A 144,179-nucleotide genomic window follows, 5' to 3' on the forward strand; every position below is an offset into this window, starting at 1 on the left:
TGGCTCTATCCGATGATGTTATTGGTTTGCGTGGACGTACTTTGGTTCGCGTGTAAAGGGCCTTAGAAAGTTTGTTTACAAATGCTTTTGTGTCGTTATCAAATGTTATGCCTGAAATAAGCATACATATTAAATAAATGCTGTATAACAGTCAACAATGCTGAATAAAACAGGATGCTTTGTAAATGCTTTATAAAAGACGTATTAGATTCATTATTCCACAACAATAAGACGAAGGCAATAGAGTAGTGGTTACCGTTTCCACTCCCTCTGAGTATTTCTAGTGCTGGTTCATAATGTTGATTAACCAGAACTGATCTAAACCGGTCAAGTTTGTGCCAGAAATTGATGCGCCAATGTAATCAGCTGCGAAAAACTGTTTACATCATGCTGATAACCATTTTTCGTGAATAACATGCTCACCAACATTAGTGATTCATATGGCTATGGACTATAAATAAATGATTAAATAAAATCAAATGTTAACAAACGTTTCTATATTGCACAACCATCAATCATAATACCCCAATCGGTGGGCTTCGTCCACGATCGCCACGAACGCAGCCATCGTTTCCTCACCGACTGGCGTAATCTGCTCCGCTGGCAGTATAAACATATCCGTCGAATCCGGTGGACCCCTCAGTTCAAACGTCAACGAAACCGGAATCTTGCCCTCCTGATAGGCCCAATCGATGCTTCCCCCACTGGACGGGTAAATCGTCTCGTGTTTACTTCCACCCTGGAAGCTTGTTCCATGAACCGCCGTTAGCGCTGCAATCGCCTTATCCGTGATCGACTGGAGATGTTCGTAGTTCCGGACCTTCTCGGTCGTGTGTCCGAAGGGAAACATCAGCAGCTGCGAGTACGAGTGCAGTGCGATGTACGTCCGGATGCGTTCCCTTTCAGCATTATTTCGGATGAAATCGGCCAGGGCAACTGCTTCCGGTTCCGAGAAGACGCTTCCCCCGGAAAAGTCGTAACTGCAAGGGTCCGCGCTGGAACCGATACCACCCCAGTTGCTGTCAAAGTTTCGGTTCAGATCCACCCCGCGGCACAGTCCGTACGGTTTGCGGTTCTTGCGCCATAGGCGATCCCCTTCAAAGGTGAACTTGTATCCATCCGGGTTGACCGTCGGGAAGAAGATCCAATCGTAGTCGTTGGAGAGCTGCACGATCTTCGGATCAGTTGAGGTGAGCAGTTGGTTCAGTATGAAGGTCACCGTTACCGGTGAGATCCACTCACGAGCGTGAATGCCACCTTCCACGAAGATGGCTTTGTTGTCCGGTTTGCGGGACAACTTGACGCCTTTGATGGGGCGACCTTCGTAAGAGTTTCCCAGGGAGAGTACGCTGACGGAGGGGTGCTTTTGGGTGAGATCGTCCATCCAGGCGTAAATCGTTTCCAGATGGAAATAGTGATTCCAATCGAACTCCGCCGGACCCGCCGTCACCGGTTTAACGTTTTTGGCCTCACTGTCGATTCGACTTTGCACGTTGTATTCCTACAAGAATTCACGGTGTAGGAGGGCAATCAATTATGAATTTCAGTCAGCAACTCACCAAAACACGTCCCTTGACCAGGAAGCGGTCCAACAGATCTTCAAAGTCGGCCACCTTGTTGGCAGCGACCATTATGGTCAACTGCTGACCCGCTTGCCGTGCATGGCCGTAGAAGGTACAGCTATCGCTTTTGGCTTCCAGATCCTGGAACACCTGGACGTGTCGATCCGTTTCCAGCTGCACCCGGTACAGTCGGTAGTGATCGTATCGGGCTTGGTTTCCAGAAGTGGAAGCTGTCAAACCAAATACGAGTAAAGTCAATCCAATTTGAATTGCTACACGGGAAAGAATTTGCCTACCGGCCATCATCGCTGGTGGTGATGGTATTTACTGGTCGAATCCCTCGTTGCGTTTTCCGGTGAGAAGATAGACAGTTATCTATCGACAGGGCTATCAGTAGATGCGTATTTAATGGGGTCCCAGTGGGATTTTCTTATCTACCTATTGTATAGAGTTTGAGGTTGTAAAAAGATGACTGAACGAGATTTGAATAATTTGAACGATGTCAGAAGATTCGAATTGGATACAGGCAGTCGGCAGCTGAGAGATACGAAAGGACGTAAATAGAGAGAAGATACCTGGCTGCTCTATTTATGACCGTCCGTGTTCATGCGGAATGTAAACAAAGCTGGTCAGAGCTGGTGCATGACTTCTTCTTTGTTCAGATTGTACAGTGTTTTACAAACATTAGGCTTCTAGACTAGTTTTATTGTTTTCTATACACAAACGTTGTTCTAGATTTTAAAATTTAGAAGTGCAGACCAGACAAAATTGCAAAAATTTCGTCCCATACTGTAACTATCTGCAAATTCATCGCGTCTCGTTTCGATACCTGCTTATGATGCCATCGCTCATATGACAGCGGATCTGTTCATCACACCAACACACCCCCAAACTTGTACTAAAATAATCCCATCGGTAAACATTGTCCTCGTCGCCACTTGTATGAGCATTCAGTATCACTTTTGTTTTCAGTGGGTTCGGGTGCAACTGCACCGCAGTTCATTTACCGGTAGCAGCTATCTACTAGCAAAAATGCGATTACTTAACCGTCTACTACTACTCGTACCAGCAGCCATTGCTGCATTGCTCCTTCTGATCCCATCGGGTTGCCGTGGCTGCTCGGTTACAGCTTCCTCCTCGCCTCAAGCGAACAAGGCACGCTATGACTACTTCCGGATCTACCGCGTCCTGCTGGAAACCGATGAGCACGTCCAGTTGATGCAGGAACTGGAGAACCGCAGCGATAGCTACACCTTCATGGGCCATGCTCGCCAAACCAACCAAAACTTGACCATCATGGTCGCTCCGCAGAAGATTGCCGAGATGACCGATCTGCTGGAACGGTTCCAAATCCCTGGATCCGTTCTCGTAAGTACCGCACATTCTCAATTTTGAACCCCGTCCCAATCTTGATTCTCTTTTTAGTTGAACAACATCCAAGACTTGATCGACCGTGAGGACTTCACCGTCATGCCCAAGGGAACCGTTCCGGAGCTGTTCGATTGGCAGCACTATTTCCAACTGGACACTATCCACAAGTGGCTCGATCTACAAGCTTCCAAATTCCCCACAATTCTCACAGTCATCCCCCTCCAAGCCAGCTACGAACGCAACCTGATCAAAGGGCTCAAACTATCCAAAAAGTCCGGGAACACTGCCGTATTCGTCGAGTGTGGCATTCACGCTCGGGAGTGGATCTCCCCTGCCGTCTGCACCTACATCCTTAACCAGCTGCTCACCTCCCAATCCGAAGAAATTATTGACCTGGCCGAAAACTTCGATTGGTTCTTCTTCCCGGTGGTCAACCCGGACGGATACAAGTACACCTTCCAATCGGACCGACTGTGGCGCAAAAATCGCCAACCGTACGGCTTGTGCCGCGGAGTGGATCTGAATCGAAACTTCGAAAGCAACTGGAATGGAATCGGATCCAGTTCCGATCCGTGCGCGTACGATTTCGCCGGTGGATCCGCGGCAAGCGAACCGGAAACGAAAGTTTTGCAGCAGTTCCTCAAGGAGAACGCGGCATCCAGTCGAATAAGGACGTACTTTTCGATGCACTCGTTTTCGCAGCTGATCATGTTCCCCTATGGCTACACGGTGGATCGGGTGGAGAATTATGACGACCTGAAGACGATCGGCGAGCGGGGATCGGAAGCGATTCGCAGGACGCACGGAAGGGAGTACCTGTCGGGGGCGATGATTGAGACCATCTATCCGTCGTCGGGGGACAGCGTGGACTGGGTTTTCAGCGAATGTGAGGTGCCGGTGGCGTTTACTTTTGAGCTGAGGGGCCCACCGGACAGTACCAATATGTTTATTCTGCCGGCGGAGGAGATTGTACCGACCGCGGAGGAAACGCTGGCTGCGTACGTGGCCATGCTGAAGGCGGCCCGGGAACTGGGGTACTATGCGAGTGAGGAGCAGAAGGCGGAGTTGTGATTTGTTTGAATTATTAAGAGATTCTTAAGTAGCTCATGTTTTCCCAATTTATCAAATTCAAATGATCAATTATTTCATATTTCGTTAGAAATTGCTCGAAACTACCAACTGTCATGTTCGACAACCCTCAGGATTTTGATACAGGTGAAATTATCATAAACGGTACATTTTAGAGCAGAACCGCCACATTGCAATCAAATAAATAGGATACGACTTCAGCGAGATTTTCACTCGTATTCACTTACTTTCTGACTAACTGATCACCCACATCCTTGATATCACAAACTCTGTTCTTGAGAAATCCTTTCAACAGCTTCCAACGACTCCGTCAATCCCACGTTAAGCCAGAATGAACATTGCACTGATTCAGCACAATGAGCAGCTCCTCGAAGTGGAAAAAATCGAAACCGGTGGCAAGGAAGACAGTTCTGGTCAGCAGTTTAAAGTTTAAAATTTGTGACAGTACAAAGGCCCAAGTGCAATGATAGCGGAAGCGGAACGGCAGCGGCAGCGGAAAAGCCCGATCTGAGTAAGCCTACTTGTCGGATTGAAAACAAGTTAGAACCAAATCGACTTCGGTTAGGCAGCTTGATGTCATTTGTGACAACTGTCAAACTTTCCGTTTCCGTTCCGCTTCCGCCCACATTGCGTTTGGGCCTTTAGGAGGGAAGTTGTTTAATCTGCAGAATGATAAAGCATCAGATATTAGTGTGATAGCAACAAAATCTAGCAAATTTCTCTCTTAGGAAAAGTTGTTAAGACAATCAAGGCAATTCGAATGGTGGACATATTAGTGACCATCTGGTAAATGACTGTATTCGGCAACATTGTTCAGATATCCAAACCCTAGCAAAGTAAGACCAAAAAAAGAATAACAAGAATCGAAACAAAAAAGACGATTCAGAATGGGCCTGATTTGTTGCACTATGTTGCTACCAGAGAGGGAGACACAGATAGCAGACACGGCATTCATTTTATAGCTTTTCTTTATGTCATGAAAATTTGAGCTATCCAGCTTACCATGCTCGGTAATGGCGTCCTGTTTGTTTAAATAAATGTATCCTTCACTGTGCTTTTTTACACTAACTGGAGGGCATACGTTGTTCCGTTTTCTTCTGTTCCTTGGAGAGGGAAAGGTAGGGGTTAAAGTCCTATCCTCCAGATAGTGTCAAAAATCACAGTGAAGGATACATTTATTCAAACAAACAGGCCGCCATTACCGAGCATGGAAAGCAGGATACATATGACATATTCAATGAATGAATCTAAAAATGGTGTCCCATTGAATAAGATAGCTAGAAACTGTAGACCTTTATGCACCAACAGGGACGCACGGAATCACCGGGAAAGTGAACAAAGGAAGCACCAGAGAGCAGACAAAAGAACCGCGGATACTTTCGGGGAGAAAAACTAGAAACACGTGTGCAAGTTGAGGATTTATTGTGCGATTAATTAGAAACGTCAAAAGGCATAAAATACAGTGTAGCCATCATCAAGTTATTTTTGTTTAGCTATACATCAAGGTGCTCATCCATTCTCAACACTCCTCCTGGATGAGTACCGCCTTAATTACTTCTTTAGCCCTACCTTCTTCAAGAACTTATCCAGTTTAGCTGGACCGACTGGTTTAGTAAGAGCGTCGGCGGCCATCTCCTCACTTGTACAATACACCAAATCTACAGTCTTATGTTCACGCAAATCACGGATGAAATGTCTCTTCGTATCTATGTGCTTCACTCTACCGCTACATCTTTCAGCTTTGGCGAAACGCAGACATCCCATGTTATCCTCGTACATAATTGTCGGATTCTTTTCCGACTCCTCCAGCTCCTCCAATAGTCGTCTCAACCACATCGCTTCCTGGCAGGCCAAGGATAACGCGTTATATTCGGTTTCCTAGGACGAAAGAGCAACTGTGTCCTGACCCTTGCTGGCCCAACTGACGGGACCACTTCCGTAAAAGAATATGAAACCGGTGGTAGAACGCCGAGTACGTCTGTTGCCGGCCCAATCCGAGTCTGAAAATCCTACCAGCTTCCATCCGTTCTGTGGTCCATAGCATAGCTTGAAATCCTTGGTCCCATTCAGGTATTGTAACACACGCTTTGCCGCATTCCAATCGCTGTTGTTCGGCTGACTGACTTTGCGTCCCAACAAACCCACGCTCAGCAACAAATCGGGTCTTGCATTGACGGCCAGGTACAGAAGCGCGCCAATCAAGCTCCTGTACAACGTCGTGTCTTCGAACGGATTGCTTCCTTCATTCTCTGCAATATACCCAAGATCTATCGGTGTCTTCACCGCATGAGAGTTCTCCATCTTAAACTTCCGGAGTACGCAGTCTATATACGGTGTCAGTCGCATGGAGTAGCAACCAGCTTCCCTCTCGATCTCATACCCGAGAAAATGCCGCAGCTGACCAAGGCATGTCACTTCGAACTTGTCACGAAGATTCCTGAATACTTCGTCAATCTCTTTCTCTTCAACACTGCCAATAATCAGATCGTCAACGTATACAACGAGATACACGACACTCCGTCCATGGCGTACGTAGAGACAAGGGTCAGATTCGCAAGCCTTGAACTTCAAATCCAGTAGCACCGCATGTAACGTTTTATTCCAGCATGTAGCCGACTGTCGCAGGCCATAGATGCTTTTACGCAACCTGCAAACCATGTTCTCCTTCCCCTTGATGGAATATCCGGGTGGCTGGGCCATAGACAGTTCCTCGTCAACTGTTCCGTTAAGGTACGCTGTCTTGAAGTCATATTGTTTCAGCAGTAAACCTTTCTTGCTAGCCACCCCCGGAGGTAACCGGAGCGTATACCTCTGTGCAATCAATTCCAAACAACTGAGTGTAGCCTTTAGCGACAATACGCGCCTTGTATTTGACTACCTTCCCCGCTTCATTTCACTTTAGCTTAAAACCCCACTTCACTCCAATCTCTTTCCAGGCGGTAACAGCATCAATTCCCATGTCTGGTTCACGGCGTGTGCTGCTATTTCCGCGTTCATGGCATTTTTCCAATTCGGCACTAGAATTGCTTCTCTATAATCTTCGGGCTCTTCATCTACAGTCACTTGCCCCACTACAAAGTCTTCGTAACGTCCAGGCAATTCTCCTCGAGTACGCCGATTAGCTCTGTTCAACACTGGTTGTTCTTCTGAAAACTCCGGTTCGAAGCCCTGAAAATCACTTTCGTTCATTTCACTAGCATCATCATACTCAGACTGTTCTTGTTCATCAAGCACTTGTGAGCGTCTTTCACTTTCACGACCCTCAAGAAACACACTTCTTCTTCTCGCTCCACAGGAATCTCCGAAGCAATTGGCTTATCCTCCGGCTGTTCTGAGCCATTTCCCAGCTCCAAGGTCACTCTACACACTTATTTTGGGCCAACATTTTGCTCAGTGTGCCTTAAGTGTTCCGTGCTGTGCCGAGAGTGCCAGTCATCGGACTGACTTTGTTTGTGAATAATTGTATGTTTGGTAACCCGGTATTTTGACAGCTCAAACGTTTTGTTTTGCTTGCCGAAAGCGAGCGATAGGAATATCGTACGTGTTGATGTTCTTCGAGAATCCATTTGTGGACGTTGAAGGAAGTCCTGCAATCCGAACTGGTCATTCCGCAAGAAATTTCGCTTTTTGACAAGAATCCCAAGACGTTTGACGGTGTTTGCCAACAAATTCGTGAAGAAGGCCATGATTTGGCAAGCGATTTGCAGTTGTGGCCTGAAAACGGAACCTTTCGTCACATCCTCGACGATGACAATCCAAGTTTACATCGAAGAATACCTGAAAAAGCGTGCATTGCCGCCGTTCATCCGCAAGCATAGGGACGAAGTCATCTTTTGGCCCGATTTGGTCAGCTGCCACTACTCCAAGGTGGTTCTGGAGTGGTATGCTGCCAACAAGATCGATTTTGTCCCCAAGCTAATGAATCCTCCGAATTGCCCGGAATTTCGACCGATCGAAAAATACTGGCCAATTTCAAAGCAGCGACTTCGACGAGATTTCACATGAACTGGAAAAATGTAGCCATATAATGCTGCAACTTTGAAGTTTTAATAAAAGTACTGTAAAGCAACCATTAATGGACTTTTTAAACTTATTGAATCACGAATTACAGGTCTTTTTGTGCGTACCAATTTACTTTTAGTCAGCCTTTAATATCACCGACACACAATCTGACATGCTTGACCATAGAAATTAAAATTAAATTTCTGCTCAAAACACACAAGAAATTTATGACATGGTGCGTGTCTGAGCTATTGTGGACAAATTGTTTTTATCTAGAGTAAAAAATCCTATGGTTTTGACAGATTTTTGAGTGAAACTAGTTCAATGTCATGCCTTGGCCCTTCATCATTTTCAAGAGCTATGACATTTACGACATTCACTTGAAAAAGAACAGGCATCACTGATTAGTTTGAAGTGTGTTGCCTTGCTGAACGTTTCAGTGGCGCAACAATGGCAAATGCGAGCACATTGCTTTCTAAGTCCTTATTTGACTTTAAGGGGTGTTTAGGTGCTCGAAATTTGTATTCCCGATTTTCCCTGTAAAATCATGATTTGGGATTTCCAAATCTTTAAACCTGTTTATCTCCGTAACGAAACCATAATTGATTGTCAATGCTTTTCACCGTGCATTCTTGGCACCATAATCGCTGTGTTTAATGAGACAGCTCAGTTGCCGAAGCTTACTCGTGATTATCTGTCAAAAATAACGGGCAAACCTACCCTGAGCAACTACGAGCTTGTTCGACCTGCTTGTCTCAATGAACACCCGTTTGATCAAATTTACAAATTTCTTTATTTTTGCAGCAAAACACTAATAACAAATCCCAATTGTAAGTAGATTCCTTTCTTCTTGTTCTTCACTGAAATACAAGTGGTCATGCGTCAAAGTCTCGAGTAACAACCGCATTGCATTCGGTTGAACTTTGGCGGAATGGACACCAGCACAAGCAACTCGTAGTAAGTTGAACGCCTGAAAAGAGATAGCAAGTTGTGGCGATCTGTTTCGACCTCTCATTAAACAAAGCTAATCTTTATTCTACTTCGCCCGAGAGGTAACCGGTTTGACAGTTTGGTAGGTAGATTTGGCTTCACTCTTTGCGTGGCTCTTATAGACCGAACCTAGTCGCCCATTCTCACCGGACAGCATCCGCTGGATTTCCGCCAGGGAAATGCCCTTGGTTTCCGGCACCACGAAGAACACGAAAACGGTTCCGAGAAGCGAGAGGCAGGAAAATAGCCAGAAGACTCCGGCATTGCCGAGGCCATCGCGTAGATTGGGGAAGATTTTCGTTACCAAGAAGGCGAGCAGCCAGGCGGACGCACCGGCCAGGGGGCTGACGTAGGCCTTGACGTTGTTGGCGAACAGCTCACCGATCATGAGCCACAGAATGGGGCCGTAGCCGATGGAGAACATGGCGATGAAAAGGCAAACGGCCAAAAGCGGGAGCCAACCGAGGTTCTCGATCTGCCGGGTATCGTCTTCCTTGAGTTGGAAGTACACGGCGAGGAGGATAGTGGAGACGGCCATGAAGAAGCCCGAGATAATCAGCAGGATTCTTCGGCCGGATTTGTCGACGATGAAGGTGGCCAGAAGGGTGGCTACGACTTGGATGACCCCAACGATGATGGTGGCATCGGTGGCTTCCAGTCCGGTATTGGCATCGGTGAAAATGGTGGTGGTGTAAAAGATGATGGCGTTGATTCCGGAAAACTGATGGAAAAACACCAGTCCTAAGCAGATGATCAGCGCCCGGATGGTTGCTCGCTGTTTCAAAACTTGCACAAAGGTGATCTTGTCAGCGCGCATCTTGGCATCTTCCTCTTTGAGATCTTCAATCTCGGCACGTTCGTCATAGTGACTGCCACGGAGCCATTTCAGGGACTTGGAGGCGTCATTGTAGCGGTTCTTTTCAATCTACGGAAATTGCAGGATCATTAGCTATCTGAGTCAGAGGCGTTCAAATGGGTCATACTTACAAAGTAGTGCGGGCTTTCCGGCATAAAGGGGAAGATCAGTCCAAACGCAAGTGGAACCACACTGCAAATGGTACTAAGCACCTGTACGTTTAGAACGGCACCGATACTGTAAGTGAACAGAATACCAACCGTCACCAACAGTTGGAAGAAGGTTCCCAGCGTTCCGCGGATGGATGATTGAGCAATTTCAGCCGTGTAGGTCGGAGCGGCAATACTGAAGGCTCCACCGCCAACGCCGAGGAAGAATCGGCCAACCATCAACATGGCCACGTTGTTTGCAAAGATGATCAACAGCCAACCGATTAATAGCGGAAGCACCATGGACAACATGGCCCATTTCCGGCCAATCATTTTCATCATGATTCCAATGGGGAAGCACATTGATGCCGCACCCAGGGTGGCCATCGAGCCAATCCAGGAGAACTGCTCGGTCGTGATGGGAAAGCCATATTCTGCTTTCTGCACCAGTGGGATCTCCGCCGGCGCGGTCCATCCGAGAAAGGTACCGGCAGCCAAAGCTCCACCGGACGCCGCCAGTCCGGCTATGTACTGCGGGAGCCTCCGGGCAGAACCCCCGGCAACATTGTTTTCCACGAAGCTGCTGCTCATCGCTTTCGCGAGTCTGGAATGCTTGGGAAAAGTTATCAAGAATTAGTACTGGAATTGATTCAAAATGTGATTGATTGAAAGCTATACTACATCATTGTCGGCTGAATAGTACTGATACGTGAATCGTTGAAATGCGTGGAGTGGGTCAGTTTTCGTAATTTTCTTTTTTCCAGCAACTTTTGGCGATAAGATAAATGAATGCGAACAATTGCATATTGAATGTTGAGATGACGATTATCAGTAGCACTTAACGCGTGCAACTGTTTTGATTGACAAGTTGATAAACAGTTCTGTTGAGATACATATTTATTTGAATTAAGTGCGGATGGGGTTTGCTTCAAGTTCAAAGTTCACACAAAAGCAGCTATCCCAATGGGAAATCTAGTATAATTTAATTTCCATTCAATTGATGTAATTTCATCAAATTTAATTAAGAGGCAATTAACATTACTTGATTTGTTTATGCTTCTTCTTCTTCTTTTATTCCTAAATCATCAATTCTATAAGTATTGATATAATTCATTGGTAGCGTGCGTCAATTCATCATAAATATCAACTGGTATGTTGAGCAAAATCTTGCCATCTCTTTTACTCCTTCACTTTTCAGTACTTGGATGATCCCCGAACACGTCGTTAAGCTCTCTTTTATGGTTGTTTTTATTAGGGTAGTCCATAAGAAAGTAGTGGGCAACAATGAAATATTGTATGAAATATTTTTTACGCCCCTGAACGGGAAAGCGAATGACGGTTACGTGCACTGCTGCCATTTCTCCTGTTTGTGTTTTATTCAATCTTGTTTTATCTTTTTGACTGGGTAAGTCACTCTGCCACATTGTGCTAACACGCACAAAAACACACTTCGACACACTTCAAACACCTTTCCACCGCATGATAACCAAGTTTTTTATTCAATTCTGGGACCACTGCTAACAATGTTTAGATTCAATTGTTTTGAAAAAAAAATCTAGTTAATAACGTCGTACCGTCCTGTAATACCCGGGATTGGTAAACATTCTGGATCCGGATTGAAAATCTCCAATCCGAAGAAAAGCAAGTCCTGAACCGGTTGCGATTAACGAATGCAGCAGCATCAAGAGGAACAGACGCTAAAAAGGTGAGGATGTCTTGTCAGAAAACCAAGACAAACGCAACGAAACTGTACCTAATTTCTGATTTTCAGAACGCGGTAGATAAACGATATCACCTTTTTCGCATAGCTCCTGGATGAACTTTTCCTTCGTACTGATATTTTTGGAGCGCCGGCTCGATCACTCCGTTTTCACGAATGCCAATCACTCTTGGTTGTCCTCTTTCAACATTGTCGGATCTCCCAGCGATTCACCGAAATCAGTTAGCAGCTGTCTTAGCCACACAGTTTATTGACAGGCTTCTGACAGGGCGACATATTCTGCCTCCATGGATGAAAGGGTAACACACTGTTGACGGCGGCTAGCCCACGAGATTAAGCCACCATGGTAGTAGAATACTGATCCTGACGTTGATCTTCTGCTTGCGTGATTACCCGCCCAATCTGCATCGGAATACCCTACTAAGCCTTGATCGACAGCTCCACCTAAACGCAGATAGCAATCCGACGTAGCCTTCAAATATCTCAGAACGCGTTTAGCAGCGGTCCAATCTGCTTCGCTGGGAGCCGAAAAACTTCTACCAAGAATCGCCGTGGACGCAGCAATATCCGGTCGAGCAACAACCGACTAGTACAGCAGTCCACCAACTAGACACCTAGCATCTTCGAACACTGCACTGTTGTTTCCATCTTTCAAAAAACCCTGATCCATCGGCGATCTAGTAGTCTTCGCTTCATGCATACCGTTCTTCGAAATGAGCTTCTCGATGTTTTATTTCTTCAGCCGTATCCTGTAGCAATCTTCTCCACGTAGCACTTCTATTCCCAAGAAATGGCGAACTTCACCGAAATCCGTTAATTCGAACTCGTTACACAGACTGTGAACGATCTTCTTCACGATAGCATCCTATATTCCAGATAGCAACATATCATCCACATATATGAGCAGAAACACTTTTGTCTCACCTTCCATCTTCACAAACAAACACTGATCTGCACTAGATGCCTTGAATCCGAGCTTGGTGAGAAAACTCTTCAACCTTGTGTTCCAGCATCTGGCCGATTGACGAAGGCCATAAATGCTTCATTTTAAGCGGCACACTAACTCCTCCTGTCCATTGAGGTAGGCTGCCTTAACGTCCTCAAGGAGGTGGGGATTCACTCCTTTGTGTCCTCTCTGCGACCGACGAACCAGGTCCGAACTTTCAGCTTCGTCATCTATTCTCAGCTTCCTCATTACTGGGTTCCTCCTTAAACGGCCGCAATTCTATGTCGTCTTCAACTTCTATTTGCTCATAGAAACTGGAAACTCCACCGAGGTTGTTCCGTTCCCGAGTTCCAAGAATCGGGCATCTCTGCTAACGGTGATTTTGGCAGTTTCTCGGTCAAAGAAACTGGAGTTTACGAGCCTTTCCGTCAAGTTTGCTCCTCTTCATACCTGGCTACCGAAAATCCTAAGGTGTCCCAGATCCGGCTTTGGTCCCCACCAGAGCTCGTAGGTAGTCTTCGGCACAGACCTAGACGGCAATCGGTTCTGGAGATACGTTGCGGTAAGAACAGCTTTGCCCCAGTATCGCTTCTCAAGACCGGAATCAAAGAACATGCATGTTGCCATTTCCGTGATCAATCTATTTTTCCTTTCGGCAACACCGTTGGACTGGGGGGAATACGCGGTAGTATACTGCGGAGTGATACCTTCTTCCAAGTAAAATTTCCGCAGTCGCTTGTTATCAAATTCTCCCCCGCCATCGGAGCGCACAACCCGTGGTTTACGTCCAAAATTGTTCTCTGCCCAACGCACATAGTCGACAATGTTCTGCGTTGCTTCCGACTTGTGCTGCAGCAGGTAAGTGACCGTGAACCTGCTATAGTCGTCGATGATGTGCATCACGTATCTGTTTCCGCTAGGAGCGACGGTTTTCATCGGGCCGCAAAGGTCCGTGTAGACAATATCGAGGACTTGTAACGACTTCCTTTCGGTTTCTTCTGGGAATGGGGTACGGGATGCCTTCCCCTCTAGACAACATTCACACACAAGTTTTAAACTACAGTCACTCACCTGCATTCCGGTCGCAAGCTGTTCCTTACCGATGCGCTCTGCAGCCGCCCAGTCACGGTGCCCTAGACGCCGATCCCGCTGATGTTGACTGTTCTCCATGTGCTATCCCGATGTTGCCTGCAACGATGATTCAGCAACTCTAAGGTGATACAGACCACCATGGCGGAAACCCGTCGCCACGACAGTCCCAGCTTTCACGATTCTGCAGCCTTCATTGTTGAAATGCACTTCGAAGTTCTTCAAAGTCAGCCTCTCCACAGAGATTAGGCTGGTCGACAATCCCGGCACATATTTCACATTTTCCATGTCAATCTTGATCACTTCATTGTTACCGTCAATACCGTGTATAACGCCACTACCTTCCCCAAGGATCTGAGTCTTGTTCCCATCGGCCATGGTGATCCAGCCACCAGGAAACTCATTCAGGGAGGTAAAAAACGACTTATTGTTCGTCATATGTGCACTAGCACCACTGTCTATGATCCAAGATTGACACTTTCCACTCGAAACGATAAACGCAATTCCTCTGTTGTCACTTTGGGCAGTTTTAGCCTTCACTTTATCACTTCTCTCCTTCTTGGAGGAACTTCCTTCTTCTTTCTTCAGCAACCGGCAATTTCTTCGGAGATACCGCGATAATTCGTTGCTCCTAAATTCTATCGGAAAAGGACTACACTGATCCTAATAAGCAACGGCCTCAGCCACCGAATCGAAGCTTGGAGCGATAACGTTTTCCGAGGGAGCCACTTCCAATTTCCGACAGGACAATAACTTCTACTGGATTGGAGTATGATGAGGACTCGAATGAAACACAGGTGACGCTGGAAAGTAGACGAAGCGAGCGTGCATCATCAGAGGAAACTGCTCCAGATGCTCTTCAGATTCTGATGAACGATTCCGGGAGGAGTTTCTCCCGAAAGCCATCAACTCAATCAAAGATGCGTCGCCAGCGTTCTAGTGGGAGTTTCAACCGGAATCAGACTTCCCTGGTGGAGGTGGGGTATAATATTTCCACACGGTAAGATAGTCCAACGATTGGACAAATGAAGAGAAGAATGATGTCTCTGGAGAAAAGCAGTGCCGGCCAGAGAGCACCTGTAAAAGCTGGGGCGCTGTCGATGGTAGAAAAGTAAACACCGGTGAATATTCTACCTCCGAACATGGTCCGAGTGATCATCGATGAGGAACGAATCATAGAACTGAATGTTGGTTGGCTGATCCTCGGGCTGATCAACGAAGTGGTGAAGCGTTACGGAATCAAACATACTAAACGACCACTGATCAAACTACGACTCCTACGATTGCAAACATCGCGATGTTGAAATGCTCCAATCGCTAGGGCACCATTAAAAACACCGGTCTCTGTACACTCCACGGGGAATTCTTCTTCGCCAAGTCTATAAATATTCTATGTTAAGCGCAGGGTCGTGTCTAAGAGCTAAACCTATACTTTAACCAAATCTAGATAGAGCTGGAATAAGGGGGTAACAGCTTTGGTAAACAATGACTTCTATCGACGATTTCTAGGAACTCAAGGCACACCCAAGCAAACCAACATAACCATCGGGTAGGGGAAGTCTTACCCTACCTGATGGTGTTGTTGATTTGCGTTGGTGAGCCTAAACTTTCTAGAAATTATCGAATGAAGTCATTGTTTACAAAAGCTGTTACGCCCTTATTCCAGCTCTATCTAGAAATAACCGATAACAACTTTCAGGAGCTCACCTTCAAGCCAAACAACTGACCAATCAACATTTTACAATTCCACTTAACCTCCTCGACTGTAATTTCAGCTCCGTCACGAATCTCCCCACCACAAATCGATCTACCAACATCTTCAACGTTCCTTCCACTTCCTCCTTCAGGATTTCACTTTCCGAATCGGCATTATGTCCAGTAGCAGTCCCTTCGTGGTCATCTTTTCAATCAGCTTCCGGAACGAAGCCACCCCCTTCCCAACTTCGATCAAACTGTTCTGAAATACCAAAGCCTTCCGCATCAGATCCTCGAACAGTTCGATCATCTTGAGTGGAGGTACTCCGATCTCGAAGTCTTCCGGTAGCCATCCGGAAGAATTCCAGTATGACCCCCAGATTACAGTTTTACTTGGCAACGGTCATCGCTTTGATGACCTCGCTCATCCTAATGTTTTGACAATATGTGCGCTGTGAGGAAATTCACGGTTGAAGTTATGAAATCAAAAATCGGATTGTGTCAACAACAATGATTATCATTTTGACACATGCACAGAGCAGGCGCAGATATAGTACAGTGTTGCCAGTAACTATAAATATCATGAAAATTTCTAACCATGGGTGCCAATGAAAGTGCCCAGGTGTGCCCGTCTGTATTTTTTTTTTCAGTCCGCTTTAAGAAGCGTCCGAGAACGATTGTGTGTTTTTGCTCAGCCGCGTGCTTTTTTTTTTAGAGCTCGGGCTATCTTTGTGCTGCCGTGTAGTTTTTCGGTGCTCGCATTTGAATAGTATTGTGTCCCGGACACGATAATTCGATTTAGAATGATTTGTGCTGATTTTTTTCCCCCCTCCCCTATTGCTTAGGTGCTTGGTGTGCTCTAGCTCCCTTTGTTGACGGTATGACTCGACGGCGCTGATCTATTATTAGGTTTTTGCGGTGTGCATTGCTTTCGTGCACAGAGTGACATGAAGATGAAAAGTGATATTTAGTTATTGTGTGGTTGGATTCGCTGGATTGTTTAAAAATGACTAGAGAAAATTAAGCATCGAGAATGCGCTCCCGGATATATTGATTTGGTGATTACGTTCCAGTTGAAGATTGTTCTCTCTAAACAACCCTTTTTTGAATACATTTCATTAATCAAACATTATTATATGCTGGGTTTGCGGGGGCAGCCTAAGGGTTTCAAAGGATTTGTAGACTGGACAAGGGCTCGTGGATTTGCCAGTCCCTTGTCACGTGTTGATAGACGTACATCTTGTCGTTTGTCTTCCAAAGGTCTTCAATGAACTTGATTCACCCTGCTGCAACAAACCATCAGGCGGAACTTTACAATCAGTGAAGTATCTGCAGTTATAGGTAATCCTTGCACTGATGGTGGGTTCTATTCACATCACATCACATCACAGGTGTGCCCGTCTATATTTTTGGCACACTATGCGGGGTGACCAACCCCTTGGGTGACCGTTTAAAATTCATTTGCAATATTTTATTAGAACGAAACTACTTTTGTAAACTATGACGATAACCGCCGAATTCTCGCAAATAAAATTTCCCTCCAGCAAATTAATAATGCCAGCTGGTAGAGGAAACATTCCTGATAATGTCGTTACTTTGCATGTGTGAGCTTTTGTTCGCGAGAAATCGATGGCTGAAGCCATTATTTACAAAAGCAGAAGATTAAATTCTTACAAGGGTAAACATCAAATTTTAGAATGAAGGATGACTTTTGATCCACGACGTCGTCAAAATCGAAATTCCAATTCTTTCATAATTTATTTACGATCCATTTATCATTTCGAACTTTACACAATAGACAATGACAAAACATCATTACAACGATAACTATCTGCATTGGAACTAGCTGATACACCTCATTAACGTTGATCGTTTGATATACTGATGATGTCCAAAAATTTCAGACATCGGAAACCTTGAGCATTCATCCGTGTCTTGTCCACTAGATAATTAACTATCCTAATAATTATTTATAATTAACATACAAAATTGCAACCCACTTCTCTCATCCCATCAAGTGTGGTAGATCTCTTAATCAAATCAGTACATTTTGACCTGCGTATTTACCCCTTCGCTCAACACGGCAAATAATAACAACAAGCAAAGATTAACCACATAACGTATTCTACTGCGTATAGGTTTTCTCGTCACCTTCCATGGCCAAGTTGCTGTGGCCGTTGGGTCGTCGCACCTTCTCACCGGACAGCATCCGCTGGATTTCCGCCAGGGAAATACCCTTGGTTTCCGGGACCACGAAGAACACGAAACCGGTTCCGATGAGCGAGATGCCGGAGAACAGCCAGAAGACTCCGGCGTTACCGAGGCCATCGCGTAGACTAGGGAAGATTTTCGTTACCAAGAAGGCGAGCAGCCAGGAAAATGCTCCAGCCAGGGGGCTGACGTAGGCCTTGACGTTGTTGGCGAACAGCTCACCGATCATGAGCCAAGGAAGGGGGCCGTAGCCGATGGAGAACATGCCGATGAAGAGACAGACGGCCAGTACCGAGAGCCAACCGAGGTTCTCCACCTGAGCGGGATCGTTTTCCTTGAGTTGGAAGTACACGGCGAGAAGGATAGTGGCGATGGCCATGAAGAAGTCCGAAAGCATCAGCAGAATTCGACGACCGGTTTTGTCGACGATGAAGGTGGCCAGGAGGGTTGCTACGACTTGGATGACCCCAACGATGATGGTGGCATCGGTGGCTTCCAGTCCGGTGTTGGCATCGACGAAAATGGTGGTGGTGTAAAAGATGATGGCATTGATTCCGGACAACTGGTGGAAGAATACAAGACCAAGGCAGATGATCAGCGCCCGGATGGTTGCTCGCTGTTTCAAGCTTTGCAAAAAGGTGATCTTGTCGGCGCGCATCTTGGCGTCTTCCTTTTTGAGGTCTTCGATTTCCGCACGTTCGTCATAGTGGCTGCCTCGGAGCCATTTCAGGGACTTGGAGGCGTCGTCGTAGCGGTTCTTTTCAATCTGTACGAAAAATGAGTGATCATCAGCTTTCTGATTCATAAGTGATAAAACGGATCAATCTTACAAAGTAGTGTGGACTTTCCGGCATGAAGAAGAAAATCAATCCAAACACAAGTGGAATCACACCGCAAATAATACTCAGCGTTTGTACGCTGACAGCGGCACCGACCCCGTAGGCGAACAGAATACCAACCGTCACCAACAGTTGGAAGAAGGTTCCCAGCGTTCCTCGGATCGATGATTGAGCAATTTCAGCCGTATAGGTTGGAGCAGAAACACAGAAGGCTCCACCGCCAACGCCGAGGAAGAATCGGCCAACCATCAACATGGCCACGTTGCTGGCGAAGATGACCAACAGCCAACCGAGCACCAGCGGGATAACCAAGCTCAACATGGCCCACTTCCGGCCAATCAGCTTCATCATAATTCCGATGGGGAAGCACATTAACGCCGCACCCAGATTTGCCATCGAGCCAATCCAGGAGAATTGCTCTGAAGTAATGGTAAAGCCATATTCTGCATTCTGCACCAGAGGTATCTCCGCCGGCGAGGTCCATCCGAGGAAGGTACCAGCAGCCAGAGCACCACCGGACGCTGCCAGTCCAGCGATGTATTGCGGAAGCTTCCGACCCGACTCACCGGCCATGTTGTTCACCTCGAAGCTGCTCGTCATGTGAAATGATCAGACCAGCATCCACTATGGACAAACCGTACTAAGCGTAAATCGCTGGAACGAGCGGAAAGTGTTCGTTTTTGGAATTTGCCAATACTGAGCAACGTTTGATGATAAGATAAATGTATGCGAACAATTGCACTTTAATTGATGCCAACGACAAGCCCGGGTTGATAATGCGATAGTGCTAATCACAGTGGAAAATGTTACGCGCTGCTGGCCGAGCTTGATTCAGACGTACAACTGTTTCGATTGTCTACCTGCCAATAATGCCAATAATAAAAAACTGTTCTTTGGAGATACGCATTTGAATCAAGTCACACAACAGTCCCTTGAGTTACAGGTAAACAATCACACAGATGCAACCGTTTCGAAGGGAAAACCTAAACAGTTTAAAAGTTACTCTTTTGCTAATAAAGACTTCTCTGACGTATGTGAATGGCCAAGCTTCAGTGCAAAACTTTGGGTAAATTATTGGGATAAGTGCAAGAAAATCATATGCATATAAACTTCTCTGAAGGCCCAAGTATTTGTGCACCGTGTATATTCACAAACGTCAACATTAGAAGCAGAAAAGGAGACAAACTAGTCAAAATTTGAACTGGTCGTTAGGTACTTAACAGCGTATATCACGTGATATACACTGTCTTGCAATGAGCACTCATACATCTAGTTTTCACTGGCAATTTAATGTATGAGTGCTCATTAGACTGATGCAAAATTTGAAATTTTCGCTCCACTGTGCTCAAACGGGTTCAAATCAGGTTCTCATTAGCCTCCAAAATTTAAACTCATTTAGAAAGAAACTTAATTGGCACAAACTATTCGAAGTTTATATGGAAATTACTATGGGAAAACCAAACTTTTTGTTCATTGTCTTCTACCCATTTTCCTTACTGCTTTTTCGAAAAATTCAATAACTATTCCTACGGGAAATTTTCTAAGCTACAACTTTGCCCAATTTCGTTTTTCTGCCAAATGTCAAACTAAATTGTTATTAATTGTTTAAGAGATTGATAATCTTATGGCATGATCAAGCAGCTGTTCTGTGGGCAACACTGTATTCTGCAGTGCGACATACACGCTAACTTAAAAGTACCCATTAATGGTTGAAAAAGACCCATTTTGAAGAAAAGTGGCTTAACTCATTAAATGAGTAAATTTTTTACCCATTAATGAGTATCTGTTACCCATTAATGAGTAATTGTTAATCATTAATGGGTAACAGATACTCATTAATGGGTAAAATTGTTTAATCATCAATGAGTTAAGCCACTTTTCTTCAAAATGGGTATTTTTCTACTCATTAATGAGTACTTTCAAGTTAGCGTGTAGTAGCCATGATATTTGTGCTCTATTCTTCGCACCAGAAACACCAATGTTGCCTGCTGAACAGTTGAATGAGCATAATCGTAAGACATCAGTGTCTTGAATCATTAATAACTTTTGTTCCTTACTTTTCATTGAAAAGTGGTTTTCACCAAAGTTGTAGCTGTTGTAGATTATTTCCAATAATCACTGCTATCATTTTTAAAAGCATAGTGATGTGGTGGGCTACAAAATGGTGAGTGACAATCTGGAAGGAGCGATATACCTAGCTCCGGTCCTCACAAGTTCCTACCTCACGCCTCCACGAGTCATATGATCACAAAAGACTGCCAGCTGAAACATGGACACAGCTGGTTTGCGTAGCCTGGGCAATGTTGCCAATGTTGCAGAGTGAGGAAGTGCGACGCGAACACTGGCGCGGTAACCATAGCACGGTGATAGAGGAAATGCTTCGCCAACCCGAGCGTCTATTCACCATGGAGGTGCGGCTCATACAGCGTCTGACTGGCATCCAGCGGCTGAATAAGAAATGCTCTTCCCCGGAAGCTACATCTAAGATGGCAGCCCCATCACGGCGGATAGGAGACCTTAGGCCAACCACCTATTGTCTCTGAAACCTTTACAATTGTTACAGAAACCAACAGAGAAAGACATCGAACTGATATAACGGCAACGACTTTTAGCGCAAAACAACGGACACGAATTGGATCATGGAATGTATTGACGTTAGCCCAGCAGGGTAAACTATCACAACTCGCCAACGAGGCGCGACGCATGAAGCTAGAAATCCTGGGACTGAGTGAAGTTCGTTGGCCAAACTTTGGAGAACACAAACTGCCGTCGGGGCAGGTACTACTATACTCTGGTATTCGAGGTGAAAACGCTCCCCGCCATCGTGGAGTTGGTCTCCTACTTAGCGTCCAGGCAAGTGCTGCGCTCATCAAGTGGGAGCCTGTTAATGAGAGGATAATCGTTGCCAGATTTAGAACACGGGTTCGTAACCTTACCATAATCCAATGTTATGCGCCAACCGATGCTGCCGAGCTACAGGACAAGGAGAATTTTTACAGTCAACTGAATGCCGTCGTGGATAAGGTTCCAAAGGGTGACATCAAGATCTACACTGGCGACTTCAATGCGAAGATCGGCTCCGACAACACGGACTATGAGCGTGTCATGGGACGCCATGGTCTCGGCGAAATGAGCGAGAACGGTGAGCTGTTTGCAGAATTTTGTGGCAATAACGACATGGTGATCGGGGGCTCGCTCTTCCTCCATCGGCCAGTGCACAAAGTCACGTGGGTTTCCCGTGATGGACATACCGAAAATCAGATCGACCTCATCTGCATCAGCCAAAAATGGAGACGGAGCCTTCTTGATGTCCGGAATAAACGCAGCGCCGACATCGCGTCTGACCATCACCTTCTAATCGGTGAAATCCGCCTACGCATGGCGCGGATCCAGCGACGGGAGGAGAGACTCGGGCGGCGGTTCAACACACGCCGACTTGAAGATCCAGCGGTAAAAAGGTCTTTTGTTGAAGAACTTGAGACTCGAGCTGCGGACGTTCCAGAAGGTGGCAGCGTAGAAGAACAATGGACGGCCATCAAGAATGCCAACAAGCGAGAACAACTTGGGTGAGCTGCGCACCCATAGGAAAGAGTGGATCACAGATGAAACCTGGCGGAAGATTGAGGAGCGTAGAGAAGCAAAAGCCGCGATAGAGCGGGCGAGAACCAGAGGAGCCAAGAACGAAGCCCGTCAACGGTACTCGGCTCTAGAGAAGGAAGTCAAGCGCTCTTGCAGACGGGACAAGCGAGCGTGGGTGAACTCCCTGGCCGACGAAGGGGAGAAAGCCGCAAACACTGGCGATATACGCCTCCTCTACGATATCTCACGACGCCTGAGTGGAGCAAGGATGAACCCGAGGATGCCAGTGAAGGACACGACTGGACAATTGCTTACCGACCCCATTGACCAGCTGAAACGCTGGTTTGAGCACTTCGAACAACTTCTTCAAGTTTCGACGGCCAACCAGCCATCAACATCTCGGCATGATCCGCCTAGGGTGCGGCGCATCACTCGCGTCAATTCCGAGGCCCCATCACTGCAGGAGATTGAAGCAGCTATCCGAAGCATGAAATCCGCACAAATGTTGCATCAACTATTCTGTAATATCTGGGACACCGCGACTTTTCCGGCCGACTGGATGCAGGGCATCTTAGTGAAGGTCCCAAAGAAGGGGGATCTGACTGTGTGCGACAATTGGCGAGGCATCATGTTACTGTGTATTGTTCTCAAAGTTCTGTGCAAAGTTATCCTGAATCGGATACAGGAGAAGATCGACGCGACTCTCCGACGGCAGCAGGCAGGATTCCGTGCCGGAAGATCTTGTGTGGACCATATTGTCACGCTCCGCATCATCCTGGAGCAGGTCAATGAATTCCAAGAGTCCCTTTATTTGATATTCATTGACTACGAAAAAGCTTTCGACCGTCTCAATCACGAGAACCTGTGGGGCGCCCTGAGACGCAAGGGAGTCCCGGATAAAATCGTCAACCTCATCGAAGCGCAGTATGAGGCTTTCACGTGCAGAGTTCTGCATAACGGAGCCTTGTCCGACCCTATCCGTGTAGTCGCTGGTGTGAGACAAGGATGTATACAATCACCGCTACTGTTTCTCATCGTAATCTACGAGATCATGGTAGGTGCAATTGACCGTGTACCGAACCGTGGGCTGCTTTGGCAGCCTATCACCATGGAGCATCTCAACGACTTCGATTTGGCTGATGATGTTGCTCTACTAGCACAACGGCGCTCTGATATGCAGAGTAAGCTCAATGACCTAGCCGAACGCACCTCTGCGGCGGGTCTCACCATCAACGTCAACAAGACCAAATCGTTGGATATCAACACGGGCAACCCTTCCAACTTTACGGTAGGCAAGCAGTGGAGAAGGTCGAAAGTTTCCAATATCTTGGCAGCCAAATAGCGTCGGACGGCGGGACCAGGAGCGACATAGGTGGCTCAGTTTCGTCATCCAACTGCACTCCACCGTAGATGGTACTCAACACCTTCCGTTAGAAAACACCAGCATAGTCCAGGGCTCGTGGCCGTAGAGGACCACCGGTCTAATCAGCGTCTTGTAGACAGTCAACTTCGTACGGCGGCGAATTTTATTCGACCGGAGCGTCCTCCGGAGTCCAAAGTAAGCACAATTCCCTGCCATAATGCGTCTTTGAATTTCTCTGCTGGTATCATTTTCGGCGGTCTCCAGTGAGCCCAAATACACGAACTCATCGACCACCTCGATTTCGTCACCGTCAATCTGAACGCGGGGTGGGAGACTAACATTGCCTTCCCTAGAACCTCTTCCTTTCATGTAAACATGCAAACAGTTTCTTTGTCGCCATCATTCAGCGAAGTATTTGACCTATTTGACTTTGATATCAATGCCTCCAGATTTCGTCATCGTTTGTGACTACATTTAGATTTAAGTGTTTCACTGAGACAACCAAGTCAGATGGACTATAATAATAATAAATAAATAAATAAATAAATGCCATTTTAAATTTGGTTGGTTGACGAACCAAAAGATGCGTGGTGATCTTGTCGAGCGACAAGAAATTGTTGTTTAATTTTCTAGGATGACCACTTTTTTATGAATTTTGTCATGCGTCAATGACAAACGCGGCAATAGAATTATTAACATCGTCGTTTTCGATTATTTCCGTTAGGTGGCTTTCAATTTTGGATGACAATTTATTCTACAGAGAGCATTACGTATTTCAACTGAGATCCGTTCGCTGCTCGTATCAATGTTCATCCTGTATTCGAGATGAGCATCATCTGATTACAAAACAACCGTCATCCGGTTGCACCTATCATTTGAAAAAGCGATTTCAATGTTTCGATATGAATGGTCTGAGGTTTCATTCGAACAGAGAATGATGTTTTAATACAGTGTAGGATGGATCGAACCAAAAAGGTAGAGCTGACTCTCTGACTCGTTTATTTAAACAAGTGTTGGCGCGCTTACCCTAAGTTGTGTTTAATTTTTTCTTCATCCGTCGCACCAAGGGCTCAGCGATGGGCAGCAACGATATTACGGTCTATCAGGGGAATTACTTCACGGCAACAAAACAAACAAAAACTGCACTACCTATTTTTACAACTTCCCCTTTTGCAGGTTGATTTACTTGTGATCGAACAACAACAAAACTTTCTAATGCAGGTTGATATGCAGTGGCTAGTGGAGCGTTGAAAATCACGTTTCTGTCAGTTGCGCTGAGCGGACGCGGTTGCCAGAAGGTCTAAACTGGTCTAAAAGTGTGCCCACTAGCACCAGCTGTGGAGCGTGTTGCGAGAACCAACAACAAGATTAGTTGCATTGGTGTTTCAACTTGATCTGACCGATCGTCTATTTCTCTCATCGCTGGTAAGCAGTGTTTACAGAAATCATCGTAAGGTAAACCTCCTCCATTTGCCAATGGTTGTAACGCCATCTTGCCGAAAACCGTCGGCCTTTCAGCGTCCGCCATTGCCAGAGTCGTTCCGGCATTTCATCGCGAGCGCTCACGGGCCTGCAGATTGTCATCATCTCCATCAAGCTACTTTGTCGGGTTGAACATTAGTTTCAATCATCATTGGGGTCACATTGAGCCTGTTGATGTTAACAAAATAAACAAATGGCATGCCTTGATGTCCTTCAGGGTACCTTGGCGTATGGTTTACCTCAAAGACTGATATATGCTGTCCACGTAGGTCATGATGTGGGTGCTGAAGCTTCTTCAATGCGAGTTAGATGTACATTGTGCAGCAAGTGAAGTCCCATTGAAGGAGGGGTGTGGTGAACAGTATTTGCCTTTGAGAGCTCCTTCCATTACTTGAGACTTCCGAAAATCTCTCGAACAGTTCCAACAGCGTTTCAAAAATGAGTCAACATTTCCTTTCAGATATCCTGAGATGCCTTCGTTGCTTGGGTCGAATAAATTTGTATATTTGCCTTGTTGAATTAAGGAACACACGTTCTTTCAAGGTCGTCATCAAGATCGAAATACGTTAAGTCTTAATGTTATCAAAATTTATTTAGGATCGCTTATCATTTCAAACTTTACACAATAGACAATGACAATACTTCAGTACAATAATAACGCCCTGAATTTGAAACTAGCTCGTTAAACTCATTCACGTTTACGGTTTGATATGTCGATGATGACCATACATTTCCGATATCGGAAAAAGTGAGCACCCATCCGTATCGCTTTCACTAGATAAATAACTATCGTTAATAATAATAATTATTATATAAAAATTGCAAACCAGCAAACGGCTTAGCTAGTAGAGTTGGGCTCAACACGGAAAATATTTACAACAAATATAGCTCGACCGCGGGACTGCGTGTTCTACTGCGTATCGGTTTTCTCGTCATGCTCCATGGCTGGATTGCTGTGGCCACTGGTTCGTCGCACCTTTTCACCGGACAGCATCCGCTGGATTTCCGGCAGGGAGATACCCTTGGTTTCCGGCACCATGAAGAACACGAAAACGGTTCCAAGGAGCGAGAGGCCAGAGAACAACCAGAAGACTCCAGCATTGCCGAGGCCTTCGCGCAGGTTGCTGAAGATTTTCGTTACCAAGAAGGCGAGCAGCCAGTTGAACACACCGGCCAGGGGGCTGACGTAGGCCTTGACGTTGTTGGCGAACAGTTCACCGACCATGAGCCACGGAATGGGACCGAAGCCGATGGAGAACATCGCTATGAAGAGGCAGACGGCCAGAACCGGGAGCCAACCGAGACTCTCCACTTGAGCGGGATCGTCTTCCTTGAGTTGGAAGTACACGGCGAGGAGGATAGTGGAGATGGCCATGAAGAAGTCCGAAATCATCAGCAGAATTCGACGACCGGTTTTGTCGACGATGAAGGTGGCCAGGAGGGTTGCTACGACTTGGATGACACCAACGATTATGGTGGCATCGGTGGCTTCCAGTCCGGTGTTGGCTTCCCGGAAGATTGTGTTGGTGTAGAAGATGACGGCGTTGATTCCGGACAACTGTTGGAAGAACATCAGACCGAGAGAGATGATCAGCGCCCGGATGGTCGCTCGCTGTTGGAAGCTTTGTGCAAAGGTAATCTTTTCGGCACGCATCTTGGCATCCTCCTCTTTGAGATCTTCAATTTCAGCACGTTCGTCGTAGCGACTGCCTCGGAGCCATTTCAGAGACTTGGAGGCGTCATCGTAGCGGTTCTTTTCAATCTACGAACATTTGATGATCGTTAGCATTCTGAGTTAGAAGCGATGAAATGGGTAATACTTACAAAGTAATGCGGGCTTTCCGGCATGAAGAAAAAGATCAGTCCAAACGCAAGTGGAATGACGCCGCAAATGATGCTCAGCACCTGTACGTTGACAGCGGCACCGACACCGTAAACGAACAGAATACCAATCGTCACCAACAGTTGGAAGAAGGTTCCCAGCGTTCCACGGATCGACGATTGAGCAATCTCAGCCGTGTAGGTCGGAGCAGCGATACAGAAGGCTCCACCGCCAATGCCGAGGAAGAATCGGCCAACCATCAACATGGCCACGTTGTTTGCAAAGATGATCAACAGCCAACCGAGTAGTAGCGGAAGCACCATGGACAACATGGCCCACTTGCGGCCAATCATCTTCATCATGATTCCGATGGGGAAGCACATCAACGCCGCACCCAGATTTGCCATCGATCCGATCCAGGAGAATTGCTCTGTAGTAATGGGAAAGCCATATTCTGCATTCTGCACCAGAGGGCCTTCAGCCGGCGAGGTCCATCCGAGGAAGGTACCGGCAGCCAGGGCACCACCGGACGCTGCCAGTCCGGCAATGTACTGCGGCAGCTTCCGGCCGGACTCTCCGGCCACGTTATTCACCACAAAGCTGCTCATCGTTTCGCGGGTCTGGAATGTTTGGGAAAAGTGATGGAAAATTAGAATCGATTTGAAATATGATTGATTGAGTGCTATATATATATACATCATCGGCAGTGATCTGATCAGCATCGACAATGGTGGAACCGTATTGACGCGTGCCCGGTGCCGGAGTGGCAGCAGGAATCGCTGGAATGAGCGGGGTGCGCTCGCTTTCGGGATTTGCCATTTTTCAGCCTTATCTTTTGGTGATGAGATAAATTGCCTCGTGTACAGGTGAACAATCGCACTTTGAATAATGACGACTACCAGAAGGAATGATAATGCGATAGTGCTAATCACATTGGCAAACGTTTCGGTTCGTTGGCGCAGCTTGATTTGGGCGGAAAATAGTTTTGATTGGCAGGAAGATTAACTTTTGTTGAAATCAGTGCTTGATTTAAGTACTAGCGGCTATTGCTTTAAGCAACACGTTATCTTTGCCACAAATGCATCCTTTCCAACTTGCAATTCTGTTCCAATTTCGGGTGTTTCTTCAAATTTGAATTCACTTATTCCGATCGAATTCTTTTCAATATGGACCAAAAACTATCGCGACGCAGTCGTCGTGAAAAAGTCTGCTTCAATGATTTCCATGAGCTGCAATTTTTCTTTATCCAGTTATGGTGAATCAACGCCAAAAGTAGGGAAGTTTTGTTTATGTTTTTTTTGGTACTGGTCATCGCAGTGCTGATAAAAATTCGCACACCAATAGGCTGTGCTATTTCGATAAGAATATGTATAGTTGTGTAGTAGCAGGCTAACTACGACACTGGCAAAAGATAAAAATGAATGAACGGCCTTTCGTTCATTCATCTGGCTGTCAATTGAATGAAGGTTTAGTACAAAATGTTCCACTTGCTCGATGCGATGTGATGGCAACACTTGAAAGTGGATGTGGCGCGCGATTTCTTTATCGAAGCACGTGTTGCTTGGTGTGAGATAGGTTGAGATAAATTTATGTTCAATCAAAGCAGGTTATTGTTATTTGGATTTTTTAGGATAATAATTATTCTGGTGCTGTCTAGAATCATAAGGGCCTAACTGCGATGATCGATACTCTTTATCAATTTTCTCGTTGATATTGCTTTAACCAGCTAATACATCCTTAATGGAACAATTTAGGAAAATTGCTTCACTTAACTACTTTAATGCGAAGATTAAATCGATCATCGCGGTTGGGCCGTAGAGATATTATTGGTATTTTTGCAAAAACGAAAAGGACTTACTCTTTTGTAACATGCTTGCCCAATAAATCAATATCACAGTGTTGTGGCTGGACGAGTAAATTGCACCACATCAGCTTTGCGTTAATCACTTGACTATTATTAAGGGGGGAGTACACTTTGATTTAAAAAAAAAAAATGCATTTTTTTTGGCTTAAAATGTTCCTTGGGATGTATACTTTAATTTAGAAAAGACTTCAAGTCCGCCAGAATATTCCTTACCGCTTTACGAAGCGATTTCCTAAAACATGTACCGGCGCGCTGATAGAGCACTTTTATCTTTAAACGCGTTTATCTCGAAACGGGAAATAACTCTAACCAGTTATCATCAAATTTGGATATCGCCTAGATTTTCTTGTTCAGAATTAAATTTTGCTTAGAAATACGTATCCACATTTTCGATTTTGTCAAAAATGGATTTTTAATCCACGATTTTGTAAGCATTTTTAGGGTGAAAATGGACTTTTTTTCCTAAGGCCACAACTTTAGAAAAAAATAATTAAAAAAAAAATCGGAATGCGTATTTCTAACCCAAAATATCATTACTAATCAGGATTTTTGTTCGATTTATGTTCCAGGATCACATGGAAAGGAGTATTTTCCCACGCCGTTTTCCGACTTCCGCGCGAGGACGCCCGCGCGACCTGGTGCACTGGCCACGGGGAGACGCCAATCGAGTTCAAAAAAATACAAATTGTAGTTCGAAGGATGACTAATAAATGGGTTATAACATATTTGCCCTCCCTGAGTGTTTTATTGCTTAAAAAAATTAACGAAAATGCCTTACTTTTTGGACGTTCAAAGTGTACTACCCCCTTAATACCAAACAAGGGAAACCCCAACTTCTCCGTCCGAGATGTCGCAAGCAAGCTGGGAGTGTGCTTACGACGTCGGCCATCCTACCGCAAGCAGAAACCGTCAGAGTGTATCATTTTCCTGCTGCTCGCGACTGAATCGTTCGTCCACTTTAGATATCATTGAATTTTAGTTTTTGATAGTCTACACTAGCGTTTGTACCATCTTCGGCATCGACTGTATAGTAAGTAGCCCGATTCAGAAGCAGTATACAGTAGAAACTCGCCCGTGTGCAAGCCGTCGTTTGGATTACTGAGTGGAAGCCTTTGATAGTACTGCAGCAAGTGCAATTCCGGATCAATAATGTTTCCAACGCCGCTATCAGAGGATTTTTTCCTGAAATGTCGGACCGACTTCTACGAGTGTCCGAAAAATATCCTCGCGCAAAATGTCTGCCCACGGATAGATCCATTCGAAGCGTGTATGTCGCAGAAGGCGTTGGAAAACACTCAGCATGTATTCACATACAAGATTGAAAACGAGGGCAAACCTTTGACGAATCAGAAAAGTTCCGGCCGTTGCTGGTTGTTTGCGGCACTGAACTGCATCCGGATTCCCTTCATCAAGCAGTACAACCTGGACGAGTTTGAGTTTTCCCAGGCGTACCTCTTCTACTGGGACAAAATCGAACGGGCCAATTACTTCCTCAACAACGTCGTCGATACTGCTCGACGAGGGGAAACGGTTGATGGCCGGCTAGTAGCATTCCTTCTGTCGGATCCGACGTGCGACGGTGGCCAGTGGGACATGCTGGTGAATCTAATCAACAAGCACGGTTTGATGCCGAAAAAGTGCTTCCCGGAGAGCTACAGTTGCGAAGCAAGCACGAGGATGAATTCCGTTATCAAGAGTAAGCTGCGTGAGTACGCTAAAGTATTACGTACGCTCATCGCCGATGGGGCCAGCGACGAAGACGTGCAAGCCAAAATCCAGGAGCAAATGAACGAAGTGTACAACGTGGTCGCCATCTGTCTTGGCATTCCGCCGGAGAAGTTTACCTGGGAGTATTACGATAAGAGCAAGAAATATCTAAGCATCGGACCAATCAAACCGGTAGATTTCTACGAAAAGTATGTCAAACCATACTTTAATGTCGACGATAAGGTGTGCCTGGTAACGGATCCTCGCGAGGCGAACCCCTACGGACGGTCGTATACCGTGGACTGCCTGGGGAACGTGGTGGGAGGACGACCGGTGTTGTACAACAATCAACCGGTGGAGACGTTGCTGGATTTGGTGACGAAAGCACTGAAACTCGGCGAACCGGTGTGGTTCGGGTGCGAAGTTAGCAAACGCTTTGCTGGCAAACAGGGATCTAGATATACATGACTTCAAGTTAGTATTCGGAGTAGATATTCAAACTACTATGGATAAGGCAGATCGCTTAATGTACGGAGAATCGATGATGACTCACGCTATGGTATTTACTGGGGTGTCCGTTGACCCCAATACGCAAAGACCGACAAAGTTCCGCGTGGAAAACTCCTGGGGCGAGGACCGTGGCGAGAAGGGATATCTCATCATGACGGCCGAATGGTTTAAGGAATTCGTGTTTGAAGTGGTGGTCGATCGTAGCATAGTTCCACAGGACGTACTTGACGTTTTCGATTTGACCCCAACCGTTCTGCCTGCATGGGACCTGATGGGTACACTGGCTAAGTAAATCACCATCATAGAGTCACACGACGCAGTGCGGTTATTTGGACCTTGTCCACTTTGCATGAAAGATAAATTATACTAGGTACTATATAGGTACTTTAAGCTTCTTAATTGAAAGCAGTTGTAGGAAAAACAAACAAAAATAAGGGCGAACCGTATGTTGCAATTCACAAGCGTGTTAAAACTGATACGCGTGAAGCTTGAATTGAAAGCCATTCTTGTATTTGACAAGAAATAACATAAATTAGCTAATATGTAAACTGTATTTAAATGATTAACATATTAATAATCAATATATGTCACAGGAATGCGGGAGACGTATTTTTTTTAATGAAAATAAATATAACAATACTGAAATTGTAAAAAAAAAAAAAAAAAAAAAAAGTGTCGTCTCCAACCGTGCATCGAGGTAGGAAAAAAGAGCCTGACTGTTGACGTAAAAGAATATAGTGACTCCAAATCGCAACGATAAACAAATCAAGATGGCCAAACCACGATCCCGGAAGTTGTACATGTACCGAAAATATCCAAATCGTAGAATTTGACAGCTTTTCAGAAAACAACGGCCGCCATCTTGGATTCCAAAATGGCGTCAGACATCAATTTTCGGGATGTACAGGTCGACCCAGTTCCGAAAATATCCATATTTTAGGGTATTTGACAGTTTTTCTGAAGTCACTTGGATTCAAAACTGGCATCAGACCTCGATTTTTTGGGATGTACGCGTAGTACTTGTTCCGAAAATACCCAAATTTGATAGTTTTTCTGGATTACAAAATAGTGTCAGATATATATTATCGGGATGTACACGTCGAACCCGTTCCGTAAATACCCATATTGTAGAGTATATGACAGTTTATCAGAATCTGAGAGCCACCATGTTGGATTAAACAATGGCGTTGAACATCGATTTCGGTCTCTAGACGTCATCCCGATTCCGGAAATACCCAGTATTTTTTAGTATTTCCCACTTTTTCTTAAATCGGTAGCCGCCATCTTTGATTTCAACATGGAGCTGGACAACATTTTCGGGTTTAACACGTCATCTCGGTTCCGAAAATATCCATATTGAAGGGTATTTGGCAGTATTTCTCACTTTTTCTGAAATCGGCAGCCACCATCTTTGATTTCCCGATGGCGCTGGGCATCGGTTTTTGGCCTTTAGACGTCATCCCGATTCCGAAGATATACATATTGAAGGGTATTTTTCAGTATTTCCTTGAAACCGGAAGCCGCCATCTTGAATTTCAAGATGGCGATGGATGAAGATTTTTGGTCTCGAGACGTCATGTCGATTCCGAAAATATACATATTGACTTGTATTTGACAGTATTTCCCACTTTTTCTGACATTGGAAGCTGCCATCTTGGATTAAAATACGGCGTCGGTCATCAATTTTATGGTTTTAGACGTTATCCCGATTCCGGAAATACCCATATTGAAGGGTATTTGGTAGTATTTCCCACTTTTTTCTGAAATCGGCAGCCGCCATCTTTGATTTCCAGATGTCGCTGGACATCGATTTTTGGTCTCTAGACGTCATCCCGATTCCGAAAATATACATATTGAAGGTTATTTGGCAGTATTTCCCACTTATACTGAAATTGGAAGCCACCATCTTTGATTTCAAGATGGCGCTGGATATAGATTTTTGGTCTCTAGGCGTCATCCCGATTCCGAAAATATACATATTGAAGTGTTTTTTTTTAATTTATTACTTTATTTGTACAGGCTCAATCGAATAATATTGAAGTGTATTTGGCAGTATTTCCCACTTTCTCTGAAATTGGAAGCCGCCATCTTTGATTTCAAGATTGCGCTGGATATCTATTTTTGGTCTCTAGACGTCATCCCAATTCCTAAAATGTACATATTGAAGTGTATTTGGCAGTATTTCTCACTTTTTCTGAAATTGGAAGCCGCCATCTTGGATTTCATCCAAGATAGCGCTGGATATCGATTGTTGGTCTCTAGGCGTCATCCCGATTGCGTAAATATACATATTGAAGTGTATTTGGCAGTATTTCCCACTTTTTCTGAAATTGGAAACCGCCATATTGTATTTCAAGATGGCGCTGGATATCGATTTTTGGTCTCGAGACGTGTATTTGGCAGTATTTCCCACTTTTTCTGAAACTGGAAGCCGCCATCTTGTATTTCAAGATGGTGCTGGATATCGATTTTTGGTCTCTAGACATCATCCCAATTCCAAAAATATACATATTGAAGTGTATTTGGCAGTATTTCCAACTTTTTCTGACATTGGATTTCATCCTAGATGGCGCTGGATATCGACTTTTGGTCTCTAGACGTCATCCCGATTCCGTAAATATACATATTGACGTGTATTTGGCAGTATTTCCCACTTTTTCTGAAATTGGAAACCGCCATATTGTATTTCAAGATGGCGCTGGATATCGATTTTTGGTCTCGAGACGTGTATTTGGCAGTATTTCCCACTTTTTCTGAAATTGGAAGTCGCCATCTTGTATTTCAAGATGGCGCTGGATATCGATTTTTGGTCTTTAGATGTCATCCCAATTCCCAAAATATGCATATTGAAGGGTATTTGACAGTATTTCCTACTTTTTTCTGAAATAGGAAATACCAATATTGAAGGAAATTAACATTATTTCCGGCCTTTTATGAAATTTGTCCTTCATTTTAGAATGGATGGTTTCTTGTCGTGATCCTCCTTTTTAAATGACCTCAAGGAACAGTATGAGTGACATATGACTAGAATAGTTAGTCGCGACTGGATGGATTGTTGATTTTGTCGTGGTGATCTTGTCGTGCGACAAGAAATTGTTGTTTGACGAGAATTTTCCAGGATGACCATTTTTAATGTATCTTGTCGTGCGTCAAAGACAGACGCGGCAATTCCCATATCTGGGTATGCTATTCCGTGACGCTTTCAGCGGAACTCGTGATCGAGCGACCAGGCTTTGGAAAGGATCCACTCGGACGAGTTTGGTCCTATCGACCCCCCCGCTTGGGATGGATCCCGATGCTTCGTGAGCTTCATCGTTGACCATACCCACATTTTGGTGCTGTAGGAAGGAGGAAGTCCGAGGTCTTCTGGACGTGAGTATGGCTCAAATGCGCAAAAAGACTTCTATTCTGTGGCATACACGCCACAGCAGAATGGCGCTCCGGAAAGGTTAAACCGAACCTTTTTTCGAAAAGGACCGCACTATGCTGATCAAGTCAAGCGTACCCAAGGTAATGTGACCCGAAGCAGTCCTTACCGCCGTCTATCTCATCAATCGGAGCCCAACGGCAGCCCTGCTCAAGACGATAACGCCTGCTAAGGCCTGGTATGGGAGTAAAGGGTGATACGGTCAAAATTTGCTCAATATCAACTTGACGTATTTCTTTCAACTTTGCATTTAAAAAACCTGAAAACCCCTCATTTTGAAGGTGTGTGTGTGTAGAATGTTGCTCTTATTTTGATTTTGGAATTCACTCTTCAGTTGTCAAAATGCCGTCCAAGCAAGAAGAGCAGCGTATCAAAATTTTGCTCGCGCATCGCGAAAATCCGAGCTACTCGCACGCAAAGTTGGCAAAATCGCTAAAAGTTGCCAAATCAACCGTTACAAATGTAATTAAAGTGTTTGGGGAAAGTTTGTCGACAGCCAGGAAGTCTGGATCGGGGGGAAATCGAAAACCGGAAGCCGCTGAGACGACAAAGAGAGTTGCCGGTAGTTTCAAGCGAAACCCTAACCTCTCTCTCCGAGATGCCGCAAATAAGCTGGGTGTATCGTCTACAACCGTGCATTGAGCCAAAAAACGAGCCGGACTATCGACTTACAAGAAGGTAGTGACTCCAAATCGCGATGATAAACAAAATACGACGGCCAAAGCGCGATCCCGGAGGCTGTACACGACGATGCTGACGAAGTTTGACTGCGTGGTAATGGACGACGAAACCTACGTCAAAGCCGACTACAAGCAGCTTCCGGGACAGGAGTTTTATACGGCAAAAGGAAGGGGAAAGGTAGCAGATGTTTTCAAGCACATGAAACTGTCAAAGTTCGCAAAGAAATATCTGGTTTGGCAAGCCATCTGTACCTGTGGCTTGAAAAGCAGCATTTTCATAGCTTCCGGGACTGTCAACCAAGAAATTTACGTGAAAGAGTGTTTGAATAAACGTCTGCTGCCTTTCCTGAAGAAACACGGTTGTTCCGTACTGTTTTGGCCGAATTTGGCATCTTGCCATTACGGTAAAAAGGCCATGGAGTGGTACGCCGCCAACAACGTGCAGGTGGTTCCCAAGGACAAGAACCCTCCCAACACGCCAGAGCTCCGCCCAATTGAGAAATACTGGGCTATTGTCAAGCGGAACCTAAAGAAGACCAAAAAACTGCTAAGGGCGAGCAGCAGTTCAAGGCAAACTGGCTTTCTGCGGCGAAGAAGGTGGACAAGGTGGCTGTACAAAATCTGATGGCAGGGGTCAAGCGTAAGGCCCGGCAATTCGGATTTGGAAAAGCGGAAGCCTAACTGAATATTTTTCCTGAATTTTATACTAATTGAACTTGAAAAAGAAATTTAATTTGATTTTTTAAATAAACGATTTCACCGATTTACACGCGTTTTCCCTTGACCAAATTTTGACCGTATCACCCTTTAAACTGTGCTTGAAGAAACTCCGTGTGTTCGGGTGTAAAGCCTACGTTTGGATACCCGATCAAGAAGCTTGAAGCGAGGAGTCGGGAGACTGTGATGGTTGGCTATGCTCAAAATCGCTACCGACTGTGGGACCGTGCCGCCAGGAAGATTATCATTCCTCGGAACGTTAAGTGCGAGGAATCCTGCTTTCCGTACCAGAAGTGTCCCAAGAAGAAGGATTCCCCACTGGTCGTGTATTCCCCTCCCGGAGAAGGTGATCACAACGCTGAGGATGGCACACCCAACCGTCCCGAGGAAATCGAACCGGATGCTGATCAAGATTACGACCCAACTGACGAGACTGTAGACACCACCAAAACCAGGACGCTCCCTTCGCAACCATAACAGCACGAATCCAAGGATGAGGGTCAACCGTTGCTGAGGCGTAGCGAACGGGAGCGTAAGCTCCCCGGTAAGTTTCTCATTTTCTTTACTAGTTACGGAGTTGTTTCTGCCGGTTCATGCATTACAGATGTCCTCAACTGCTACAACGCTATCCCATTAGCTGAAGGTCATTCGAGAGGAACTGGATTCGATGGAGACGAACTGAGTATGGAAGTTACAAGTGTCAAGCTGCTCCAGTTGAAATGGGTGTTTCGTGTGAAGTAGGACGCCAACAGCAAGGAGGTGCACTACAAGGCTCGTGAAAGAAAACCTGCAGCGAAGAAAACTACGCTCCCGTCACGAAGTTGACCACCATCCGTACTGTTCTAGCTGTCGGCGTGCACCATCGATTTATGTTCCACCAGATGGACGTCAAAACGGCGTTCCTTTAAGCTGGGTTTAGACTAGGCAAGTCAAATGATCAACTCAGTTGAATTCAATTGGCTTGAAAAGTTGAGCCTGGTTCAACTTTCTTCAATTCAAGTGAGTTGATCAAGTCAGTTGAATGGCATGGTTTACACGTTCAATTCGCGTTCAAGTCAGTTGAATTCAACAGACTTGATCAATTGAATTTCCCTGTCTAAACCCAGCTTTATGGTGACCTGAAGGAAGACATCTCAGGGGACGAGCTGATCATCATCATTTACGTCGAAGACCTATTGATCGCTGGAAGGAAGCTGACTTCGTTCTTGCGGCTCAAGAAGGAACTCTCTGCCATGTTCAAGATGACCGACTGCGGCGGCGGTCGGGCATGAAGCTGATGTACAACCGAGATGAAGGAACGCTTCAACTATCACAAGAACCCAACAAACAATTCAGATTCACAAATAAGCATACATATTGAATAAATGCTGTATAACAGTGCACAATGCTGAATAAAACGGGATGTAGAATTATGTGCTGAAAAACCTCATTGAAGTCAGGCTTCCAGTGTGCGTATCATCTCTTGTGAGACGCACGAACAATAATCTCACATTCATGGTCGAGTCGTGCACATGAGATTTATTTTTCTCTATATCACGATCATCCAATACGTCGCATCTCACATGCTCATAAAAGTTGTGCGACACACGACTTGGTAGCGCAATACATTTCCTAAAGGGTGTGTTTCATTGTACTAAATCGCATGCGACGTCTCATAAGGCGAAGCTCATGAGATTATCTCACAAGATCTTCTCATGTACGTAGTTGTGCGTTGTGCTTTTAGATTTATATGCGAGAACAGTTTTACTTGGGTATGCTGATGGCACTATCATTTCTGATGCGATATTTCATATCTGATACATGATAAGATATCTGATACATGATCGCGTACAACTAAATAGTGGGTCATGTCTGTGTCCCGAAATTATGTTATTTCGATTTATTTTGAGGTCCCCAATGAATGTGCCTAATTTCATGGATTCATGGAAAAATACATGAGAATCAGAATGAAAATAAACTTTTTTTTATCAACAACTTAAACATCAGGTAGGTATATATTGGGAAAACCACGTAAACAATTTTTTTTCTACTCTAAAAAAAGGTTATGATTCATAAAATAAGCAATATTTTCTTCTTCTTCTTCTTCTTTGGCTTTAACATCCCAATCTCAAATGAAGTTACACCTTCTTTGACCAAGCTCTCTACAAATAAATAAGTAAGTGCTTCCTTATTTATTTGTAGAGAGCTTTCTATACCTGTCGGGTAGAACAAGGGATAAATGTACCCCGGGAAAAGCACCCGATTTAGTTTTTCATAGCTATTCCACTCTTAATTCTGGGATTGTTTGTGCAAAAAAACTAGTTTAAGCACTAAAATAGCACTGTGACTTGTCAAATTTATGAATTAAAAATTGCCCCGGTGTGCATTTTGGGCTTTTTTCCCCGACCATTTTTGCATGCGTATATTGTGTCGTGTGACAGGTATATGATATGCTGATACTCTATGCCTGGGGAGTCGGGAAATTTTCCAACCCCGAAAAAATCACAATTTGAGTTATCAGATTGCAGTTTTGTGAAATGGAAGTGGAAAAATGTGCACTCATTGTTTTAAAAGTTTTGTTATTTTCCAACGCTAAAGGTTTTTTGAAGATTAAACCAAAAATTAAGATTCTTTTGGGACCAGTACAACGAGAAATGAAAGTTCAGTTTAAAATAGGATAAGAGTAAGTTACAGTCGTTTCCCAAATTAATGTTAAATTTTATAGCTTAAGTGATTTTAAATAGCGACAAGCGACATTTGAAGATTCACGTCAGTTCACGTTTGTCTGTCAACGTTAGCAGTTCAGCTCAAGCTGTCCGTGCTTTTTTTTCTCCCTTTCGTTTGCTGTGTGCTGGCGTTCCGCCTCCCGGACGAAAGGCGCTTGCTAAACGTTGTCGTGTTTGTGCGTTGAGGTTGTGTTTCAGAAATGCAATCCAAGGGTGTCATGGCCGCTATTGGCCGCGTTTGTTTTCGGTTACTTGAGTTGTCGGTTCTGATTTCGGCGTTGGTCGCGAGTTGATTATGCCGGTGAGGTGCTGGCGCTGCGTTTTGCAGACTATACTAGCGAACTAAAGCCATTGTGTCGCGAGTGATTGGTGATGGAAAGTGGACGCAGTCCATTTTTTCGCTGCTGAGATCCCTCTAGTTGGAGCAGCTAGTGTGTGTTTTGCGGTTTTTGAGGGTTTCTGCTGCTGTGTGAGGAAGGAAAGGCGAGAGTGTTGTTTTTGGCACCGGTTGAGGAGGTAGCGGCAGCATATCTATGGGAGCTCTTCGAAATCATCGTGATGTCATGGATCCCTTTGCAACATATCGGGTAAGATCTTTCCTTTATTTTTCTCTATACTTTCATTCCATTATTATATGAAACATTATATGCTGGGTACTGAAGGATTCACCAGGACGCCAGATTGAGGCGAGGTGGATGGTTCTCCCCACTCACGTCCTCCTGTTTTTTGGCCGGTTGTGTCGTCATGTTGTTGGAGGGTGATTCTCGTTTGTTCCATGGATGCGCATGGACGATGTTTCCCACGAATTCACCCAAATCGTTTTTGGCCTTTCATGCAGTGGCGGGTGCAATTGGAGGTTGGACTTGATCGGGTCGAGCAGTGATGATGGTCTACAGTCTGTGGTTGGTTGTTTTGCTACGTGAGTGGTAGTTCCATGTCATCATCATCATCCATAAAAATTAGCTCAGGTGAATGGAAAACAACAGAGTTAATCATCAGATAAAAAAAAACTCACATTTATGTGGAATTTTTTAAGATATTTTTAAGCTTGACGTTTGCATAAAGTTTAACACCTCACATCAAAAAGTAAATTTTGATATTACATCCAAGGGGTTGCACTTCAATAATGTCAAAAATCTTATGTATTTTTTTATATTTTTATTTATTTATATAATAAATAAATTCAGTAAAAGCAGCGTAATGAGTTCATGCACTGTATTAATAATAATTTTGTCCTTTTTGGCAAGTAATAAATATTACACCATATTTTCGACAGATTGAGGTGCATCCACTTTGATGTGATATTAAATGCAGTTTGTCATATTTGATGGATTGTTTTACTATATTGCGACACCTTATTATATGTTTATATATAGTAGTTGATATCATTTATTACATTTTTTTAAACATGCACATTGTTTTATTACAGTACTGGGTTTTAGAAGAAGCGGCCAATATTGTTCAGGTCATTTATGACGTCTCTGGAATGGGATGCTATTCATGCTTATCGTTGGAGACCTTTACTTCTAATTATTTTTAGTTATTTCCCGTCAGTACGCAATGGTTGAAAGGAATAATTTTTCAAATATTTTGGTTATTACTTCCTTTAATATCATTTTATATTATGTTATGATCTAAAAAAATATATTATTAAAGCTGATTGTTTTGTGATATTATTTTCTTCCGTTATATTATACATTTTATATTATTATATCATTTTTATCCGCCAGGATCTTGGAATTAAATATACAGACTGCCTAGAATGTATGTATGTCATGGAATGATATTTTACTGCATGTAGTATTTCATCAATTTATTTTATTTTACACTTCATATTATGTTTTCAAATAGAATTATAATTATTTTTTTCAGATCATCATCATTTACCATTTCAAATTGTAAAATGATTTTCATTGGCATCAATCCAGGAATATTCATGCAACGTTAAAATATTAGTAGGAGTATAACCCTCTTATTAAATTATTTTGTAGCATATTATTATAATTTAATATCTTATACATTACAGGAATTTATTTTAGTACAGATTTTACTAAATAAATAATTGCTTACATATTTACCAACAGGATCTATATACGGCTGAAAAAGAACACATTACATCATTAGAGATAATTTCAATTACTCTTTAATATAACCACTACATTAAAGATTAACTAAAACATATCATTTTACTTTTGCAGAGTTTTCAATATTTACAATCATAGTTAACCTAGAATTTTCGGTTTTTCGATTCATTACTTAAAATATTCATAACGTCACATGGGGTACAGTTTCAATCTATGGCATATGTATAATTTTTATGCATAAGTACCATTAAAATATAATTATTAATTCCTAAGTTGAATTAAAAATAAAATAAAATCTAGGTTGTTTTGTTATATGTAATTATTTATTATCATTTATTGTATTTCACTATATATAAAATTTTTGACTTTAATTTATTTTTTTTTTATTACTTTATTAAAGAGATTTTCAGATAAATGTAAAATATTAAATATTTCTGTATATTGATAAATTCTGGGACGGGAGGGAGCATCAGGGCATCATTGAAGTTGTAACTGGACAATGGAGTGGAGTGCCAGCCGGAGTCTAGGAGGAAGTGTGTACTGTCATTTTAGATAGTTACATTTTACTCCAACAGTTGGAATGAATTTGACGCGCTCTTCTCAAACAAACCATCCCGTGGAAAGCTTAACATGTATTGCAAATTTCGTAGTTCATTTTGTTGGATCATATTGTTGGAAGGAGATTCTCTTATTCCCGCGGGTTTCGCGTAAGTGTCTCTGCTTACGGGCCCGTCCAACCCTTTTTGGCCCTTCATACAGCAATATGTTGAATTCATAATGATTACAAAAATTGATCTTGCTGTTGAGTGGAGCCGCATGCAGGGCAAGACCCAAGCTAGGATGGTGGCTTCTTACATACATACATACATACAAGCGACATTTGAAGATTCACGTTTTCCAAGGATTAAAATATTGCATCAGCTGCCCATAAACTGCGAAGACTCCTTTTTTTTGCTGTTCTAAACCATCCCTTGCCTCGCGTAAGCAGTTTTTTCGATACCCCATAGTTTTTAGTTTATTAATAGGCCTATACCGTACTCCGGTAAACAAGCCTTTACCCGTGAGACTAGTCCATAAAAAAGCAAAAATTCTCAGTGAATACCTTGTATCTGCAGCCACTTAAGCAGTATTACACGCTCGTCATTGTGTCCGAATTGGATTAAATTTCCTAGGAGTAAAGAACCTATCATCATCGCAGTAAATAAAAATACGATTATAATGGTGGAAGAGCAGCCGACAACAACGAAAAATTCATTGAAGAACTTTTTTCTAACGTGACTCCTTTGGGCAATAGGTATACGCCAGACCTTTACTCCATTGAACCGCAGGATTCAAAATCTTTAGAAGCTCCATCATGCTACACACTTTGATTTTTTACCGAGATGGGCAACACCGAGCAACTCGGTATTTTATTTTGCTGGATCTCAGCGAAAAACTTGCCGAGAGTCAGCAAAATTTATCTTTGTTTGCTCAGATCTCGGAAAAATTCCCGTTTGTTAGCTGAATCTCTGAGATCCAGCGAAATAAAATGCCGAGCTACTCGGTGGTGCCCATCTCGGCGAAAAAATCTAAGTGTGTAGCATTTGGTATTTGCCTCATACGATGTGCAATACGTGACGTGATTCGAGTAACTATCAATAAGTACTTGAATTGCCGTTTTCATTAGTTTTGCAGCAACCAAGCAACTTAATTTGTTTTTGACTGCTTTCTAGTACAGGAATCTCCCAAACGGTGGATTGTGCAGTTCCCCCAGTCAATCGAGTACATTTTATTGTTTGTGATTAGTTTCAATCATGCTGATACTAGTATCCTACAAAAATCCGCTCAATATGTTGGATGACTGCCGAGACATAGCGGTGGGTGGACTGCACTACTCACCGTGCTATTCAGGGGATTTAATAGATAGGGTTAGGGAACTACTATCAGACCTGAGTTATATTGCCACAGAGTACCTATGAATGGGAAACAGCCACGGTAGCAAAAATTCTTCAAATGCAGTAATGCCAACAGGATAACACCACCATGATGCCACCATGGATTGGATTGCAAGATAGAATTTATATTTGTTTTAATAGTTAAAAGAGCACAAGGTTATTCGTCACGAAGGGTCACTGTGATCAACCGGTATTCAAAGAGCCACTTTCGGTAACATACAATTATATTTGATTCAACGTAGAGAGTTCAAATAGTTATCCCTAAATACTTAAGAATCAGAGTGACAAGCCTGCAAACTATGTACCAATGTTGTGACACAGCACGACTTTTCCTTTTTCCGAGACGCGAGTTTGTGCACAGCATTAAGTATCAGTTTGCAGGTTTGGTACTCTGATAGTTAAATGGGAGTTTAGTAAAACGGATCACTGTAAAGAGCCAATGACCTCTTCTGCCACGCTTAAACAGGGATCTCTAAACCAAATGACGCAATAAAAAAAGAAGAGTTGCATCGCTCTCTGTTTCATAACTGTTTAAAAATTAGTTTGGCAAATAGGGATATAGAGTAGAATTTTTAAAATCAAACCTCTGAATGCAATCGGTTTTGTTCATCATCATGCATATCATATCTTTGTAACTGTTTAAGCCTATATAGGTATTCGGGTTATTTTGAATTATCGTGTTGTTTATACGCAGAATGGAATAAAAATATAAGGGAGGGTGACGTTGGTGGTGTATTTGCCTTATTTTTATTGAAAATGAAGCACATATTAAACGCATGGGGCGTTAACTTTAGATTATCAATATCCCAAACAGCTATCAAAACTCAGTTATATGCATGTATGTATTTTGCCTCTCTGATTCCTGATAAGGCCTTTATTAAAAAAAAAAACAAACATTTCATTTGAAGTATAACATTCAGATCATGACACTCATTCAAAGATACGTTTCTTTTTAAGTTTTACTAAAATCAACCTTCTTCAAAAGGTCAGAGTTAAGCCGAATGAGTACACACTTAGATTTTTTGGCCGGTATTTTATTTTGCTGGATCTCAGTGAAATACTTGCCGAGATTCAGCTAACAAATGGGAATTTTGCCGAGATATCAGCTAACAAACAAAATTTTTCCCGAATCTCGGCCAGTTTTTCACTGAAATCCAGCAAAATAAAATACCGAGCTGCTCGGTGGTGCCCATCTGGGCAAAAAAAATCTAAGTGTGTAGAATATTGTTCAGTGTCTCCTCCTTTAATTGAGCTCTAAACTTAGTTAGCACAATCGGCAGAGCACTGAAAGTGTGTTCAACGCTAACTTGCGAGCACCGGATCGCAAGGATAGTGGAAACTAAGGAAAACAAATTTGGTTTGTTAGCTTTCGATCCAAATAAGATAAATCGTTCAGCTCGTCGATTACTTCGGATTCCTCTTTATTGTTGGTTGCATCATCCAAGGATTGCAAATATGCCTCAAATGCATCGTTTGCAACATCTCTCTGTTGAGATGTTGATGCTGATGGAGTTCTACCGGAAAGATCTTGTAAATTGGTCCAGGTTTGCATCAAGAAATCCTATTGAATTGACAAAAGAGCATATTAATCGCAATTAACGTATAATCACATTTCACTTACCACACATAATTTGGGATTAATTTGCTTGGATTAGCATTAGCATTAGCATAAGCATCGAAAAAGTTGCACAATATCGTAAGTGGTACGAATTAAAAACTATTAAGAGCAAAACGGATATCTATTACTGGACAGATAGTTAGTAGGAAATAATTACTATCTCCCAGATAAAGAAATATCCCGCTCAAACAGTTACTGATTGTCCTGGCCACGTCCTAACAACTGGGATAGGAAATGTATGTAAGTCTAAGATTGACTTAAGCGAGATGCAGAGAACTCTACGACCCCTCATAAATGTAATAAATGTCGGGAATTTAGGCATTATGTTAAAAGGGAAGGTAAGCCATAGGATACACCCAGTCAGTGTTACTGGCAAATGTAGTTTTTATTTTAATAAATGTTGAAATTGCTGTCCAGAGCGTCTGCTGGAAGATAAAGTATTGCGTTCGAAACGAAATCCCTATACAAAAAAAAAAATTTTGTATGAGAATTTCGTTTCGAACGAAATACAGGATTGGGGTGAAGGTTCCTGAAATAAAATGAAGATATAACATAATGAAGTCACCATCGTTGTCACACCCGTAGCTAATTAAAAGGAAGGAATTATGTAGATGTTTTATCATTTTTTATGGATTGAGGGGAAGAGGAGTGAAAATAATTTTTCTTCCTCTTCTCCCTGCTTGGATGTGTAAATATTCATTCCCAGGTAATTGCAACTGATTCAGTAACACACGCTTTTTTTTTCAAATGGTAGCCTTGCCGTTTATTTTATTTTATTTGTCATTTCCGTCATTTGCCAAACCGTATAGAGACGTCGCATTGAGATGTCTCATTTGGATGTCTCACTGAGACGTATCATATATTTATCTCACTATATTCCACATGCATACACTGCGAGGGAAAAGAGATGAGACAAAAACTTGTGAGGTGCACGACAAAAATATGTGCGTGTGACGTGTCCCTCTCACAATAACAGTGTCGCGTCACCTCAGCTTGTGTTGCTCCTGGCAAGACAAAGAGAAATGTGACAACCAGTTTCACAGCTCACTGTCGCATATATGTGTGCATGAGATTTTCGGAAGCCTGATTGAAGTTTAATAACAATCTGAATAAGCGTAATTTGCATATATATTGACGCTTGAAATCAACAGCTTTTAATTGATTTAACAACATGCTATACTAGACGTGTAATAAATGTTTTCTAGCCCCATTTTTGGATTCCATTGCATTGCTTTACAATATTGCGTCCATGGTTTAATTGTATGCATCCTTTCCATGGAAATTGAAGAGGTGAATAGGTAACATTGGTCTCATGTGAAATAATCATTCCCACAACCAGTGCCTGTTTACATCATTTTCCATCACACGCAAGGAGTAGCGCTTCAACCCAATGTAGATGAATTGCGCTCGTTTTGTATATCTTTGCTGTGAAGTACGAGCGGAACGAACAAATGAGTTCATTATAAATCCACGAATGCACGTTTGTTGACATTCACCACTGCTTGATTATCCAACCCAAAATTGTCCAAATCGCGATGACGCGCTTGGCATAGATGGTCAACAGCGACTTACGAAGAGCTACTGATTCCGATCAATAGCGGTGCGGCTTCTTCCTCTTTCTATGGATGCTTATGTGGTCTGCAGCTCGCTGCTTGCAGGCAGCCTTTCGTTGTGTACTGGAGAACAACCCAAGTAACAATTATGTATGCTTTTATGACGGTTGTAGGATGCTTTAAAACCACGGTAAAACTAGCAATGTTACTTGGGAATGTTCAACGCCACGCAGCTGATGCCGGCGAAAACAGGTGAGTGGAACTGTTTCCGATCAGCGGTTGAGGCCAGCCTTGGTAGCTAGCTGCATGCGGGGAGCCTTTCGTTGTGTGTTGGAGAACACCACCACTCACCACGCGGTGATTGAATAAACACCGTTTGGTGAGACCGGATGCAATTCAGCTTTGAAATCTGTGTTAGGGAAATCACTTTTCGCAAGCAATCGTGCAATTTTCAACAGTGGCATTTTAAAAATGGATAAAGTCTTGAACTTAGCAGATGCGTATAAATATTTCTGATCGATTGGTGATAAAATTATTGAAATTGGTCCAGGGGCAGCTGAGTTATTAACGTTCAAAATCTTTCATAATGTTGTTACATGTTCCATTTTCGGTTTTCACAAAGTGTACCCCCATATAGAAATCACAGACGTAGTCCTACGTCAAAACAGTTTGTATCGATGCGCCATCTTTGCGACCAAAACTTGAGCTATTTTTATCCACCAAATTGTAGTCCTAACTAATCCAATAAAGTACGCTGAAGATGTCAACTCAATTGGATGGAATCCCAGATCGTTAATATGCTTTGCTTGCACGTAATTAAAGGCCCATTGTCTCATAAACATCGGATGAAAGGGTATGTATTCTCAGCAATTTGAAATGGGAGTTGTCGAGAGTCAGGGAGGTAAAGGTTAATAAATGGTAATTCTACGAACTACTGGAACCTGAAAAATCATCTTGTAAGTTTTTTTTTCCGAAAAATATTGATTCTGAAGGAAGCTGCATCTGTTCGATTACTCAGTTTGTTGTTACATTTCTCGTATTAAATTCATCAAAAGCATGTTAGAATCTCGTTCGAAAATGCAATGTATCAATAGATACAAAATTTAGACTAATACAGCTAAATTTGGAATAACTGGCAACGACTTTAAATGGATTTTGGTGTGCACTTAAATCAAGCTAACATTTCCTTTAGTTCGTCTGTGCAACAACACAAAACACGACACTCACTTTCATTTTTCAATTTGACCGCCTGAAAAGAAATGCATCAATGCATTACTCAACCAAAGAGTATTATGTTCACATTAAAAAAAGCCCGTTAATTCTGCAGTTACAGAAACATTGTGAACAATCGGCCTGCACAATCCCTCTCGTCATTCGATGGACAAGCGAATAAACTAGTTTTCCCAAATGAACAAACCACAGGCACCGCCGAAGTCGTTTTTCTTCTCTTAAGTCCGGTTCAGCTGCCATTTTTCCTCCACTAATCAATTAATGACCATTGCTCCACTCTATGGAGGGAAACTTTTTCTTCTACACAGCTCTATGCAATATCTTCTCGGCAACCGTTCGACAAGTGCAATCCACATCAACCACTTTTTTCCATTAGTTTCCCTTACTTTTGATTTGCTACCTTGTTTAAGTTAATGGCGCTTTAAAGCCACGCGCGCCTCGGCACCCATCAACGCGCTTTGTTTACTGTTTTTTGCTTTCTGTTCCGCACAGGCTCATTCGTGACATTTCTTCTCGTTTGAGCGCATTTGGCTGGCGAATTTTCTCACGAATTTATCCAATTAGCAGCAAACGAAAACCTACCCTTTTCCAAAAGGACTTCACCATTTTCACTTCGAAAAACAATAAACTGAATCGTTCGTTGAAACTTTGACCGGACTTGGACGACGAAACGATCTTCACCGTAGCGCGGCTATTCAGGGACTGCGGGACCGACGACGATGATCGACCATAGAAGGCCCCGGTTGGCTAGGGCAGAGCGAACGTGCGAAGCGAAAGGCTGAAAACCATTGCGAATCGTTTCATCATTGACGATGACGATGATCGCTTGATGACGGCCCAGTACATGGCACAGTGGGGCGTTCGAATCTTTTGAAATTTTATCCCCAAAAGCTTCATTAAATTCTATTGGGAATAAAGCTTTCATCCAGGAAATCCAGCAGGCAACGAAATTGATTTTCCAGCTGGCAACGTTAATTTGCAAGCGGTTGCAATCATTGTTTACAAAAGCTGTTGTGCTCTTATGAATTTGTCCACTGAAATTTATTTTTGAAAGAATTTCAAAGTACAATGTTAAACCATGAATTCTAAAAAAAGCATCCAATTTAAGCTCTAATCATTTGGCACTTTCTAAATGGAAATGTTGTCAGATTTTCAAAAATCACATCCCTTTATTTCAGAGGTTAGCGACAAATTGTGTTTTATCAAGTCTGGCAAACAGCACTAACCGATTCGACTTCAAAACAACTGGTTCTTAGGAGAATTTTCACTTGAATTTGTCAGATGCTGCTATTGTACCATACCTATTTTTGACAGATCAGGAATCAATTTTGACACAGCCTTAGTCTTGAAATTGATCGTTGGTCTTTTCAGAATTGTGTCCAGGTTCTACTGAAACTCGCTCCACTGTGCGTGGTACTTGGCGATGCAATTAAAAGCAGTGACCGTCGTACGTAGGGGGCTCGATTGGAGGTCCAACAACAACCACAACAACAGAGGTGGGGGCTCGGCACTGATCAGTGGAAAGTGGAAAAGTTGAGCGTCGCGATCTTAATTGAAGTCTTGGGGGTCGGGGCATCTCTCGGGACGATTGAAGCAATTGATTGTCGCGCAAGTTGTTTTGACTTTTCAATTCTCCGTTGCAGCTCAGCGCAACGGGTTTGGATTTTCCATCGTGGTCGGAAATGACGACGACGACAGTTGCTATCTATAGACAGGCAGGTAGTTTGTGTGATTCACGTGTTTGGGGTTTTAGGTATGCAAAGTCATGTCGGACGGAGCGCGTTTTTTTTTTGTGTGTGTCGTTGTAGTGTATTCGGCACTTCCAGCGGTAATTAAACGGTACGTGCTGAGGATGATATCAGTTAGGTTATGAAATGACTGGTTTCACTGATTGCAGAAGTGGGATTTTACGACGGATTGGTTGGCGAGTTTGTGGAAAATACTAATAGAATTTGGTCACACATTTGCAACTGTCGTTAGCATACTCCAGGATGAATCTGACGTTCGATGTACATTAGCAACTGCGGGGGATGTTTGTAGCGGTCAGCTTTTATTGCATTCCTTCACGCAATGCTGAGATTGTTGTTTTTCTAAGCTTCAAGTAACACGTCTGATGAAACACAATTGCCATAATTGGTCGTATTATTCTTCTATGGAGGAGTCGAGGAAGGTTCAGTTTTGCTGGTCCAACGTCCTTCAAAACTTGTCTCCAGTGTCTTGAGCGTCCCAAATTTCCTAGATCTTGTTCCATTTGATCTAGCCTACCACCGAGTTCGTTATGCTCCATGTACCAGCCGAATTCAAAGCAAATAGCATTTTTGTGCAAAGTGTCCCGTTCCAGTTTTGGAAACATTCTGGATACTGAATTTACCATATACTTGCACCAGCTCGTGGTTCATTATTTTCCATACGCCGCCAAAGCTGGTCCTAAGCACACGTCGTCCGAAAACTTCTAGTACTTGCTGGTCCTCCTCAAGCATTGTCTACGTCTCTACCGGTTTTATCAGCGGCTTGTACATTGTACACTTGGTACGGGTGGTGTTCACCAGACCTCAAAGTTTTGTGGAATCCTTAGTAAGCACAGCTTATGTCAATAATGCGTCTTTGAATTTCTCTGCTGAGTTTATTATCTGACGACACCAATGATTCGAAGTACACAATTTCAACCACCACCTCGAACTCATCTCCGTCATCAATGCGAGCTCTGTCGTGCTCGGTTCATCCAGCCAACCGATACTTCGTCTCTGACGTTTTCACCTTTAATCCAAGCTTCACGTTTCAGCCTGCATTGCTCAGCCACCACCCGGAACGTTTTTCCGACAATGTGCACGTCGTCAACAGTTGTTGAACAGGAGGCAAGAAAAACCAACGCCTTGTCGAAGTCCTTTGCTTGCTTCAAACGAGCTCAATAATGTACCCGATATCTTCACACAGCACTCTACACCACCCATCGTAGCCTTGATCAGTCTGGTCAGTTTCCCGGGAAAACCATTCTCGTCCGTAATCTTCCATAGCTCTTCACGATCGTAAGCGGCCTTGAAGGATCTGAAGCATATTACCACCGACGAACCGCAGCGCCACAGGAGCATTTCGTTTGTCCACAATTCGAATTGTCAAACGGGCGATTCAAATTTTCAAACGGGCGATCTGATCTGTCAAACGAGGTTAACCAAGGCAATATAAATTATACGTGGGTTCGTGTCCTTGCTAATTAGACTGAAGCAAAATTTGACTTTTTCCCTCCACAGTGCTTAAATTGTTTCAAATCAGGTCCTGGTTAGCCTCACAAAGTTACAACTCATTTGATTAGAAACAGACTTCGCACAAGCCATTTGAAGTTTACATGTAAATTACTATGGGAAATCTTAACTTTTTGTCTTTTTCTATATTGAGCTGCGAAACATTTCGATAGCTATTCTTATAGAAAATTTTCTCAGCTACCACTTTGCTGAAGTTCGTTTCTATGTAAAACGAGACAGGAAAAAGTTATTAATTATTTAAGAGATTGGTAAACTTATGGCATGATCAAGCAGCTGCTCTGTAGGCAACACTGTATTTTGCAGTGTGACATAGTAGCCATGATTTGTGTGTCCTATTCAACGCCCCAGAAACACCAATGTTGCCTGCTGAGCCGTTGATTGAGCATGATCATAAGACATCAGCGCATTCGATCCTTGCATTTAATCAAAAAGTGGTATTCAGCAAAGTTGTAGCTGGGAAAATTTCTTACAAGTACAATTGAAATTTTTTGAAGCAGACCGATATGGTGAATTATTAGATAGACATGAACAAAAATCTTGGTTTTCCCATAGTAATTCCCATACAAACTTCAAATGGTTTGTGCCATCTCAGTTTCTCACCAAATGGGTTCAAATTTTGAGATGCTAGTCAGGATCCGATTTGGAATCGTTTAAGTATTGTGTAGCGAAAATTTCAAATTTTGCATCACTCTATTGCTCATGGTATCACGCGATCGGATGAATAGAGAGTGGGTAGTGTTTAACGTATTTTAAATATGGCGTCTTGGACACGAGTTTGAAAGTAGCTTGTATGAGCTTTGTGATTAGCCCTAGAAACACTGGAATAAGAGACCAGCGGAGACACTGTTATGATTCCAATCGAACTGTCAAAAGCGGTTCCAATCTGCAATGTTTACAAATGGTTTGCTTCAATTAGGGAGGAGTATTAAAATCGTTTAACATGAACTCGCTCGTCGGTGCATTGGCAACGTCACTCGCAAGCAGTTACAAATGCAAGTGATGCCAGGATGGCTTTGATGTTTATCTTGTTGCCAAATTCATGTTTTTTTTCTCCACTGGTCTCTTATTCCAGTGTTTCTAATTAGCTCGGTCCCTTTCAAATTGTATCATTATTTATGTACGGTCCTTATATTTGAAATGACGCTTCACATTCATCTAGTGATGGCCGATTTTCATTCGAATAATCGATTAATCGTTTAACTCGGTTCGTTAGTAAAATATTTGTAATCGGTTATATCATGCCGACATAAGCATTAGCTTCTCCAGAGGATCATTACCCATCGTTTCAAACATGTGCTGCACTCTCATTGGTGAAAAAATGACAGCACAGCGCACAAAAAATAATCGATTAGTTTTTAATCGAGTAATTGAAAAATGGGACATCTCTGATTTTGGTGTGATTGTTTTGATAAAAGCCAGGTACGCAACAGAAAAGTAATGACGTTTTTGTATGCTACGGGATAGGACACGGAATACTATTACATTACATTAGTATCGTGATCGACATGAAGGTGGCGCATTCTGAATGAAATTTCACATTCCTTGCGGAATAATGGCCTGATCAATTATTCCGTTATGTAATTCTAACATTTGTTGAAAAATGTTTTGGATGTATTTTAACAACAAAAAAAACTAATAATTGTTGATTTTAATATTTGGCGACACCTCGCTATGATCTCAAAATTTAGCAAAAGACACCTCCCTACAGCTGTCAAATTTACTTTTGGGAATATTCCTCAAAAATTACTTTTCCGTTTTCTTTTCAGCTGCGTGCCATTTTTAGAGCGCAAAATTTCATCTCTACCAAGGGAGCGGCAAATCCATAAAATTACCTTGCATACGGGGGGTATTCATTGGATGAAAGGGACAGTGAAAGAGGACACTAAGGCTGTGAACCATTTGCCGAGATAAATTTAACTCGTGGTTAAAAGTGACATTTCGAAAGTTATTTTCTATGTTCGAAAATCCCCGTGCTGTCGATCGACCGGTTTTCGAGCCACGGTTGTCAAAATTTAACTTCTTGGCTGTCAGAAATAACCATGCTCGGATAGCAGGGTTAATCGATAACTTTTCATCTGTCAAATTTTAACCAAAAATTAAAATAATCCACCAAATGGTTCAGAGCCTAAAATAGAAAGTTTATCTTCACGCTAACCCTCAAGTACCCATTAATGAGTAAAAAAGTACGCATTTCGAAGAAAAGGGGCTTAACTCATGAAATGAGTAAAACCAACTTTACTCATTAATGAGTATTTGACGAGTACTTCATAAATTGGGTAATTTTGAATCATCGTTCTTTTTCGGTAATGTGTAAAAAGTACCCATTTTTAGGAAAAAATCTTTATAGGGCTCATTATCATCAATCATAAATACGTCGAAATTCAATTTAAAATGGAATTAGGTTACTTTATTAAAGAGACTAGCTCGGCCATTGGCTGGTTCGTCTCTGGAGATCCAATTTTAAATCATCAAACAAAACTCAACTTCAAATTATCAAACATATCGATTTCTTCATTGATAATAAAACATTGTTTATTTAGTGGATGATGAAAATGTAACCAACAAACAAATTTCAGTCTGAATTGTCAGCCTTAAAGGATTCCAGAAACATAACACTCAATCGGTTAACCGATTATCTTGTTCTATGTTTCATAGTTTTGACGCTAACAATATCAACAAAATCTTTAATTTTTTTTTTAGTTGTGACAACGATGTGGTGCTACAGGTGCACCTTGCTCAACCTTATACGCAACGTATCTTGCAAGTTGCTCGGCCAGGGAAGATTCTGTATCCTAGAAGTGCAATAAAAAGTTTATAAAATATATTTGACGATTTATACTTCCACGCTGCGCTCGCTTCTGCGTTTTTAAAAATGGCGTCACTTCGCACTGAATCAGTTATGAATAATTTTTACTCATTTTTATTGCAGAACATGTTTTAAAAACGGGGAAAAAGTACACATTTTTCAATATTACGAAAATAATCATTTTTTGACATTTTAGAACCAGATCAAAAAATTAGTACAAGATACTCACTTAATGGGTACACTGGAGTTAGCGTGTTCCGACAGTTTCAACTTAGTATTCTTCTTTGATAGTACACAGCAAAAAAATATGTAATATCGATCAACGTAATTCATGCTGATGTATGAAATAATGATGTAATACCAAAAAGCAGATACAATATTACATCAATCGATGTAATTTTGTTCGCAGAATCGATGTACATCGTACAATGTGATATTACGCAACCGATGGATTGACCTGGTTGCAGCAGTTTCGATGTAATATTCAACAACTTTTTTTGCTGTGTACTCCCTCTTTCCACTCCTTCCGTAGCTGTTCTGTAGCTATACCTTGGCTGTCAGTCGGTGCAGACAAGTAGACAACTTATCCGGGCTCATTTTAGTAAGTTCCGCTTCGATACCATCCTTCCCAGCTCTCAAAAAACGACTAAGAAAGCGAATATTTCTTCTGCGCAAAAATATTTTAAAAAAAACCTCCAAAAACAATGTTTAACCCTTTGACCAAAATTTGTGGCTTTACCACTTTTCAAAACGTTTAAACGCTGTCCAGACTGGAGAGTTATAACATGTTATAACGGTTGTTAAATAATTGCAACACAGAAACCACCATCAAGATAGCGCTATAACATGTTATAACTCTGTAGTCTGAACGTACTATTAAGTGCCCAAAGTTTTCACGTTGCCAACATTTGGGTTTTTAAAAAAAACTTTACCGTATATACCGCATGCGTGATAATGTTTGCACCATCGTACAAATAAGGTTTCCGTTTCACCTGTGCATACAATACCTTGGTTTTCTTTGCATGCACGTAACCTACAGCTCATACCGTAGTTGGCTGTGTATAAAAGAAAATGATTGACTTAGTTTGACAGTTGCACCATGACGAAGTGGCAGCGTATTCGTGATTAGTCCCACGCGCAAATGTCGCAAAAAGACATTTCAATCGCCGTGGGAGTGTCCCGGTGGACCGTCAAAAGGGTTTTAGACCGAGAAAAGAAAGGACAACTATCCGCGAAGGTGGCCACAGGTCGTCCGAGGTCAGCTCAGGTTCCGAGGGTTATCGCTGCTATCAAAAGGAAGATTCGGGTGAATCCAGTGCGTTCAATAAGGAAAATGGCAAAGGAACACGGGATCAGTGACTTTACGGCACGGAAGATCGTAAAGGAAGATTGCGGGGTGAAGTCGAGGGCACGGAAAAAAAACTCACATGATTACCAACCGTATGCAAGAAAATCTTGAACTTCCTCAATCGAAAAAATCCGGTAATCCTGTTCACCTGATAAGGTATACAATTTCTCAGTGTGTACTCGATGTATTTTGTTTTTAACGCCCAATGCTATTTTTTTTTCTTTTGCGCGCCAAGCGCTGTTTTCATTCATTCCAAATTCAGATCTCTGTAAGATAAGACACGAATAAAGTACGCAGTTTAGAATTCGTTAATTCCGGTGTTTTTATTCTCCGAAAGTAGTCCGCTCAATAGGTTATGGGCCCAGGAACGATTCCTGGTTGTGTTTTGGTCGAGTGAAGTGTTTTTCGGTCGTAAGTGCGGAAAAATGAGCTTGGAACGGGAGGAAACCATTCGTGTCGCCATTTTCGACGGGTCGAACTTTGTCGCGTGGAAATTCCGGATGCTCACCTTGCTGGAAGAGCATGAGTTGGTGGAGTGCATCGAAACGGAAGTGGGCGATGTGGCGGAGCTCAAGGTCGAGCCGGGCGATTCGGCGGAGGTTAGACTCACGAAATCCAAGGCATTGGAAAAGCGCCAGAAGCGGGATCGAAAATGCAAATCGTTGATAGTATCACGTATACACGATGACCAGCTGGAGCACCTTCAAGGACGTGAAACTCCCAAGCAGATGTGGGATGCGCTGGTGAGGATTTTTGAGCGGAAGAGCGTTGCGAAGCGGCTACACTTGAATCGCGAGATGCACGATCTTCGGTACACGGGAGGTTCGTTGCAGGATCATTTCATCAGATTCGATCGTTTGATTCGTCTGTATCGTAACGCTGGTGGCACGATGGATGATATTGATGTTGTTTGCCGACTGCTGTTGTCGTTGGGATCCGAGTACGAAGCGGTGGTGACCTCGATCGAGTCGCAGCCGGAGGAGCATCTTACAATGGAAGAGCACAACGGCGACAAGTGGCGGTGTTAATGGCAATGTGAAAAGTGAAGCGGCTTTCTCTGGCGGTGCGCAGCGGAGACCAGCGAAGAAGAAGAAGATCTTCAAATGCTTCAGCTGTCAGAAGGAAGGCCACAAGGCGAGTGACTGCCCGGATAAGAAGAAGACCGAGAAGAAGTATTCCGGAAAAGCGCAGGTGGCTGAAAAGGACGATGACGGTGTGATGTTTCTGACCAGTGACAAAATGTCAAGCAACCAGAGCAAGATCCAGTGGTTCATCGACTCCGGTGCCACGGAGCACATTTGCAATGATCGGCGATTATTTTCGAAGCTCGTTCCGTTGAAGCAGCCGATGCGGATCGCCGTTGCAAAGAGTGGAGAGTGGGTAACTGCGAAGTACGCTGGTGATGTTCCGGTGTTGGCGGTGGTTGGTGGAAAAACTGTCAAAGCGACGGTGGCAGGAGCGGTTTTTATCCCGGAAGCGCGCTGTAATTTGTTTTCCATTAGCAAGATCGGAGCTGCAGGTATGCGAGTCGTGTTCGAGGACGGTAGAGTTGAAATCCAGCGAGGGTCGAAGGTAGTTGCCACCGGCCAGAGGCGTGATAAGCTCTACGAACTCAACTTTTACGCAGCAAAAGGTGAGTGCAGTTCTGTTTATTTCTCGGGTCAGATTAGTAAAGCGACAGAGTTGTGGCATCGTCGTTATGGACACCTCGGGGAGCGCAATTTGTCGTGCCTCATCAAGAATGGAATGGTGAATAACCTGAAAGAAAGCGGTAGCGATAAATCTATGGTGATTTGTGAGGCGTGCGTAGCAGCTAAACAAACGAGAAATCCGTTCACGCTGCAAGAAGAGCGGCGGTCGAGTCGGGTACTGGAGCTCGTACACTCCGACGTCTGCGGGCCAGTTACGCCGACAGGAAGGAATGGCCATAAGTATTTCGTCACTTTCATCGACGATTGGTCCAGGTTCACGGTGGTATATCTAATCCATTCGAAAGACGAGGTGGTTCGGCGGTTTGAGGAATACGAAGCGCAGATGACAGCGAAGTTTGGTGCGAAAATTTCCCGTTTTCGTTCCGACAACGGCGGGGAGTATACCTGCAAGGAAATGCGATCGTTTTGCCAGCGAAAGGGTATCAAAATGGAATTCACTGTGCCCTACTGCCCTGAGCAAAACGGCACTAGCGAACGGATGAACCGTACGTTAGTTGAGAACGCTCGTTCAATGATGTTCGATTCCGGAATCAACCGCGATTTCTGGGGAGAGGCGGTCCAAACTGCTGCGTTCTTGGCGAATAGGAGTCCGGCCAGCGCTATCGGTCAGAGACTGACACCGTATGAACTGTTCGAGGGAAGAAAGCCTGATGTGTCAAAGTTGCGAGTGTTTGGATCCATGGCCTACTGCCACATTCCAAAAGAAAAGCGACGAAAGCTCGACGAGAAGAGTTGGAAAGGTGTCTTCGTGGGATATGGAACGAACGGATATCGAGTTTGGAATCCCGAGGAGCAGAGAATCGTGACTGTTCGGGATGTGATTATTGACGAGATATCGAAAATGAGGGCAAGTGATTTTATGAAAGACATTAAGTGGACTGAAAGAGTCATCGGCCCCTCAGTGATTGCGGACGTTGAGGATGAAGGGGACTCCGACGAAGAAGGTGTAAATGGACATGGACAACAAGAAGTGTGTAAAAACGAACAATGTGAGAACGAGTTTGATCGGGAAGAAGCGTCCGAAGTGTTTGATTCATGCGATGAAACTCTGGCGGAAGAAGGTGATGATACTCTTGAGGAAGCAAGTGGTGGTGAGACAACTGGTGTGACATCTTCGGGGCGCATCTCGAAGCCCCCAGTGTGGGCGAAGGACTACGACATGATGTTTGCTGGTGTGGCTCTAGGTGCAATGGAGTATGTCGAGAATTTACCGGGAAGCATCGCGGAATTGAAGAAGAGGCCGGATTGGCTGAAGTGGCAAGCGGCAATACAGGACGAGATGGATTCTTTGCAGCGGAATAAAACCTGGACACTGGTGAAGCTACCGAAAGGTCGAGTGCCGATTTCGTGCAAGTGGGTGTTCCGGGTAAAGCCAGGCGAAGGAGGTGGTCCAGATCGATATAAGGCTCGGCTTGTTGCGAGGGGTTTCAGCCAGCGGTATGGTTTTGATTACACGGAAACCTACTCACCGGTAGTTAAACTGGACACGTTGCGAACTATGTTGGCTGTGGCTAATCAAGAGCGAATGTTCGTTCACCAAATGGACGTTCGCACGGCCTTCCTCAATGGCGATCTGAGTGAGGAAATCTACATGTCACAACCGGAGGGTTTTGCGGAAGGAGCAGATTTGGTCTGTCGGCTACATAAGTCACTGTACGGCCTCAAGCAGGCGTCGAAAGCTTGGAATGATCGCTTCCATCGATTCATTGCTAGGCTAGGGTTCAAGAGGAGCAGCAGTGACCAGTGTCTGTATTGGCGAGGTGAGAAGGAGCGGAAGATCTACCTGATCCTATACGTGGATGACATTCTGGTCATTGGAAGCAACCTGAAGGAGATTCAAATCGTCAAAGCTTGTCTTTCTAAGGAGTTTGACATGACCGATATTGGCGAAGTTTCCAGTTTCTTGGGTATGCGGATTGAAAGAGACGTCGAAAAGCGGATCATGTGCATTAGTCAGCGCAGGTACCTCGAAGGTTTGTTGAATCGATTCAACATGGCAGATTGCAAACCAAGCAAGGTACCGATGGAGTGTCGCCTGAAACTCCAGAAAGGAGAAGAGTCGCAGCGCACATCGAAACCGTACAGGGAGCTAATTGGTTGTTTAATGTACGTAATCTTAACAACTCGTCCAGATCTTTGCGCTTCGGTCAACTATTACAGTCAGTTCCAGAGTTGTCCGACTGAGGAGCACTGGACACATTTGAAGCGGCTTCTACGGTACATTAAGGGTACTGTTGACATAGGACTGGAGTACAGAGGTGATAACAATGTGGATATTGTTGCGGCTTACTGCGATGCGGATTGGGCGAACAGTGTCATCGACCGGCGTTCGGTGACGGGTTACGTGTTTAAAGTGTTCGGCTGCGTGACGACTTGGTTGACCAGAAAGCAACAAACTGTTTCGTTGTCATCCACTGAAGCTGAACTGGTCGCGCTCTGCACAGCGGTTTGTGAAGGAGTGTGGCTGATCCGTCTTCTGGAGGAAGTAGGTTACAAGTTTGCTGTTCCTGTAACTTTCTTTGAGGACAACCAGTCTACCATAAAGGTGGTGCAAGATCAAAAGGACCACGGTAGGCTGAAGCATGTTGACGTGAAGTTGCACTACATCAGAAGCATGATTCAGCAGGGACGCATACGAATGGAGTACATTCCGACGGAGCGGCAAGTAGCAGACATCATGACGAAGTCACTACCAGGTGGGCCATTCTGTCGATTGCGGGGGGAACTTAACCTCTCAACTATCAGAAATTGAGCAGGGATGATAAGGTATACAATTTCTCAGTGTGTACGCGATGTATTTTGTTTTTAACGCCCAATGCTATTTTTTTTCTTTTGCGCGCCAAGCGCTGTTTTCATTCATTCCAAATTCAGATCTCTGTAAGATAAGACACGAATAAAGTACGCAGTTTAGAATTCGTTAATTCCGGTGTTTTTATTCTCCGAAAGTAGTCCGCCCAATATCACCGACGACAGCATGTTTACCGTCGATCCCGTATCAAATTTCGTGAACCGACCGGTATATTAATTCTCTTCCGGTAAAAGACGTAGCCGAGGAGCACAAGAACGTGTATCTGACCAAGCATCCTGCTAGCGTTATGGTGTTTGGATTGGTGGCTTCCGATGGCAAAAAAAATGGACCCGGTGTTCATTCCAGAAGGCGACAAGGTCAACACGGAGGTCTACATCGGGATTTTAAGTAAGTTTGTTCTTCCGTGGATCAAAGAATAGTACGGTCCGAAGCCAAATGTTGTATTTCAACAAGATGGGGCTCCGTGCCATATCTCGAACCGCACTCAGAAGTGGTTGCAGGAACATCTTCCGTTCTGGGCGAAGGATATGTGGCCGCCATCCAGCCCCGATTTTAATCCGCTGGATTACTCAATATGGCGCGTCATGAAGGCCAAGGCCTGCTCTAAACGCTACCTGAGTACACCAAGCCTCAGACAAACATTGACCCGTACCTGGAGAGAAATGGATCCAGACTACATTTTTATTAGAACCTGCCGTGCATTCCGGAAGCGTGTGGAGGCCGTAATTGCAGCAAGCGGAAACTCGATCGATGATTAACATAGTTTAAGACTCTGAGAAACATCTTCCCTTTGAATAAATAAAAAAAAAACTTGAAAACAAAATTTTTGAGATTTTTTTTTATTTTCACGTTGCTCTATGGTGCAAACATTATCACGCGTACGGTATTTACAAATTTTTCAAGTAAGTAAGTAAGTTAGTGAGTTTGTAATAAAATTAGTAAGTAGGTAAGTAATTAAGTAAGTAAGTAAGTAAGTAAGTAAGTAAGTAAGTAAGTAAGTAAGTAAGTAAGTAAGTAAGTAAGTAAGTAAGTAAGTAAGTAAGTAAGTAAGTAAGTAAGTAAGTAAGTAAGAAAGTAAGTAAGTAAGTAAGTAAGTAAGTAAGTAAGTAATGAAGTAAGCAAGTAAGTAAGTAAGTAAGTAAGTAAGCAAGTTATTAAGTAGGTAAGTAAGTAAGTTAGTAAGTAAGCAAGTAAGTAAGTAAGTAAATAAGTAATAAAGTAAGTGAGTATGTAAGTAAGTAAGTAAGTAATTAAGTAAGTAAGTGAGTAATTAAGAAAATAAGTCAGTAAGTAAGTAAGTAAGTAAATAAAAAACTAATAAATTAATAAACTTATTAATAAATAGATTAAAAGATCAGTTGATGAATAAATTAATATGTTAGTAAACAAATAAATGAAAATAAATAAATAAATAAATAAAGAAGTAAATAAGTAAATAACTAAATAAAAATCAATCAAATAAATAAATGAAAAAAGTTATTAGAAACAAACATAAGTTGCCTAATACTTATAACGACAATTTTTAAATAAAAATGTACAAAACTATCGATAAATAATACATTGATAAATAAATAAGTCAATAAAAATTTATTGGTGAATAAATAAACCGATCAATAGATAAATTGATAAATCAAAAAATTAAACGTCAAATAAATCGACATTTCAAAAGATCGATGATTAAAAATCAATTTATAAAAATCGAAAAACATATCAAACAAAATGACTAGAAATATAAATCTAATAATAAATAACTTTATTTCAAATTAAAAAAAAACAACAAAAAAAACAATCAAAAGCAAATCTATAAAAAATCAACGGATGAATAAAAAAAATATATATATATATAGATCGATAAAAAAAAAACTAAATTGATACATAAATAAATCAATAAATCCAAAAAAATCGCTATATAAAGAGATGGATAAATAAAATATCGATAAGTAAATATCTCAATAAATTAAAAAAAACTGTTAATAGATAAATCAATTTATTATTAAATCACCTATAAACAATTCGGTAAATAAAAAAATTGATTAAAACATAAATCGATAAATAAATAAAGCAGAAAAAATCGCTCGCTTAATTAATCGGGAAAAAGATTAATCGTTGCATAATAAATCTATAAATAAATAAATCGATGAACACGCAAATATTTTAATAGATCAATCGAAAATAAAAAAAAGATAAATAAATCAATCGATTTATAAAAAAAAAATCGATTAATAGAAAAATCGATACGTGAAATGATCGATAAATGAAATACATATAGGCCAATAAATCTATAAATAAATATAGGGGAATTTACGTATTTTCGTCAATCTAAGCAGCGTCTGCACTTCTACTAGCATTTTCTCAGCGTCACGCACATATATGGTGTGTCTGTTTGTTTACATTCATCTGCTGCTTGCTTCTCTATCCATTCCAATCGACAGAATTTTTCAAAACGTTTTGAAAGCGTTTTTACAACGCTCCAAACTTCTCAGGTGAGTGTTACTATTGTCGGCAGCCTCTTTTTCTTCGGCAACCTTCCCATTAGAACTGCGTGTTAACCAGCTGTTCTATTATCGGCAACTCGAAATCAACCCCATTTTGTAGTGCGTATGCTTTATTTGAAGAAAAATGTAGCATTACTGGATTGCTCGATCGTTCAAATATAATCAGATTGAAGCTGAAAGGCTAAACAATCGTTTGGACACATTCAGGGAAGTGCGTTGATGGGAAAACATAGTAAAATTAACGTTTAAATTTTGGTTGCCGAAAACAGTCAATGGGTGCCGAAGCCAACATTTACCCTATATCGATAAAAAAACATCGAGAAATAAATAAATTGTACAATGCAAAATCTAAAAATAAATAAACCGATTAAAATAAATCAATTCTTTCATTAATAAATAAAAGAATAAAAAAAAATCAAAAAACTAAAAACTATAAATAAATTGATACATATCAAATCAAAACCCAAAAATGTTGCTGAGTAAAAACTGATAAAACAACAAATTAATAAATTAAAAATCTACAATTTAATTCGTTATATATATATATTAATCGGATGATAAATAAAACCATAATTCTTCGGAGACGAGCCAGCCAACGGCTGAAAGTCTCCTTAATAAAGATATATAAAAAAAAAAAATAAAACCATAAAAAATAAATAAATGATAATTAAATAAAACATTTAATAAGTAATGAAATTAATGTATCGATTAAAAATGAATCGACGTACAACAAAAGTAATAAACTATAATTTACATCGATAAATATAAAAAAATGTTAAATAGGATAAAACGATTTATAAGAAGATCGATTTGGAAAATAAATCGACAAATTTTAACAATCTTTGAATAAATGAATCGAAAAATAAATTAATCGATAGTACAATAAATCAATGAAAAAATAAATGAATCCATGAATATATATAAAGTAAAAAATTCAAATCGCTAAATAAATATTTCAAAATAAATCCATAAAGAAATAAATCGTTAAAAAAATAAAACAACAAATAAGTAAATCGATAAATAAATTAACAAAAACATTAATAAAGCGATCGATAAGTTAATCAATAAACAAATAGATTGAAAAATAAATAAATCGATTATTAAATAAATTGATAAATAAATAAATCGATAAATATCGGCGCCGATGGTGCTTACCACAAGCCTGCGTCTCACTCCAATGAGCCTGGGTTCAATCCCAGTCGGCACCATCGGTTTTTTCTGTGGCCTAAAATCTCTGATCATATCTCTCATAAATAAATAAATAAATCTACACCCAACCGGGAGATGTGAGATTCGCTTACAATTATCTTGGATTCATCATCAGAGGATGTTAGTGGAAACCGCATGAACTGAGGATGCGATATACCTAGCTGCGGTCAAATGCAAGAAAATTGGAGACCGAAAAATGTAGAGTGTATTAGTGAGTGAAATAAGTTATGTCGAAAAAATAGGAAACAGATTGCCGACAGGATTCGAACCACGAACATTGCGATTATCAGACCTGTGCTTTCTCCACTGCTCTCTCCATGCTTCTGAATATGGATAGCTTAAAAGCAAACATCAAGCGCTCATTTTCTCGCATACTCGACTTCGTATGCTTTTTCTTCTGGTGAAATTCGAGGCAAGTGCGTGCGTCGTTATACAATGTTTTACAATGTGCGTCGTTCTAAAAGTTTACTGGTATAGCCGAAAGCGTAGATAGAACACGAAATAAAAAGGACAAAAAACCATTACATCGCCTGCATGGTCAATTTCTAACATTCGTTGCGATGTTCATGAACAGAGGATGATAGGAAACGGAACTAACATTCATTGTAATAGATTTTTGGTTTGCGTTTATAAATAAATAAACCGATCAACCGATCGATAAATAAATGAATCGATGGATAAATAAATCCATAAATAAATAAATTAAAAAATATCAACAACAAAAATCTATAAATTACGCTGTTCCGGTTAAATGCCTCGCATTTTGATGATTTTGTAAAAAAAAATCACTTTGCACACACACACTTGTTGAGCAATAAGTAAACAACAAAAAAAAACACACACACACACACACACACACACACACACACACATCGATGAACAGCAGATAAACTTCATCGGGGTAAAAATGGTGGCGAACTAAAAGTGTGCTTATACTTTCTGGGACACCCTATGCCTGGCTGGGAAAATGCTTTTGGTCAGTCTACACACTTAATCTAACTCGGTAAAATCTCCATCAGCCGATTACCTCGGCATTTACTTTTGCTGATATCTCTGCAAAATATCTGTTTGTTACCTGTTATCTCAGCAAAATGTTATTTGTTAGCTGAGTCTCGGCAATTGTTTTGCTGAAACTCAGCAAAATAAATTGCAAAACTGCTCGGCTGTTGGAATCTCGGCGAAAAAAATTAAGTGTGTATGTCGGTTGCATCACAGAATAGAGATACGACACACTGATAAAGCAATATATAAAAAGAGAATATACATCACAATAGATTAAAGTAATGGTTGCAGTGATGAATATACCCAACATGAAAAAAAGCCACTGTCACTGTCTTTCACTTTGACTCCACGTACACGTACTTCCAGCGATATTTGACAACGTGTCAAAAATTTGCCCAACTCGACTACAACCGCAAATTGCACATCTGGTTACATTCCGGATTCCCTCCTATTTAGTAGTAATCCCTGTATCATTAATCTTCTAATCGTAAGCCTTTATAATAACAATACAGCTGTACTCATAGATTATTCTACAGCCCATATCGGAAAGCGGAAGCCAATTAATGCTGTTCGCATCAACTAAATGACGTGATAACCCAGTTGACACCGGCTCCGGCGTTTAATCGCGGTGCCACCGCGTTTAAACACCTTTGTTTGACAATCGTACATCACCCCTTGGTACTGTATTACACATCCAACTAATCAATACACAATGAACGCGTGTGTGCATTCTGATATCACGAGCGGATTGCTCAGTATACCTGCATAACCATCATCCTAGGTTTGATGATGTGATTGTTGATGAACTCTCGCAGCTGCGTTGCACAGCTAGATATTAGTTTCAAATTGCACGCGAAGCACGATGTCCGGCACACGTGTGCTGTGTATTCATACCAAACGAACGCGTTCCGTTATGTGTCTATGCGAACATCGAGTCATCCACTTCGCACCTTTTGCGTTCCATGCCTATGTAGGTAGGGTTAGGATCTAATTTCCGTCATTCTAAGCACAACACGCACTTTACCTCTCTCGTACGATCGGGTGTTTGAATAAATATTGGAATGTTTCTATCAAAGATTACTTCTAAATGTATTTACCTTTCCAAACGTACCGTTGGATTTGATAAAGAGCAACAAATTGTTGAGATATTGACACAAATCTAACATCGCTTCTTGGCTCCAATTCCGTCACAAAATATTGAAACGCCATTGAATCCACTTCAGCATACGAAAGATTAATAGATTTAAATATTCATATTATGCGCGTTTTCGTTTTGTAGCTTCTGAATTACACCATCATACCAAAATCATTGATTTATTTTATGTTTGACGGAAATGGGCGCATACGCCGAAGTTGCGCTCTACCCTATGTATATTTACAACCTGGGTCTTCAAACACGAATATGTTATGAATGGGCCAACGATCGGACGGTGCCTGCGATCATCGTACAATGTCAAGGCCGCCGCCGTCGCCGTTAAGCTTTCTGGCTACAGCCGTTCATACTGCACCCGTTTTTTAAACTCGCTAATTGTAAAATGGGAATGCCCCCTATGTAGTTACAATTGCCCGCTTCTAATCGGCGCTGTAAATCAAGCGATGGCACGGCGCTGTTGTTGTTGTTGTTGTTGTTGATGATGATGATGAATTAGTTACGCAAAAGAGAAATGGAATTTCTAGCGAAGTAAACAATGATGGAGAAAAACATGCAATTGCATTGCACTGCACTGCACTCTACGGTTGATCGTGTCTACGTCGTCGGTCAGTGCATGGAATGCAGGGGGCATCAGATGAAGCGTGACCATGGAGAGGTATTTGATAAGGTAAACAAAGTGTTGTCTTTATTTGATTAGAGTTACTTTCTTGATTCCAATTAAATTGGCTTCAACATCTTAAAAGACCATGATTGCAAGACGAGTGCAGATTTCTTATTTTGTAGTGTGTAGCCAACTCACCTCCATTTATGTTCCCAAATTTCTGAAGGAGCTCTGCATTTGAGATCCAGTTGTGAGGCCCCATAGCACAATTTGAATACTACAGGCATTGGATGGGGAGATCTGCAGCCATTTGAGTGTTATAAAGGGCGAACACGAACTTATTGCAACACTTACAACTGGCTGTATCTTTATTCTTACTAGGCGGAAATTAACCAAGCTTTCCATAGTCACCCTTTGAAGTGTATTGTTTACATCCTGTAAATTGCGTTATTTTCTGTTTCGATGCAGCTAAGTGAGTCAAGTGAAGACGCGTGAATTTGAGTGAGTCAAGTGAAGACGCGTGAATTTAAGTGATAATCCCTGTGACGGCCACATCACTCGCATCAGTTTGAAGTGAAAATTCCGTCGAAAAATCAGGACAAGCAAGTACCGGTGCCGAGATGACTTCGACTTGCTTTTTAACAAGTCCGTCAGAGGAGACACGATGCCACTAAAGTCCTCTATGAAACGGCGGCAGTAATTTGCCATTCCTATGAACCGTCGTAATTTGATCGACAACAGTGTCGTGACCTGATGGATGTTTCAAGCATCGACCATTTGTCACTATGACTGTTTCAGCCAAATTGTCCCACGTTGTTTCTAGCGTCCATCCACTCTAAAACTAGTCAACAGAATCGACGAAACGAGCCATGAACGAGCGTGATGAATGCGTTCATACATGTCATTCCACACTCTTCCATTCCATATAGCGTCATTTTAATCATACGTCCTACCTCCCTCACTTCGCGTCCTGTGCTTTGGTCGTTTCGTAGACGTACTTCGATTATCATGACACGAACCGCATTCGTGTATTCGGAGCTTTCCGAAATCATGTTCGATCACTCTTGCGTGTATCTGTCATTTTGTTATTTCATGAATGTCGACTTCTAGTGCTGCCAAATGCATTTTGCCGACATCAAACTAATTAGCGGAATATTTATGTTTAATTCATTACTACCTTATCATATATACTACAAATAGGTATCCAAGGAACGGCAATTCACTATCGCCGAACTAAGATTTCTCGATATTTATGGAAAGATTCGCTCCAGCTAGACGTCTCACCACTTCTCGAAGGAGATGTATGTGATGTCGTCAAGGTATACGAACCCGAGTAGCACATTTCCGTCACAATAAGTTGCAGCAACTTGTTTATGACTGATTTAGGTTGTATAGAAGATGCCACAACCGATTTGTGACAACCGTGCTACTAGGGAAGACGTTCGGCTCCAATTCACCGTGTCCAAGCACTCTGTGCACTGAATCGTGAAAAGGTTGCTGGACTGGTGAATTGGAACATTCCCTTGCCCTGGATACTGAACGCTGTGTATCGTCTGGAGCTTTTCTCCAACGGAATTTGGAGAAATGCCTCTGACAAGTCTATCGTTCTCAATAACTTGGCCCTGGGCAATTGACCGATAGTTCGGCCAGGGTAGGGCCCTTATCGTGTTTTCAATTAGTCAGCCTATCTGGGCGAGCACACAAAAAGAGATTCTTATACCCCGTTCACATTACAGCCTATATCACGTAATATAGGTTGTCTTGAAATGAACACTCATACAAAGGATTTCCAGTGACAACTAGATGTATGAGTGCTCATTGCAAGACAGTGTATATCACGTGATATACGTTGTAATGTGAACGGGTTATTAACCTCCACGAGCTGCCCCTGACGAAATCGCGAAATCGGCTCACCGGTCGCAGAAACAGTGGCTTCCACAGTCCTTAATAGTCGACCAGATCTGAAATGTCTGCCAAAAATCTATACCCAGTATGCAATCGACCGATAGATTTCTCACCACAAGTGTTTGGACTTTCCTGATGTGGCCGGAAAAGTTGAAGGGGATCGAAAGCTGACCAAGAACTTACACGTACAACCATGGGGTGATGTAAAGGTCTCAGCCTTTGATTGTTCAATCTACGGAATTCAAAGGGTCTGCTTGACTTCCCGAGTCAAGCAGACCCCCTTTGAGGGTCTGTCATAGATTTTAATGTTAGCGTAGGGTCGGCTGTCGTGGGTATCTTTAAGAGTGATATTAAGAACCTGGAAGTTGTCACTCGAATCAAGTCTTCCCGAACTGGTTCCCAAAATTCGGCAAGAGTGTCCCCAGGGCTCGCGTCTGGGCTCGAAGGTCGGTGATTTCGGACCGTCTGCAAGCCGTTTTTTTTGGCAGTATGGACAGTTATTAGTTTAAAACCCCTTGAACCCACCAAACCATACACAGAGAGCCCCTGTAGTTCCTGCACTGCTCTAGGGCATGATTGGTCTGCCGGCAGTACAAGCATTCATAACTCCGAGGGGGCCTATGAGCTTCGGTAAGTTTGTTTAGAGGGACCCTCCTTTGGATCTAGTTCCTTAGGCTGTTCTGGCCTAGGAGGTTGGTCAGGTTTCTTACCCTCAGTGTAACCTTTCTTTTACGGATATGTCTCCTTTGGCTTATAGGGATTGGGGACCCGTGGTTGGTTCGGTTTGAAAGATGTTCTATTGTTGTAGTCCTTCGAATCACATTTTCCTGACTTGGATTCAGAAATTGCATTGGTGGCTTGGCATACGACAAAAATCATCGATCAAATGTCTCGCTTCGAGCAGATCTGACAGATGAAGTATCGGCTTCCAAAGAAGCGTCTTCTTGCAGTCCGACCTCATGTTTCTTTTAAGTATATCGAGCTGCTCACTGTTGCTCATGGGTACACTCATCGATCGGAACATGCTTTCCATGTCGTAATAGTAATCTTGAAATGTTTCATTCCTTTGTTGGCGCCTTTGGTGTGAACCAGCGAATTTAGTTAGCTCAACCTCGGAAGTGCGTTCCGATAAGGCTAGCTGTGATACCAAAACCAGAAATTCGTTCAGCTTGAGCCCCTGATCCGTGCCTGCATACTTTTCTAGTTTCCACTTTGAAACTGGTAACGACTTATTACCCTGGTTACTACGCGAAGTGTCATACGGAAAAGGATACATCGTTGGGTGGGAAATTGGAACTAGTCCAGGTATTTGGTGAACCGAAGCAGGACTACCTCCCGTTGTGAAACTGGAGCCTGTGCCGATGTGGGACCCTGATTCGGCCATGGGGGAATGTAATGCCCTATGGTAGTAACAGGAACTGAGTTCCCCTGGTGAACTGGTACCCAAGGGTAATATCCCGACCGTCGAGGAAGACGTACTCGGAATCGATTGAGGAACGTACAGCATTGATACGGGTCCCATATACGGGTTCGCGATAACCGACGTCGCCACCCGAGGTATCGAACTACTAGAAGTCGCATATGTACAGAAATTTATCCTTGGAATCGACTCCGGCCTTTGGGGAATCGGCTGCACAGTTGTAGATGGAGTCCATCCTAAGTGGTGCACAGACGTCGTTGAATGAACTCATGAACCGGGGACCAACGGCTTTACTTACATACTAACGCTGAACTGCTGTCGACCAGAAAACCCTTGACCCCCTGAAAAACTTTGCCGAAGATAGTAAGGACAGTTCAGAATATAGAGCATATGCACCACAATTAAATTCTGAATACAAGTAAATAAATGAGCCAGTTAAGCTTTCATCCCACATATCCAATGAAAACCCTGTCCAGATCATGTTTATAATAATTTTAAAATAGTGGTTTTCTACCAAAAAAGCTCAAAACTACCTGTCACTCATCTTGTCATATCCTAAAAACAGTATGTTCAAATCATTTGCCCATGAAAACACATCAAGTGGTGGAATGAATATACGAAGAAGGCAGTCAAAGCCCGGCGCAAGGCACTTCGACGTGTAAATCGGCTCCCCATTGGACACCACGATAGAGAGGAGGCCCTTTGTTCCTACCGTGAACTACACAACCAATGCCAACAAGAAATCCGTGATCCCAAGCGATCCTGGAAGGCATGAACGCACCGCAATCCTCGGCCGACCTCTGGCAGCGAATCAACGCGCTCAGTGGGAAACGACGCACGACACCACTTCACGTCCAGGTTAACGGTTCCACGGTTTCCGATCCGGAAACGGTAGCTGATGAACACGGTCCCCATCGACAAGTATGACAACAAGTTCAAGCAGAAAGCGAAGCCATTGACCGCATCCATCGAAGACTTCATAGTATCCCCCGACACCGCCAGTACCGGTATAAACCAAGCCTTCTGTTGGCAGGAACTGCAGCATGACCTTCGCTGCAGCAACGGAAAGTCGGTAGGAACCGGAGAAATCGGATATCCGCTACTCAAGAGGCTACCAGTACCAGGACAGCTACGGATGCTGGATATCTTCAACAAGCTCTAGCCTACCCGCGAAGTCAGCAAGTTCCGTGCTAACATGTTGTATGGCCAAAGTCCTGGAGCGTATGGTCAATTGAAGACTGAAGCAATACCTCGAAGCCGGAAATTTCCTTAATCACCAACAGCGCGCTTTCCGACAAGGTTTCGGAACGTCCACCCATTTTAGAACCCTAGGGAAAGCTCTCAAGAACGCCTACGACAGCGGTCTGCACACCGAGTTAGTTTCACTCGACAAGCAACTAATCACCTGGAGTCTTAACGGACCCATCGTTCACTTCATCCAGGACTACTTGTCCAACCGCTCATTCCGAGTCGCAGTCGGCAACACCAAATCCCTGCTCTCCCTCGAGGAAACGGGTGTCCCACAAGGATCGGTTATCACCGTTACCCTGTTTCTCGTGGCGATGAACGGAGTCTTCCCGTCAACTACCGATATCCTCATCGTCATCACGTACAAGAGGCAGTCTCCGCCGTCGCCAGGTGGGCCCGCTTAGTAGGCTTCGAATTATCTGCCTCTAAAAGCATCAGTTATCATGTCTGCCCCTTTCGACATGGAATTAGCGGATCAAAGTCGACGACCAGTCCATACCGCTGAAGAAGACCGTCTGAGTTCTGGGAGTTCTCGTTGACCGATTCCTCAGCTTTGAACAGCATTTTAATGCTGTAAAAAAAATAACCTTTTCACCATGAATGTGCGACTCGACTCCAACTGCATCTGACTGGCAGCACAGCAACAGCCATAATATATTTTGATTCATTAGCTACTATTTCAAAAGCAGTTGAAGTGGTGAAACGGGAAATTATCCGTTTTTCTAGGATTCCCCAGCATGTAATCCTAACAGAAAAGCAGTAATCCCCTCTGCAAAATGGAAGCAGAGCTTTTAAATCGTCATAAGTGTTTATGCATCGATAAAAACACTCATCCAAAAGAGCATATTGATACGTACAACTACATTATTTTCCATTCACACTCCACTGCACTATCTTATCGCGAGCTGATTTTTGACAAGAGTTTGTGTCATAGGGTAGAGCGCTACTTCGCCCGTTTCTAATCTAATGGCGTTTCAATGCGTTAGAACGGAATTGAAACTGGTAGGACGAATTTAGAATCAAGAAGCAGTGTAAAATTTTTAATAATATCTCAACATTGTTAGCCTCTTTATCAAATCCAATGGTACGTAAGGAGAGGTGAATAAATTTAGAAGTCATATTTGACAGAAAAAATAATTTTTTTGATCAAAACCGTTCAAAAAAGAGAGGTAAAGCGCGGGTTGTGTTTAGTAGGACGGAAATTAGATCAAATCCCTTACTTCAAGTAGAAGTCTCACTTTTAGAATGCCCATTGAATAAGTAATTAATTTCAATCATACGCATTTAATTTCCATCATTTGCATCAACCATTCAATGGGATGTGAACATCAAAACAAAGCATGCGCTTTTTCGGTGACTACTATACATACATACATACATACATACATGCATCGAGGCGAAGATAAACAAACATAACAGGAAAAGAAAACTCGGAGTAGAGAATGCACGAAAATCTCCCTGCAACCCTAGGGGTAAGACAACTGTACTCAGAGTTAATATATTTGCAGTGAGTAAATTTGAGTTACTCAATATTTACTCAAAAACAAACAAGTAGTCTAATATTTTTAATCAAATAATGTTCAAACAATCCCCGTCTGACAGATTGTTTTGATTTCAAGATTTAGTTTTCATTCATTAAAAGATCCAAGTGAGATGGCTCTTGTCCAAGCCAAGGGATGTTTACACGGATAGAAATCTCCTTATACCTTTTGGCAAATTTCTATTGCTAATTATTCATAAAATGTATAAGTCAACTAATAAGCAGACGCCTTGCAAAAAGTTAATGAAGATCATGTGTCAAATGAAATGTATAAGCGGTCACACATAGCTTTTATGCATTCTTATAGGACCTATGTGGTTTGTCTTATGGAATGTATAAGGCTGATGTTTGGCAAAAATGTATAAGTGAAACACATGAATAAAATAATTGATTTTCGTTTCGTGTAGGTCTTTTTGCTTTCTAGGATGGATGGCTAAAATGTAATGTCTTTGAAGTTTTTGGTGATATGGTGGTGTTAGTGTTTCCATATCCCAGCCATTTATAAGTACCCGGGAATCTTAAAATAGCTGAAGATTCTTCCCGGAAATCGGGAAATATTTTCGGTAGTTATTTATTAAAATTTGAACTTCGTCAGGATTTCTCTCGGAAGATTTTTCCGACAATTTCTGGAAGTTTCTTGCAACTTCCCCTTGAAGATTTCAGCCAGCTTCTTCGGAAGGATTCTTATGATTTCTCTGGGAGGTTTCGTCTGACTTTGCACGAAAGTTTCTTCCAACATCTCCTGGAAGTTTTTTTTTTAAACTTGCCCTGAGAGAAATTTCCACCTTCTTCCGAAAATTTCGTCCATTGTACAACGGAAGTTTCATCATCTTTCCATTCCAACAGTATCAGATTACAATCAGAAGTCCTACCGCTGGAAGTGGAAACTATTTCCCATTTCATCCGGACTTCCCGCGGAAAACTTTTCTGAATTATTCTGAAAGTTTTATCCGGCTGCCTAAATTTGCATGGAAGTCTCTTCTAACTTCGTCCGGGAGTTTCCCACAGATTGTGTTAGAAGCGTCTACCGATTTTGTTTGAAAGATTCTTCGCCAGGAAGCTTTCCCGACTTCGCACTAAAGATTCGTCAAACTTTCTCCGGAAATTTCTAACAATTTTTCCCAAAAGTTGTGTGGTCACTTTTAATATAACATATGTTTAACATGGTTTTCGATTGTGTGTTTGGATTCGCTGGAGGAGGAATTGTTTAAAAATGACTAGAGAAAATTAAGCATCGAGAATGCGCTCCCGGATGTATTGATTTGGTGAGTACGTTCAAGTTGAAGATTGTTCTCTCTAAATATCCCTTTTTTGAATACGTTTCATCAATCAAACATTATTATATGTTGGGTTTGGGGGGGGGGGGGGGGGCAGCCTAAGGGTTTCAATGGATTTGTAGACTGGACAAGTGTTCGTGGATTTGCCAGTCCCTTGTCACGTGTTGATAGACGTACATCTTGTCGTTTGTCTTCCAAAGGTCTTCAATGAAGTTGATTTACCCAGCTGCAACAAACCATCAGGCAGAACTTTACAACCAGTGAAGTATCTGCAGTCATATGTAATCCTTGCACTGATGGTGGGTTCTATTCACATCACATGTTCCCCTATAAAAAAGTGAATTTGTGTCGCATATATTATAATCTCATCTGATTCTGGATTTTACAGTCAGCTTCACAGGTGTCAACCTCCTGCCCAGGAATAAGGAAAACTTCGTTAAAGTCTCTTATTGTGTTTCCCTTCCGACTGGGGGACTTGTAGACTTCGGGGCAAACTTTCTTTGACGGTGGTGGATTATTCCCTTCGTTCGCCTCCGTATCCGAAACTGGCTACATCTGTTCCAATTCTGCTTCAGCCTCCAAGCGAGTCTTGAACTCTCTTTTTTTCACTCAATTGATACGTTCCCACATTGGGTTTGGCATGGAGAGCTCGTCTTGAGAGAGTTTCGCTACCGCGTTTTTTTTCCGGCCAGTGTAGGATTCCAGCTTCTTTCCAACCAGAAAGAATTACGGTTAGGCATGTTTCGCATCTTTCAATTGTTTGTACCACTTTAAATGGCATTTTTTCCGCACTTGAACTTGGACGACACTAGCTGACTCCCTTCCGAAACATTTTGAACTGTCACTTTTCTCCAGGCAACTTTATCATCATAAAACTGAACGGTACCAAGTCAAGTCAAAATGGATAATAAATAAACAATAAGGTATTCAAATTTACTTTATAAATGCTATAATAAACCATTGTGCAGCGATGATCGAGACGTTTCCGTCGGATAAGATTATTTTGCGGCCGAGTGTCTAGGAAGCTATGGAAACCGAAATGGCTCTTGATTTTGTTTTATGCCCTTATAGTATAAACCACCATCGCACTTTGTGAGTTGCCCCAATAGAACCCTTGCTTTTGGTTTGAATCAGTACAAATTCGTTCTATTATATAAAAAAAAAAAAAGAAGTATACATATTCATTTTCTTCCGAACTAAATAAACCACCATCACACTTTGTGAGTGGCCCCAACAGTATCCTTGCCGTTGGTCTAAATCGGGTCAAATCGGTTCTAATAATTATTTTATATTCAATCAAGTAAACCACCATCACACTTTGTGAGTGGCCCCAACAGCATCCTTGCTGTTGGTTTAAATCGGTTCAAACCGCTTATAATTAATTATTTTGGTCATTGATAAAATAAAATAAACCATCATCACACTTTGTGAGGGGCCCCAACAGTATCCTTATTGTTGGTTTAAATCGGTATACACACATCTAATAATGATCTACATCTCTAGACAGCCGGCTGTTTAGAGCATAAATCGAAAACACTTATAAATAACTACACAAAACAAAAGATCGCATCACTTATCAAGGTGAATCCTGATCCAACGAACCTAACCCACTAACAAAACCTCCTTCCTGTGACTTTTGTGGGATGCAGAGGTAAACACGGTCCCAAAACAACAAAAGTCACACACTAACATTCCTTCCCTCTCCCACCTGATTGCAAGGACGTGGCCGGTGACGTTATTGATCTTTAAAGGTAGGAGTCACTGGAACATGTACACTGAGAATGGCAGGTTACTACCAAGCCCCATTCAGTTGATTCTTTGTACAATTTCACTGGTTCAGATCAATCACGGAGTGCAACTATCGATACGTGCAGTCAGACTAAGCTAACTAAGCTAAGCTAAGCTAACATATGTTTAACATGGTTTTCGTACAAATAAACTGCTTCTCGGGGAGTCAAACTAATTTTCTGGGAATCGGGAAATGATAATTCTGGTAAATTGCCAGGGTAGGAAACGCTAGATGGTGTGATTTCAAGACTAAGGAAGTAAGATTTTGGCCAAATGTTTTCAGGAGATTAATTTAGCTCATGAAAATTAATACTCAATCTCACAAAATCGGTCAAACAGGTTTCATATTTTGTTGCACTACATGCCTGAAATGAGGAAACTCTTTCGTGATAAGCAACATTTTATTTACCAGCATTCATTAAGGAAGAGGGGTTTAAATCTCTGAGAATATTTAGCTAGAAAATGTCAGAGTTAGGGTCAACTCTCTTCAGAAGCGTTCGTTGTTTTTTCTGATACTTCTGCAAAAAGACATCAATAGACACGAGTTGAAAAAGGTTGAACAGGAACAGGTTGAATTTGCATCGTCTGGTGTTGTTGTTTTGACCGATATTTAACACAAAAGGAGCATTGTTGAATGCAGTCTTTTATTTTATTGTTCATCCCAGGTCCAAATAGGTTAGTTCTGGCCAACTTCATAGTTGATCGAGGGGTGCAACACATCTAAATCTCGATTTTGAATGGTCGAAAAATCTTACACTAGCGAATCAATCTACGAACAATCTTTTTTCATCTCTTGCATCTAAGCCCATCTTCTCGCATCGCTCTCCACCTTTTTGCAGGAAATCTTTAAAATCATAATCAATCGTATTTCTATCTATTAAGCGCGAGTGCATCTCTCAACAGCAAAGCAAAAATATTCCTGCATCATAGATAGAGTCGCCTCCCTCGTAGTTGATTCTATTCTGAAACTTATATGAAGTTTGTCAATGAGCGATCGTCAAAAGGATGCAGAAACCATCACATACCATTTTTTATACTGGAATTGTCCAGAATCTACCTTCGGATTGACTGGATTATATGGAATCCCCCTGGACAGTCATGAATCCCCCTCAATATTGAGTGAAATTATTACTGTGATTGTCCGGAATCTTCGCTGGGATAGTTCATATTCCTTCTTTGGATTTTCTGAAGTTACCTTTGATATTGTTGGAAACCCGAACTGGGATTGTCTGAAATTACCCCTAGGCTTGCTCGGAATCTCTACTGAGACTGTCATAAATCCCCTTTGCGATTGACTGGAACCCTCCTAGAGATTGTACAAAATCCCTCTGTAATAGAACGTCATCGGCATGGCAGTAATGGCAAGACAGCTCTGACTGTTCCGTAAGGTCACCATAAAAATCTTCCATCGATTTTGAGGGGACAGCTTGTAGTTCCTTTCATACACGTGCAATTGCCATTTCATTACTGAAAGGTCTTCCCAGTAAAGCATTGCAAGCGCACCGTTTAAAATGTTGTTGCTTTGCTTGACAGTATCGGTTGCTATGTGTATTTTATGTTGAGCAACGCGAGTTACTCAGAGTTACTCAAAATTAACTCCGATTTTACTCATGATCAAAAGCTGTCTTGCCCCAAGCTGCAACCTTCTCCGGCAGCAAAGAAATCTCCACCGGAATCATGCGGAAGCTCCACCAGCTAAAACACGAGAAAATACCGTACAGATTTCCTGAAACTTCCGTTCACAGCACCGAAAATCACCACGGTGAATGCGAGAAAACTCCGTCGAAGCTGGAATCTCCGCTGGCAGAACCAAAACCCTCCACCAAAATTGTGAAGAACCTCTTCCGCTGGCGCTGATAACGTGAGAAAACTCCGTTAAACTTTCCTGGAACCTCCGCTGGCAGTATCATAAATCGCCACCGAAACCGCATGGAACCTCGTCCCCCATGATCACAAGAAAACTCCATCGAAATTTCGCATTTTTTATGTAATTGTAATATATTTATTTGTCAACACTAACAGACTCAATGTAGCCCCAATATATTTTATTTAGTCAAACCAAGTCAAACGTAATTCTGGTGGATGAACCCTTTATCAGAACAAGACAAAGTTCCTAGAACCTTCGTTGGCAGCTGCTAGAATCGTGCGAAATCATGCAGAATTTAATTCGCCGAGAGGGCAACAAAGTCCGTTTAAACTTCCAGGAACTCCCGCTATCAGCATTCAAAATCACCGAAATCATGCGGAATTTCATCCATCGATAACGTGAGAAAATGCCTGGAGCTTCCGTCTACAGTATCCAATCTCTTCACTGGTATCGTGGTCCCTGGTATCGTGCAGAACCTCTTTCGCCGACAATGCTTGGAAACTTCGTCGAAAGTCTTTGGGAACCTCCGGTGGCAGCATCTGAATTTTCGAGGGGAGTTTCGACGGAGTTTTGAAATATTCACGGCGGAGAGGATTCCGAGAGATTTCGGCGGAGATTTTCGTTGCTGCCAAAGGAGGTTCCAGTGAGCCTCGGCGGGATTTTTTAGCGTCTTCCTTGGAGGAGGCTCTGCACAGTTCCGGTGGAGATTTTTAATGCTGCTACTGGAAATTTCCACGGATTTTTTTCTGCGGAATATTTTCTCAAGTCAAGAGTGTGGATTTGAGCGAATAACAAAACAGGACAAAACCCTTCATGTATACGTGTATGTATTGGGGGGAGGTGTCACTTAGAACTAAACACAGCAAGAAATGCACTGAGAAAATGCATTTAATGCAAGTTATCTACCCCTAGGTTATGGGTATCTTGCATGTTTCTATCGGGAAGGGTCTTATTTTATTATTTTTCACATATTTGAACGGATTTATAGCTAGTGTAGTTTTATAAATCTTCACTTTTCTTAACAAAAATATGTGGTAGCGCCAGCCGGATCACTGCAAAATCGATACAGAAAACAAAATATTCCATATGGATGATGATTACAAGCACCTGCGATGGATAAATTAATCAGAAAAGGTAAAAACATTTTCCTCTTCCTATGCTTCACGGTGAAAATTTCAGCCCTCATCACTCTTTTGAAGGTTCGCTTATTCACCACCAGAGGCTGAAACGATCGCTTAGTTTCTATTGGATTCGCCTATTGATTAATTGATCTTAGTTGGTCAATTAAAGGCACCAAGAAATGTGCAAAATATTGCGATTCAATCAATTATTATTTTGCACGTAAATCGAATCGAAAATAAAAGTCAGCTTCTAGCAAGGATTGCAAGATAATTAAGGTATAATCCCTGCTGCCGAATTGTATTTTGTTTTCTCCGCCCAACTCTCCCTCTGAGTATTTCTAGTCGAAACCTGGGTACTGCGGACTAGCTCACTCAATGTGCTTGTCACTTGGAAGTCAGTGTGAAATGTCAAACGGGAGCCAAACAATGCAGTTACTGTACTTATCTATAAAGCATTGTAAATTTTATGACTCAGTTGAGTTTTCAATTGCAGTAAAATGTACATTGGCGTAATCGGAGATGAACTAGCCAAAAGCTAAAAATCTCCCTAATAAAGATTTAAAAAAACATTGGCGTAATATGTAAACAAATAAAGTAACTTTGAAAGAGTCATGGGGCTGGAGCACTCCGGGCTCAAAGCTATTAGCGGGAATCAATTGGGAAAGAGAAAAACAGTTATAAACTTAAAAACCTTTTAAGCCGTTTTACCAACAATCAATACGAAACTAACGATTTTAAATTGGCTCACCACTTTAGTAGCCTATTGGTCCCAAGCAAACGATTAACGTACCCTATTCTAGTCGAAATTCTAGTACTACGCAATGTTTGTTTTGAATCACTAATGAAAGTTTGACAGATAAAATGAGGGGTTATTGGTTTTACCTATGTTTCGAGGGGTGATTCGACAAGCTTGGGACCGAAGATAGTACCAGAGCTGAGCACAAAAGTTGAGCTCGTTTCTTAGGGACCTTCTGGTATTAGAGTTACCTCTATGGTTTTGCATTGCCTTGCAAAATAAAATCGATAAACTCCGCAGTACCCAGTTCGAAACTCGGCTCTTGTTGGAAATTGTATCTGTTAATTGGTCTGTTAAATTGTTGTTGCGTAAGGATGTGTTGAAATTAATCGTCGCACATTTGTTGAATCATTGCCGATTTATGACCTTCAACCAGCATTTTATTGGAAATATCAAAGTATCTCATAAATTCCGCAGATTGTACATCAATGAGTGCCATTTTTTTGCAGCACAAGCTAGTTCAAATCATATACATATAGCATGTCGGTACTGCTGGCAATAAAACAAGAGCACTTCACGATACCTACCTCATCAAAATATACTGAGCGTAAACAAAACTGATCAAACAACTCCGCGCTGCCAGGACGGTGCGTACACGCTTTTTGAAAACTACCCAAATTTGAGTATGATCCATCCATATCGATCAAAAGTGAAGCTACTCAATCGATTGACTCGCATTGACCATTTGACCATTCAACTTGTTTACTCATTTTTGAGTGCCTTCCACTTTGACCGATATGAGTGAATCCTACTCAAATTTGGGTAGTTTAGAAGTAGCGGTGTAGCTACGCCAACTATCCACCGCGTCTAGTCTAGTGAACCAGCGGCAGTATCTTATTTGAATATGCGAAAAAGCCAGCTGTTCAACCGGACGGTTAGGTGGAATTATAATAAACATTTTCCTGTTGACAAATACCTACCGTTGGGCAGTGCACGTCCCCACGCACTTTGCACTTTTCGCAGTTCGGAGACGCTGTGCGGATGATTATAACGTTATCAAGATAACTCAATCCGGAAATTAGATAAAACTGCTCTCCAAATTGAATGATGGCAGCGAAAGTGACCGACGACGATGACGCAGCGCGGTTAACTGGAGAAGATGATCCGAGTGCTTCTCGCCGGCGGCATTGTAGGTTCCTAAATCTACTGTGGTGGTGGGGACGAGGGGTAACCAGGTAAGCTCTCGTTGCACGAGTTTATTGAATTCCAGTACATATGTTGATACACAATGGATGACAGTTTGACCGATTGGGCCTCGACCGCAAATGGTGATAAAGCAGCTTCAGATATTATGAAATTTGATAGCGATTGCTGGGGGTATTTCTGGAGCGATTGGTGGTCGTTCATCATCAGTATCGACGTGTGGAGGAGGTTTTTATCAGGTGTGGTAAGTATGTAAAGTAAGATTAAACAGGTGAACGTGAGGCAGAATGAGCTAAGGAAAGTGAAGCTTGCGTTCGTTGTCGTTCAATTTCAGTTTTATTGGGTAAGCTGTTTGCGGGTAATCAACGGCATCGTAAAGATTGCCGGGATAATGACGGTCTGTGGACAATATCCGGCTGGTCGATAAGGGTGTCCTGTTGTAAATGCAGATGCCGAGTAAGCGTTGGAAGGGTTACAGCTTTTATCTCAATAAAAGTGGGTATGAATGTCACCTTCGAAGCTGAAATCTGCAACTCTCAGGTCACAAACAGTTTGTTTACAGAACCACATAAAGCTGAATATTGTCGGCAATCGATTTGCTTCAACATGGGGAAAAGCATTTCAATTTCAATCAACTGGGATTTACCGGTCGATCGGTTATTCTGCGCCGCGCACGGAAAACACGCTAAACGAGTTCCACTTCTCCGTTGCAGTAGAAGGTGACTTTTTCGCGGCCGACCGAATCAGAAATTCTTCGAAAGCTCTCTCACATTTCCTCACAGCAGCACTTCTGTCGGTTTATCACCACCACTCGATCAGCACTCACCGGTTTCAGCCTACAGAGAGGTACCGTTGTATGCGGATGGAGTTTTCTAGGGGGGGAGCTGACAGTCAAATTCAAACAATCGTCGCCTAGCTCGCATAACAGGGTTCCAAACAAAAACAAGCAACGATGGTTTGTTGATGTTTGTAGCCAAATTCAAATATGGACAATCCATGAGTGTAAGCAGGTGAGGCCCAGTGAATTTGTCGTCTCTTTCGATCTCCGTTTGTTGTAATGGGTGACAGAGTTTGACATCACACTCTTTCAACCATTTAAACAGTGGGATAACGAAAGAGACGACAAATTCAGTGAACCTTAAATATTTAGCGAATGCGTGTTAATCATCGATCGAGTTTCCCCTTGCTGCAGTTACGGCCTTCAAACGCTTCCGGAATGCACGGCAGGTTCTAATAATGTAGTCTGGATCCATTTCTCTCCAGGTACGGGTCAATGTTTGTCTGAGGCTTGCTGTACTCGGGTGGCGTTTAGAACATGCCTTGGCCTTCACGACGCGCCATATTGAGTAATCCAGTGGATTAAGATCGGGGCTGGATGGCGGCCACATATCCTTCGCCCTGAACGGAAGATGTTCCTGCAACCACTTCTGAGTGCGGTTTGAGGTTTGGCACGGAGCCCTATATTGTTGAAATACAACATTTGGCTTCGGACCGTGCTGTTCTCTGATCCACGGAAGAACATACTTACTTAAAATCCCGATGTAGACCTCCGTGTTGACCTTGTCGCCTTCTGGAATGAACACCGGGTCCATTTTTTTGCCATCGGAAGCCACCAATCCAAACACCATAAAGCTAGCAGGATGCTTGGTCAGATACACGTTCTTGTGCTCGTCGGCCACGTCTTTTACCGGAAGAGAACTAATAAACCGGTCGGTTCTGGAATTTGATACGGGATCGACGGTAAACATGCTCTCGTCGGTGAACAGGATTACCAGATTGTCTTGCATCGTTCGACTCGTAGCTCCCGGATGCGGTTGGTAATCATGTGAGTTTTTTCCGTGCCCTCGACTTCGCCCCGCAATCTTCCTTTACGATCTTCCGTGCCGTAAAGTGACTGATCCCGTGTTCCTTTGCCATTTTTCTTTTTGAACGCACTGGATTCACCCGAATCTTCCTTTTGATTGCAGCGATAACCCGCGGAACCCGAGCTGACCTCGGACGACCTGTGGCCACATTCGCGGATAGTTGTCCTTTCTTTTCTCGGTCTAAAACCCTTTTGACGGTCCACCGGGACACTCCCACGGCGATTGAAATGTCTTTTTGCGACATTTGCGCGTGGGAAAAATCACGAATACGCTTCCACTTCGTCATGGTGCAACTGTCAAACTAAGTCAATCATTTTCTTTTATACACAGCCTACTACGGTATGAGCTATAGGTTACGTGCATGCAAAGAAAACCAAGGCATTGTATGCACAGGTGAAACGGGAGTCTTATTTCAAGAGCAAATTTTCATTATGTCGTAAGTAACATTCGCACCAATCCGAGAAAAATAAAGTTTTGTTTTGATGACCGAAAAGTTATTCCTATTTCCAAGTAAACACATATAATCTCATAGTGATAACAATGTTTAACATATTTAGCAGGGTTTTAATCATACAAATGCAAATCGCTAGCTTTCATGCTAAAAATACTGGTTTTTGAGTCAAAAGTTATTATACGTCGTTTGGTGGCCCCTATTGTTACTTAAGTCAAAGTGTATTTACCAGGATATTCAGGAGAATTATCAATTACGTCTCCTTACGTGCAGCCCATTCATCATTTTAGGACCACCGAAATCATCTTAGCAACAAACAGTTCGATTTATTCACTTTAATAATGAGAAAGCGAAACGACGAAAGTACACTTTTCACGAGTTTCTCAGTGCTGTTACTTAAGGCAAACGGCATCTCCATAGAAATTGGGTGACTTAAGTAACATCGAAAACTATTTTGATCGGAAGGTGATTACGTCCAAAAGCAATTTTAATGGTAAATGAATTTAAAAATGGGATTTGATCCTATATTCGGACAGTATATAGTGTAATAGCAGGAGAATCGATTGACACTGATAGCTCGACTTTGTTTACCTTTGTTACATTCGACGTAATGAAAATTTGCTTTTGAATTTATAGGCAATCAGTTCGCGATATATTCCACACAAAGTTGATGAACGTTACAAAACCATCTAAGAACCTTACCGACTACCATAACCAGAGTTGCGACCTATCACAATCACGATCGCCAATCAGCTGATGTTAGTAACGCTTTGAACATTACTATCAATGTGCTCGTCGAAGCTCTCTCCATGACCATCAATCAAGTTGACGAAAGAAGTAAAAAGCAACTGGTGAATGTCGTCTTCGTCATCTCCATCACCGATCTGGTCATTCCCGACAATCACGACACTCATCTGTGCTCGTTTTGAAGCAGTTGCTGCTTTGCTTGCTTATTCGAGTGTGTTGGTGAGTGAGCCCAACAGCTTCCGTTTCATGTTGCCTGCTTTGTTTGTAACTCACACAGTCGCGTCTGCCAAGACGAACTTGGAATGCGTGAGCATTGTTTTCATTTTCTTCTGCCGTTTCGCTTTTTCTCATGATCGTACTGCAGAAGTCTTCACTGTTTTCGTTGTGCTTTTCATCGTCAGCAGCGAGTGTAACGTTTAGCTTGTAAGCAGCGACCATTACTGGTGATTGTTGTTTGCCATGGCTCTAACTCTCACTGCGTGACAAAAAGATCTGTCAGCGATAGTCGGTTGATGCGCAGTCGAGTGTCACGTGAGTGTCATGATATTTTGCATCGCTGACCGTTACCATTAAAGTTCTCAAATTATAAATAAAATTGTTCCAATATAATTCCTTTCAAAAAATGTATAGAGAAAACAAGAATTTGGAATGGTAATGGTTCTTAACAACCCATTATTTGTAAGGTTCACTTCCAAAAAAACCTTAATTTAAAAGGTATTATAACACAAACGTTCATGTAAAGTTCCATAACCATTTCAGTTAAAGTTTAGCAGGGATTATAAACAATGTTTAACCATTTTTGGTAAGGTCAAGTAATGGTTCGCATTTATGCGGAAATACTTGTGCATTTCACAAACGTCAAAGAAGTCTATGAAATTGGTTCCAAACATAAACAAACCACGTAGGTTTCTTATGGCTTGTTTACGTTTGAAACCAGTTATACCTATAGTCACTACATTCTTAGGCTGTGAACCATTTGCCGAGTTAAATTTAACTTGTGGTTAAAAGTGACATTTCGAAAGTTATTTTCTATGAAAATCCCTGTACTATCGATCGACCGGTTTTCGAGAAGAACTTAGCCAATGTTGTCAAAATTTAACTTCTAGTCTGTCAGAAGTAACCACATATCCGAGCGTTAATCGAGGGTTAATCGATAACTTTCCATCTGTCAAATTTTAATCAAAAGTTAAAATAATCCACCAAATGGTTTAGAGCCTTAGTCTGGCGGATAGAATTTCGATCTATCAAAAAGCGGAACCAACTCAATATATTTTAGACCAACAATTGAAAAGGTAGGGTAGGCTCTAATGTTGGCCTATGGATCTAAGATTGGGTCAATCGCTAAAAATCTGCTATTTATCAATTTTATCTAGATGAATGCGTCATTGGGACGGTACTATTGGATATTTTTGGTCACTATTGAAAATTTCGTCGATTTCTGACATAACATCCATTTCCCCTAGTATCAACTGTTATAATCAAAACGTTGATTATTCTTTCCTCGCCAATCGAACGCAAATTACCGGCATCATCGGATAGGGGAAACTTTCCTCAACCCAAGGATGGTGTTAGTTTGCGAAGACGATCCTTGAGTCACGAGAAAAGGGTTTCCGAAGTTTTGTTCGCAATAGCTGATGTGCTCTTTTCTGTTGTAGGTCGTGATTTGCTCGATTGATTCCGCTATTTGACAGCCCAATTGGATCCCGAGATTCTTTCCGCCAGACTATGATTATAACGACTATAGATTTCCCAACTAACATTTTCAGCTTTGTAAGCCAACTTTTCCAGCGTTGTGCTGTAAAGTAGTTGAAAAGAAGCTGCAGATACAGCTACAAGCAAAAGTTAGCAAAATAGTTTTGGAGAGCGTTTACTCAACTTTCTCACAACCATTATTCAATTTGTCAGTCGCACTGAATAACATAAGCCAATAAACGCTAATGTCACTTCTATACACACACTAATCAACTTTCAACTTGTAGCTGCAAAACAAAGCTAACAAAGTGAATATATTACTCATTTGATGGCTTCTAAACAACCAACCACTCTTGCTGAATAACATAAACATCAAAAGAGCTTTTTCAACAACTAAACAACCTGTACTCAGCTTATAAACTGTGTTAGAGCAACTTCGGAAGCATTTTCACAGTCAACTAGGTTGATTTTTAGACGTGTGCAGTTTTACAGTTTTTACTCTGCTCTTTTATAACTAGTCGACAAAAGTGATTCGTGTGCACTATTATAAAGCCTCTACTCAGCGATTTTGTTGTAGAAGGGAATGTTGATTTGTTTACATAAGTTCAAAGTGTTGGCGTAGCACAGTTGGTAGTGTCAAGGTTTGCCAATGAGGTCGTCTCGAGTTCGATTCCAGGTTCCGGTGCAGGGTAAATAATTTGGTGATGATTTGTAACTAATTTCGATTAATTTGATTCACAGCAAAATAAACTCAATAAATTCCTTCATAAAAAGCATAAACAGTATTTAACCCGGCTTCAAGAGAAAGCTGTGTAGTGATTATTGGATAACCGGGAAAAGGTTGAATAAGCGCCTTTCAAGTTCACACACAACTAAACAGCAGGATAACAGCTGTATAGAAGCGTTAATGGATATGCAATAAGAGCTTCTCCCCAGGGTTGCTTCCACTCACTTGCTATAAAAAAATAATTTTCGGAATTATGCAATCAGTAGATGTTATAATGATATGTTGTACTTGTAATTAACAAGAAGAGGGTGTAAAGTATGTGTTTGACTCATAAAATCTGTCAATTCCACTTTCAGGGCGTCACAATCAGCGATCTTATGATTCGTGAACGTTCACTCAGAGTGAGTGCTCACGAGTCGTAAAATCACTGATTGTGACGCACTAAAAGCAATATTGACAGATTTTATGTGTCAAACATATACTTCATGACCTCTTCTTGTAACTTACAAGTACTAATTAGCATTATTCTATTTCATGATTTCATAATTCCAAAAAACATGTTTTTATAGCAAGTGAGTGGAAGTAACCCTGCTTCTCCCGACCGTTCCAACAGCCATAAGTAGCTGACTAAGTTCGCCAGATTTGCTTGTATAGAGGTTGAGTAAAGGTTTCCTCATATCGTATAACGTTTGAATACAGCTTGAGGCTGTATAAATGAAATGAGTAAAGCGTTTACATTGTAAAAATTGTTAGTTGGGTTAGCCGGTTTCCTTTTTTATGGCTTCATTTTGATACCTGATTTTTTAGGTAATAGGGGATTGAATCTAATGCCCGTCCTACTAAGCATAACCCACACTTAACCTCTCTATTTCGAACGGATATGAACTCAAAAATGGAGTGATTCTACTATAAATGAGTTCCAAATTTATACCTTTCTATACGCCCAACTAACAATTTTAGCTGCAGTTTGGCTTATACAGCTAATTTTTGCCTGTATAAGCTGTTTGTTGGGCGTACCATTGAATTTGATAAAAAGTCACAAATTATTAAGATATTGTAAGAAATCTAACACTGCTTCTTGATTGCAAATTCGTTCTACGAGTTTCAATTCCGTCCTCACGCATTGAAACGCCATTTCTAGGTTTTCCTTCGTTCTACGAATGAAGATAGACAAAATGGATTTGCTATGAGTGCTTCTTTTGTTTTGAGAACAATGAGTTTAAATATTCGTACAACGCACTCGACTAGGTTTTGTGTTGTACCTTATGAGCTAACGCAGCGAAACAAACGTATTATTGATTTGTGTGAACGGAAATGGGCGATTACGGCGAAGTAGCGCTCTACTCTAAAGATACCATTGATACCAGATAAAGGAATACCGGCAATAGCTCCATCCGCAAACAACGGAACTTCTCTGTATCTATACCTGATGTTGACAAGGTAAACCCCCACAGCAATTCGCAATTTTATGTTTTCGTTATTCCCCCCTCACACACACACAAACAAATCAGACCAACAAACAATCGAGATGTTTGGTGATTTTGTTATGATCCTCACCTTCGTAGAATATATTTATAACGACGATGAAGACGATGAGACAACTGGTTGGCGATCATTTCGCGGCATTGCGTTGCATGTTTTGGAGGAATTTAAAAGGTTGACTGTATTTCGCTGGCTAATGTTGCTAATTAGAGAAGGCTACTGAAACTGGAGAACGTGTGCAGTGTCACGTCGCACCGTCAGTGTTGTCATTCCAGGATGGCGTGCTACGGTTTTAGAATCGACCAAGGGCAACGACCACTGGTTCCAAATCTTCTCTTTTACCCCTTCTCTAACCGGCAGAAAAGGGTCTAAATAATATGATGCAAACAATCAACTGCGTACAATTGTGGGAAATTCTAGCCAAGAACACCAACAATCATAACCGCAAAAAATAACACGCACATTCTAGCTGGAAATGCTAGCGAATGCATATCAGGAACAACCTTTCACTTACGACGACTGTAGCGGTTTCCAATGTGAACTGCATGCTTCGTTGATCGTAATGGATGCATTCGCATTGGCACTAGGTGCTCTTTCCTACTTTTTACCTACGCGACTTGCTCCGCCAACGATGACCGCTCCGCAGGTCAAGATGGTGTTAGCATTTACAATTGGAGGTGGAGTGCATTGATCCGCCGGCGATTGCTCGCCTGTAGGGTACCTTAGTAGTCTTGAATATTTTTGATATGCTTCCAACGACTGGGATTGATTTGAGGTTGAGTATTGGCTCTTCAGTTTTTGTAATGGTAATAATGGTCCCAAATGGATCAAAACGACAGACGAAGATAACATAAGTTTTTTTTTTCGATCCATCCCAAGATTGAGGAGCCGATGCCTTACCTTCATTACGACGTCTCGATGCATTTTTTGTCGATCAGAACATCGATTAGCTTGATTCGATTTTACCGCAACCAGCAGCGCAGTGATAAGCAAATGAAGTGAATCATTTTTTCAATCGACGAAAAGAGATAGCACCTAATCAACAATCAATCGAGATATTTGGTACACTGAAATAAATCGACCTATAAAGGTTTATTGTATTCTATGCGATGTTTGATAGATTCCATTGTAACTCGGCAGCAGGGATTTGTACCTAAATTATCTAGCAACCCTTGCTAGAAAACAGCATGAACATGACTTTTAATTTTGATTCGATTTACGTGCAAAATAATAATTGATTGCATCGCAATATTTTGCACATTTCTTGGTGCCATTATTAACCAACTAAGATCAATTAATCAATAGAGTTAGAATATTGTTTTTGATTCTAAAAACTAGTTGATTTTGAGAAGCACACGAAACATAAAGGTGATTGAATTTCTGTTCGATTGCAATACTCTTAAATTTAATCTAATAAGAATAAGAAATTATCGGACAAAATCTGATAGAAATGTTCGATTGGCTCAGATTTTGGCAGTTCATTTGGCTCAAAACATTCTCTCCGCCCACACCTCTCCCTCTGAGTATTTCTAATTGGAATATCAGTTAAAAACTGCATCCTTGATAAAGCATTTCTAGCTGTTTTATTTAAGCATTCCGCTAACAACCCAATTTAATTACTTCCTCCCTGAGTGTTTTATTGCTTAAAAAATTAACGAAAATGCCTTACTTTTTGGACGTTCAAAGTGTACTACCCCCTTAAAGGATGAGAAGTTTTGGTCTAGAAGTCAAACATTTTTATTTTTTAATATGTTTGGTCGATTTAAAATTGATTTGTCTAAGATTTGTCGATTATGAACATTTGTCAAAGCGCCTGAGTTCTTAAAAGATTGAAGTATAACACACTTGATTTATTTTAAATCCGAAATCTTAAAAAAATATCAAATTCCAGCATTTTTAATAATTCTATTGATTCTGAACCTTGAAAACTTCATGATCAACAATCTTGAAAATTTCTCTGTGTGTTGTTGTGAGAACACCAATCTTAGGTCATATTTTTTGTCAGTGTGCCGCAGATGTGCCGGTCATAGATCAAGCTGCGATTGTTTGAAAAATAACCATCCCGGCAACCCGGTATTTCTAACACCTTGGATGTTTTGGTGTGAAATCGCAAGGATAAATCGGATTGAGAATGACACGGGAAGTGGCGGGTGTGCGAAATTTGGGTGTTTTATGTCCATAGGAGAATAATAGTCCTTTGATTTAGGGTTCTATAATGCCCTCAAAGACAGAACAGAAACCTATGTAACCTTTCGTGATGTGAAAAGCAACGATCCATCAGCGGCCGGAAAGAGTTGGAACCAGTCGGGAACATTGTCGGAGACCGACTTTAGAGGATGATGAATTTGACTTCTGCAGTTTGTTTTGTATGAGTTGCAGCATTATTTGAATTAAGGGTACTGCTTTTTTCTGCCTTTTCCTCTGGAGCCCACTTTAGAACCTACATTTCGTATTTAGATCTATAAGTGAACCGAGAAGTAAACCAACCGGTGAACACTCGGGTTTATTTCAGTTACCGTGTGGACGTAATTTGTGATGAGCCCCGGTCCCTTTCAAATTGTATCATTATTTATGTACGGTCCATATATTTGAAATGACGTTTCACATTCATCTAGTGATGGCCGATTTTCATTCGAATTATCGATTAATCGATTAACGAACCGAAAAGTAAAATATTTGTAATCGGTTAGATCATGCCGATATAAGTATTAACTTCTCCAGAGGATCATCACCGATAGTTTCAAACATGTGCTGCACTCTCATTGGTGGAAAAATGGCAGCACAGCGAACAAAAAAAATCGATTAGTTGTTAATCGAGTAATTAAAAAATGGGACACCTCTGATTTTGGTGTGTTTGTTTTGATAAACATGAGCGCAAAATTTCATCTCTGTCGAGGGGGCAGCAATACCACAAAATTACCTTGAATACGGGGGGTATTCATTGGATGAAAGGGACCGTGAAAGAGGACACTAAAATAGAAAGTTTTTCTTCCGACAGTTTCATCTTAGTATTCATCTTTGAGTAAACTGCTGGTCTGAGTTCCTCTGGTATATTCAATTAAAGGATGTTTCTGAATATACAGTCAAACAGCACGTAATGTTGTGAACAACTTCAATGACAGTTGTCCAGCAGTGCTCCCAATTTATTTACAAGAATCCAATGCCTACGAGATTGTGCCGAAGTTGTACCGATGAATGTGCCCAAGCTGTGCCGAATCTAATTTCGGTACAATGTGCTGTGTGACCAGTCTTGTAAGCGGTTACGGTAGTCGACACCTTTTCTGTGATAATCGACTACGTTTGCCTCCGATACTTGAAAAACGAGCTATTAGTACAGTACCGAACTAAAATGTCATATGACAGGCTCTAAGAGCTGCTGATGTTGTGCTTGTGTGAATTCTGAAAATAGTCAGCAATGATGTCCTAGTAATAACATATCTGATCAGAAAAAGTTATTTTGATAATTTTCTTTTAGTTCGAATGTTATTCTACCGTTCGTGTTGTGTGAGAGAGACGATGGTATAGAGCATGAATGTACGAATACAAACAGACAGTCGCACACGACAACGAAGCGAGTGTAGTAAAAAACGTCAACTGTTTCAACCCCTGTGTGTGACTTACCCCTTAGAGAACACCCATTTTCCAAGCCTTGGATTTGTAAAAAAAAATTCCCGGACCTTGAAGATAATTCTTAACTCTTTGAGCATCAAACTCATAATGATCACGGATTCTATTTATCCGTGTTCTAAATTACATAGTTGGTGATGCTTAAGGTTCCACAAAGGGTCAACAACTTACATGATGACGATGACTGCTGTGTCGATGTGTGCGATAGCATAGCCCAGCTTCAATTTATGTTTCTCTCCAAAAAAGATAAGGGTTGTGTCCAAAGCACGACCGCATTTTTGACGTAGAACTACGAGATTGTTTTTGATGCTCCATTCCATAATATATTAATAACAAAATAAATGGTTTAGAAACTGAACTCCAAAATGAACAACTTATTATTCAAAATTTTTAAATTGGGCGGTTATTTAATGAAATCCTAAGTTTAGGATTACCTTTGGCCGCTTTCTTGTTGGCTCGACACATTCGAACGCGTTCAGCAACGGTCCGCGTCTGTTTCGCAGGTTTCCCTGCCTCCTGGTCTCTCACGCGCTTCCGATAATCGCGGAAATATTTAGCAGCCATGTGTTGAGACATTTTGAAGTATTTTACAGAATTGCTCAATAAACACTTGTTTCACTTCGAATATTGACTCTATAGATATCAAACGCAGAGTTTAAACACCGAGGGGGGGGGTGGGACAGCGGAAAATTTAAAGCAATCTAGAGTGTGTCTTCTTTTTGAGGGAATCTTTCTCTCATTACTAATGGATTTTCGCAAAAGGTCTTATTTATTTATTGACAATAATTCGAGTTTAAGGTTCGTTTAGGTCTTTTTTAAATCTTCAACTAGATATTTAACATCGTTTGTTTTGAAAGTCATGAATAGTAGCAGAAGACTTATATGTCACTGTTGTTGATTTTAACTGCCTTGAATACTAAAATCCTAATCAAACATCGAGATTCAGAATACTGTTTGCTCATCATCGGAGTCACACTCAGGTTGCAGCTCCAAGCAAGCCAGAAAGCGAACAGTAAGTTTTTACTATAATCTAGGTTTTTTGAAAAGTTATTGATAGGGGAAACGCTCCTATAATTGTGGTACGTTAGAAGCGTTAGGTTCCTATAGTTGTGCATGGAGGCTCAATACACAACTATAGGAACCTAACGCTTCTAACTTATCCCAACTATAGGAACGTTTACCCTACTTATAAACATTTATATCAAGAATATAGTTTGGCATCGAGTGCAGCAAGAAGTTGGAGATGTAGCTCTGGATCTTCAAAACATCATTAACTTCCAAGAGCTGATTACAATTGAATGCAAGAGTATTGAAGAGCAAATGCGATGTGCTTCCACAAGAATTTCCAGACTGGTCCGAAACTCAGATGGATCTCTGAAAATGTCAGATTTTTACGGCAGTTTCGATTAAGCCCTGAGCAGTTCACATTTGAAAAGGGCCTACAACTAAAATGTAAACAAACCAGAAAGTGGATTGTAAATAATCTCTGACTTTTTCTCGGCCTTTTTAACCATTTTAATTCCTATCTCGCGTAACATTTTAAAAGGGCCTACGACCTAAATATAAACAAACCAAAAAATGGATTGTTAGTAATCTGCCTATTTCTATTCCCATATAAGACAATCTAAGTTTTTTCGTAAGCTTTTCTATAGTTCAGTATGACAATAATATCTGTATCTCAACACAAAACACCCAAATAACACATGGTTGGCTGTTTTAGCGTTCGGGCCAATAAATGATTTGAAAAATTTCTTTGATCGGCCGTTTTGAAAATTGAGTTATTTATAATGATTTTTACTGGTTATGCTGACCAAACCTACACAATTGGTAGCTATCAAGCGGTGCTATAGAATGGTATCAAAAACCGATTTGTTTACATTTTGATTATAGGCCCCTTTCACATGTCACACGAGATATGCCTTGTTCTTTATTTTTCCAATGCAGATCAGAGAAAATCAGAGTAGCTCTGAGTAACTCTCAGCTAAAGAAACACTCTCATTAATGCCGTCCTCCCCCTTTGTAAACACTGAAGCACTTACTGTACCAATTGGAATTTACAGAGAATGCTACAATGCATAATCACGATGGTGTTTCAATATGATGTCTGTGATTGGGAAACAATCACAAAATGAAATTTTGATTGCCTTTCTTTTTGCACACGCCCGTAAGCTACACAGACTCCTCCCTTCATGAGTAGTTTGCTATCAAGTAGCGACACTCTCCTTTTGCGTAGTTTGCCATTGTCAAAACCTTGAAAGCAAAGGGCAACTAACGAGTTATTAACGAAAGAAGAAGAGACCCGAGTAGCACACTTTCATCACAATCAGTTACAGCAACTTGTTTATGGCTGAAATAAGTCGTATATAAGTTTCTACAATTGATTTGTGACAAGCGTGCTACTAGGGGAATCGATCAAAATCACTTGCACCCCTGCTCCCAATTTTGGTTACAAGATTACAACTCTGGGGAGAATTTTGTGTGAACGTTGGGGGCGTGTGGTTCTCAATATGGACAAACAAGCACAGATATATTCTATTCCAACTCTTTACTGTAATAAGCTTGATCCGTACAGAGTGCGTCTCTGTCGCTTTAAAGCGTACACAGCAAAAAAATAATTTTGATATCACGTCAAAGTGGATGCACTACAATCATGTCGAAAATATGGTGTAATATTACTTGCTAAAAAGGACAAATTTATCATTAATACAATGCATGAACTGACATTACGCTGCTTTTACTGCATTTGTTTATTTATGTGGTCATAAAAATTACATGAAATTTTCGACATGATTGTAGTGCATCCACTTTGATGTGATATCAAAATTATTTTTTTGCTGTGTAGATGACATCCATGGCCGGTTACGCTTGGCGTGTTCAGTGTACGTGATAGCATCACGGATCAAATTTTCCAGGAACACCTTCAGCACACCTCGTAGATCAGACCGGAGATACGTTTGACACCGTCACGGCGAGCCAGACGACGGATTGCGGTTATCACAATGAACCTTGCATTGACGCTTGGCCCCTCCTTTACCAAGACCTTTTCCTCCTTTGCCACGACCAGTCACTGTTGCTTGTTGCTGCTCCTGCTGCTATTGATGCCTGCACATCACGCCGTCCAAAGCGAACACGAGTTGAGGCTAGACATCAGCGCTCTTTTATATCTTTTCAGGTTAAAGCAGAATGATGTGCAACCAAGTGGTACTCGATTATGACGACTGGGTTTGGGAAGAACGTTTATTTCATGGAAACAGTGATACAGTTATCGCTTTTTATTTGTACGTTGGATATTACCACTTTTTCAATAGTTTCTTGTTGAAAATCCTCGGTCAAAAGCATTTCTATTGATGCGTAGAAATATTTCTAATCGGTTGGTGATGAAATTATTGACATTGATCCAGGGTCAGCTGAGTTATTCATGTTCAAAATCTTTCATAATTGTGTTACCTGTTCCACACTTCTGCTTCATTGACAAATTAATTCACTGCACTACCAAATTTCCGTTCTATCAAATAACGGATCATTCGTCACCCTTCAAAACCAAAGAAAACTGCTAGCTGAAATAATACTTCCATATGCATCTTCATCACTCACATATAATTAAAAATTAGTACGAGGATATCACCCAATCATTTTCTTGTCATTATCGTTTGTTATGTGGAAAATATTTAGCAGAAATAAAATGATCACAACTGCTCACAGGTTTCACATGCGCTAATCAGCGTTTTTTTCAGTCTAAATCGCGAAAATAATGGCCAAAGTTACAAAAAAATTCCAATCCGCACGTGAGGTTTCTCAATGATTTTGAATTGTACACGCAAACTAAAAATCTATTACAATGAATGTTAGTTCCGTTTCCTATCATCCTCTGTTCATGAACATCGCAACGAATGTTAGAAATTGACCATGCAGGCGATGTAATGGATTTTTGTCTTTTTTATTTCGTGTTCTATCTACGCTTTCGACTATACTAAGATTGTAGGACGACACACATTGTAGAAAATTGTAGAACGACGCACACACTTGCCTCGAATCTCTCCAGCAGAAAAAGCATGCGAAGTCGAGTAGGCGAGAAAATGAGCGCTTCGTGTTTACTTTTAGGCTATCCATATTCAGAAGCATTGAAGAAAGCAGTGGAGAAAGCACAGGTCTGTTAATCGCAACGTTGGCGGTTCGAGTACAGTCGGCAATCTGTTTCCAATTTTTTTCGACATAACTAATTTCACTCACTCTACATTTTTCGGTCTCCAATTTTCTTGCATTGGACTGCAGCTAGGTATATCGCATCCTCGGCTCATGCGGTCTCCACTAACATCCTCTGATGATGAATCCCACATAATTGTAAGCGAATCTTACATCTCCCGGTTGGGTGTATACACACTTACTTCAGCTTACTCTCCGGGTGACTCGATCGTACTCAATTTTGTCTGATGCATTATGCTGTCAAAATCTGAGTAAACGAGAAATACCAAACTGAGTAAAAGCCACTCAGTCAGCCAAATCGGGGACTTAGAAAAAAATGCAAGCCGTGTCTGATCAAACGCTCTAAGAAACAGCGAAATTATTGTATAACACCGGCCGAAATGTATTAAGGTAAGTAAAGGGTGATACGGTCAAAATTTGGTCAAGGGAAAACGCGTGTAAATCGGTGAAATCGTTTATTTAAAAAATCAAATTAAATTTCTTTTTCAAGTTCAATTAGTATAAAATTCAGGAAAAATATTCAGTTAGGCTTCCGCTTTTCCAAATCCGAATTGCCGGGCCTTACGCTTGACCCCTGCCATCAGATTTTGTACAGCCACCTTGTCCACCTTCTTCGCCGCAGAAAGCCAGTTTGCCTTGAACTGCTGCTCGCCCTTAGCAGTTTTTTTGGTCTTCTTTAGGTTCCGCTTGACAATAGCCCAGTATTTCTCAATTGGGCGGAGCTCTGGCGTGTTGGGAGGGTTCTTGTCCTTGGGAACCACCTGCACGTTGTTGGCGGCGTACCACTCCATGGCCTTTTTACCGTAATGGCAAGATGCCAAATCCGGCCAAAACAGTACGGAACAACCGTGTTTCTTCAGGAAAGGCAGCAGACGTTTATTCAAACACTCTTTCACGTAAATTTCTTGGTTGACAGTCCCGCAAGCTATGAAAATGCTGCTTTTCAAGCCACAGGTACAGATGGCTTGCCAAACCAGATATTTCTTTGCGAACTTTGACAGTTTCATGTGCTTGAAAACACCTGCTACCTTTCCCCTTCCTTTTGCCGTATAAAACTCCTGTCCCGGAAGCTGCTTGTAGTCGGCTTTGACGTAGGTTTCGTCGTCCATTACCACGCAGTCAAACTTCGTCAGCATCGTCGTGTACAGCCTCCGGGATCGCGCTTTGGCCGTCGTATTTTGTTTATCATCGCGATTTGGAGTCACTACCTTCTTGTAAGTCGATAGTCCGGCTCGTTTTTTGGCTCGATGCACGGTTGTAGACGATACACCCAGCTTATTTGCGGCATCTCGGAGAGAGAGGTTAGGGTTTCGCTTGAAACTACCGGCAACTCTCTTTGTCGTCTCAGCGGCTTCCGGTTTTCGATTTCCCCCCGATCCAGACTTCCTGGCTGTCGACAAACGTTCCCCAAACACTTTAATTACATTTGTAACGGTTGATTTGGCAACTTTTAGCGATTTTGCCAACTTTCCTCGCGAGTAGCTCGGATTTTCGCGATGCGCGAGCAAAATTTTGATACGCTGCTCTTCTTGCTTGGACGGCATTTTGACAACTGAAGAGTGAATTCCAAAATCAAAATAAGAGCAACATTCTACACACACACACCTTCAAAATGAGGGGTGTTCAGGTTTTTTAAATGCAAAATTGAAAGAAATACGTCAAGTTGATATTGACCAAATTTTGACCGTATCACCCTTTAAAAGTGCGCCTACTCACTTTTGAGCGTTTTCGTGGGAAACTGGGACTACCCATTAAATGAGTAAAATTTTACCCATTTATAAGTAATTCCAACTGCAAAAATAAGTAGTAAGTATTCATTTTTGAGTAACAAATACTCATAAATGGGTAATATTTTTACTCATTTAATGGGTAGTTCCAGTCTCCCTCGAAAATGCTTACTTTGTAGTCAATATCAAGTCTTTTATAGTCATTATTGGGTATTTTGCGGTTACCGTGTATAGTTCGTATTTTTAGTGAGGCTTTTACAACACAATTATAAAATTTATAAATAAATGAGAAAAATACTGCTTTCATGCATTTAGGCCATCTTTTAAACAGATACAAAAACATATATAATGTGCTCATTAGGGTGTCCCAAAATTGCACTATGTCTGGAAATCTGGGGACTCAGCCTCCAAATGATAGCTAAGGGTGTTACAAACAAACTTTTGTATGGCGGCAACTCTGGGAAATGTTGTTTAGAGGTCGCCCCGACGAGATTTTTGAAAAAAGTCCATTTTTAATAGCTATTAACCAAAAAATATTTTAAGTTCTTTAAATTTCAGTGAAATCTCACCCTTTTATATTTTTCGCAGATTCCTAAGGTTCAAAACTATAAGAAAAAAAATTGCAACTGCATGTTATGTGTCCAATTTGTTAGTTACAATTTTTCAAATTCTCTGGAATGATGTTTTTTGTTGTAAATGACTACATTCAATCATCAAAATTGGGTATCAAACATAGCGCTATTAGCAATCAAATGCAGCAGAAATATGGGAAAAACTTTGCTCAAGACACTTTAACCTCATTTCTAACCGTTAAAAAGTTATTGGAGATTTACTGTGGAAAGAAAAGTTCAGAATTGCAATACTTGCAGTATGTCCACCAGCAAATCAAACTATCATTGAAATCGATAAATACAAATCAGGGGTCGTCCATTAATTATGTCACACATTTAGGGGTGACGGGGGGTTTTGAAAACTGTGACGAGCCATACAAAAAAAAAAATTAAGGTCCATACTAAAAATGTGACAAAGGAGGAGGGGGGTTGAAAATGGGCCAAATTTGCTTGACATAATTAATGGACCATCCCTCACCTACTTTGTTGCAAATCACTCGATAACATTTGTTTCAAAGTTTCTAGAATTCAATAGGAGGATATATGAGCGGAGAGGGATCACACAATTTATTAGTTTCCATTTGATTGCCGTAGCAAGCAGAACCAAAAAAGAAAATCATGTCACCAAAAACCAAGCTCAAGTCGGATCTCATCATCGGTATTGCGTGGAAGCATTTGCCCAGAAACCGTTTGCCGTCGGAGTTGGCCGTCATCAGGTATTTTTGATTCAAGCATGAAACCCAACAACTTTCAATCGGAAAAAAGCATTCATTGCTTTTGTCTCCCAGAAGCTTCGTTATCGACATGAAATTTTTCACTTCTGATTGAAAGTCATCCGATGCTAACGCAAAAAATCTAAAGCCCTACAGTAAAAGTATGGACGTCTGTCAAAAGTTGTTCCAATCGAACCGTCAAAATGCACCGCTTTGCTCGATTGGAACAGCTTTTTTCAGTTATGTGTTGACAGTCGTCCATACTTTTACTGTAGAGCTTTAAAAAAATCTGGTTGCCTTTTGCCCTGACGAAAAATAAATCACAAACAGTGCTGCTTGTTCGCAACATTTTCTCTTGGCGGGAATCTTATTATAACATCGACTCTGGTGTTCATCTGCTGGCTAGGATTGGGCGATCTTCAGAGAAAGACCGGTCTTGGCGGATTGATCTTGACATTTGGCTCTAGAATCGATCTACTGATTAAATCAGCACCAGAGCATCGATCTTTGGTAGATCGGTCTTTTGATTTTTATTTTAAAATGCTTGTTTGAGTTGGTACCCCAAGAATTTTTTTCCTTTATAATATTCAAATAAATGTTGTCGTAACGGTAAGGAGTAATGAGCACAGTAGGGAGGTAGAGCAAACCTTCAAATGTTGCTGTATTCGTAAATATAGAAAACGCAAATAGTGACGTCATTGTAGGGAGCGATGCTGAGGATGACGTTATTTTCGTTAAATTTACCACGTAGTCTGGAATGAGAGTAAACCGTTTTTTCGATGTAAATATACTTACAAAATTTAACACCTATTATTTTTTAGGATCGAAAAGATCGAAAGAAGAGATAGATTTTATCGATCTTTTCGTGGACATAGAATCGATCCGAAAAAAACGGAAATCGGAATGAAAAAGATCGATCTTCTAAAGATCACCCAAACCTACTGCTGGCTGTTGCTCCTTCCGCAGCAGAGAAAACAAAATCAAGTCAATGTTTTCTTCGGTCAAATTTATATCGGTTCAAGTTTGTCTTTAGTAATATTAGACCCCGGTCGTTGTTTTTCGAAATTCGGAAAGAAAAGGAAAACCCAGCAAGCAGCATAGAATCACTAAGCTGCCAAGCGAAGTTTTAAATATTAAGAAAATCACTGATGGTCCGGCGGAACCGGGATTTGAACAACGACGAACCGATGTGACAGCTCATAGAAGCTACTTTGAAAATCTTGCCCGCGGCGCAAGGGGTACTCAACTCTGCACATCTCAATCTGTGTCGAGTATTATATCTGTGCCCAGCGTTGTGACGAATGTGCCGAAGTGTAGCAATCAAACTGTCAATCTCAGTAACCCATGAGTTTGGCAACCCTGCAGTTATGACTTTTGAGATTATTTGTTTACCTTGTAAAGTTTTCACGGATTATTAAACGAGTTATTTGTGTGCATATTGCATACTATATACGAGTGTAATCACTGTGCCTGTCCTGTTTATAATTAAAACGAGCATCAAATAATACGAATGTGAGTCTTTTTTTTTGTAGAACGTTCATTCCTCTTGGTTCAACGATGCCAAACAAATGAGAAGATTGACAAGCGCTAGATCGTCGGCCACTGCTGGAACTGTTAGCCATAATACAATGACCGTTGCGAACCTCGAAGTTCTGCCCCTCCACGAGAAGGAGAAGGGTGACTCATGGCATGAGAAGAAAGTTCTGTACCGGGTGTCATTCTGGTAGACGTTCACCGAATCCTGCATCATTAGTACTCAACCCGAAAGTGGAAGATGTGCCTCTACATTATCATCATGCTACTCGGGCAATCAGGAAGGATTAGACCTAAAATTCTCAGCGGCGATAGTAGAAGCAGCAATAGACCTTCAGTAGCTTCCTAATGCTAGCAGTCGCTGTTGAGTACTGAATTCGTCTAACTGCTCTTTCTGATGGCTCTCAACTTCTTACTTTTAATCCGTTCATCCACATCTTCCATCGACTAATATCCAACAGCATCCAAATGCTGGTCCAGGATCTTGATACCAGTTGCCAACGTTTGATCCGCTTTGTCCCTGCTTGTTATTCATTCATATTTTTCATCCTTGCTTGGTCTTGCCGGAATTGCTTATTTATAGCCCTGAAACTGGTGGCGTTTCCGATTGAGTTTATTAATACCACAGTTCCAGCCTCCACAGTCAATCTAAACTCCGAGATGGTTCAGTTGATAGCATGAGGCTGATTGGTGGACCATCAATCGTAACGACCGGTTATCTGGGAGAAACTGCTGTGGTTGCAGACGCACCTACAGAATGGCAGGACCGTTCTGCACCGGGTTCTTGTTAACACCATACATCAATGCTGCAATTGGAACTGGATTCTGCAATTCTCTTTACCTTTACAATTTGCATTCTGTTCGGCCATCTGGGGTAAGCAGGCCTTTTCCTAATACATAAATCCTGTCGAAACTATGGACATCTGTCAAATACCCTGTAGACTTTCGTTAGAGGTCCATCCCCAGGGCACGGAGAGTCTTGTGAATTGTGTAATCTTTTATTATGATTAGGGATAACCTTGCTGGGAAATCGACAAAAATTGTTAAACTGAAAAAGAAAACTTCCCCCTTACTTTGAAGTAAGCAAAGTGGTAAACCTAAGCAACGCTTGGCAAAATACTGCGTGTAGAAGCACCGACTTATGATGTGGCAAATAAAATTGCTGAACACGAGCTTTTTAGTGTTGAGTATAACATCTACATCCCTTCTCGAGATGTGAGATAGAAGGCGTGGTCTCCGACGCGAGTCTGACTGTCGAGGACTTGAAACATGCCTCGGGAACTTTTAAAAACTCGACATTCGCTACCGCGCTAGTGAAGATACTGGATGTAAGGCAACTGCATTCAGCATCTTTGCTAGACGGTAAAAAAGTTTATAAACATTCAGACTCGTTCCGGGTGACTTTCGCCGGTTCAGTTCTCCCAAACTTTGTTAAAATTGACGGTGCTTTTTTTCCGGTGCGGCTGTTTGTACAAAGGGTATATAATTGTACCAACTGCAAAAGGCTGGGACACTCGGCCAGCCATTGCGGCAACAAAACTCGTTGTGGCAAATGTGGTGAAAACCACAAAGAGGATTCTTGCCACAAAGAATCAGTAAAATGCGCTTACTGTGGCGAGAATCCTCACCCCTTGCAGGAGTGCCCGATGTACAAACAGCACTCCGATAAAGTGCAGCGTTCAATCTCTGGACGCTCCAAGCAGACATATGCTCAAATGTTGAAGGCTGCATCAGCCGTCCAAGACCCTTTAAGAAGCTTAGTTTCTGCCTTGCTTCCAACGTTAGAATCATATCTTAAGCAATTGACTGTTTCATGGCCCCTCCTTGCATCAATCATATCTTTCGATGGATAATTCGTCGAACGAGGTTGAAGATATGATCACTGTGCTACAGTGAAACTGCCGTAGTCTAGTGCCTAAACTAGACTCGTTCAAATTTTTACTTCACAATTCTGATTGTGATATATTTGCTCTCTGTGAAACATGGCTTTCTTCCGATAAAGAACTCAACTTCCACGATTTTAACATTATTCGCCTGGATAGAGACGATTCTTATGGAGGAGTACTTTTAGGGATCAAAAAGTGCTACCCTTTCTACAAAATTTCCCTTCCTGCTCTATCAGGCGTCGAAATCGTCGCTTGCCAAATAAATGTGAAGAACAAAGATCTTTGCATAGCTTCAGTATACGTTCCACCAAGAACCTCCATTAGCCGTAGTCAACTCTGGAATCTAGTTTCGATTCTTCCATCCCCAGTATTAATTCTGGGTGATATGAACTCCCATGGTACTGGGTGGGGCGATCTATATGATGACAATAAAGCGGCTATTTTTTACGATTTATGTGACGATTTCAATTTGACTATTTTGAACACTGGTGAAGCGACACGTACAGCAAATCCTCCGGCTCGAGAAAGCCGGCTCGACCTATCTTTGTGTTCAAGATCGCTATCATTGGATTGTCAGTGGAAGGTTATCAATGATCCCCATGGTAGCGATCATTTGCCAATCATCATTTCAATAAAGTGTGGCCCTCACTCTGCAGAACCATCTCGGGTTCCATTTGATCTTACAAGGAACATCGACTGGCAGAAATATGCAACGGCGGTGACAATCGGTGTCGAATCAATAGATGCGCTTCCACCATTGGAAGAATATCGATTCCTAGCCGATTTGATTTACAAAAGCTCACTGGAAGCACAAAAAAGAAAAGTTCCAAGTGCACCCTTTAAAAGGAGACCAGCCACACCTGGTTGGGACGAAGAATGCACAAAATTGTATGTAGAAAAATCTGATGCTTTCAAAGCTTTTCGTAGACACAAAACCTCCACTTACTTCGAGGAATATTCAAAGCTTGAGACAAAGCTGAAACAATTAATCAAAGCAAAAAAACGCGGTTATTGGCGCAATTTCGTCGAGGGACTCTCACGAGAAACCTCAATGAACACCTTGTGGAGGGTGGCTCGCAACATGCGTAACCGCTCATCTTTCAATGAGAGTGAAGAATACTCCAACCGATGGATATTCGATTTCGCTAAAAAGGTCTGTCCGGACTCAGTTCCAGCACAAAATATTCTTCGAGAAGCGTCTCCTAGCGGCGGCTCTCTGGATAGACCATTCACAATGCTGGAATTCTCTATGGCTCTTCTTTCATCGAACAACTCCTCACCGGGAAGCGATATGATTAAATTCAATCTTCTGAAAAATCTCCCAGATATCGCTAAAAGACGCTTGCTGGATTTATTCAATTCCTTGCTAGAAAACAACATTGTACCGCCTGAATGGAGACAGGTCAAAGTAATAGCCATTAAAAAACCTGGCAAATCAGCGTCTGACCATAACTCATACCGTCCGATTGCTATGCTTTCGTGCATTAGGAAATTGTTGGAGAAAATGATCCTTCGGAGACTCGATCACTGGGTCGAATCAAATAACTTGCTATCAAATACACAGTTTGGGTTCCGCAAGAGCAAAGGAACAAACGATTGTCTAGCGCTGCTTTCCACAGATATTCAACTGGCCTTTGCGCACAAGGAGCAATTGGCTTCAGTATTCTTGGACATTAAGGGGGCTTTTGATTCAGTTTCCATTGAAATTCTGTCAGACAATCTGCACAGATGTGGACTTTCTGGAATTTTAAATAATTTCTTGTACAATTTGTTGTCAGAAAAGCAAATGAACTTTTCCCTTGGACAACTGACAACTTCCAGAATTAGCTACATGGGCCTGCCCCAAGGCTCATGTCTCAGCCCTCTTCTTTATAACTTTTATGTCAAAGATATCGACAACTGTTTGGCAGAACAATGCACGCTAAGACAACTTGCAGATGACGGTGTGGTTTCCGTAAGAGGTCCACATGCCGTGGACTTGCAAGGACCATTGCAAAATTCCTTAGATAACTTGTCTTCTTGGGCTATGAATCTAGGGATCGAATTCTCGCCGCAGAAAACTGAACTGGTAGTGTTTACTCGAAAGCGGTACCCAGCCCAAATGCAGCTTAATCTTTTGGGCAGAAACATTACCCAATCATTGTCTTTCAAGTACCTTGGGGTCTGGTTTGATTCAAAGTGCACTTGGAATGCCCATATTACGTATTTGAAGCAAAAATGTCAGCAGAGGATCAACTTTCTCCGTTCAATTTGCGGCACATGGTGGGGTGCTCATCCGGGATACCTCATAACGCTTTATAAAACAACAATTCTCTCTGTTCTAGAGTACGGCTCTTTCTGCTTTCTCTCGGCAAGAAAAAGTCACCTAATAAAATTGGAACGAATTCAATATCGTTGGCTGCGTATTGCTCTAGGCTGTATGCACTCAACGCATAACATGAGTCTCGAGGTTCTGGCAGGAGTAACACCCCTCCAGAACCGTTTCTGGGAGCTCTCTCTCAGAATACTAATCAAATGCGGAGTGACGAACACACTTATAATTGCAAATTTTGAAGAAATTCTTGGGCTGAACACACAATCTCGATTTATAAGAATCTACCACCACTACATATCATCAGATATGTGTCTTCCTTGTTATACTCCAGACCGTGTTCACTTCACCAATCGCAGTTCCTCAATTGAATATGATCTGACCATGAAACAAGCAACTCATGGGATTCCCGATCAACTTCGACCTATTATTATCCCGCGTATTTTTACTGAAAAGTACCAACAAGTCAATTGCATGAAAAGATATTTTACAGACGGGTCCCGTCTCAATGGATCCACTGGCTTCGGTGTCTTCAATGAAAACTCTAGCGCCTTCCGCAAACTTCAGGAACCTTGTTCCGTTTTTGTTGCTGAGCTGGCAGCAATCAACTTCGCATTGGGGATGATTTCCAACATGCCCGCAGACCATTACTTCATCTTCTCGGATAGTCTCAGTTCGATTGAGGCTATTCGGTCGATGAAACCAAGTAGGCACTCATCTTATTTCCTTTCAAAGGTAAGGGAGCAGATGAGTGTACTGGTCGAAAGATCATATATGATTACCTTTGTATGGGTCCCCTCACATTGCTCAATCCCAGGCAATGAGAAGGCGGACTCTCTCGCAAAGGTGGGCGCGCAGGAAGGCGAATTATATGACAGGCAAATTTCACACGATGAATTTTACCATTTAGTGCGTCAGAGTACCCTTTCGAGTTGGCAAACCGATTGGGACACTGGAAATCTTGGACGGTGGTTACATTCAATTATTCCTAATGTTTCTTCGAGAGCGTGGTTTAAAGGCTTGGGCTTAAGTCGTGACTTCATTCGGGTGATGAGTAGACTTATGTCCAACCACTACTCGCTAGATGCTCATCTCAATAGAATAAACCACGTGGACAGCAACATCTGTCAGTGTGGAAACGGTTACGATGACATCGAACACGCAGTTTGGCAATGTACGGATAATGACGCCGCCAGAGAGCGACTTTTGAATACCCTCGAGGCCCAAGGAAGACAACCCTATGTTCCTATCAGAGACTTGTTGGCAACTCGCGATGTCTGCTATATGCAGTCCGTTTATGTGTTTCTTCAAATGTCTAGTATAAGAATTTAATTCCTTTGTCTTTTGTCTCTCTTTATTAGTTTTTGTTGTCTTGTCCCCCCGTCTCGATGAGTCTCATCGTCGCCCACTGGTCACCCACCATAGCCGGTCGAACTCCGGACGAAGCTAGAACAGCACTACCGTTCATACTGGCGACAACGCTCTGATGAGACAACGAAACCCTACCCCAAGCTCCTCCCCTGATCCTATCCTTCAACAATGTACCCCTCTAACCGCGAGCCCGCGGCCCAACTCCTACTAGACATAGAATTAAGTGAATTTTGTTACAAACAGTGAACAATGAATTATCGGCTCCGTAAAGCTAACGCGATTGAGCCTTCCAAATAAACGAAATGGATAAAAAAAAAACGCTTGGCAAAATGTCAACACAAAGCAGTGACGCTGTTTTATATTATATTCTGTGTCATACTTGTCATCGTGTTCCTTAACGTGCCGATCAGTGTGCTACGATGTGCTTACCCCTTGCCGAGACGCCATATTTAAAAAAAAACCGTTAAACACTACCGCCATCTACTCACAAGATCGCGTCATATCATTAGCAAGGACACGAACACACGTACAATTTATATTGACTTGGTTTGCGTCTCACCTCATTTGACACATCTGATCGCCCGTTGGACAGATCGAATCGCTCTTTTGACAAATCGAATTTCGGGCACACGAAATACTCCAGTGACATGTCGGTTCGTCAATGATCAGACGCGGCTTCTAAACGGTGCCGATGGTGTAGTGGTAAGCGTGATTGCCTCTCACTTCGAAGAGCCTGGGTCAAATCCCAGTCGGCACCGCCGGGATTTTCTGAGGCATAAAATCTCTGATCGCGCTTTCCTTCGGAAGGGAAGTAAAGCCATTGGTCCCCGGTTCATGAGTTTATGGGTCGATGGGTAGGGTCCAGGAGTGGGAGCTGCCTTCCTGGCGTTGGTAGCATTAGTACTCAGTACGGAAAACAAGATCGACGAAAACAAATCAAGGGAAAAAATACGTGGCTTCTACCAGTGTCGCCAGATTGTTTTCAAGCTTATCGGTTTCAAAGTTTTTATACCTGTGATCTTGACATTTTTACCTAGGGGATGAGTACTTAAGGGAGTTAGGTTTTGATCAGTTCTTTAGTGGGAATGACACTGATGAAGACTGCACATTGTAGTCGATATACATATCGGTCATGGATTCCAAAATTAATTAAGTGGAATTAAATGGAAGATAACCTTTTTTGCTGTTTTATTTAAAGCATTCCGCTAACAACCCAATTTTATTACTTCATAATATTGTATGTTCTGATACAGTTATCTTACATTGGGGTATATATTGTATCCGTTGACAAGCAATAATAAATAAATAGATAAAAATATTTTTTTTCTGGAAATGATAAGAACTAAGACGGAGTTTCACCATGTAATTTTGGAGGTAACTCCTCCGGGAATGCTCACGAAATTTCCTCCGGGAAGTTCGGGACAACTCATGTGCACAAGAGAGAAAATTCTACCGTGAAGATCTGTATAATTAATCTTATTCTTCTGGAATCGTTCAGTCTTCCGGGATTTTTTTTTTCTATTATTCAATATAGGTTTGATAAACAGTTCGAAAGTACGATTGTAAGAAAAGTGGCAGGCAAACAGACATAACATTTGCATATTTATCATCAAACACGTCAGTCAGTCAGTTCCCTTGAGTTTAACGTTTACACACTACCGCCATCTGTTGATCGTACTGTTCATGACAGTGTACTCATCAGATGGCGGTAGTGTTTTAGTGACAATGATTTACAGTGAAAAATTCTCGATGCATTGAGTCTGTTTGTCTGTGGTAATTCGGTTTTAAGCGGTAAAAAAACAGGAAATCGGTATTATTTTTATCTTGAATTATTTATCGCTCGAAATTTCGTAGAATTACCGGTACATAGGCTTTGGTCACTCATTCGAGCTAAAAGCCATCTTCAAGGGAAACCATGCCAATTTGTCAGTGACAATCTTGTCAGTGACGAGGATGGGCAGTTTTTGTTATTAGCTTAGAAACAAGTTTCAGAGCAGTGGAAGAGGCCTTTGAGCCTTTTAAGAGGGAGACGGCGAGGATTGGGCTCCCGATAAGTTCTACCAAAACGAAGTACATGTTAGACAAGTAGACAGCGTGGCAGCAATAGTGGTTTTGGTAGTGAAGTTGTGTTAGATGGTGAACAATTTGTGATAGTGGAAGAATTTGTGTATCTTGGAACACTAATGACATGCGATAATGATGTAACCCGCGAGGTGAAGAGACGTATTGCAGCTGCAAACAGGGCCTTTTACGGATAACGTTACCAGCTGAAGTCCCGTAGCTTGCAAACGAAAACAAAATTTGCTTTGTATAAGACGCTGATACTTCCGGTGGCCATCTATGGCCATGAATCGTGGGCTTTAAAGGAGACTGACCGGAGAGCATTTTGTGTCTTCGAGCGTAAGGTGCTGCGAACAATGTTCGGCGGTAAACAAGAAAATGGCATCTAGCTGCGTCGCATGAATCACGAGTTGTACCAAGTGTATAACCATAGAGGTAACTCTAAGACCAGAAGGTCCCGAAGAAACGTGCTCAACTTTTTGGCTCAGCTCTGGTACTATCTTCGGTCCCAAGAAAATCGATGCACCCCTCGAAACATAGGAAAATCCACGAACCCCTCATTTTATCTGTCAAACTTTCATATCGAATCAAAACAAACATAGTGTAGTGCTAGAATTTCGACTAGAATGGGGTACGTTAATCGATTTCCTTGGGACCAATAGGCTAGTCAAGTAGTGAGCCAAGCCAAATTAAAATCGTTAGTTTGCACCGGTTGGTATAACGGTACGGATATAGTGAAGGTTATAAAACACAGTAGACTACGGTGGGCTGGGCATGCAGTGCCGATGCCGGAAGAACGACAAGCAAAGATTATATTCAGCAGATAACCCGGCAGAGGTCGTCGACTCCGGGGTAGATTTTGCACACGTTGGCTTTTTGCAGTTGAGGAGGACATCAGGTCGCTAAACGTTCGTGGCGACTGGAAGCGATTGGCTTAGGACCAAGTCCAGTGGAGAAGTCGGCTTTGCTCGGCGCAGAATCAACAAAGCGATTTGTAGCCCATAACTGACATAATTTTGTCAGTATCGCGTCTTTCAATGACAATGACACATCTACTGGTACCGGAGACGTGGAATCTAAATTATTTCAAACTCATCTACCGACCAGGATTTTAAAATTAGATGCAGTTATTGAGATAAACCAGTTATTAATCGTTCGACAAATATTGCAGTCCAAAACCGGACCTTGATATACAATTCTGCATCCATTAATGTTATCAGTGGTCGTATAATATATTGCCCCCCCTCTGGATGCATGGTTGTTTCAAGCATTTGGTCCTAAGTAACTAAGCTAATAACTTGAGCATATAACTGTTTCTTGTTGTATTTGTCGTATAAGGTGCTAGATAAAAAAATTCTTTTGTCGATCTGTGTGCAAAACAGGGATTGTCTTTAATTGGCCGTGGGGATACAAAGAGAAATACGAGGAAGAGAATCTGTCAATGTTACATAGGACCTAATGCAATGTTCAGCTTGATTTGTCATATGCGAACGTAATCCACGACGCAAAATAAAGACGCATGAGTCCATCGGTTCATTTACCACACATGGATGACCAAGCCACCTGATTAGATAAATCGATACCCTCTCTCTCTCTCTCCCTCCATGGTTCCAACTCATCACTTACTTACGTTGTTGATTTACACGTTTCGGTACACTTGCAGGTAAACAGTGGAAGATCACAAACCACACTTCGCGTTCTTGATCGCTTTCACTTTCCAATCAAAGTTTCAATCACTGAAACGGACACCTTCGTCCAAAATCAACACAGTTCACAACTCACAGCCAACAACCAACCGAACGTCCGACCGACCGTGCTAGAACCATATCCCGACGCACACTGCCGACGATCTGCAGCGGTGAAAAGAGTTTTGTTTTGTCGTCCGAGCTCCGACGGCATCGTCGGCGGCGACACAATCAGGCTCCCATATAGCCCAATCCAATCAACTCGGTATAATCTACCGTCCATATAGGTAACAAAACAACTACCAAGAACACACCACTCAATCGACTCTCCGCCTGCCGCCGTGAAGCTGCTGCCGTTTTGCTTGTGACAAGTGGATCCTTGATTGGGTTGATACCGAGCGTCCGCTTATCAAAATGAACCTCTATGAAGCAGCGGCACCGAAACACCGACGCACATCAAGTTTAATGATTCACGAAAGAAGCGCAAAGTGCCCAAAGTTTAGAAATTGCTCCATTTTTTGATGGTCAGCAGCATTGCACACGTATGCAAGGGAGCGAATGGGCGAACGAACTGCTGCCGAACGTACTACCTACGCCGATTAGTTTATCATTCGTGCGATCGTGCGAGATAACGGTCTTCGTAAGTGACGGACTATTTGTCACACCTTCTCGTATCCAACTCGGCACACAGAAGGGAGGTGTTAATCGTTTTAGCACCGAAAAACGTTGCCTAACCATTGCATGTAGGTACCAAGTTTGTTTACAAGCAAATGCTCGCGAACAGTCAACTGGCTGCAGAACGCACGCGAAGGGGTTCGTCCTTGAGTGCGGTCAGTGAAGCATCCCATCAGAGTTTCTGGTTTTTCATGTGGAACCGAAATGTGAAGCACCCCTCCAAAGAAGTTAACCTATTATTTGTGGTGGTGGTTGTTGTTTTTGCAAGAACTTACTTTATAACGAACCCGAATCGGAGAACGGCATTCGGTGGTGGCAGTGGCAATGAAATGAAAGTCACTGCGTCTATACCTACTTGTTTGTGACCTTGGTTAATTTGTTCTGATGATCTGGAGGAGTGCGTTGATTGTGGGGAAGCTACCCAGGTGTTCGGTTTACACGTGTTTCCGCTTTCTGAAATTTTAGTTATGGAATGATTCAATAACTATAATTTCATTTTCATCATCTTTGATACAGTCAGGAATACTCATAGGCTGCTTCGATGTATCACCAATGTAGAGTGCGCTAGGCGATTATCAGAGCAAACGTTTGTTTACATCAAATTAAAAATTTCACATCTCAATAATTAAATTAATAGTACATACGTTCAGACTAGACTGTATATAATGTAATATAGCTTTGTAATGTGGATATCACTTTGAGGTGGTAATATGGTTTGACGTTTGCATTTCATATGCATGCACATGCATCCAAGTATCGTGGAGGTACCATATTCGAAGCAGTTCCTAAATCGCCGCAATCAATAATGTTCGACTATTTTCAATAACTATTTTTGAAATGTTACTTCTGCAAATATAAGTTACAGTGCTCTAGGGACGATGGTGTAACAAGGTTTTAACAAATTCTTGTCAAAATCGAGATGCGATCAAAAATATACGAGTGCGGCATCATTAGGAACGTGTCAAATATGGTGCTATTTATGTGTTTTTTTTTTAACTATAACTATCAAACATTCGTTCAGTGTTCAATGTGAATCTGTTAAATTGAGTGATTTCGAAACATTACATACGGTTTAGGTCCGTTTATTCTTGATTTCTTGGTCTGATTTTGATAGCCACCATAATGAAAAATCTGCTCGATTTTATTGCGAAATTTTTCTTCATTTAGACTCGACCGATATCAATTTCGTCGTTACGATATTTCGCTATCGATTTCGCTCTCACTTCTTTCACCTTTCTACGTACATCTTGAACATTGTTGACAGAATGGAAATCGAGTGAAAAAAAAAATGAAAAAAAGTTTGTTGTTGTTTGTTTTTCGTGAAATTTTGAAGCCGCTCGAAAAGTTAGCTTTTAAGTGATTTATTTTAAACTGTTTTAACTGTTTTACAACAAAATTGGTAAGATTGGTGATTTGCAAACTAAAATTCAACCGATGTAATAATATCATCTTTGTAGGAACCTTCTGCAAAAGGAACGAATGGCTTCCAGAAGGGCATCCCGTAACGATGATGGTGAGGATGTAGACAAGGAGGATGGCAATGAGAACGAAGACCCGATGGCGGATCAACTCGATGACCCGTTATTCGAAGACGTTCAGGTTCTCGACTATGACTGGAGCGACCCCGACAGTGATCCAAGCCATGAGCAGCCTGATGCACCTGAGCACGTAACTCAGCCGAAAGGAAACAAATCTCCAGCGTTGTTCAACTGTCGACTGCTGGTGTTTCTGCGTGAATTTAAAGGTCAGTCCTCCGGAGCTCATATTGCGCACTGGAATGTAGATGGAAAGTCGCTCAATGACTTTAAGACGAAATTATGGGAGCTATGCAGACCACATCTACTTCGAGAAGTAATTTTTAATCAGCAAGACGATGGAAGCACGGTGCCAGCATGGATGGATAAGGATTCTCCGGAAGAAGAAGATTTGGTGAGGTTTGCCATTTTTTACGAGAAGCAAAATCTTAAGTACACTTCGCTGGACAAACTGACCACCACGTTGCTTCAGAACTGGAAAGGAAAAGAAATTCAGCTGCTGTTGCATGTTTATTCACTGTCCGTAAGTTCCCGTAAGATTTTCAATTCAGTGAAGCAACATTTGATTGACCCATCTGAGCGCGATAAGGCAGGAGCAGCCTCAACCCAAGTGGTCGTCGATTTATCTAAGGATTTGCGTCAACGACATGGTCATCTTTGGGATGGACACGAAATGGCATGGACAATGTGGGCATCAGCCATACTTGCTTCGCCAGCTCATACGCGTGAGAACATGATTAATTCAGTTCCTCCAAAGCATCTGCAACATCTTTTCAGAACACAGGACGGTCCGAAAATTGAAAGTGTGAAGCGTGGGTTGGCTGTAGCTCACAATGTAAATGCGTCATTTTGTGAAGAGATCACAGCGCTGAAGGAAGCGTTTTCCTCACTTGAGGTGGTAGCCAAGAATATGCAGCTACAACTTTCATTCGTGAAGCATCGCATCGAAGCATTGGAGCAGCGTGGACGCATGAGTGATTCATTCATAAGTGCGATGGAAACTTCAATGGAAGTTTCCGAAGGAGAGTTCAGTCGACATATTGCTGGACAGGTAGTTGACATGGAGGATGTAGACCACGAATAAGCCAACTTGCAAATGAGTTGAGATAACTTGTTTTAATGAATAAAGACAAATACATTGTTTTACTATATTTCAGAAATCAGACACATCTGCAACCGAAGGATCAAATTTTCCTCCTCTCAGGTAACCACACTTCCTGAATAAGTTAGACATGTTATAATTTCTTAAGGTAGCCATCACTTCAGCTACTACTGTTTTAATTCCTTTCTTTACACATTCCTGATAGATAGCTTGAGTTTGTCGCTTGCATAATCCGAAAACGACTTCAATAGGGTTATAGAAGGGGCAATACGCAGGTAGAAAGATAGGGAATATTCCAATTGATCGAAGATATTCTATGATTTTCGCACTGCAGTGAATTTTCGCTCCATCCAATATCCATATGGAATGTCTACCTGGATAGCACTGAACATGGCCCGTTTCCAGAGCAAATCGTCGGCAGCATTCAAAAAAGTTTAGTCGGTTGAATGTTCCGTTGGTAGAGAAGGCTTCAAGCATTCCGTTTTGCCCAATGAAACAAAGCAAGGATTCCCTAGGCTTCCGCACAAATTCTCCTCGAAACACTAAGCGGTGGCCTCGAACTCCGTAGCCCCTGGAGCGTAACATGGATCTGTTATCGAAACTAACCTCGTCTAAAAAGACGAGGTTGTGGAAGTCCCACTGAATGCACGAAATTTCGTTGAAAAAACGGATTACATCACTTTCCTTGATTTGAATTGCACGACGTTCCAAACATTTCCAGGTCAAACCAGCGTTATGTATGATGCGCCAAATGGATGAGATAGATATTGTCGTCTTGAACTCCTGCTGGAACCGCTTGCTAGATTCATGTAGATAAAGCGTAGGATTTTGTAGATACAGGTTTATCAACCATTGTCGTTTTTCGGGAGAGAATTTCACAGCATCCCTTTCGTAACTTCGGCGAGAATAGAATCCGTCCTCTTCGTATCGCATGATCCAATTTGTGATTGTGGACTTGTGTTTGTGATAAATTGTTGCTAGCCTCGATTTGGACAATCCAAGGAAATAATATCCATATAAAACATGATATATGGTATTCACTGACGCTCTCTGATCTTTCGCAATGCCATTTTACGATGCCATTTTACGCAATAGTATTTATGAAATAGTTACGTTTTTAGTTGAACATCGATGTTAACTGACGTTTCTTTTATTTACAAAATTTTAATGATCAAGACACATGACGTAAATAGGGAAAGGTGGTAGCTTTTGACATTTGAACCATCTACGAGCTCCCTCAATTTCGTCTCTATAGTCTAAATATTCGTGAAAGACACAATACTTTCGACACACTTTGTCGAACCTCCCTGTTTGTTGGCGTTCACACTTCTTGCACATGTCGAAAGAACTCTCGATGAACATTTCAAATGGTCCTATCTGCTTTGATCGATCCTCTTCATCGACTTTCTCTTTTCATAACCACTGCTATGCAAACAGATCTCGCGCTAATTCTACCACATAGTTTGATAAAGGAGGCTCTTATCTAGCGTCCAAAACGTCAAATACAACAGGGAAAGGTTTTGCAGCTGAGTTATTGACGAAAGAGAAAGTCGATGAAGAGAATCGATCAAAGCAGATAGGACCATTTGAAATGTTCATCGAGAACTGTCAATTTAAATTTCAAAACAAAATTGTATCAGAAATCAAAAGTAAATACTTCCGCATAGGCGCATTTGCTTTTATTATTTTCAATAAAATGAGAAAGAGAAGGTGAACTTTGTGGAGTAGGAAATGGTTGTCAGGGATCTGGCTCATATTGTCCTTCAAGAATTGCGATATGAAGACGAAAAAGGATTTCAAAACTTCGCCAGGATGTGGGACAAACTAGTAGTTCTTGATGGCAGATTGGGCGGACAGTGGACACACAGGTGAGGACTTTCGAAATCATAATAAACACACGTGGAGAAAATGCCTTTTAATGGAAAACGTTTTATTCAGGTGAAACGTTATACAATCTTAGAGCAACGATTACGCAGTCGATATTAGTTCGGTTTCATTGTCACTGTGTTCTTCTTCTCTTTCGTACCTTGCGCTCACGGAGGTATAGCAATCGATGAGGGGTGTGTCAATGCACATTACATATGAAGGTGTGCTCATTGTCACTCCACACTCCTCCTCAATGAGACGCGACTTTATTCACTGTTATTCAGCCCGAGTATTTGACAAAAACGCTCATGCTTCTGCGGACCACGGGGTTTTGTAAATATGTCCGCTACCATCAGCCCCGTCGAACAATACTTAAGCTCGATCTGCTTGCTTTCACACAATTCATGGACAAAGCGCTCACGAGTATCGATGTGTTTCGATCTGCCGTTGCACCTCTCTGTCCGTACGAATGCTAGACAACCTTGGTTGTCCTCGTTCAATTAACAACGTAGGCTGTACCTGTTTCTCTCCGAAGTTGCTGAGCAACTGCCTCAGCCAGATGGCCTCTTGACAGGCCTCAATCAGAGCGACGAACTCAGCCTCCATAGACGACAACGTTACACAGGACTGACGACGACTCGCCCATGAGATGACTCCTCCTCCAAATTCAAATACGAATCCAGATGTACTCCTCCTGCATTCCGGGTCTCCCGCCCAATTGGCATCCGAATGTCCAATTAGCGGTTGATCAGCATTGCCTCCCAGTAGCAAACACCAGTCTTTCGTCGATTTGAGGTATCGGAGCATTCGTTTAGCAGCATTCCGTATTGCCGTACATGCTGCGATATCAGGGCGTGCCAGCACGGCTAAATATAATAATCCTCCGACCAGACTGCGATATTTGGTAGGATCCTCGAAGACATCTCCCGCGCCGACAGTTTTAAATTACATTTGATCCATTGGAGACTTCGACGTTTTCGCCTGATCCATTGCATTCTCCTCCAGTAGCTTGTTGATGTAATTGCGTAGACGAATCTTGAAAACTCCTGCTTCTCGTATTATCTCCATCCCTAGGAAGTGTCGCACTTCACCCAAGAATGTCAATTCGAACTCCTCCTGCAATCCTTTACTGATCTGCTTCATCTCTGCATCCGTTGTGGCGATGAGGACATCATCGACATACACCAGTAAAAACGATTGGTTTTGTCCAGATCCTCTTACGAACAAAAATTGATCTGCAGTTGAAGCTGTGAATCCCATCTTGGTCAAAACCTGCTTCAGCTTTGCATTCCAGCAGCGTGCTGACTGACGCAGTCCGTAAATGCTGCGTTTGAGTTTGCAGACTCTCTCCTCCTTTCCAGGTACTTCGAATCCGGGCGGTTGCCTCATGTATATCTCTTCGTCAAGTATACCGTAAAGGTAGGCAGTCTTAACGTCGAAGTGGTGTACTGGCATATTCCGCTTGGCAGCCACTACGAGAAACGTCCGTAGGGTTGCAATCCGTGTTACAGGCGCAAATACTTGATCAAAATCGATTCCCGCTTGTTGGGTGTAGCCTTGCGCTACCACTTGTGCTTTGTATTTGACCACCTCATCCTTTTCGTTCCGCTTGATCTTCAGAACCCATTTCGATCCGACAACTTTCCGTTCACGGGGTAACTCCACGAGCTCCCACGTCCCGTTGCGCCGATGAGACTCAAACTCGTCCTCCATGGCTCTGCGCCACTTCGGTTCCTTCATAGCTTCCTTGTAGTTGTTCGGCTCCTCGTAAGCACTGGCAGCAAATCCGACGACTTCATCCAACACGTAATCTTCGAGATACCGCGGCGGATTACCACGATTCTGTCTTCGGGATCTCCGTAGTTCAGCGTCAGCTTCATGACCTTGTTCATCCGTTTCATAGAAATCATCCTGCACTGAGTCGTCCGATGCTCCATTTTCGTCGTGATTGTTTGCCTTTTTCTCCTCATCTTCATCAGCAAACTCTTCTACGCACGAAGGTTCACTCGCGACAGGAATTTCCACTGACGATGTTCCGTTGCCAAGCTCCACGAACTTAGCATCGCGACTAATCGTAATCGCGTTTGACTCCAGATCAACGAATCGGTAGCCTATGTGCTCGTTCGAATAGCCGACAAAAACCAGCTTTCGTGCCTTGCTATCCATCTTGCCCCGCTTCACTGAAGGCACATGGACGTAGGCCACACTACCGTACACGCGTAGGTGCCCCAATTCCGGCTTCCGTCCCCACCACAGTTCGTAGGGAGTCTTCTGAACCGATCTCGATGGTAGCCGGTTCTGGAGGTATGTAGCAGTGAGTACGGCCTCGCCCCAAAAACGCTTGTCCAGGTTCGCATCCAGCAGCATGCATGTTGCCATTTCGGTGAGCGACCGATTTTTACGCTCGGCCACCCCATTCTGCTGCGGTGAGTAGGGGGCGGTATACTGTGCTTTGATGCCCTCTTCTTTGTAGAATTTCTGTAACTCTCTATTATCAAATTCCCCACCTCCGTCCGACCGAATGACCCGAGGTTTACGGCCGAACAAATTTTCTACCCATCGTACATATTCCTGGATTATTTCTGTGGCCTCCCATTTATTCTTGAGCAAGTAGGTTACATTAAACCGGCTGTAGTCATCTACGAGGTTCATAACATACCGATTTCCACTAGGCGAGACTGTCTTCATCGGGCCCCACAGATCGGTGTGCACGATGTCCAACACTTGGGATGATTTTCGCTCTATCACCGCCGGAAAGGGAGCCCTAGCTGATTTCCCTTCCAAACAGCACTCACAAACTAGCTTCAACCCACAGTCGCTTACCTTCATGCCGGTGGCTAGCTGCTCCTTGTTGATTCTCTCAACCGCTGCCCAGTCACGGTGGCCCATAAGGCGATGCCACTGGTGCTGGCAGTTTTCCTTGTGCTGATCCACAGAAGCCTTCATCGATAAACCAGCAACCTTTAGGTGATACAAACCACCATAGCGACCTCCACTCGCTATAACGGTTTTCTTCTCGTCAACGATCTAGCAACCTGCTTCATCAAAAAACACTTTCAGTCCCTTTTGTGCCAATTTTCCCACAGAAATTAGGCTCGTGGACAGTCCAGGCACGAATTTCACACCATTTCATTTCATTTCAATCTTCACAATTTCATCTTCGCCATCGAGGCCGAACAACACTCCACTTCCTTTGCCAAGCACTTGTGTTTGCTTCCCGTCCGCCAGTGTAATGCATCCGCCGGAAAACTCCTTTAGCGAAGTGAAGAACGCTCTGTTGTTCGTCATGTGGGCACTTGCCCCGCTACCGATGATCCACGCAGATTGCTCGCCCTCTTCAGTAGTGAACGCTACATTCCGTGGTTCACCGTGGGCCGCTTTCGCCTTTGCACCATCACCTCGACCACCTCGACCTTCACCACCCTTTGCACTACCACCGCCCTTGCCGCCGGTTGGCGCAGAATGTTCACCGTGTTTCTTCACGTCTAGTAGCTTTCTGCAATTGTGAATCATATGGCATTCCTCTTCTTGCAGAAGTAACACACACGTTTGTCGTTCTGATTACCGTCGGACGACCGCATCGCTCTTTCGACCTTTGACCTACTCGAGGTACAACCATAGAGGTAACTCTAAGACCACTGGGTCCCGAAGAAAATCATTATTATTTTTGGCTCACTCAGTACCAGAACAACGGTCCCAAGCAGTCCCAAGCTATTTCACTCACCCCTGCATGTTCTGCATGAATCCACACACCCCTGATGTTATCTGTCAAACTTTCATAGCGAATCAAAACAAACATAGTGTAGTAATAGAATTTCAACTAGAATAGGGTACGTTAATCGTTTGCTTGGGACCAATAGGCTACTAAAGTGGTGAGCCAATTTAAAATCGTTAGTTTCGTATTGATTGTTGGTACAACCTTCCCGCTCAAGCCTTGGATGGTGTTCGTCCATTAGCTTAGCCTTGACGACGTCAATCGAGATGTCATCGTCCGACCTGCTATCGAGAGCAGACACCAGATAATCAAATGATGTGGGCAAACTTCTCAGCATCATACAAATTTTTGTATCCTTATCAAGCACTGTTCCGGTGGCGTCGAGACGATCGAAAAGGCATCGATATCCATCAGATGTTGTTCCAAATTACCGCCTTCCGCGAGGTTGAACGAACATAGCCTTTTTAGGAGCGATACGCGAACAGAACGCGACGTCTTCTGATGGTATGTCTTCAATGCTTGGTAAGCATCCCGCGCATGTACACTGCTCTTCACTAAAGTCAGTTGACTATCTTCCAGCAACAACACGATCGTTGCCTTTGCCTTCCGATCAGCACTGTGCCAAGCTGCGGTACGGTCTGCTTCGGCCGGAACATCATCGGCTACAACGTTCCAAATATCTTCTCGGCAAAGCAACATTTCCAACTTCACTTTCCACGTTTGCCAGTTCTGCCCGTTCAATTTCGGGATGGCAAATCTTGCGTCGACCATTGTCACACAAACCGAGATACAAACGCATGCACTCGTAAACAAACAAAAAACAATCTTCGTGTCTCACACGCAAACCCCTCTGGTTATAACCTCACTTCCAGAGGGCAACTTTTGTCTTTCCGCGAATGGAAGAAAAAAAACTAATCAAATTTTCCAGAACCGAATGATGCGCTTTTTTTCAGCTCTCCCGGCCGAACATCGCTTGCAGTGAAAAAAAAAACAACGGAACGCGCACTCCCGAAAAATGTTCTCTTTTCAACTTTTCCGATCTATCCTGGGCCCATAACCTGATGGCAGATTGGGCGGACAGTGGACACACGGGTGAGGACTTTCGAAATCATAATAAACACACGCGGAGAAAATGCCTTTTAATGGAAAACGTTTTATTCTGGTGAAACGTTATACAGTCATAGAGCAACGATTACTCAATCGATATTAGTTTGGTTTCATTGTCACTGTGTTCTGCTTTTCTTTCGTACCTTGCGCTCACGGAGGTATAGCAATCGATGAGGGGTGTGCCAATGCACATTACATATGAAGGTGTGCTTATTGTCACTCCACAGTTCTGACATTTTATGTTAAGATCTCAATTCTGCATATTTCTCTGAAGACCTTCGGATGTTCCTGAAGTTTTGTTTCTATTCTCTGGGAAAATATCTTTGAAGATCAACAAACCTTCCTGAAGATCTGCAAATTTCTCGTTAGTTCTGCAGATTTCTTAGAAGTCCTGTGTGTTCTTCAGAAGTTCTGTAAAATTCTCTAAAAATCTACAAAGTTCCTGAATCCATGCAGATTTAAGATCTTTAAATATCAACAATTATCTCTGATGTTCACTAAATTTCTTCTAATCTACGAACTCCTTAAGAGTTCTGTAATTTTACCCGTAGATTTTCATGATTCAATAAATGTCTGTAAGGAAGTTCTCTGAAGATCAATATTTTTTTTTTGAAGTTGTGCAAATATCTCTAAAGATCAGCCGGAGATGAACTAGCCTACGGCTCAAAATCTCCTAAATAAAGGAAGAAAAAATCTAAAGATCAGCGAATTTCCCTGAAGTACGTGAATTTATAGTGTTTCAAACTTTGAAATGTTTAAAATCTTTCACTATCTATTCAAGTGTATTGCACATTGAATCACACTACTGTTCAAAACAGATGGATTTAAACTGTTTTGTAATTCAATGCGATGTGAATTGCTTGCCCAGAAAGGTAGACATCGAAAACAAGACTAGTGACTTTATCCTATCAACCCGCCTCATATATGAGAACAACCGTGACACAGAGAGATCGAACGAAGACACCGGCAGCAGCACACCCCCAACAGTCCATGATCGAATCCCAAATCAGACCCATTAAAAGATATGTGAAAGCTCTGGTCTCTGGCAGTTTTGCTTATATATTTTTCGATTCATTTTAAGAGTCGGTAAAGTAGAAGTCGATCTAGTAGAATATTGTAGCGTATGCATATGCGAGATTTTGCATATGAAAAAGTTATCCTGCCGCTAGGTGCCACACAAGCTCACTCCTGACCAAAAACACGAACGCGAGAGCACTTCGAAATAGTGTTTGGACTTACTGATGCAGAATCGGGCAGACTTTTGGCGTCGATTGGTAACTGTTGATGAAACCTGGATCCACTATGACACCCCAGAGAACAGAATGAGTTCCCGGCAATGGACTGAAACCGGCACGAGTGCTCCGAAGCGGCCGAGGGAGGCTCGATGGGTCGAAAAGATTATGGCGTCGGTTTTCTGGTTTTGTCATGGCATACTCTTTGTGGACTACCTCGAAAAAGAAAAAAACCATTAACAGCGAGTATTACTGTGCATTATTAGAGCGATTGAAGGCCGAAATCGCTGCAAAACGGCCTCACATGAAGCGAAAACAATTTTGTTTTTGAAAGACTATGCGCCGGCGCACAAGAGCATCGCAATCACGGCTAAAATCAATGACTTACGGCTCCAATTGCTTTCGCATCCATCGTATTCGCCCGATTTGGCTCCCACAGAATATTATCTCTTCCCAAACCTCAAAAGATGACTCATCAATAAAAATTCAACTCACGTGAGGAAATCATCGACGCCGCGGAGGAGTATTTTGCAGGCCTTCCGGAAAATTACTTTTCAGACGGGATCATGAAGATGGAAAATCGCTGGAATAAGTGTATCGAAAACAAATTTCATTCCAAGGAGGTGACTTTTCATCCCACGTAGTAAAATGCAGATAGGATTACTCCGACACTCTGAACAGAGAATGTAAGTTTATACTGATTTAATTTTTAATTTATTTATGAATATGAGACTACTTTGATCACTTTTGAGTAAATATGAGTTACTCAAATTTACTCGCTGTGAAAATATTAACTCTGAGTACAGCCGTCTTGCCCCTAGGGTATTTCCAGGGTTTTCAAGGTAGCAGACACTCTGATATATTAAGATGATTTTTTTCCGGTTTTCCCGGTTTGCTGGCCACCCTGTGAATTCTGAAGTTCACAGATCCTCACTTAAGCACTTTTAAGATCTTCGAATTTCGCTGAACTTATCTGTAATTCGTCGAACCTCTCAAACATTCTTTGACAAGTTCATTACTAATGCTCTTAAACGAGCTGGTGCCTGCTCTCAACTTAGTGTTCAACGAAGCACTTTTACAATTATTAATTGAGAGTTTTCTTTCCCAGCCAACGCATGATTATTTGTAAATTATGTAGCAAGCACAATGATACTCTATGCCCAGCGAACGGGTCAGGTGTTTTGGAACTAGGAATGCTTACAATCTTCACTTAAGCGCCAGGTAGATACGAGAATCTACCGTGAAGAAGCGAGGGACTCAAACAGACCCGTCCCGGCTCTGAGACCTCAGGGCGAGTTCACTCGTAACAACAAAAGGCGAGCAAAGCGGTTGCGAATTCTGAAAATCAAAACTTAACCAACAGGGGAAAGACTCATTCAAATCAGTAAGAGGGGTTTCCTTTGAAGGTTTGCCTCTGCTTACCTACGGGAATAATTAACAACGCTCACGCGAATTTAACCAATTAAATGCTTCCGTCACTCTTTCACGTGTCCGATCACTTATTCGAATCTCTTCACTGCGAGGTGCATTTCAGGTGTTTATTCATAAAAACTAGGGTTAGTAGGGGGTACATCGAATAGGGTTTTGATCTGTGCTAACCTGACTTCTGTAGCGCTGGATGTCGGGACACGTGTCCGTGGTTCAGCCTCGGCGATACGTGGGCCGAGTGCGTGGGTGGCAAATGTTCGTTCGCTGGTGTCCGTCGTTTTGTCGTGTAAGAGGTTTGTGGCTCTGCTAGCGTATTACACCCTCCCCGTGCAACGTTCGCTACTCACCGCTACGTTGAGGTTATGGTGAGGTTGGGATTCACCAAGCCGTCGTGCTTTCGACGTTCGCGCAAAGCTTCCCAGAGGTAATGCACGTGGCTGATCTGCAGATGGCGTGTGTGAGGTTAGGAGTGAACCGTTTGTTCCGACTCCAATCAGTCCAACACGTGTACGGTGACGTCCCTGCGAGTCGACCTCAATGAAGGGATCCGTCCTTCGCTCGGTCGTTCTGGATCCACGACCCGAGGGGTGCACCCTTGTTTGAAGGGATTGTTCCTTCAAACATATCACCGTGATAGATTTTATCATTTTCATAGCTGACGGATTTACCTTTCGAAATGGCTGGCACTTGCTTGTGCAAGCGAAGCGTCCTCACACTTTACACTATGGCTTCCCTAGCTGTAAACTGAACTGGCTTAGTAAAGCAAAATTTACTCGCACTTTTATTCTACAAACCCGGAAAAAATCACTAATTCAGCAAACGGCTTTTTTTTTAACCACTAGACCTTTCTACATCGACTAGGTACTCCTACTTCTTTTAATTCTTGCCTTCACTAGATAAACTATCTTTGACCGTGTGATCGGTAACGCAGTTGAGATCAGATAGCATTCAATTGGACAGCCGTCTACTTTTACGACCCAGTATCGAACCGAAGTTTGTCAGGTCAGAATTCGTGTCCCATTATACACACTCGGGAGAGTTTTTCCGGTGGCATAAACTCTACCTACCCGTCGTCATTCGATATTCCTCGCCTGACGTTTCTGACCGGTTCGAGTCCAGAGACTAGGAACGCGATTCGCTCGTGTGAAAATAGTAATTTTAATGGGGTTGTGTAGGACTGTATTCTAGGACTTATTTTTTTGAATACTTGTAACCTTGTTACACTTTCCCCTACTAACTGTTAAAAAAAAAATAAATGAATTTTATTGAATTTATTTTTTTTTAATTATCATTAGAAATTACTAATTACTAATTACTAAGTACATAAATAATTTGTAGATTGAGTGCATAGAATATGGGTTGAGTGTTGTATGATTTGTACTAATTTTCTATTTACTTCTTATTTAAAACTATTACAGATTAATTTCATATGTTTGTCCAATTTTGTATTTGGCTTCCGAAAACATTCAGAAAATAACCTACTTCCAATAAATGTACAAATAATGTTTACTTCCGAAAACTTTCAGAAAAAAAAAACCGACTCTTAACATCTTGACTATAAGATTTTACTTCCGAACACTTTCAGAACAATACTGATTTTCATCAAAAGGTTTGCTTCATTAGCGTGAATTTCAGGTAACAACCTAAATAAAATCCGAAATTATTCAACTTCCCTATTGCTGTAATAGGAAGAGGAAATTTTTCAGTGTATACTGAATAATGGTGAACTTATGCAATTTTTGACGAATCAAAAATGAAAAGCCTTAAACTCTCGTTGCCATTACGAGAAAAATACAACATAAACATTACGAACTAATTATTACTGCTCGGATGTGGCCCTATATATCCTATCTCTACTGTAACTTAAGTTATCGTTCCATTAGGCCGACAAAAACGATAAGTTTTGACGTTACGTTCTGACACTTGAAGACAAAACGGAAATGATAAAACAAAGAAAGTGAAACTGTCAAATCTACTGCATGGGTGGAACAAAGCAACGTGAATCGTGTAAAAGAATTCCGGATGTTTCGAATATTGTTTTTTTTCTGATTTGGATGGTTTAAACTCTGGAAGCTATGGAATACTGGACTAATTATGTAAATCAACGTGATGAATTTTATGGAGAAACCACTGGAGAGAGGATTGGTAAGTATAAACTTGTGAGCAGAAAGATGTCGTGCGAACAAATGTGAATGACCTCAACATTCACTTCAACGCAGATCATTAAAATGAAAACATCACAGCTGTTTGGACTACCATTTTGAATCAAGGTGATTATATTTACAATTTGACCTGTGGTGGCCACGGAATTGAAGTGATAGTTCGAGCTAAAGTGCGAAAGTTAGTGTATAGCTAAATTGTTCCTTGGATTGCAGCCTGATCATCATCTGTGTCCCTACAGACTCCCACTGACTTCGATAACTACTCTCCCTTCTCAGTTCAACTCGTTGAACTCCAGGCATTTGTGGTTAAGCTGGCTACAAAATCCTTGGGACGAAACAATTTAGTTCACGCCAACTCACGTAGCTGTCAACAATGTTGTTTATTTACAACGTTTTAGTGACTCAAAACTGCTTTTTTTTTCTTCAATGCTCAAAGGTCGGCAGGGTCGCTCGTAGTTTATTTTAAGTTGTTGGAGACGATGCCTCTGCCGTACCGAAATTACCAAACAAAGTTCGTATTTTTGTGGAAACAAATCCTTCGTAACTGTGCTTCACAGAGCAACAGACATAGCTCATCAAATTTTCCTAACTATTTCTTTTGGAGATCGCATGTATGGAAAATTCCAATGCGTTTTCCATCCATGTCTTCAAGATCGTAGCAAGAAGTGCCAATCTTACCTATGACTTTTGCGGGGGTGTAAGTGTCCGCTAACTTGGCTGAAAACTGCTTTGGTTTACTAGATAGACAAAAATTCCGTTTCATTACGATTTCTCCTACTGTGAACTCTGGTGCATTTTTATTGGACCTGAGATTATAATGTCGGGCATATCGAATATAGGCTTTTTTAAGGTTTTCTTTGACTTTTTGGAAAACATCTTCCATGTTTTCGTTTACTGCTTCAGGCTCATAGCTCGTTTCAGCTCCAATTTCACGAAGTCGAAAATACTCATTGCCGCTACTAATGTAATTTCGTCCGTAATTGACGAAGTAGGGAGTAAACTGGGTTGTCTCATGAACAGCGGTTCGTATAGCCATAGCCACTTGCTGGATATTTTTGTCCCAGTCTCGGTGGTCGTCTTTCAAGTGTGCTCGAATGGCTGCTACGATCACGCGATTTACGCGTTCGGTGGGATTGTTAGCTGGGTGGTAGTTCGCGTTCTTCCAGTGAGTTACGTGGTAGTACTTCATCAGCCTCTCAAACTCTCTAGATTTAAATTGCACTCCGTTGTCGGAGATTATGATTTCTGGAACTCCGAATAACAAAAACACCATATTTTCCAGAAATGTTGCAATGGCATGTGTTTTCGCCTCCCGGAACGGCTGGATTACGACAAATTTGGAGAATAAATCTGTCACCACCAAGAGGACGGTGTTCCCGTTTTTAGACCTTGGAAATGGCCCTACCAGATCCAGCGATACTACCTGCCATGGGAGTGATGCGAGTTTCTGCTTGCCCATTGGAGGGGTGCTGTTCACGTTTGGGTGCTTCGACGTTTTGCACGTGTCACACCCTTGGCAGTATCTACGGACGTCCTGGTCCATTGCCGGCCAATAGTAGCGTTCCTGTAACTTCTTCAACGTCTTGAACCTGCCGAAATGGGTCGAATCGTGGACATCCTTGAGGAGTGTCACCCTTTCATGTGCTGGCGGCATATATTTCCATTCGAACCTTTCATCACCAAGGCCTGAACACGGAACCAGCTTGTAAATTTTCCCTCGGATTACCCTGAAATTCCGGTACTTGACGGAGTCCTGCAAGATACTTTCGGTAAGTTTATCATAGTCTATATCCTTCACATTTATGCTGTTAACTGCTCGCGAAAGCGCATCAGCCATAATGTTTAGCGATCCTTTACGGTATTGTAGTTCAAAATCGTATTGTTGTAATTTCAGAGCCCACCGGATTAACTTCGCGGATCCACCATCGGCGCTTATCTTCCTCAGCCAGGTGAGGCTCTGGGCATCCGTGATGACGGTGAACCTGGTACCCTCAAAGAAGTGACGAAACTTTTCGATCGCGAGTAGTACGCCAAGGCACTCCTTCTCTGTAGGTGCGTATTTCTTCTGGGTCGCCGAGAGTTTCTTCGAAAAGAAGGCAATCGGGCGGCGGATTCCATCCTGGATCTGGATCAACACCGCACCTACGGCCACATCCGATGCATCTGACTCGATGATGAAGGGGAGCTGAAAATCTGGATTCGCAAGTACATTAGGTGAGACTAATATAGACTTTATTTTTAGAAAATTCTCTTCAGCTTCTTTTGTCCAATTTTGCACTTTTTTCCCTTTAAGCAAGTCTGTTATCGGTGCTGTAAGATCGCTAAATTTCTCTATAAACTGCTTATAGAAACTCACCATCCCTATGAATCGTCGTATCTCCTTGGTTGTTCTTGGAGTCGGGTAGTCCAAGATGGCCTGGATTTTTGTGCTGTCAATGGCCAGTCCTTCTTCTGACAGTGTGTACCCTAAGTAGCTGATCCGCCGTTGACAAAATCGAGATTTTTCTAGGCTGATTGTGAGGTTTGCTGCCTTCAACCTTTCTGCGACTGTTCGAAGGAGTGAGAAGTGTTCTGCCAGGGTTTTGGATGTTATAATTATGTCATCCAAATAAACATAAACCCTCGGTTCCAAATCGAAACCCAAAACTTTATTCATAAGTTTTGTTTGAGTTATGGGTGCGCCTTTGAGTCCAAACGGCATCACCTTAAACCGGTATAACGACCTCCCCGCTCTGAATGACGTCAAGTCTCTACTGGCTTCATCTAGTGGGATTTGCCAATAGGCCTTCGAGAGGTCGATGACCGTGAAGTATTTGGACTTCTCAAGTCTACCTAAAATCCCCAGCATGTCTGGAAATGGATATGCTTCGGTTCTGGTCACTTCATTAACTCGTCGGCAGTCGAGGCAGATCCTCCAGTCACCTGACGACTTCTTAACTGGTAGAAGTGGATTGCACCACTCTGCATATGACTCTTCAATTACATCCAAATCTTTCATACGCTGGATTTCCTTATCTATTTCCTTTTGGATATGAGGCGAGCATCTATACTGGGGCGGCTTTTTTGGTTTCGCCCCCTCAATGAGCTCAATCCTGTGACTGATCAAGTTCGTTCTCCCTAATTTCCCTTTGCATGTGTGTTTCAGGGATTCTACGATCTCGTCCAGTTCTCGTCTTTCCTCAGGGGTTAGATCGTGTTCCGTTGACACTGTGGTAATGTTTTCATTCGATGTTTCCTCAACGGCTGGTAGTTCTAAGCTGATGTCTTCCTTTGGCTCTGGTTCTGCTGGTTGGGGTCCCTCTTGCTCAATTACAAACGCAATTTCTTCCTCGATGTTGTCGAAGTACCTTTCAACAAAGCTAATTAGTGAAGTGTCCATGCTGTTTACTTCCAGGACATGGATATTTCCCTTGTCAGCAATTGCCGGAGCAATGTTGAAGGCTTCCCAGAAATCTATTCCCAGGATCAGTTCCCTTGAAATCTGTGGAACTAAGAGAGTTGGGACTATATTTGTACGGTCTTTGTACGTATATGGAACATATACAACGCCCTCACAATCGTAGGAAGTTTCGTCTGCAGTCTTGATTTTCAGGTTGATAGGGTGAATCTGTATACGGTGCTTGTCAATGATTCTTCGGGACCCGATTATGCAAGCACTTGCTCCCGAATCCAAAAGTGCATTTATTGTGGTTCCTAGAATGCTAACAGAAAGATGTGGACATTTGTTAGGTCTGATTTTTAAATGCTGCACCACCGCGAACCTTGAATATGGTCCGGATGTGGTTGGTTGGTCATTTTCCGTAACTAGTTTTAGACTTTGAGGAGGATTTGGAGAACTATTAGAAAGAACCCTCCCTACGCTCTTTCCTCCGGTTCGTTTTTTGAACGTTTGATGGAAAAACGTGATTGTTTGGACAGTTCATCGTAATCACGTTCATCTGGCCGCAAAAGTGACAAAACACTTTTTTGGGTTTTTCGCAATCACGCCAGAAATGACCAAATTGACGACAGTTCCAACAGAGGACATTGTTGTCGTCATCCTGTGGAACTTTCGGTCTTGCTCCAGTGGCTGATTGCTCGGTCTGATCCTGTACTTGACGATAACCTTGGTTTGGTCTACCTCCTGTCTTTTTACGCGTTTGTAGCTTAGCGACAGCATTCACCTCTGGGTCCTCCTCATCGTAATCTTCGCAGGGTTGCTCCCCTTCCTCAATGTTGTTAACCTGGTTGTAAGGTCTAGCTCTATTCTGAAACGGTTTGTACATCGATTTATCGAGGCTGTAGCACACTGCTACCAAATCCTCAACACGATCGATTCGATAAATCGTCAAGAACGGCTTATATGCATCACGCATGTTCTCCAACAAAATGTCTAGTTTTCTGCCTTCTGGCATTGGTTTCGAAAGCTGTTGAGCTAGTTTTTCAATCGCACCTAAGAATGCATTGAAAGTTTCGCTAGGTAACTGACGTCTGTCTAGTATCTGCCTCTCGATGATCCTGTCCTTATTAGGTTGCTCAAATCTCAGTCGCAAGTGATGTTTGAACGCAGTCCACGTCGAAAACTTGTGACAAAACGTGTAATACCATTCCTCTGCTTCGGAACCTTCTTTGAAGAAGAAGTTTGCCTGGCAAAGGAGCTCCTGGTCGGACACGGCATTATTTTTGGCCAGGATTTCGATTCTATTTAGGAACTGTGTTACAGTCGGTCCACGGGTATCTCCACTGAAATTGACCCGCCACTTGTTGACTGGTACACGTAACCATCGATACCGTCGATCGTTGTAGTCCTCTTGTGGTACTTCACGTTGACGATTCTGCATAAAATCGTTCAGATCTGCTATTTGCGACGCTACCGAATTAGGATAGTTTCGCTCCACTGATCCTTCTCGTCTAGGTTGCGGTGCAGGTTCTGGAACAGGAACATCAATTGGTGCAGGTTGGTGTACTGGTGGTTCCGAAGGTGCCTGAGGTAGCTGGTTTTGTAACATCGTTGCTATGTTCATCGTCAACGCCTCCATATGAGTTGCTAACGACCGTTCAATCATTTCATTTACTTCTCGCCTCCAGTCTGCATCAAGGGGTTGAACGGAGTTCCGATTTTGTCCGTTACCTTCATTCCCATTTGGCTTCCAATTCCGGCGGTTCAAAAGTGGTGTCTGCTGGTATGGATTGCTTTCATTGGGTAGTAGTGGCAGTCGATAATCGTCTGAACCTTCACTTCCCGAAACTTGCCTTGGTATGTCCTCAACGTGTTGATCTTCTTCGACCCCTCCCGCCGCTAAATCCAACAGGTTATCTTCTTGTCTCCGTGGTGTACTGTGAGCCGTGAGGGGTGTTAGAGGTGGCTGTAGTTGTCCTGGCACATCCATTGTTGAGCGATCATCTAGAATGTTACTTCTCCCTGACATGTCCTGTGTTCCTTGTAGTTCGTCTTGCGGGTCGTACATGCCACGTCGACGATCCTCAGGGTTTCCGTAACGATCTAACAGACCTTCAACTTCTCCTAGCAGTTCCGTCTTAACCCTTAGTTGTTCCCTTGTAACAGTATTTGCGCGTAGTATTCTCCCTCTACAATGCCTGAGCCTCGAAATCAGTTTAGGTTCCGGAAAAATTTCCAGTACGTGTTTCAAATCAAGGACCTTTGTTTTAACCGTTTGATATTCTTCGACAATTGACTTTTTTGTAAACAGAACTTTTGGTCTTCTTATTTCTTCTAGCTGAACCCGCCGCAATTTCTGCCTACGTTCGTGGATGGTCCCCAAAATGGACACACATCGAAGCTTTAGTTCATAATCAACTTCGTCTGGCAACAAGTCAAGCGGATTTATGTATGATCCTACTACATCAGGATCTCGATTACTCATTTTGAGTAGAATTTAAATAATTATAGAATCAGTATAAAGAAACGATAAGCGTTTCAAAGTAAATGCAGAAGTAAAGTAAATAAAAAATTCAATTTTAAGTGATTAGGAAGTAAATATTGGACAAACACATAAATTCAAATTCAATTCTAGTTTCTTAAGCCTACTATGTACAAAATCGATAATTAATCTCAAAATTTTAATGATAATTCACCCGAAATACTCAATTCACTCTTACAAAATTACCTACTAGTTCAATACCAAATTAATGCTGCCTATATGCTAAATTTCAAAATAACTAAGAAAATTCAATAAATTCAAAAAACTTTTCATCCAATTCAATCAACCGTTAGTTGGGCGCCAAATGAAACGGGTCAGGTGTTTTGGAACTAGGAATGCTTACAATCTTCACTTAAGCGCCAGGTAGATACGAGAATCTACCGTGAAGAAGCGAGGGACTCAAACAGACCCGTCCCGGCTCTGAGACCTCAGGGCGAGTTCACTCGTAACAACAAAAGGCGAGCAAAGCGGTTGCGAATTCTGAAAATCAAAACTTAACCAACAGGGGAAAGACTCATTCAAATCAGTAAGAGGGGTTTCCTTTGAAGGTTTGCCTCTGCTTACCTACGGGAATAATTAACAACGCTCACGCGAATTTAACCAATTAAATGCTTCCGTCACTCTTTCACGTGTCCGATCACTTATTCGAATCTCTTCACTGCGAGGTGCATTTCAGGTGTTTATTCATAAAAACTAGGGTTAGTAGGGGGTACATCGAATAGGGTTTTGATCTGTGCTAACCTGACTTCTGTAGCGCTGGATGTCGGGACACGTGTCCGTGGTTCAGCCTCGGCGATACGTGGGCCGAGTGCGTGGGTGGCAAATGTTCGTTCGCTGGTGTCCGTCGTTTTGTCGTGTAAGAGGTTTGTGGCTCTGCTAGCGTATTACACCCTCCCCGTGCAACGTTCGCTACTCACCGCTACGTTGAGGTTATGGTGAGGTTGGGATTCACCAAGCCGTCGTGCTTTCGACGTTCGCGCAAAGCTTCCCAGAGGTAATGCACGTGGCTGATCTGCAGATGGCGTGTGTGAGGTTAGGAGTGAACCGTTTGTTCCGACTCCAATCAGTCCAACACGTGTACGGTGACGTCCCTGCGAGTCGACCTCAATGAAGGGATCCGTCCTTCGCTCGGTCGTTCTGGATCCACGACCCGAGGGGTGCACCCTTGTTTGAAGGGATTGTTCCTTCAAACATATCACCGTGATAGATTTTATCATTTTCATAGCTGACGGATTTACCTTTCGAAATGGCTGGCACTTGCTTGTGCAAGCGAAGCGTCCTCACACTTTACACTATGGCTTCCCTAGCTGTAAACTGAACTGGCTTAGTAAAGCAAAATTTACTCGCACTTTTATTCTACAAACCCGGAAAAAATCACTAATTCAGCAAACGGCTTTTTTTTTAACCACTAGACCTTTCTACATCGACTAGGTACTCCTACTTCTTTTAATTCTTGCCTTCACTAGATAAACTATCTTTGACCGTGTGATCGGTAACGCAGTTGAGATCAGATAGCATTCAATTGGACAGCCGTCTACTTTTACGACCCAGTATCGAACCGAAGTTTGTCAGGTCAGAATTCGTGTCCCATTATACACACTCGGGAGAGTTTTTCCGGTGGCATAAACTCTACCTACCCGTCGTCATTCGATATTCCTCGCCTGACGTTTCTGACCGGTTCGAGTCCAGAGACTAGGAATGCGATTCGCTCGTGTGAAAATAGTAATTTTAATGGGGTTGTGTAGGACTGTATTCTAGGACTTATTTTTTTGAATACTTGTAACCTTGTTACAATTGAATAAAGTAATTTAAAAATATGCCCAGCGAAGTCGAGAACATTTCCAAGCCGAAAGATTTTCTATACTGGACCGGCAATCGAACCTGCTACCTCCGGATTTGTAACACCGTGCTTTGAATTACCAGATTATGTTAGGCCCCTTTGAACTTCTTCATTCCTTTTAGTCCTGTAATATTTCATTGACAGCTATTTGAACTTCCCATAGAATTCTTCAGAACCTTTGTTTAAGTCTTGTGGATTTGAGACAACTAACATCGCAAGGCTTGTCAAACTGAATTTGTAATTTTGTCTCTTCTTTTAAATTAGTACCTATAAGTAATTTATAGATATACACTGTATACGATCGGTTACGGTATATATGTTCATTAGGTTGCCTCGTTAAAAAAAAGTGATGAATTTTTGACAGTTCGATTAATAACCCCAAAATATGAACCTGTGCAAAAAATGGTAAAAAATTATGAAGGTTTAGAGGTCACGCCATTGATTTGAAATTTGTATGGGAATTACTATGGAAGAATTTCAAAAATCTCGTATATCGCTCTAAGTTTGCATCTACTTGTCCAAATGTTGAAAAAAAACTTATATGTTTTACATAGTTAGAGATGCTTAACGACATATATCAGTGGTCATTTTATACGATAGATGAATGGAGTTGAAAGTACAGAGTTGATAGCTCCGTTAGAGTACGACCAACCGGTGGAAACTAACGAAGATAGTACCAGAGCTGACCCAAAAAGCTGAGCACGTTTCTTCGGGACCTACTAGTCTTAGAGTTACCTCTATGGTACGGCAGTGTGAAAATTGTATATGGAGAGTAGAAAGCGAGCAAGTCTCCTCGAGATCGTTAAGTTGACGATGACAGTGACATACAGCGGTAGATGCAACAATAGCTGCAATTTCCAAACCTATCGACTAGATGCTTGCGTCAGATGACGACTTGAGTGTGAAACAATCGATAGCACTGTTTACGCACATCGAAGGTACGTGAGTAGATCGGCGATCATCTCTTTTGCCAGTGGTAGCGGGGGGAGATACCCCTCAGCATCCCTCCCCAACAGGTGAGTTTGGTAAAGGAGATGATCAATCCGATTCGTACCTTCCTCAAAATTGACCTTTCTACTCTCTATATTTTTACACTGCCGTGCTCTAACGGAACTATCAACTCTATACTTTGATATTCAAGTATTACTATCTTGTTATCGCAATTTTATCGTCTATTGTTACGATCAGGTTTACAAGATAGAAAGATAGAAATGCGAATAAAAATACAAAATACTGTGAATTAACAGATGAATATGTGCGAGTCAACAACGTCAATTTCATCAGAACAACAGGCAACTATAGTGAAAATCGAGGGGGGCGACACATCTAAATCACAATTCTAGATGCTCAACAAATCTTACACTAGCGAATCAAACTTCGAAAAATATTTTTTCATTACTCACATCTACTTGCATCGCGCATCATCTTTTTGAAGGAAATCTTCATAATCGACATCAATCTTCTTTCTATCTACTCAGTGTGCGCGCAGCTAACCACAGCAAAACACAATTTTTCCTGCATCAAAGATAGAGTCGCCCCCCTCGGTGAAAATCAATAATTTCCCATACTAATTCACCGAAATTCACATACAAACTTCAAATCATGCGTGCGACCTCTAAACCTTCATCAATCTTTACCTTTTTTGGGGTTTTGAATCTAATGTTCATGTAGGGGAATTTACGTATTCTCGGCAACCTAAGCAGCGATCATCTTTCTTTAGTCTTTTTCTCTAAGGAACGCACACATATGCAGTATTGGTTTGTTTACAATCTTTTGCTGCCAGCTGCTCTAACAATTTCAGTCGGAAGAATTGTCAAAAACTGTTTTGAAACGCTTTTACAAAGCTCCAATCTTCTCTAGTGAGAGCGAGTATTGTCGGCAACCGTTTCATTTGAACTGCATGTAAATCTGCTGTTCTATTATCGGCAACTCGAAATCAGCTACTATTTGTAGTGCGTGTGTTTCATTTCAAGAAAACCTTGCTAGATTGCTTTTTCTCAGTGGTAAAAGTATAGTCAAATTGAAGCTGAAAGCATAAAGAATCGTTTGCATGCATTCAGCGAAGTGTTTTCGTAAGAAAATCTAGTGAAAATAGTGTTTCAATTTGGGTTGCCGAAAATAGTCTGGCATGCCGAAGCCGTAATTTCCCCTATCACAGAATCTATATTGATAATCTAGTAATACCAGAACTTTCAAAGCCTTCATAAATCAATTGCATTTTCTTGTCCTTCTTCCACAGCACATACTAGACAACCCACAACCAAACACAGCAAACAATGGCTCCACAGCAGAGAATCCGCATGGCCAACGAGAAGGCCAGTCGCAACATCACCCAGCGCGGCAATGTGCCCAAAACGAACAAGACCGCTGAGGAAAAGTACACACTTAATTTAGCTCGGTAAAATCTCCAACAGCCGATTACCTCGGCATTAACTTTTGCTGATATCTCTGCAAAATATCTGTTTGTTAGCTGATATCTCAGCAAAACAGTTATTTGTTAGCTGAGTCTCGGCAATTGTTTTACTGAATCTCAGCAAAATAAATTGCAGAACTGCTCGACTGTTGGAATCTCGGCGAAAAAATTTAAGTGTGTACCCCGTGGGACCCTGGCTGTTGGCACTGTTCATCTTCGTCGTGTGCGGATCGGCAATCTTCCAGATCATCCAGTCGATTCGCATCGCGTAATGAACGAGCAACATCGCAACAATTACATCTCACACATAACACACGTGTTTTCCAAACACTGCTGCTACTATTACTTCGGTGTACCACCAATGTAGAGTGCGCCAGGCGATTATGAGAGAAAACCACCGACAAACCGACATGAATGATCATACAAATTACAAAGAAATGTCTGATCAAAGCACCAAACTGACATCTGCCGCCGTGTTCGCGGAAAATATTTATCCTAGCCACAAACACGCGTACAAAATTTATGAGTTGGTTCGTGTCTAATCTATTTCGGACAAATCAGGCATAACATTTGATAACTGCACAAAAGCATTTGTAAACAAACTTTCTAAGGCCCTTTACACGCCAACCAAAGTACGCCCACGTAAACCAATACCACTTTCGGAAAGGTGATAGTATTTTTATCCAAATAAAACATTTCTATGGTTTCGACAGATGGGATCGCTGCTCATTTGAATCGGCCGTTTTGGATTCTCGATCAAGAGTTAAGCCAAATATATTATATTAACAATATGATCCACCCTTTCGCTTAGCTGGCGAACCGAATTTTTAGCGATGAAAGCACCTCTGTGGCCAAAAAGGCTACCAATGTATTTGTTTATCGTCATAAGGGGTAAACCAAATGAAAATTTGTTTAATATTTCAAATGAATGTATTTCAGCATTTTATTTTATTTGATGACAACACATGGTGACATGTCAGACAAATTTTAAAGTAATATACACAATGTAATTAATGAAAATAATTCGACTCTTACTTTTGTAATAAGTGCTATATTCGCACCCATCGATTGTAATTGAATGATTGTTGCTGACCTTTTTCAACGCTAGATGGCGCGTGAAGCAATATTTTGCGGGTCGCCATCGCAACATTTGGAAAAGGCATGAATGGATCATATTTTTAATATGATATATTTGGTTAAGCTTAAGTTTCATTTCGGTTTGTCGGTGAGCAAACGTCAACCAAACCATTTGTTTACATCTCAAATTAACGCATATTTTTATGCATATCTTACAAATTTCCATCGCGAGTGGCATTATTTTACTATTTTCCACAGATCTAAACTGATTTACAGCTCAAATAGTCACATGGTAAAAATCCGGAAGATCAAAACCGCTGGGATAGTTTTATAAATCTTAATTTTTCTCATCAACAGCCGGATTACTGCAACATCGATACAGAAAACAAAATATTCCAAGTTGATGATGATTTCAGGCACCTGCGACAGATAAGTTAATCAGGAAAAGTGAAAATATATTCTTCTTCCAATGCTTCACGGTGAAAATTTCCTCCCTCATTACTCTATTGAGGGTTACCCAACAGACAAACAGACATAACTCTTCGACTAAATTATCTGCAAAACATAGTACCGCGAAACATAGAACTTCAGTAACGACACCTCGCGGGCTTCTCGCGGAAAACAAGCTTGCTCGCTGATTCGCAAACAATGTTGCATGCAAAAAAAAAATCGAACAATCGAACATCTAGAAACGGCAAAGTGATCCAATGCCAGCGCTGCAGCCAAACCAATCGTTAAATGTGCAAAGGATGATCTAGAATGAAGAGCTACGTCTGTTTGTCTGTGTCCCTATTCACCACCAGAGGCTGAAACGACCGCTTATAGTACGTTGAGACTGTTGCCGTAGAGGTAACTCTAAGACTAGAAGGTTCCGAAGAAACGTGCTCAACTTTTTGGCTCAGCTCTGGTACTATCTTCGGTCTCAAGCTAATCGATTCACCCCTCGAAACATAAGAAAATCCCCTAACCCCTCATTTTATCTGTCAAACTTTCATAGCGAATCAAAACAAACATTGTGTAGTAGTAGAATTTCGACTAGAATGGGGTTGAGTCGGTGTATAATGAGTCACGCCAAGAGTGAAGCCAAGTCTACCTATTGAACTGTCAAACCGGCTACCTATCGTGCAAAGTAAACAAACATTACGATGCTATGAAAGGTCCACGAAAGGTATTGCAATAAAATATAAAATAAAATTGAAGAAATGATCATAAACACGCAGAGAGCATTAAATTGTCATGGGATACGTTTGCTAATGATCAGTAATGAGAATTTCTACTATTGTTTGATAAGATAATTTGACAAAATCACTGATATAATGATTCACTACAGCCGCAATTTTTTGTTCTAGCTAGAAGTCATTTGAAGTTGATGCAGAAGTCCTCTGTTGCCAAGTGAAAAGAAAGGGAATCCTTCGAAAACCGTGATGCGAGTTCAACTGTTTTTCTCTTGGCGTGACTCATTATACACCGACTCTAGAATGGGGTACGTTAATCGTTTGCTTGGGACCAATAGGCTAGTCAAGTAGTGAGCCAATTTAAAATCGTTAGTTTCGTATTGATTTTTGGTAAAAGTCTCGCTTACGGTTTTACGGTTCGGACGACTGGAAGCGGAATGGACGAAGAAAGAACGCAACGGGTGTACCTGTTCGACAGAACGAACTTCTCAAATTGGAGCTACAGGTTGGAAGCGTACCTGGAAGAATTGGAGTTGCAGTACTGCATCCGGAAGAGCCTGGAAGAAGAAGATTTTTTCGTCGATGCGGCGGCGGACACCGCCGAAGTGAAGACGCAGAAACACCAATCGCGGGAACGGCGAAAGCAACAGGACGCAAAGTGCAATCTATATTGATCCACAAGATTTTTTTTTATCTTTATCTAAGAGATTTTTAGCCATATAGGCTAGTTCATCTCTAGATCCACAAGATCGTGGATTCGCACCTTGACTTCATAAAAGGAAAAACCACTCCGAAGGAAATTTGGTCCACGCTGGAACGGCTGTTCGAGAAGAAAGGCGTCGCTGGCATATTCTACCTGCTCAAGCAAATGTCAGTAATGCGATACGACGAAAATTGCCCGTTGGAGGAACACATTGTTGCCTTCGAGAAGAATGTTCGAGATTTGGAATCTGCTGGAGTGAAGTTCGACGAAAAGGTGACCGTTTTCAAGTTGCTTCAGTCAGTTGTTTACGGTGCTGGAGACTTTGCCAGTGGAACAATGCTCGTTGGAATTCGTCAAGATGAGGTTGCTGAGCGAAGGTGTGAAACGACAGCTTGGCGAAGTGCGATCTGAATCTGGCACGGCGTTTGCTGGAAAAGGGGAGAAGTTCGTTTTCACGTGCCACGCATGTGGTAAACCCGGACATAAGCGAGCAGATTATCTGAGTAACAGCCGGAAGCAGGAGCACGGTGCGGAAAAGACGTCGGGGAAGCAGAAAAAGAAACCCAAGGAGAAGGCTAATGCTGCTGATACACAATACGATGTTGCGTTCGTGGGCACGGACGACAGAAGTAACACCGATGGCAATGAATTTCGTTGGGTGCTTGATAGCGGAGCCTCCGAGCACCGGTCAAGGATAAGAAGTTTCTGCACAACGTGTATCGTCTCGACCAACCGGTTGTCATCACAGTAGCGAAGTCTGGACAGCAATTGAAAATTGGGGAACGAGAAATGCGTACCATGTTCACATGGGATGATGCGTACATCACGAAGGCAGATGGTTCGCAGGTTTGTACGGCCACACGAAAGACGAAATTGTTCGAGCTGGATGTCGAACTGATCCATCCACCAACTGAGTCGGCTCTCACTGCAGATACCAAAAATCGAATGGTTCTGTGGCATCGACGATTCGGCCACATCGGAAGTTCTGGTCTGAGGAAGCTTGTTCGAGACAACATGGTGGACGGCCTGGAAATTGGAAGTAACCTGGAAGAAGACGAGAAAATTTGTGAATCGTGCATGAAAGGGAAGCAAGTGCGGCTATCATTTGCGGACACACCGCAAGCAAGATCGAGCCGTCCGTTAGAATTGATACACACGGATGTGTGTGGACCATTCAAGCCGGAAGCTTGGGATGGAGGTAAAATGTTCGTGACCTTCATCGACGATTTCACGCACTTCACGGCGGTGTACATCGTAAAGGCGAAAAGTGACGTACTGGCAATGTTCAGGAACTATTCGGCGATGGCGGAGGCACACTTCGCGCGCAGGGTGCCGCGCATCCGTTGCGACAACGGTGGCGAGTACGTCAACGAAGAATTCATCAGTTTTTGTGAAGCCAAAGGAATAAAGATGGAGACTACAGCGCCCTATACGCCACAGCAAAACGGCGTTGCGGAGCGCATGAATCGGACCATCATGTAACGATCTCGAGCGATGCTGGACGACTCTGGATTCAAGTGGCATATGTGGAACGAAGCGGTGCAAGCAGCAGTCTACACGATCAACAGAAGCCCAACATCAGCGTTGCAGGAGCTGGTGACCCTCTTTGAAAAATGGAACGGAAGTAAGCCCAATGTTTCGAAAATGCGAGTATTCGGAAGCAAGGCGTTTGTCCACATCCCAAAGGAGAAGAGAAGCAAGCTGGACGATTAGAGTAAGTTGTGCAATTTCGTCGGATACGCTGTAAACGGGTACAGGCTGTGGGACTCGGAAAAGCGAAAGGTTTTCATTTCGCGGGATGTAGTAGTTGAAGAGATCAAGCACAAAATGTCACCAGTTTACACGTCGGACCACCTTGTGTCCGATAGGGAAGAATCAAGAACTCAACTCGAATAGGAACCGGATGAAGAAACAGAACCGGCAAGGTGAAGTGGGCGGAACAGGAAGAAACCAAGCAAGTTCTCCGATTATCAGCTGTACGGAGCGTTTGCGCTGAATGCTGAAAGCCAGGCATGGAAAATCATTTGCATTCATTTCGTGCATTCATTTACATTCATTTGCCCTTAACTTTTTTCATCAACAGAATTCCGCAAAATAATGTATTTAGCTTTTGTAGGTTTTGTTATTAACTACATCTTTTGTTAAGAACTCAAATCCGTATCTCTTATGCTTGACAAACCAGAGCAAACATAATCCACTACTGTTTTTCAGTGAATGTATTTTACATTCACTGAAAAACAGTAACGAGTTCTGCCCGCTCTAATTCGTGATGCATAAGAGATACAGATTTGAGTTATGGGCAAAAGTTGTAGCTAATAACCATACCTACTAAAGCTCTATGCATCATTTTGCGGAATGCTGTTGATGAAAAAAGTTAGAAACAAATGAATGTAAATCAAGCATGAAATGAATGTAAATGATTTTCCATGCCTGCTGAAAGCTACAAACAAAATCTATCGGAAACCATAGGCGAACTGAAGCGGCGGGATGACTGGGAGGAGTAGAAGTTGGTGATCGACGATGAAATCAAGTCGTTGCAGAAGAATAACACTTGGAACCTTCCTGATGGCTGCCGGGCGGTGTCCTGTAAGTGGGTCTTCAAGATCAAATACAACAATGACAATTCGGTAAGCAGGTATAAGGCGCGACTAAATAGTAGCGAAAGGCTGCTCTCAACGGTTCGGACTGGACTACCAAGAAACGTACACAGCAAAAAAAAGTTGTTGAATATTACATCGAAACTGCTGCAACTAGGTCAATCCATCGGTTGTGTAATATCACATTGTACGATGTACATCGATTTTGCGAACAAAATTACATCCATTGATGTAATATTGTATCCAAGGTGACTACAAATAGGTGTTCTAATGTGTCAAATTCATGATTCAGCCATGTTGGATTTTTGTATGGGACAGTGACCGAGTTTGTTTACAATTTGCTCTAAAACCGCACTTTCCCCCCCCCCCCCCCGCGACCTCCTCGCCTATATAGTGACAAAGCTGTATCACCATTTATATACCCACCATGATTGTATCTACTTTTTGCTATTACATAATTATTTCATACATCAGCTTGAATTACGTTGATCGATATTACATTTTTTTTTGCTGTGTATGCTTCAGTGGTTCGAATGAGTACCGTACGCACGTTATACCCCGTACTGACTATGGCTTATATCATGTAATTTAGGCTGTCTTGCAATGAGCACTCTTACATAGGATTTCCAGTGAAAACTTGATGTATGAGTGCTCATTGCAGAAGAGCCTATATTACATGATATAAGCCATAGTCTGTACGGGGTATTACCATAGGGGTAACTCTCAGACTAGTAGGTCCCGAAGAGAAGTGCTCAAGTTTTTGGCTCAGCTCTGGTATTATCTTCGGTCCCAAGCTAATCGATGCACCCCTCGAAACAGAGAAAAATCCACGAACCCATCATTTTATCTGTCAAACTTTCATAGCGAATCAAAACAAACATAGTGTAGTACCACAACTTTGACTAGAATGGGGCACGTTAATCGTTTGCTAGGGACCAATAGGCTAGTCAAGTAGTGAGCCAATTTAAAATCGTTAGTTTCGTATTGATTGTTGGTATTACCACAAACGAAGTGACAGACGACTAACTGGCGAAGAAATCAATTAAAATAATGTGGTTCGCTGTAATAGAATTTTCTTAGAAGCTTGTGCCATCTGCCACTAGATGGGCTAGTATTTTTTGTTTTGATTTGAACATAGTTGATTTTGTGTGCAATACGATCTTTGACATACAGCAAAAAAAAATGTAATATCGATCAATGTAATTCAATCTGATGTATGAAATAATGATGTAATAGCAAAAAGCAGATACAATATTACATCAATGGATGTAATTTTGTTCGCAAAATCGATCTATATCGTACAACGTTATATTACACAACCGATGGATTGACCTGGTTGCAGCAGTTTGGATGTAATATTCAACAACTTTTTTTTCTGTGCAGTGTGCAAAGAGTGCATTTCAGTTTAGAGTAGAGTGAAAGAGATAGAACCAAAACATTCTAGTACATTTAGTGTTGCCATGTGGTACAATCCATTAGTAGTGTTGCCATGTGGCACAATCCAGTAGTAGTGGTGTTGCCCTGTGGTACACTGAAAAATTGCATTAGCAGGTGCGTCACCAAAGTTTTCGAGCCGCTCCGTCTGTCACTTCGTTTGTGGTATTACCATAGAGGTAACTCTAAGACCACTGGGTCCCGAAGAAAATCATTATTATTTTTGGCTCACTCAGTACCAGAACAACGGTCCCAAGCAGTCCCAAGCTATTTCACTGACCCCTGCATGTTTTGCATGAATCCACACACCCCTGATGTTATCTGTCAAACTTTCATAGCGAATCAAAACAAACATAGTGTAGTAATAGAATTTCAACTAGAATAGGGTACGTTAATCGTTTGCTTGGGACCAATAGGCTACTAAAGTGGTGAGCCAATTTAAAATCGTTAGTTTCGTATTGATTGTTGGTATGACAGCTGTCTCTACACAAGAACGGAAGGAAAGGTCCAGATCTACGTTGTCCTGTATGTGGACGACATCATTCTGGCGTGCAATTCTTTGAAGAAGTTGGAGTCGACCAAGAAGCTGCTGGGTGCAGAGTTCAACATGATCGATCTTCACGAGTTGAATAATTTCTTGGGATTGCGAATCGAATACGACATGAAGCAAGGTACGTTGTCTATCTATCAATGACCGGGAACAATTCAAGTGTCTTTCCGTCCGGATATTTGTGCCGCTGTTAACGTCCTCAGTCGGTTCCAGAGTGCGCCATCAGAGGAACATTGGAAGGCTCTCAAAAGAGTCCTACGCTACCTTCAAGGGACAAAGGATTTTTCCCTTGTCTATCATCGTGACGAGGAGTACGTTCCACTGCTCGGGTTTGCGGACGCAGATTGGGGCGGCGATGTGAACGATAGAAGATCCACGGCAGGATCCTGCTTCAAAGTTTTCGGCAACACGGTGACATGGGTTACACGCAAGCAAGCAACCATTTCGTTGTCCTCAATCCATCGGTTGTGTAATATCACATTGTACGTTGTACATCGGTTTTGCGAACAAAATTACATCCATGATGTAATATTGTATCTGCTTTTTGCTATTACATCATTATTTCATACATCAGCTTGAAGTACGTTGATCGATATTACATTTTTTTTGGGAACCAAAAACGGCTCAAACATCTTGACATCCGGTACAACTTTGTTCGAGAGCGAATCGAGCAACGAGAGATCGAGGTGAGATATGTACCGACTCAGGATAAAGTTGCGATATCTTCACCAAGGGCCTTCCGAAGGAGAGCTTCAAGAAGCTTCGTAACGATCGTAACACGCTTGGTTTGAGAGGGGGTGATGTGAAGCAAACCGAAACATGAAGCTGAAATAAAAAATAGTAGGCTTTGTCATTAATCAATTAGCTATATAAGTTCCTGTGAGATTATACTCATTCTCTTTTGCCAATAAACCACTGCCTCGACAACACCTTTCAATACCCGGTTCATGAGTTGATGGGTCGATAGGTAGGGTCCAGGTGTGACGTCGGTAGCATTGCCCAACATACAATTTGAGCTGATTAAAAACTGAATAAGCTATTTTTTAGCTGAAGAAGCATATTTTGGCCTGAATAGGCTTTTATTCAGCTTGCAATGTTTGTTGGGTGGTGCTCAGCACGGCAAACAAGATCGACGGAAAACAAATCCAAGGAAAAAAAAGGATGGAAAATTTTCAAATACACCTGCTATTGTACCACACTAAGCTGGCACCGGTGGTGTAGTGGTAAGTAGTCATTGTTAATCATTAATGGGTAACAGATACTCATTAATGGGTAAAATTGTTTAATCATTAATGAGTAAAGCCACTTTTCTTCAAAATGGGTCTTTTTTTACTCATTAATGAGTACTTTCAAGTTAGCGTGTGCTATTCGTAGAAATGTCAAAATGCTCACTACCGGTACGGACTACGGCGAGTAAATTGAAAACCGCAATAGCAGCGACCGGTGTGGAGAAGAGTGACTAAACTAAAATGAGAGCGCTGTGCGCTGTTAAAATTGGCGTTGACGAAAGCTCTGTAACTCTTTACTCCTATGGAGAAATCCCATATGTAACTGTCAGTCTATGTGTGAAACATGGCGGACTTTTTCTTATTCTCTCACTCCAACGCAAAACCCCATAAGGAACTGTCAAAATGTGTGTGAAGAAACGTCACCCTCGGGACTGGTGTCAAGGCGAATAGTCGCGCAAATGACAACGACCGTTACGGTTGTTCTAAATGAAACACCATCAGCTTTCAGCTTTGCCAAAAATAACATAACAGCACATAACTCTTGGACTGAAGTTCCAGCGGAATGAAAGGCCGAGTTTTTTTTAATGTTTGATGATATAAACTTTATTTACACGAGATCTACACACATCGAGTTTGCTTTTGCGAATGATACAAAATGGCGCACACAGCAGAAGGCTGATGCTGCGCTCTCGCTCTGCTACCGTCTCTTTCGCTATCACTGTCACTACAGGATAACTCTTTGCATCAAGGTGTGTAGTGAAAGGTGGCATGACCGTTGTTACACCAACAATAACAGCTCATAAATATTGGTTCTGTGAAAGAGTCAGCCCATTGCGAGACTAAACACACCTGTACTAAAAATGATCGATAAAGCAGACCGAACCGACGTATACGTATACGCAGCCCATCTGCGATTGTCACTGAGCAACGTCAAATTCCAATCAACCACCACCACTCAACATCAAAACATTAGCCATCCATTAGTGAAAATCAATTTTCCGTACTTGCTCTGATTCGATTCCAATTTTAGCCATCAACCATGTCCGAGGTAAACTTTTCCACTCGTGCCTACTGCAAAATGCTGCTCCACGCGGCCAAATATCCGCACCTGGCCGTAAACGGGCTGCTGCTCGGTGCCAAGGGAAACGACCAGAAGGTGCTGGATGCGGTTCCACTCTTCCACCAGTGTCTGCATGTGACTCCGATGTCGGAAATTGCCCTCATCCAGGTAGAAGCCATAGCCGCCAAGGAGGGCCTCCAGGTGCTGGGATACTACGCCGCGGCGGAGAATTTCTACGACAACAGCCTGGAGAAGGCTCCGGCAGCGCGCATTGCCGACAAGGTGGCGGAGAACGTGAGCGGAGCGGTGTTTGCTGTGGTGAGTGTTTTTGTCGAAAATGGTAGAATAGGATAATGGGACTATATTTTTTTTCTAGATTGACAATCGGGCCGTTTCGATCAACATGCACTACCCGGCGCTGAAGGTTTGGCAAAGCAAGGATGGCCGCTGGGCCAAGGTGGCCAAGTGCTCGGTGGAGGATTCGAAGAATACGTTCGATGCCGTTTCCAGTCTGTTGCAGCGCGGAGCGATGAAGGAACTGAACGATTTCGATAACTATCTGGACAATACGGACAACGATTGGAGCAATGCGCATCTGAACCGGGACTTGGGGCAGATTTTGTCGATGTACTAGAAAGGTGGGGTTTTTTTTATGTGTAATCGCATTTCCAAAAATTGTAATTTATTCACAAAGCTATAAGTTGTAATAAAGGGCTTCATTCAATGTTAGATCAGAGTCTTATCAGTGCGAGAAGTTCAAGGTGGATGGCTGCGTCCGTGCTTTCGGATCAATTAGGGGAAACTGAACTCTCTTTTCAAAGAATTTTATTTGCCTTCTCCTTCGGCATTGATTTCTGTTTTTCATTTTAATATAAACATCAAACTTTGATTATTTTCTTGCGTACGAAACAGCTTTTTTTTTGTGCAAATAATAGAAGTTTTATTAGTCGGCGCGGCGATGATGGATGCCCATTTTTGGCTGCATTCGTGTATCTTTTGACAACCGATAGAATGGAACGCAGCACGCTTCCACGTTCAAAATCGAAAAGCACGTGATTTATTGGTTCTACGAAGCGGATTTTGACCCAAAATCTGAAAAACAAAAATCACTATTTTTGCTATTTAATTTTGCATCCCAGATGATGTGCTTTCTTTGGTCTGTTAAATTGGATTAGATCGCATTACGGCGGGGATTACATTTACTCCACCACCCGCCGTAGCTCTTGTATTGCACTTGTTTACACGGTCTAGGTTGTGTGCTCGTGATCAGTAACTATTTATGTAAGTTTGAAAGATTTTCTAAAACTAGTATCTCAGTTCACAAACTCCAATAAATACGCAGGTTAGGATCCAAGCGAGCAATGTCGAACAA

General features: G+C 42.2%; 8 protein-coding genes and 1 pseudogene across 11 annotated transcripts; 5 read left to right on the forward strand and 4 right to left on the reverse strand.

Annotated features, from left to right (window-relative positions):
• Positions 1–481: 481 nt before the first annotated feature.
• Positions 482–2,057, reverse strand: LOC135698762 (zinc carboxypeptidase-like). Of its 2 annotated transcripts, XM_065218894.1 has the most exons (3): positions 1,859–2,057; positions 1,560–1,792; positions 482–1,501 (listed from the first exon to the last, which is right to left on the reverse strand). In XM_065218894.1, the coding sequence occupies exons 1-3, from the start codon at positions 1,866–1,868 to the stop codon at positions 512–514; spliced, it is 1,233 nt and encodes a 410-aa protein (XP_065074966.1). In that variant the 5' UTR covers positions 1,869–2,057; the 3' UTR covers positions 482–511. The 2 variants fall into 2 exon arrangements, with proteins under 2 accessions (XP_065074966.1, XP_065074965.1); XM_065218893.1 differs by having other exon boundaries at positions 1,560–1,898.
• A 486-nt stretch (positions 2,058–2,543) lies between these two features.
• LOC135698761 (zinc carboxypeptidase-like) lies at positions 2,544–4,229 on the forward strand. Its single transcript, XM_065218892.1, has 2 exons — positions 2,544–2,930; positions 2,988–4,229. The coding sequence occupies exons 1-2, from the start codon at positions 2,595–2,597 to the stop codon at positions 4,002–4,004; spliced, it is 1,353 nt and encodes a 450-aa protein (XP_065074964.1). The 5' UTR covers positions 2,544–2,594; the 3' UTR covers positions 4,005–4,229.
• A 4,831-nt stretch (positions 4,230–9,060) lies between these two features.
• On the reverse strand, positions 9,061–13,855 carry LOC135698782 (facilitated trehalose transporter Tret1-2 homolog). The gene is made up of 4 exons (XM_065218919.1): positions 13,757–13,855; positions 13,215–13,711; positions 10,002–10,623; positions 9,061–9,939 (listed from the first exon to the last, which is right to left on the reverse strand). Exons 1-4 carry the CDS (start codon positions 13,853–13,855, stop codon positions 9,061–9,063), a joined length of 2,097 nt encoding a protein of 698 aa, XP_065074991.1.
• A 3,724-nt stretch (positions 13,856–17,579) lies between these two features.
• Positions 17,580–19,142, reverse strand: LOC135698684 (facilitated trehalose transporter Tret1-like). Its single transcript, XM_065218762.1, has 2 exons — positions 18,511–19,142; positions 17,580–18,446 (listed from the first exon to the last, which is right to left on the reverse strand). The coding sequence occupies exons 1-2, from the start codon at positions 19,117–19,119 to the stop codon at positions 17,595–17,597; spliced, it is 1,461 nt and encodes a 486-aa protein (XP_065074834.1). The 5' UTR covers positions 19,120–19,142; the 3' UTR covers positions 17,580–17,594.
• Positions 19,143–25,603: 6,461 nt separating this feature from the next.
• LOC135698758 (facilitated trehalose transporter Tret1-like) lies at positions 25,604–108,178 on the reverse strand. 3 transcript variants are annotated; one of them, XM_065218886.1, is made up of 3 exons: positions 27,462–27,778; positions 26,768–27,385; positions 25,604–26,705 (listed from the first exon to the last, which is right to left on the reverse strand). In XM_065218886.1, the coding sequence occupies exons 1-3, from the start codon at positions 27,582–27,584 to the stop codon at positions 25,854–25,856; spliced, it is 1,593 nt and encodes a 530-aa protein (XP_065074958.1). In that variant the 5' UTR covers positions 27,585–27,778; the 3' UTR covers positions 25,604–25,853. The 3 variants fall into 3 exon arrangements, with proteins under 3 accessions (XP_065074958.1, XP_065074959.1, XP_065074960.1); XM_065218887.1 differs by lacking the exon at positions 27,462–27,778 and adding an exon at positions 47,377–47,457 and having other exon boundaries at positions 25,606–26,705; XM_065218888.1 differs by lacking the exon at positions 27,462–27,778 and adding an exon at positions 107,932–108,178 and having other exon boundaries at positions 25,608–26,705.
• Positions 29,502–31,219, forward strand: LOC135698714 (bleomycin hydrolase-like; annotated as a pseudogene).
• Positions 108,179–109,827: 1,649 nt separating the features above from the next.
• LOC135698783 (uncharacterized) lies at positions 109,828–111,280 on the forward strand. Its single transcript, XM_065218920.1, has one exon. It carries the CDS (start codon positions 110,141–110,143, stop codon positions 111,278–111,280), a length of 1,140 nt encoding a protein of 379 aa, XP_065074992.1. The 5' UTR covers positions 109,828–110,140.
• A 21,565-nt stretch (positions 111,281–132,845) lies between these two features.
• LOC135698776 (stress-associated endoplasmic reticulum protein 2-like) lies at positions 132,846–133,288 on the forward strand. The gene is made up of 2 exons (XM_065218914.1): positions 132,846–132,946; positions 133,158–133,288. The coding sequence occupies exons 1-2, from the start codon at positions 132,846–132,848 to the stop codon at positions 133,252–133,254; spliced, it is 198 nt and encodes a 65-aa protein (XP_065074986.1). The 3' UTR covers positions 133,255–133,288.
• A 9,452-nt stretch (positions 133,289–142,740) lies between these two features.
• On the forward strand, positions 142,741–143,536 carry EMC8-9 (ER membrane protein complex subunit 8/9). Its single transcript, XM_065218763.1, has 2 exons — positions 142,741–143,125; positions 143,184–143,536. The coding sequence occupies exons 1-2, from the start codon at positions 142,787–142,789 to the stop codon at positions 143,439–143,441; spliced, it is 597 nt and encodes a 198-aa protein (XP_065074835.1). The 5' UTR covers positions 142,741–142,786; the 3' UTR covers positions 143,442–143,536.
• The last annotated feature ends 643 nt before the right edge of the window (positions 143,537–144,179 follow it).

Source organism: Ochlerotatus camptorhynchus, unplaced genomic scaffold (genome assembly GCF_037179485.1).
Source record: "Ochlerotatus camptorhynchus isolate MF236.1 unplaced genomic scaffold, CSIRO-AGI_Acam_v1.1 ptg000094l, whole genome shotgun sequence".
Taxonomy (NCBI): Eukaryota; Metazoa; Arthropoda; class Insecta; order Diptera; family Culicidae; genus Ochlerotatus; species Ochlerotatus camptorhynchus.

Excerpts from the sequence above, each read along its gene's own strand:
- LOC135698684 (XM_065218762.1), bottom strand. The coding sequence starts at position 19,119 with ATGACGAGCAGCTTCGAGGTGAACAACATGGCCGGTGAGTCGGGTCGG. Across the intron at positions 18,447-18,510 it reads CGGAAAGTCCACACTACTTT|ATTGAAAAGAACCGCTACGA; the intron begins GTAAGATTGATC and ends TTTTTCGTACAG.
- LOC135698782 (XM_065218919.1), bottom strand. The coding sequence starts at position 13,855 with ATGGAGAACAGTCAACATCAGCGGGATCGGCGTCTAGGGCACCGTGAC. Across the intron at positions 13,712-13,756 it reads AGCTTGCGACCGGAATGCAG|GGGAAGGCATCCCGTACCCC; the intron begins GTGAGTGACTGT and ends TGTTGTCTAGAG. Across the intron at positions 9,940-10,001 it reads CGGAAAGCCCGCACTACTTT|ATTGAAAAGAACCGCTACAA; the intron begins GTAAGTATGACC and ends CAATTTCCGTAG.
- LOC135698758 (XM_065218886.1), bottom strand. The coding sequence starts at position 27,584 with ATGGCAAATCCCGAAAGCGAGCGCACCCCGCTCATTCCAGCGATTCCT. Across the intron at positions 27,386-27,461 it reads ATCAGATCACTGCCGATGAT|ACCCGCGAAACGATGAGCAG; the intron begins GTATATATATAT and ends CAAACATTCCAG. Across the intron at positions 26,706-26,767 it reads CGGAAAGCCCGCATTACTTT|ATTGAAAAGAACCGCTACGA; the intron begins GTAAGTATTACC and ends AAATGTTCGTAG.
- LOC135698776 (XM_065218914.1), top strand. The coding sequence starts at position 132,846 with ATGGCTCCACAGCAGAGAATCCGCATGGCCAACGAGAAGGCCAGTCGC. Across the intron at positions 132,947-133,157 it reads AACAAGACCGCTGAGGAAAA|TGTGTACCCCGTGGGACCCT; the intron begins GTACACACTTAA and ends AAAAAATTTAAG.
- LOC135698762 (XM_065218893.1), bottom strand. The coding sequence starts at position 1,868 with ATGATGGCCGGTAGGCAAATTCTTTCCCGTGTAGCAATTCAAATTGGA. Across the intron at positions 1,502-1,559 it reads TGGTCAAGGGACGTGTTTTG|GAATACAACGTGCAAAGTCG; the intron begins GTGAGTTGCTGA and ends GAATTCTTGTAG.
- LOC135698783 (XM_065218920.1), top strand. The coding sequence starts at position 110,141 with ATGGCTTCCAGAAGGGCATCCCGTAACGATGATGGTGAGGATGTAGAC.
- LOC135698761 (XM_065218892.1), top strand. The coding sequence starts at position 2,595 with ATGCGATTACTTAACCGTCTACTACTACTCGTACCAGCAGCCATTGCT. Across the intron at positions 2,931-2,987 it reads AAATCCCTGGATCCGTTCTC|TTGAACAACATCCAAGACTT; the intron begins GTAAGTACCGCA and ends TTCTCTTTTTAG.
- EMC8-9 (XM_065218763.1), top strand. The coding sequence starts at position 142,787 with ATGTCCGAGGTAAACTTTTCCACTCGTGCCTACTGCAAAATGCTGCTC. Across the intron at positions 143,126-143,183 it reads GCGGAGCGGTGTTTGCTGTG|ATTGACAATCGGGCCGTTTC; the intron begins GTGAGTGTTTTT and ends TTTTTTTTCTAG.